A 144179-nucleotide genomic window follows, 5' to 3' on the forward strand; every position below is an offset into this window, starting at 1 on the left:
CGTCTCTTTAAATAAAAAAAAACAAAAAACTGAAACCTTAAATAATATAAAGGATCTCCATATTCCAGACAGCTTTCTGTCCCAGAAACTTTTCCTTTCTGAAATAGCTAATACGGCACGTTTATAGGTTTAAAGTATTTAGACTGGCTGGTACCAAACAGATACTCAAAAATGGTTTCTACCTACCCTTTGCCTTTCCAGGTTTTGAAAACTAAATTACCATTAAATAAAATAATTAATTAAGTTCTGATTTGACCTCAATTTTTCAAGTCACTGAATATTTTTGAATTGGAGTATCGATATTTTTTAATGGCCTCGAAAGTGAGATTTGGGGCAGGGAAAGAGGTTTTATTTTAAACCGTATAAACTTAACACGAAGAAAACACAATATTTAAAGTGTTCTAGTCCCATGGAGTCTTACTGAAACAGAGGAAATTTCCCAACAACAAAATAATCTTCCCCTTTTAAATGTCATCCAGCACAAAAGTAAAACAGTAACAATAATCCCAAGTGTAAAGATAGTAATAGTGGAAAATAATATTCAGAAGATTGCTTTTCCTCAAAGACAAAAAGATCTTCAAGATAGCTGAGAGAGCACTCTCTTCAAGTCTGTTTCTGGAATGTGGACACCAACTATTACATAGGCGCACTCCTTCCCCAGGACATCCTGGCTGCACACAATAGCTACTGACAACAATTGAACTAGGTCGCTATTTCCAAGCATGGAAATTTTACTATCTATAGACACAAATTTCCCTGTCTAAGTAAAGTTAAATGGTACTTGTAAACAATCTATTTAGAAACAAATTTGGTTACTAAGCACATTTTAAAAAGTCAGGACAGAAGCTATCCATGTTTCCCATTTAAAATCATCTACATTTTTATCAGTGTTTGAGAAAAACGGAAAGCACACAAACATGATAAATCTATGTCAAAAAGTGCTGGCGGGTAGGGTTCCTTAAGTGTATGAACTATATTTGGTAGACAAGGTTTTTCTTTTCTTTTCTTGCTTCATCCCTTGACACATGCCCTTTACCCTCTCCAAATATGATTTTGTTCACCAATCTCATCATGTTCTTCACACCCAGAGTTCTTGTATCACAGCCCCATTCCCACCCACCCCAGCCCAGTTAATGCCTATTTTACCTTTGTGACTCAGGATGGGTAATCCCTTTCTCCAAAGAAGAGTTTCCTTTTCTCATTCAGCCTAGAATGAGTTCCTCACTCAGTGCTCCCATGGTGCCTAGGCATATCTCTATCACAGGATTGCTGTTACCTTGTCTGTCTCTGTCACATCACTGCTACCTAAAGGTCACTACTTTAGGTAGTGACCTTTAGGTAGTTACATTACTTTGAATCCATTTACCTTATTGGTGGCATTTAACACTGATAATCACTTCTTAAAACTCTGCACTTTTAAAATTCCATTTCACCTCCTTCCAGGTCATCTTTCTACCTGTTATGTGTTTTTCCAATTCCTCTGTATCTTCTCTCTGTCCCTGGGATCTTACATCAGTCCTCTACTCTGCACACTCAGTTGATGTCATCCTTTTCCACTACCTATACATCAATAATTCCCAAGTCCATATCTTCAACACCAAACCTCCATAACCACTAACATTCAACCTATGTCGTTTTGTCAAACTAACATCCATTTCCTCTTATATAACAAATCACATTTACCACTATGATACCCCTGCTTCTGCTCATTTAGCCCAACCCTCACCCTCATCCCTCATCTAGCCCATTATTCCTAGTACTCTCCTAATTAATTTCCCTGCCTCTTGTCTCAACTCTTCTCATATACTCACTTCATTCTCAATCCTTCTTTTATATACTGCAACCCAGAATAATTTTCACAATTTTGAGTGGCAAGTCATTTCATTAGAGGATAATGGTCCATTTCTTCATGCTAAGTTTTAGCACATATATGCTATAGATACACACACACACACACACACACACACACACACACACACACCCTATACATATATGATAAACTGATTTTACAATTTTAATTTCATTTTCACATTTAAAAATAAGGCCCCAATTAAGCCTTCTTTTTCTCCATTTGATTCCCTCTTTTAAGTAGTCACTACAGACTACCACTTTCCAACATCAATTGTCCTCACATAACAAAGACTTCTTGTACACTAATCACCTCAAAAGAGCATGCACTCATTCATAAAACTCAAATTTTAAACATCAGTTGCTTAGTTCAAGTTTATCTTTATACAGTATTTGTTGCCAAATAAAATTAGTTTTTAAAAGGAAGAAAGCTTTAGGTGTGACTTAGTGAAAATATTTCAATATCAAAGTATATATAACTCCTTATTGACATACATCATACAAACGCCATGAGAGGAACTGGTTAAACATTCATTATAGATTCAATATCACTTGGCTCCTTTTTGCCCACAGCAACCCACTTTTACTATATCTTCCTTACCTTTTACTTTTGCAGTAAGCATCTCTGCAGCATTTTGAAGATCAACAGAATTGAGGTTCTGATATTTATTCATTATAGATTTTAAAACACGGAGCAGTTCCTCTAGACGTATATGAATAACTTCTTTAAAAGAGTCTTTAAAAAGAAAAAAATATATATTTCCAGAGCAAAGTTCCACAAACCTAATCTACAAAACATCATCTGAAGCACATTTTATGTAGAAGCATTGGTCACACAATTTTTGCCTACTATACGTTCATTTCTATTTTCACTGTTGCAATTACATACAATTTATACACCTTCAGAAAATCCTTAGTTATTTTAAATCATTAAGGATTTCAAAGGCTCTCACAGTTATGGTTAATTTAAGTACTACATTTTTCAGTTTTCTCAGTCTTAATATGTACTCCTTGAGGTAACTTTATAAGCTAAATTTTTCCCATCTTATAGTTTTACTATCATATAATTTTTAACATATCCAGTAATTCTCTTAGGCATATAAGGATCATCATTTAACCTATACATTTTTGAAATTACGATATAATTTACCTATAATAAAATGCACAGACCTTTAATGAGTTTTTGAGCTTTTTAGAAAAATTGAATTAGTTGCCAATGATGAAAAATTGAGGGATCATTACACAAATTCCAGATTTTTGCCTACTCCTGAAAAATAAAAATCTTTATACTCAGGCCCACATTCCTTCTTGGCCACAGTAGCTGGAACAGAGCAGTGCTGCTCTCTTAGATAGATGAGTTTTTTCTCAGAACCCACTCATTTTCTCCTAGCCTACTCCACTCATTTACATCATCCCAGGTCAGAGAGGTGCAGTTTTATGACCCATTAAATAAGATGACCATATAATTTATCATTCAAACCAAAATACTTTTGCTAGTGAAAAGGGGGATGCCACTCACTGTCATGCTAGTACAACAATCACATTCTAGAATCTTCATCCCAAGTAAACCAGAAAGTATAATCATCCTACCTTTAAAATCCCTGAAGTAATCCTCAAAAGTCTGACAAGACAACCACTTTAAGTACAGTACCCTTATATATCTTCCTTTCTGTAAACTTATACAGCATTGGTGTTTAATAAGAGTTAACATGTATTAAGCACTTACTATGTGCTAAGCAGTATTAAAAACAAAAGGATATTATTTCATTCAATGTGATACTGAATACTGTGATGGGTCACACTGAATGAGTATGTATATACACATATTTATAATTATTTTTGTATGCAGTCATCTATATGTATATAAGTATATATTTCTATAAATATTTATATAGTATATTTGTGTATTTCTATGACTACATATATAAATATTTATGTGTATATACTTAAAAATATATGTACATATTTACATATATGTATAAATATATTCATAAAAATATACATAGAATATGTATGTCTAAATATCTATATCTAAAAATATACACATATATAAATATGTGTGTGTGTGTATACATACATATATATATATATATATATTTTTTTTTTTTTTTTCTTTGCTTTGTTAGCTGAGAGGGCCTAAAATAAATGACACTCAGTAGCAACAAACACACTTAGCATCCAGATCTTGGTTTCTAAAACATTCTCCAATAAAAGTAACCAGGTATCCTTGGAGAAACAGCTGATTCTAGGACTGGGGCAGAAATGTTCAAGATAAGTAATAAGCATCTTGTAATGCCAGAAAGGAAGGAAGAGTTAAAAAAAAAAAAACCTAAAACAACAACAACAAAACACCCCACAGTGAAGAGGGCATGTCAAAGGTGCACAGGAACCAACTGAAAGTTTCCAATGGCCAAAGCTGGAACGATTTGAGCAAAAAATATAGTAATATTGGATTACAACCTAAAGTATACAACAAATGTCCATGAGTCCATACTGACATAAATGATTGAATACATTAGTAAACAAGAGAAAAGAAACAAATATTTTGTGTAAAAGAACTGTAAATAATTTGTGCAAATACTTTGCTCTCAAGGTGAAACTAACTAACCTATTCCAAAGAGTGCAGAATGGAAGGGAGGACAAAAAGAGTTTTGAAACTTGACAAATACTGCTTAAGACAGGTGATCAAGGACAACATCAATAGTGACAAATCATGTTCAAGGTAAAGATCCTTGACATAAAGTGTTGAAAACAACACTTAACATCTGAGATCTTCCTCCTGATATCCCATAACCCCAGTTTACTGAGGAGAAAAACATCAGGCAAATTCTAATCAAGGGCTACCTTACAGAATACCTAATCAGTATTCCTTAAAACAAAATTGAGGAAAGTTTGAGAAGCTTACAGCCAAGGAAGACCTAAGGAGAAACAACAACTAAATGTAATATGATAGGATCCTGGAAGATAATAAAGAATATTAGGGGAGATTTATGGAAATATGAATAAACTATAGATACTAGTTAATAATAATGCATTATTATTGCTAATTATCAAACACTGGCTCATTAACTCTAAGAGTTGTAAGATGTTAATACAGTGTATAGGACTCTACAGGAACTTGGTACCATTATCTCAATTTTTCTGTAAATCTGAAACTGTTCTAAAAAATAAAGCCTATTTTAAAAATGAAAGTGGGTAAAAGATTGCAGGAATTTTATGTGCTGTTGAAATTTTCCCCATAAACATATAATTTTAAAACTTTATTTACAAATTTTGTAATTCTTAGGGAAAATGTAAATATGCAGTTTAAATAATTGATTTAATAAGTATCATTATTTTATCTTTTTTATAACTGGTAATGTTAGTTTGGTAGGTCTACTTAATTGAGGCAATACAATATAGTGGTTGAAAAGCATAGTCTCTGAAACCTGACTCCCTGACTTTGAATTCTAACTCCATGGATGAGAAACCTTGGGCAAGTTACTTAGCCCCTCGGTACCTCAGTTTTCTCACCTATAAAGAGAAGATAATAGTAGTTAGTTCACAGGGTGTTGGGTTAAATGAATTAAAACACATAAAGCTCTTAGAACAGTGGCTGGAACACAGTAAGACCTTCATAAATGTTTGCAGCTATCTTTAGTTGGTGCAAAAGTAATCATGGATTTGGTCATTAAAAAATTATGTATCTACATACAAATACATATATATGTATGTGTGTGTATACATATATATAATATATAGTCAAAAACACAATTACTTTTGCACCAACACAATACTTTATGCAACAGTAGAAACAAGTTAATGATATAGGTTAGCTCTGAAATGAAACCTAGCAGATATGAAATAAATGAAACTTCTGGGAAAATAATATAATTTGAATAGCTGTAAAAAAATTATAAAACCTTCCTTTTCTTTATTTCTTTATTTAATTTTATTATTATTATTATTTTTGAGTTGGAGTCTTGCTCTGTTGCTTGAGCTGGAGTGCCACGGCACAATCCTGGCTCAATGCAACCTCCACCTCCCGGATTCAAGCAGTTCTCCTGCCTCAGCCTCCCAAGTAGCTGGGATTACAGGTGCCTGCCATGGGGTTTCACTATGTTGGTCAAGCTGGTCTCAAACTTTTGACCTCAGATGATCCACCCACCTAAGCCTCCCAAAGTACTGGGATTACAGGCATGAGCCACCACGCCTGGCCTATAAAACCTTCCTGACTTGCTATTTTTTCCCCAGTTTTGTATAGCAAAATCTTATTTGACACACACATAACTAAATAAAGCTGGTATAGTTCTTCTGCTGACTTAACCAAAACCAAGGTGGAGTGATTATCATCACAGAGTTATACTGCCCTCTTTTTGAAACCTAATGTATGTTAGTCTTAGAGAAGAAAAAGTTATTTCTATCCCCTATTCTAATGTTTTACAATAAAACCTTCAGATATTAAGAATTTACTTAGGAAACATTAAATCTCAGGCCAAAAGAGCTTGATTTTCAGAGTGCCAACAACAATCATCAATATTCAAAATTAGTGTTGGGCAAAAACTACAAAATACTAATGGCCTAAATACTTAAACAAACCAAGGTAATACTGTGGTCTTCTCAGAGTCAAGGAAATTAAACATGTAGAAATTCATAAATTTCTAAATTTTTTTTTTAATGGAGACAGGGTTTCACCACGTTGGTCAGGTTGGTCTCAATCTCCTGACCTCAGGTGATCCACCCACCTCAGCCTCCCACAGTACTGGGATTACAGGTATGAGCCACCGCACCCAGCCTTATTTCCAAAATTATTAAATGCTTTTCAATTTTCTCAGTTTTAATTTCTAATAGATACAACCCACATAAAAACTCTTTGGGATCCTCAGTAATTTTTTTTTTAACAGTGTAAAAAAGTCCTGGGAGTCCCTGCTATAGCTTGTCTTAAGAATCACTTCATCCAATCTGTCCCTGGATCTCAAGCAAAAAAATAAAAATAAAAATAAAAAAATCACTGCAACTGCAAAACACTTCAATAGCTGGTGGCAACACAAATGGTCTACGAACTTGAAATTCCATTTTTTCTTACAAGGTACCCCTAATAAACAGATCTTGAAGTTATCCCAAATTAACATACTAAAAAAATAGCACCAGAATTCTTTTAGTAAGAAGTTTTAGAACCTCCTTATAAAAAAAAGAATTAAAAAATAAAAATAAATAAATAAATAAAAATAATAAAAAATTTAAAAAATTAAAATTAATTAAAATAATAAAAATAAAAAATTTTAAAAATTTAAAAAAAAAGAAGCTCCTTAATTTGCACTATAGAGAAATCAATCTTGTTAATTCAGCTTAACCTCTTTAGGGAAAGCAATGAAAATAAGAAGGAAAAATGTTTCAGAACTTATCATTAGCAAACTCCTAATTTTTGCTGTAATGACTTTTGAAGTTACAGGATAAAAGTGAAGCCTGAGAAACAGCAACTTACTTTATTCAGCTACCAGGGATTATGAAAACAATAACAACTGACATTTGAAAATGCTTATTCTAAGAGCTTTACATACATAAACTTATTTAATCTTCACCAAAAAAAAAAAAAAAGCCCATTATCTCCTTTTAATAGACACAAAAACAAATATAGAAGAAGAAAATAACTTGCCCAGGGCTACAGACAACTAGCAAGTGGCAGAATGAGGATTCCACCTTAGGTATCCTGGGTCTAGAATTTGTGCTTCTAATCACTATGATATATTGCCACATGGTTGAAGAAATTAAGCTTAATGACAAGTACCCTGCGATCTGCAATTTAACAGGCTTTAATTTCCAATGAATATGCTATTACTACTATAAACGTGTTAAATAATAGAAACCATTCTAGACAAATGGAGGAGAGGAATTTAATGCACCGAGAACAGGTACAGGTGTAATAAATGAGTTACTTGTATTTCATACTTTGTTTCTCCAAGATTCATTTCATACCTTCTAGTCACTAAACAATAATCTATTAACATTCACATTAACTTCTAGGTGATATCCATTAGCAATCACCTCTAAAAAGATTTATTTCTAGAATAAGACAGGGCAGTACACATCTGAGGCTAGCAGCTTAATGTTTCTAATGTCCACATCTTCCTATATATTCTCCCTGGAAAAAAACTGAGTTAATCTATAAGACAAGGTTTCAATGAAGACTTTGCAAATCAATGCAGGACCTCTCTCATAACAGAATACATTATTTAATGGTATTAAGCTTTTCATTTAATGAAAAGTTCAATAAAACCATTTTCTTCAACCTAATTGTTCAGTAAAATTTGTTTCAGAAAGTTAACATACTATTTCTGACTATAGTCTTGTAAAAACAATTCATCAGAAGCTATCACTTATGAGGTCAGCATTACTTTTTTTTTTTTTTTAACAATATTAAGGTGATAACACTTTTAAATTAGAAAGCATCTTTTAAAAATAAAAGAACTTGACTAGTTTATCTGAAATTGAAATTAAATAATTGAAAGATATTTTTCAAAAAATTGAAAGACAATGTGAAATTTTTATCTTCCTTTATAGCCTATTTAAAAAACAAAACAAAAAACAAAGAGACCCCAGAAAAACAAGTCACCATAGTCACAATAGTAAGCTTTCATTAAAATCCACTTTAAAATAGTACTATATAATCAAAAAGCTGTAAGAAATATTAGACTGATTTTCCCTCAAACACATTTTTAAATGGCAGTTAATACTTCCAAGCACTGAGTAGCAGAACAGTTAGTTATTCTGCACTGTTCTTTCTACCCCAATTAAAAAGCCTTTACGCTTGCCACATTCCCAGATTTTGAGCTTCCTTGAATGATATTCCAAGTGCAAATGGAGAGGTATGTCACAAAGACAGGCTTTAAAATTATTATATAAGCTTGAAAAGCCCTTATGAATCTGTTATTTGGAATTTAGAACACAAAATTCAACAGGGAGGAAACCATAAACCTGAATTGGTACTTACACTGCACATATATTAATCTACAGTGTTATAATTAAACACAAGGTGCATATGCATAACTGAGTGTCTTCAGCATTTTAATATGATAGAAAATTTACCCTGTAATTATTTCTAATGTACTTTAATGACACTGGATAGAGATCTAAAACTTCAAATTCCACATTTGCTACTTGTATAAGACTACAAGGTAACCTCCTTCTAGAGGTTAAGTAGTGGAAAGAGAACTATCAAACTCTATCACTTAACTTACCCTAGCAAGAACAGAATATTTCAGTCCTCTAAACTTCCACAGTAAGCTCTCCATTTTTATTTGTAAATTTGAAAATTAGAGATAAACTGTTGGGAGCACATCTTAACCCTGTTGGGAGCACAGAGCTCTTTGACAGACATTTATACTTTTTTCTAATCTGTTCCTCAGTGACTATCACAATATGAGCTTCATATTCTCACTTGAGAAATTTTCATAAATTTGTTTTTATAGGTCTAAACTGCCAACATTCAGAACAATGTATAATCTCCGACTCTAATCAAATTTTGAATTGCAGAATCATAAAACTGATAGCATCTGGCACAAGTGCCTCATTCTTAACAAAAAATTAAATGGCAAGCCATATTCCAAAGCTAGTCAGTAGAACTAGGCCTAGAAAGTAGATTCTGATTCTCTTTTCAGAGCTTTTGCTGCCATGCTTTACTACCAATTTAACCAAACTGTGTAACTGGCTATTATTTATCAGCAATAAGACGTTGATGAAATCACATAAGTTATGCATACATCTCATCTGTGATACAGAGTTAAAGCCCCCTTTGAGGGGACTGGATGATTAAGCTTGTTTGTATGACATAGTCCTCTGTAAAATGAAAAGCACCATATATAATTATAAATCATTTCTAACTATTTGGGGAAAGTAAAATGTGGCCATAAACCAATCATGAATCTGTTTGTCTAAGACTAGCCTCAACCATATGATTAAATATCTGAGATAAAAGTCAAGTGACTGCACTTACTACTTCAGTTAGTAATAAAGCTATTAATAGATATAAGTTATTACTAGAAAATGGTATTCTGATTAGACCAAAAGATGATTTAATTGTGTAGCTACAGTATTTATTCTTAAGAGCTATCTTTTTAGCTTAACAATTAACAAACATGGATTAAAAGGTAACAAACAATGCCAAAAATATGACAGCTAATACATCATTTTAAATTCCACCTTAAAAATTAACCCAGTTAATGAACTGTGTATTAAGATGCCAAAAATATGGCATCTTCCTCTTAAGGAGGCAATACACAAAATATTGGCAGGGCTACTGAGAAATTATTGACAAGACTCTTCCACTCCAAAAGAAAAACAGTGAATGAAATGGCTCTTTGCTGTCTGACCACAGTTTAAAGTTGTGGTGATAACTACAGAAAAGAAATCCAGGGATATTTCTCAATACCCAGAGACAAAAAGCATGGCTCATTTCCATAGGGATATATGTAACAATACAATCTTAAATAGCTACTACAGAGAAAATGGTATTCTGATTAGACCAAAAGATGATTTAATTATGTATCTCTAGTCTTATTCTTAAGAGCTACCTTTTTAGCTTAATTAACGTCAACTAAAATTTTAAACATTTTATCTTTCCTGAAGATTATATCTCATGAGATCTTTGTAACACTTTTAGTAAGTAAATAAGGAATAGCCTGATTTACTCTAAGAAACTGAAAATCATCATCAAAATGAAAAACAAGCACAATATTATATAGCATTTCCTTATCTTTTATAATGAGGTCCATTTATGTTTATAAAACAAAAAGGTTTCATCAACTCAAATTAACTGGCTTATTTCTAGATTTTGATAACAATATTTCAAAGACAGAAAAAACAAATTCTTGTTAAATCCAAAATTCATCCTGACATGGCATACATGTATCTTTTTAATTCTGATTGAAGACCAATACTGAGTTGGTTATCAAAAAGTTTATCCATTTTGTAATGAATCTGCTGGCCATTGCACACTTTTTGATAATGTCCTTATGAATTTTTAAAATTAAATTTCAGTGAATATATTTCCATACATAGCCTTTTACCTCAAGAGATAGTCTCTATATCTTATTTTTTTCTTTTCTCACTTAGCATCAACTTTCAATCCTCATCCTTCAGTATTCTCTGAATTGTCTGCTCACAATTTAAAACTCCTATAAAAATTTTTTTGGAGATAAGTAGTAGTCCAACTTGTTTTAAATTACCATCATTTTAAATCTGTGATACAAGAGATAATTACATAAAATGAAGATTTTTTTAGGAGATAAAAACCTCTTATGGAAAATGACTAAAACAAATAGAAATCCTAACTAGAAGTCTTATTTATACTAATATAAATGCATTTAAATTGATTCATTAAATAAAATCAGGTGTTAGGAGGATGGAGAGGAATTTTAAAAAAATCACGTTTTATACCTTAAATTAAGGTAAATGACTTGTCAACTAATCCATCATTTTAAATTTCACCTTAAAAATTAACCCAGTTAATGAACTGTATATCAAGAATATTAATTTTATTGTTTGTAAATTTTAAAAATTAACCCAGTTAAGAACAAATTGTTATTGCAAAGCTATGCTTCTTTAAATAAATGGCAAATGTATCATTTTGGTAACAAATTTGCTACCATTATAATACTTAATGTATTTAGGGTATCTTTCCATAATAACTTTAGGTAACTTTACTGCCATTTAATTATGCACAGTTAGACTTCAAAATCAAGCTATTAAAATGAATTGGAGTATGAACAACTTTTCTCATAATATTTATGCAGTCTCAAAAAAACCCATGTGATTGTTGTTTTAAGGAAAACTCAAATACTAAAACTTTGAGGCTTCAATTGCAGTCATTTTGGGCATTTCAACCTGAAAATAACAGATTAAAAATAAACTCAAATTTACTACAAGCACAAGATACAATTTTAGTTTCTGTTTTTCAAAACGTACATCAGAAAATAAGTATTTAACTTATACACATACACAGAAATATTTATTGAAAGCTTACAAATTTCTGTAAAGCCCCAGGAGGTCTCATATAAGTAACACTGAGAATCTTCATTTTTATATCTAGACACACCGTTATGAATATGGAAATGAAACTGCCATTTATCACAAAAGAATAGAAGCTGTTTCTGTAACTATTAATTATCAATGTCATCAAATTTAGACGTAAGAGGCACTAAACACTGAAAGAAAGGTACTAGGAATGAGTCAGAGATATATAGTCTTTTACTTTAGGAGAACAGAGTCTCATGTGCCATTATCCATTTCTAACTAGACAGAAAATTCTGTGATCAGCCCTTAATTCAAGATGTTACATTATCAGCAAAACAGAATTAAGTCTGATTTTTATAAAAAAAAAAAAAATCACTCAAATGCAGTTATTTTAGATGCCAAACTTCATCTAAAATGTAGAAAGCTGAATTTAGGTAATAGTGTCAACAGTGTAAATGATACACATTGGTCTGCCTGTTAAAGACCAGTCAATGCACTGTGTTACCATTAACAAAAAGGTTAAAATGATCAATGATCTCAAATTTTCCTATGTCAAATGGACCCAACCACAGGAATCAAAGACATTTTTCATTTTTGTATTCTTACTCCCTCACAGTGAAGTTTCTATTCTATATGACATTATTATCTGATTATAAAATGGTTTACACTGTAAACATCAAGGATTTGGGGAAAAAAGCCCTAAAATAACTAAAGTAGAATACCCTGTTCCTACCACTGTGTACAAACTTACCGGCTAGGCCAGCATTTAAAATTTTACAAACTATCCAGTAAGGATGTTAATAGAAAAGTGACAAACCTGAAAAGATGGCTTCTTTCAAATATAGTAACATGTGGGAGAATTTCCTGATATCATTCACCAACTCCTTGATGTAATCCGGATCAAAAACACAGTTGGAACTTAAGGACTTGAGCCCCATTTCAGAAGCTGTAACATCAGTAGAGAGTTGGCCTGATGCCCAAGCACGTTTTTTCTTTGTTTTTTTCTGTTTGTGAGCAATCATCCTTTCATGAAACAGTCAGAAAAACTGAAATCCTTAAGGGGATAAGAAACAAAACAAAAACAAGCGGGGAGAGAGAAAGAAACACAAATACTATAAATTAGCCAGGGAAACATTACACTAGATTTTCACAAACAGCCCACAGACCACCTTGGTCTCTATTTTTAAATTTTTAAAAATCAATAATCACTGTATTACTGATATTAGCAGTTTCCATTTATTAAGTGCCAGTAATTCTGACAACTCTGACATGCAAACTTTTTCTTTTCATTTCATAAATGAAGAACCTGAGGTTTAGAGGTTAAAAATTTGTCTAAGCTCTCAACTGATAATGAACTAGGACTTAAACTTTGTCTTGACGCCAAAATCCATGCTCTTAATAACTTCCTGTTGATTCCTAGAGTATAGAATTTTATTTTAATTGTAAAAGTTGTTCTGAAACATCACTTAGTAGAAAGTCATATTCTCCTTCCATTACATCACCTTCAAAAATAAAGATGAGATACGGGCTTTGAAAAAAGAAATATCTGTTTTAAAAATCCTCTTATGTAACTTATTGTATGATCTACTCATCTCTTTACTTTGGTATGCTCATTTATAAAATGGAAATAACGGTCCTGACAACACCTATTTCAGGAAGATTATTGTAGGGATTACATGACACAATACTGCAGAAGTGTCCAGAATGTAAAAGAAGTCCAATTAGTTAGTTTTTCCTAATAATGCATATACATACATATATACATACACACACATGACACATCCTGGGTTACCAAGTCTCATCAAGGATATGTCTATGTTGAAAACAAGTTATAAGGACGTCCATTAATCTGACATACCCTGATTGGTTAAATAAATAAATGTGTGATTATCAGAGCATTATTTTTGATAATCTCAGGATGGTAATAAAAAGGTAACCTTTCGGTATGAGAAAAATTTGGATTTGAATCCTGGCTCTAATGTTTTCTAGATAAGTGACCAGTACAATTTGCTGACATGCTTGTGTGAGGATTAAAAGGGATCACAAAATCAGAAGACTTCATATGTTAAAACACCTAATGCTGGCACATAGCTGAAACTCAAGAAAATCAGTTATTTTCTTCTTCACCCTCATTTTGCTTTTCCAGAGTTAAAAGTCCTAATCTTGTTCATATCTCTTGAAATCAAAAAGGAAATGACTAGAGGAATTAAATTGACTCACACTTTATTATTGACAGCTTTTTTTCAACTATTTCATCTTGAGTATTTGACTACTTCAAAAATAATAGATGACTAAGGACCTCTATAAAATTTACAGTAGAAAGTTTCTGGAGGTTTTTTTTTTTAGGGAAGGGGTTGAGTCTGGGTCTCGCTCTGTCACCCATGTTGGAGTATAGTGGTGTGATTATAGCTCACTGTAACCTCAAACTCTTGGGCTTGAGGCATCTGCCCGCCCCAGGCACCCATGTAGCTGGGACTACAGTGGCACAACACTACAGCTGGCTAGTTAAAAAAATTTTTTTTTTTTTTTGTAGAGACACAGTCTTACTATGTTGTTCAGGCTGGTCTCAAGCTCCTGGGCTCAAGTGATCCTACTACCTCGGCTAACTAAATGCTGGAATTACGGGCATGAGCCACCATGCCTGGCCCACTAGAAAGTTTTATGTAATATCCATTTCTAGTCATATGTAAGATATATTATTGTATCATTTGATCCTTCCTATATCTCACTGAACTCCATAGTTTTTTTCCCTTTCTGATCCACATGGTTCCCTGATCAATCCACTTCCCTCTACTGCCAATTTAGTGATTTACCATCATTTCTTTTCTGAGCTACTGTACTAAGCTCCTAATGATCTATCTGCATCCATTCTTGTCCCATCCCAAATGTAGTGAGTGAACTTTTCAAACATAAATCTCGTAATGTCATTTCTCTGCTGAAAACTGTTCCAAAGGACAAGTGAGAAGCTATCATGCTTTATAACGCTCAACATGAGATCTGGCTCCTACCTACCAGTGCAATGTCATATGGAAACACAACTCTTTAGCTCTCAACACTCCTGCCACACACACCTCCTTCTCATTCTTCTAACAGTATTTGTTTATGATGACTCTCACCAGGAAATAATTTTACATCATGAGCTGGTATACATGTTAAGTGTATTATGTCTGTGTGTGGCCCAGCTTCTGGGTAAGGCTCCATGTGATGTATTCGAGTTTTTAAATATTCCATCCCATTTCATTTTTTAAAATGCTGGGTGCAGCTCACCAACTTGGTTTTATACACGTAACAGGTCATGACCCTACAGCTTGAAAAACACCAATTGTTCAGTTCAGGGTCTTGTCTATATGTAATTCTATTTGCTTGGAATAGTCCTTCTACTTTGTATACTTATTCTGATCTCAGCTCAAAGCTCACCTCCTCAAACAAACATTCCTGGACCTTCCTTCCCCCCACATAACCACTATCACCAAACCAGAATAGAATCTCCTATGAGATGTTGCATAGCATCCTCTATTTTTCATCACTGCTCTTACCACAGTTCAAATAGATCATGTCTTCCTAGCTACAGATTACATACTATAATCACATGGAAATCAAGACCATGTCTGTTTGCTAACCACGTGTTCTCTGCTCATAGCACAATGCTTGGCATATGAGAAATGAACTACTTATAACTATCTGCAGAATGAATAATATATTTACCAAAAGAATAGGCTTATAAACTCATAAAGTTTCAACTAATTTTTATAGAACAAAAATCACTCCGGGTTGTTGCAATGTTGTGAAGTGAAAATATAATTTTTTTTTTTTTTTGAGATGGAGGCTTGTTCTGTTGCCAGGCTGGAGCACAATGGCATGATCTCGACTCACTGCAACCTCTGCCTCCCAGGTTCGATTCCTCTGCCTCAGCTTATCAAGTAGTTGGGACTACAGGAGCATGCCACCATGCCTGGCTAATTTTTTCTGCTTTAGTAGAGACAGGGTTTCACCATGTTGGCCAGGCTGATCTCGATCTCCTGAACTTGTGATCCACCTGCCTCAGCCTCCCAAAGTGCTGGAATTACAGGCATGAACCACTGCGTCCAGCCGAAAACATAAATTTTTTTAAAACTCTCTAAAATGGTATGTTTCAAAAAGAAAAGCATATGAAGCTGAGGGAAGATTACATAAAACTGAAATCAAACTTGGGTTTCTACTATTGCTCCGCCTGATTATTAATCAGGGGACCCCACATTTTGATAATTTTTAAAGTTTGTGTATTCAATATCCTTTTGCTAATCTCAAATTATTTCTGAAAATCTAATTTCTACACTTAAACTAGTTTCAAATCTATCTAACATTAACCCTTAAATGTGTACATCATTTCTAAAATGAATTTAGGGCAATTTTTGAGCATTAGTATTATAACTAAGCCTTCCTTCCCATCAACAAAAACAAAACAAAAATTCAAAGTGCCTTGTTTGGGCAGCTCTTTTACAAATCACTAACCAAAAAGGCTATTAGTGTAACAAAACATCATTTTTGCAGTTTACTTAATAAAGTCATTCTGTTTAGTTCTGACAGCTTTTAAACTTGGTAAATTAGAGAACTAGTCATTGTCACTGATAAAGATGATTACAAAAATTAAAGACATTAAAACAATTTACCTATTTTAGTAGAAATAATTTACTTTAATTAATTTCATGTAAAAGAGTAACCCAAGCTTTTAAAGTGTTGCAAAAATGCTGGAACATTTTTAGATAAGACTTTAAAAATCTGCAAAAAACAAACAATAAAAAACACATGGCAAGGAGAATAGGGACTCTTCTTCTCTTACAAAAAATGATTATACTCTACCTCTGGTCAGCATTATAGTAATTTTGTTATATATTACTATTTTTCATATTCCAAAGTAAGGAACCATTACAAATGAAAAAATGTTTAAAATAACAAACTTAATCCAAGCTTTCATAAATGAGCTATGATGAGAAGCTGGGACAATATACACTTTGCAAGATCATATACACTACTTTCTCGTGTGCTAAAATGAATATTCTCTTCTTGGCAGTAACATAAAATGTAGTTACTAACAGACTGCAACTGGCAACTTAATTTAATAAGCACTGATGAATGCAAAGTACTTAACAGAGTGCCTGGTTCATCATAAAGATTCAGTAACTTAGCCGTTATTACTAGCAGTGCTTTACTGAGGGAAATTGTTTTCCAACAAGATATGGCTTCACTACGATACATTTGTGGATTGTGAGCAAGAAATACAGGACTGGAAACAATTGTAGAAACTTAACTGACTCTGGAAACCTACTAAAAGCTTCCAAGTGAAATCTGAAGTGTGCAAATAGACTTGTGCAAAAGATTTGTGACCCACTAATTCTGGTGCATCTCTTTCAACTTAAAACCAACAACATTAAAAACACGTACTATCCACTTCTCAAAGAATTCCGAAGCAAGAAGAAAATTACCATGCAAAACTACTTGCATTGTATGTTGTAAATCTGAGTAATATGTGCATTAAAAATGTAGACACAAATTTCCTATCCCCCACAACTTCAGGAGCCTGTGTCAATCAAATGTCCACTGCCCCACGCATACCCCCTGTCAAATGCACATTATGGCCGTAGTTTCATTTTAGGCTCTCTAACTGAACTGCAAAACTGCCTCAAATATCTATATTTATTATTTCTCATTTTACCATTTCTTCTTGAGGAAAAATTGCCAGATATTTCAGAAATCTGCTATTTCAGCACAGTTTCAGATTTGGCAAGAATCTAAAGCATTAAGATGCTAAAAAAAATTAGGAGAGCTCATCCTGAAATGACGCTTAAATCTTTATAGTTTTAAAAAGCACTCTCCACTAAAACAAAATAGGGACATGTGAGAAAGAGTTTTATCAATACTATGTAAACAATTTGTAAAATAAGGCATGCAATACATATGCACTTCATTTCTGTACAGTTTGAACCTAGCACGCTTTAAAAAGAGGAAGCTGCCCAGTATCCCACGCCTCCAGAATGTCCAGCATTCCTGGCAGGCAGTGCTGTCCTTTGGCCAGCCAAAACTACCCATTGCCAAAGAGCACGCTCCTCAGCCAAGGATTTAAAGAGGGAAGAATGGAGCAACCAAAATGAAGAGCCGACGTTGGTAGCGACGGAAGAAAGATAAACCACAGACAAGAGATACAGTCACAGTGACAGATGGAGAGAAAGGAAGGAAAGCTCACACTCTGCCCTCCTAAAAGGTTTCGGGCCAATACCCTCAGAGAAACACAGTTTAGAAAATATCAACATATAGAGGCAAGAGCCTCGTCAGTCACGAGGGCCCCAACTTGAAACGTCCGACTCCAGCTAACCCGTTCAAAAAATATGTTTTTAATTAAAACTGTCAAACCCCAAAACACGTCCACAATTGAACTGGGACAAACCTGTGAGACTCAGGGAAACGCGAAACGAAACCCAAAAGACAGAGACCAGGAGAACAATGCATCACGGAAATCCTAAAATATCTCAGAAATGAGAGCCCAATTGGAGTGAGGACTGTAGTCAGGGCAGGTGGGAGCGGGACAGGAATCCAGACAAGAACCCAGACGCGTAGAGGTCAGGAGCACGGATTCCAGAGCAAAAGCGCCTGAGTTTAGGTCCCGACGCTGCCAACCACTAGTCTGTGTGCCTGGCCGTGTTTTTAACCTCGGTTTCCCCGTGTGAAAACCGAGTCCAACAGTCATGGACTGTCGTGAACATTAAAAGAGTTAAAATGGGCAAAGCCTTTAGAATGACAGGCTGACCGTGGTACGCGCTGTGTGCTAACTTTAATTGCTAACTTTAATTACGATCATCACCCGTCTGCTCCCGGCCACCGCTCGCGTCCTACCCGGCTCGTCTGCGCCTGCCTCACCCAGGGCACCCCTCGACCTGGCCAGACCCTTCCCGAGGACTCCAGCCCTGACCCGCGGGCACCCGTCCCCAACACAGCACGCAGGCGCTTCTGCTCCGGGCAGCCCCGCGGGCATCCCGGACTCTGGGCGGAACTCGTGAGGGCTCGCGCTGACGGCCCCAGCCCAGAACCAAAATCGCCGTGGCCGGAGCGAGCGCCACTTCCCCACACTCACCACGGCGCTCCATCCCGCGTCCCGGACGCCGACGCCCGCCCAGCACCTACGGCCGCTGCCGCCGCCGCCGCCGAAGGCTGGAGCTAGCCGCCCCCATCGCCCACGGCCCGCGGACGCCCGGCCAAGCCGCCGCGCCGCCACCGCCACCGCCACCGCCACCACTGCCACCGCCACCACACAGCTGCCGCCGCCGCCCCAACAGCTACGGCCGCCCCAACAGCTACCGCCACTGCCGCCCGCCCCGCCCCCTGGAGCCCAGCCCATTGGCCCGCGCACCCGGGGGCGGGGCCGGCGACCGCAGCAGGTGGGGGCGGCTGCTAGCTGGCTCACGGAACGCAGCCATCAGCTGCGGCCGGCCTGACGCTGTCCCGACAACGTGGACCATGTCGGCAGCCCTTTTAGCTTGCAGGGGGGCAGGCGGAGGGGGTCAGAGAAAAGTCACCTGAGGACTAGATGCGGCTAAAGGCTTTCTCAGATGACTAGTCTACATTTCTTATGAGGCACTTCTGTGGACCACCGTTTTCCTCCCTCTCCCAGGGGTTGGGGAAGGGCGCCACACTTCTGAATGAAGAATGAACTACCTCAAAACCAGCCATCTACTCTGCCCCTCTGCCCTCTGTGGAGGGTAGTATTTTCCACTTAGGCCTCTCTTGCTCTTTTTTGGGGGGAGGGGATGGAGTCTCGCTCTGTTGCCCAGGCTGGAGTGCAATGGGGGGATCTCGGCTCACTGCAACGTCTGCTTCCCGGGCTCAATTAATTCTCCCACCTCAGCCTCCCGAGTAGCTGGGATTACAGGCACTCACTACCAGCTCAGCTAATTTTTGTACTTTTAGTAGAGATGGGTTTCCGCCATATTGGCCAAGCTGGTCTCAAACTCCCCACCTCAGGTGATGTGCCTGCCTCAGCCTCCCAAAGTGCTGGGATTACAGGTGTGAGCCACTGTGCCGGGCCCTTTCTTTCTTAACTGCACTCTCAAACTCACCTCATAATAAGAGAGAAAAAAAAAGTCTGAGAAAGATGGAATAATTTTAGCAAGCAGCAGAAGCAGGAAAGCACATAGCCTCCATATCACACCACTTGCTGGAACAAGTGATGGCACTTATCTCAGTGCTGGAACATTCAGAAAGAACTCATGGACAAACAGAGGACAAAACACGGGAGGGAGACGGTGGGTAGTGCTGGGGTCAGAGAGAAAAATGATCACACAGGGAGAAACAGAAAAAGAGGAGAATGTGCCGAGCAGAAGTGGAAAGAAAATGAGGTACAGACACAGGAAGAGAGAGGAAAATCAAGGACGGCAGAAACAAGTGAAGGCAAAAAGAGAAAATAAGAAGAAAAATAAAAGGAGAGACTACCCACTTAACAAACAGAAAAGGAAGTGAGCATGACAGAACCAAAAGTAGGGTAGTAGGGTGAGAGAAAATACTCATTGACGAAGAAAGAGGGACACCTCACATAACTTTGAACCCTTACAGGAAAAACAATGCTAAGAAAATACAACACATTTGGCTCCTCAGGTGCTACTCAGAAAAGATAAATAAGAAATCTCAACCCCTTGGTTACTTTGGCACCATACTGGATTTTTCGGACCCAACTTACACAAATTTTCCCCTCAAACCCCAAAAATAATAGGACCAAAGTCCTGCCACAAATACTCAGGAAACCTCAAAACGAAACTTCCTTCTAATCGTGCTGAAAAAGAAAACAGCACCAAGGACTCTCACTATGGAAACCAATGATGCCTGAACTGAAGCAAACTAAAAAGAGGAAACAAAGGAATCCCCAAGCCAAGAGGAGGCTGAAGAGTACAACCACGATTCAATCATAAATAAGGTTTTTGGAAGGAAATTTTTGAGGAAGGCCCTCAACCTCAAACACCCTATTAAGTCTATTTTAAAATATAATATTTTGGCAGGGCGTGGTGGCTCATGCCTATAATCCCAGCACTTTGGGAGGTCAGGAGTTCGAGACCAGTCTGGTCAACATAGTGGAACCCCATCTCAACTAAAAAAAAAAAAAAAAAAATTAGCTGGGTGTGGTGGTGTGTGCCTTCCCAGCTACTCAGGAAGCTGAGGCAGGAGAATCACTTGAACCCGGAGGCGAAGGTTGCAGTGAGCTGAGATCACGCCATTGCACTCCAGCTCAGGTGACAGAGACTCCATCTCAAAAAAGTAAATAAGTAAATAAATAAATAAATAAAAATATATTATTTTGCACTTATACATCATTACCCTTAATAAAGAGGATTGTGTTGCTGATTAAAATGGAACTGGAAGCATCACTGATAAAATCATCAACAAGTTCCTGATAGAGAAAAAGGGTGTATGGACAGAGGTGGGGGTGTGACAAGACATAAAGGAGCTCACAATGAGGGAGAGAAAAGCAGGGAAAGAGAGATAAAGGGAGGTGTGAGAAGGAGAGAGAGAGACAAGTGTAGAGGAGAAAAAAGACAAGAGGGAAAGAACAAAGAAATATGCAGAGACAAGGGAAGCAGAGAAAGAGAAAATGAGATGGAGAGAGACAAGGAAGATAAAAGAGACAAACAGAGGTGATGGAGACTACCCACTGATACAGAAAGCAAAGAGGGCCACTTCTCACATGCAAACAGTTCTGGGGGAAATGTAGCCAGTTAGCCCCAAGGCTGTATAAGAATGCAAGACTTCTTGATTACCTGCTTTTACAATAATTTTTAGACTTAATTTTAAAAGTTAAAAAAAATTTATCCATTAGGCCTCAAACCTAACGGTACTAATATGACAAGCAGTACTGAAGACACCTAAAAAACAAACACTCCTTCATACTCCACCAGAGAATGATGCACCATGGACAATCACCCACTGATGACTCAAAACTGAAGGACATCAATTGGGGATAAAGAAAAGATTCTGAAGGCTAAGGAGAGTGGGTCCGGACAATTCTCAGGGACCTCAAGGAGGTAAAGTCTGTCTCTCATATCTGCTCTGGGTTATTCTCAACACCCCCCCAAACCAGATCTACCTCTAAGCCATCACAACAAAACAGCTAACTATTGTGCATAGGACCTGACACAGAATCAAAATAGTTGGCTGGGGATCAAGGAATGTTAGTTCGATGGTTATATAAAAGTTGTTGGAGGGAAATTTTGCGAAGTCTCTCAATCTCAATCCTTCTCTTAAACCTTTAAAGAAATACATTATCTGCCATCCTTCATCCACAGGATGATGATATTGGGAAATATTTGGAAAAATGGTAGTTCACTTTTAATTTAAAAGGGTTACTTTATTAATCTCCCCTGACTTGATTTTGTTTGAAGTAACTTATCACAAAAATACACTTTAAGTATGAAAAGCACATTAATATATGTAATAATACCTTTCTGCAAGTCTGAAATTCTTGGCTTATAATAACATTGTAGTGTTCAGTAAAAAAGAGTAAAACCATCAATGTATCCATCACAGATGTCCAATATCTTAAGTTTTTCAGCAGGTTGCAGAAAAACATTTCTGGAAGCAACATATAATTTTTTTAAAACACTTGTGTTTTTACCATTTATATTATTACTGCCTCTAGTATTTTTTCCTTCTCACACAGAAATTCGCATCCTCTATGAAACTGTTCAAGTCAGCCATTCGGTGTAGCCTTAACTTTTATATTCCCAAAATCTTCCTCATGTGTTCTCTTCAAAATGTCTGTGGTACCAGACTGAACGGATTAGTATTCTTTCTATCTGCAGTGGTGACATTATCAATATTGTTAATTTTGCTTCATCTTCCTGAAGTCAACTCTGTTAGTTTAGGTAGCCTACTTTTCATAGCAGAACATGGGTCTAAAAACATTTAAAGATAATCTGGAGACATTTTTGTCATAACTGGGGAGGGGGAGTCTACTGACATCTAGTGGGTAGAGGCCAGGGATGCTGCGAAACATCCTACATGCATAGGACTGCCCTCACCCCTGACAAAAAATTATCCAGCCCAAAAGGTCAATAGTGCCAAGGTTGAAGCTCCCTGTTCTATATCCAACTACCACTTTATGAAAAGCTATATGACCAAGGAACATGTTAAATTATGCCATAGTATATACCCAGGAAAATCTGGACTGTGGGACACTTTATAGGATAAATATGATTTCTTCAACAAATAAACTGCAGGAAAAAAGATGGAAAGAAAAGTCTCTAGATTAAAATATCCTTAAAAGATATATCGAATGTGACCAGACATGGTGGCTCATGTCTGTAATCCCAGCACTTGGGGAGGCTGAGGTCCGGAGTTTGTGACCAGCCTGGCTAACGTAGTGAAACCCCATTTCTTTTCTTTTTGCTTTTTTTGAGACGGAGTTTCACTCATGTTACCCAGGCTGGAGTGCAATGGCACGATCTCGGCTCACCGCAACCTCCGCCTCCTGGGTTCAGGCAATTTTCCTGCCTCAGCCTCCTGAGTAGCTGGGATTACAGGCACGCACCACCATGCCCAGCTAATTTTTTGTATTTTTAGTAGAGACGGGGTTTCACCATATTGACCAGGATGGTCTCGATCTCTTGACCTCGTGACTCACCCGCCTCGGCCTCCCAAAGTGCTGGGATTACAGGCTTGAGCCACCGCGCCTGGCGTGAAACCCCATTTCTACTAAAAATACAAAAACTTAGCCAGGTGTGGTGGCATGTGCCTGTAATCCCAGCTACTTGGGAGGCTGAGGCAGGAGAAGCACTTGAATCTGGGAGATGAAGGCTGCAGTGAGCTAAGACTGCACCATTGCACTGCAGCTTGGGCAATAAGAGGAAAACTCTGTCTCAAAAAAAAAAAAAAAAAAAAAAGAAAGAAAGAAAAGATATATCAAATGCAGGAATAAATAAAAACATACATATTCTTCCACTGTAGTAAACAACTAGAAAAATGGACAAATATATATACTGTTTTCAGACACTGAACTACACATAGCACTGGGCTCAGGGCTGTCATCTCTGAGAGATGGGATCACAAACAAATGAGGTGAGTCCCACAATTACCCCAGCTTTCTGCCTAAATTCACATCCTAGATCGCGGCACTCTTGACAAGTTGAAGAGACAGAGATCCTAGTTCCAGAAGACTAGAGTCACCAGAATCTATAGGACAGAGTACCAGAGACTAAGGATATAGAAAGAAAAAGCTCCAGAAATTTACATAGGGAATTTCTTAATTATCTTGCTGAACACTAAGATGTACATCTATAGAGCAAAACACCACAAGGATTGGCAAAGTATTCCCAGAAAGCTATAGATGGACAATTCCCAGGTTTTCCACAGGGCTGGAAGAACTCCGAGTTTTCATCAGCCAGAGTAAAGAGACCTACTGAACACCCCAGGGGAGATCCCAGGGCATGCCTCATAGAACATCTAACCTAGCTCTAATGAAAACTGTACTCTAGACACACCCCAACAAATCTTCAAAACAGGCACATTTTATAATTTTTTTAAAGCTGATATTTAAAACAAAAGTAATAACAATATGTTGTGACATTCATAACATACGCAGAATCAAAATGTATGAGAATAGCATAAAGGAGGAGGAAACAAAAGTATACAGTAAAGCTCTTACATTATAGGTAAAGTAGTGTAATATTACTAGAAGGTATACTGTAAGTTAAAAATATATACCAAAATCTCCAGAGATAAAGTTAATAAGTCAATAGCGGACATAAATAGAATTTCAAATTATCCCAAAAAACAAAAAAAGAAGGCAGGACAAGAAGAAAAAGGAAACAACAAATGGAACAAATTAAAAAACAAACAGCAGAGTAACAGACTTAAGCCCAATCATACTAATAATTATATTAAATATAAATGATCTAAACAGCCCAATAAAAAGGCAGAGATTCTCAGAGTGAGTAAAAAGGAAAGACCCAACTATATTTTGCCTATTAAAACACAGACTTGAAATATAAAGACACAGATATATGGAAAGTAAACCGCAGAAAAAGATACACCATGCAAATACTAATACTAAGAAAGCCAAAATAGCTCTATAATATAGGTATCAGACAAAGAATTTTACCAAGGGTAAAGAACAATATTTCATAATGATGAATGAGTGATTTCATCATAATGACAACAATCTTGAAATTATTTGTACCTAAAAATAGAGGTCCAGAATATGAAAAAAAAAAAAAAGAGAGAGAGAGAAATGGATGGAAAAATAGACAAATCCCCAATGACAAGATTTCAACATTCTTCTCTCAGTAATTGATAGAATAACAGAAAATAATTAAGAATCATTAAGGACATAGAAGACTTGAATAACACTATCAATCAACTTGACCTGATAGACATTTACAGAAAATTCCACCCAAAAACAGAAGAATATACATTCTTTTCAAATGTATATGGAATAGTCACTAAGATAGACCATATATGGGATGACAAAACAAGTCCCAATGAACTTAAGAGGACTGAAATCACACAGTGTATGTCCTCTGACCAAAACAAAATTAAATTTGAAACTAATATTAGAAAGATAACCAGGAAATCCCCAAATATCTGTAAATTATAAAAAATAATTTTAAAATAACCAATGGGTCAAATTTCCACAAGGGGAAATTTTAATATATTTTGAACTGAATGAAAATGAAAATCCATTTCAAAATGCAGAGATTACACAGTAAAAGTCATAGTTAGATACAGTTTTAGAAGTTTTAGTGTAAAAGAGAAGGGTCTAAAGTCAATGATCTAAGCTTCTACTTTAAGCAGTTAGAAAACAAAGAGCAAGTTATGCCCAAAGTAAGCAGAAGGAAATAAATAATGATAAGAACAGAAATAAATGATTTAGAAAACAGACAATAGAGAAAATTCAATGTAACCAAAAGCTGGTTCTTTGAAAAGAACAATTAAATTGATACATATCTAACTAGACTGATCAAGAAATAGAGAAAACACAAATCATTAATATGAATGAAGAAAAGACATCAGTACAGACCCTACAGATACAAGAATAGGAGGATATGAGGGAATGCTACAAACTTTATGCCAATAAATTTAACAACTCAGATGAAATGAAAAAATTCCTTGAAAGACGCAAATGACTATCTCACACTAGAAACAGAAAACGTGAGAATAGCCCTACATGTATTAAGTAACTGAATTCATTATTCAAAATTTCTCACAAAGAAAACTGTACACCTACATGGGCTTCACTGATAAAACTCACTGAACCAGATAAAATAATCCTATACAAACTCTTGGAAAACAGAAAAGACAAGAACACTTCCCAACTCATTCTATGAGGCCAGTATTACCCTGATACCAAAACCAGAGACATTAACGCCTCCCACACACACACACACAGACACAGACACACACACACAAACAGAACAAATTTCTTAACACAGTATTAGCAAGTCAAATCCAACAATATATAAAAAGGATAATATATAATGCCCAAGAAGCATCTGTCCAACGAATACAAGCTTAGTTTAATGTTCACTAGAGAAAAACCATGCGATCATCTCAAAAGACGCAGAAAAAGCACCTGGCAAAATTCCACGCCTATTCATGATTAAAAGAGTCAACAAAGTAGGAATAGAAGATAATTTATTCAATCTGATAAAAGGCATTTACAAAAAACCTACAGGTTTTCTCCTTAAGATTAGGATTAATATTGTTACTGAGGGTCTTAGCTAGTACAGTAGACAAGAGAAAGAAAGAAAATGCATTCAGATTTAAAAAGAAAGTAGTAAAATACTCAGAGATGATGTGTTTGTATACCTAAAAAAATCTTAAGCCTATAAATAAGCTACTACATCTCATAAATGAATATAGCAAGATCACAGAATACAAAGTCAAAATACTATAATCAATTTTATTTCTATACACTAACAACAAACAATTGAACAAAAATATTTAAAACTTCTGCTCTTTGAGAGATAGTGTTGAAATAAAATGCAAGCCACAAACTGGAAGAAAATATCTGACAAAGGATTTGTAACCAAATATATCAGGAACTCTTACAATTAAATAAAAATAAAACAAGAAATACAATAAAATAATAAGTATGAAGTGAACATACACTCCGCAAAAAAAGATACACAACTGGGAAATAAGTATATAAAATATTGCTCAATACCATTAGTATCAGAGAAATGCAAATTGAAACTTCTATGAGATACCACTGAATAGTCACAAGAAATTTTAATTTCAGCTAGACTGAAATACTAACTGTTGGTGAGGATGTAGGGCAACTGTAACTGTAATACATGCTTCTATACAAGGCATACAATCACTTTGTGAACAGCCTGGCAGTTTCTTACACAGGTAAATGTACAATGAACATACAACCCAGTAAATCTCCTTTTATATATATCCAAAAGAAATGAAAACATATATTCACTCCTAAACTTGCAAATAAATGCATAGCAATTTTTTCATGATAGTCAAAAACAAAACCCAATCTCCATCAACAGATAAACAAACTGTGGTACAGCCTTATGATGGAATGCTATTTAACATTAAATATCCATGACATAGCAAAACATCATGGATGAATGTCAAAAGCATCAAGCTAAATCAAAGAAGCAAGGCACACACACACTATATATCCATGGTATGATTCCATTTACATAAAATTCTAGAGAATATGAACCTGATCTTAAATAACAAAAGAATTTCAGCGGTGCCTAGGAATGCGGCGCTGGTGTAGTTGTGGAGGGAATTGCAAGAAGCCTTTCATTTCCTCCACTAAAAATAAAGCATCCCTCTACTTTCCCTTAGGACATTCAATATACTTGGGAAACTCACATTATACCTTAGGCCCCATCAGTACTGTCCATTGCTACCCAAGATGCAAAGGTTCTACAGGACTGTCTATCACAAAATAGGATCAGACTAAATTTTCTTAGTGAAAGCTGAGTGAATAAGTGGTACAAGAATGACAACTCTTCCAGACGACTTCTGGGCGTGAACTTTGTTCAATGTGGTACTAATCCCTTGGGACCAAGAGCAGTGGCTATAAAAGCCCATGTTCCTAGGTCAAGAGCCTTTACAGGTGGGTAAGTGAAGGTGCTTATAACTGAGGTGGATATTCTATTTTAAGGAGGTGAGGGGAGCAGTAATGACCAACCACTATACGTTCTCGGGCGGTACTTTTCTTCGTCTTAGCCAAAGTTCTATTTCCTGCTGATTAGGGGACCGAAACATTTTCTACTCATGCCTATCCTATTATCTTCAAGTTCACTCCAACTTTTCTCAGAATCATGAGACAAGAACTGTATATACTGTAAAGCTAATAAAGCTATGGCATCAGGGTTTCTCACACAGTTCCCATAATCAAGAGGCATTTTGAAATAGACATTTCTGGCAAATTGCGTAAAGAAATCACTACACAAAAGGACCTAATCTCCAAGACTCTCATAATTTTGTTGTGATTCACTCATTCTGAATATTCACTTTCATATCTAATTTTGAAGTATTTGTCTTCAAAGGGGACTCTCCTCTCCCAAACTGAGTAAGGAGGAAACAAAGCTAATTCCCAAAGAATAATAAAGAAAAAGGTAAATGTAGAACAAAAAGCTACTTGGAGCGTTCATAAAACACCTCCTAATATTCCCCTCCCCACCCCCGCCCAGAAAAAGATCCATCTTTAGAAAACAGAGGATGTCAAAGATCCAAAAAACAATGGGGAACGCTATTCTTGGTCTCTAAAGAGGGGTGGTGGTGAAAAGGTGAGATAAACTCTGGAGATATCAAAAGGGCTGAAAGACAAGGGAGGAACGTCCTTGGCTGCTCTGTTTAAGCCAAAGCCAAGATCCTCCCCGGGAACACCAGGTTTCTATCACAGACCGGGTCCCCGGACACCTAGAAAAGCAAATGCACAGGGGTCCGTTCTCCTGGTGGTAGCTGCAGTCTCCCAGCTTGTCATTCCTATTTTGCAGAGCACTCGACTTGCCCTAGAGCCATGGCTGGGAAAAGGTGGAAGGGCGAGACCTGGCAGTAAGGAGCGGGAAGAGAGACAGGGGGAGAGAGACCGGAGGAGACGACAGAGACGCTCCAGAAGGGGCACTCGGAGAGAAGGCGAAAGACGGTGTTTGAAACCTTCGGTCTCCTTCCCCCAAAGTAATAAACAGCCACCGCCTAGGTGAGGCGAACTACCGTAAGGAAAAGTAAATACGGAACATGAGATGTCTGTTGTTCTATTCAGCCTTTGCACGTGTCAGACCGTAATTTCAGAAAACATCACCAAACTTCCAAAAAGGATCCCCAGTGAGAAAGATCGACTTGAACACCCAGTGAAGGAAACCAATGGGGGAAGGGTAAAGGAACCCCTGAATTCCGCAGTGAGGCGAAGAGGACTGGCGGCTATCAAAGGGAGCAGGGCTGAGACACGCTCGGGGGAGAGGATCCTGGAAGGGGAGGAAGGTACAACCGGCCAGCTTCTCCCCGCCTGCCCGCTGGCGTCGCCCAACTTGGGGCACTCAACTGGGATCCGAGGCAAACTTGCAGCCCCCGCCCGCGTCTTCCCGCTCGTCCGCCCCTGCCTCGCCCCGCGCGCCCCTCGACCCAGCCAGACACTTCCCGAGGACTCCAGTCCGGGCCCGCGGGCACCCGTCCCCAGCGCAGCCCGCAACCGCTTCCGCTCGAGGCCGCCCCGAGGACCTCCCGGACCCTGAACGTCAACTCGCTGGCGCTAGCGTGGGCGACACCAGCCCAGAGCCACGACCTCCGCGGCCAGAGCGAGCGCCATCTCCCCACACTCCCCACGGCACTCCAGCCCGCGTCCCGGACGCGAACCCCTGCCCCACACCTACGGCCGCCGCCGCCGCCGCCGCCGAGGGCTGGAACTCGCCGTCCCCATCCCCCACGACCCGCGGACGCCCTGCCAAGCCGCAGCCACAGCCACAGCCGCCACCACCACACAGCCGCCGCCACTCCTGCAGCTACCGCCACGGCCGCGCCTGCCGCCCGCCCCGCCCCCTGGAGCCCAGCCCATTGGCCCGCGCGCCCGGGGGCGGGGCCAGCGACCGCGGCAGGTGGGGGCGGCTGCTTGTTGGCTCGCTGAAAGCGGCCGTCAGCTGCGCCCCGCCTGACGCTATCCCAACACAGTGCGAGGGGCCGCATAGGCCGCCCTTTTGGCTTGCAGCGGGGCAGGCGGAGCGACTTAGAGGAAAAGTCACCTCACGCACCCTCCCGCAGGTAGCAGTTTCTCTGTTCTTGTTTAATTAGACATTTCTCAGGTGGACACTTTGAATTCCTTCCAGCCAGGACTCAGGTCTTCAACTTGTTTTGTCAGCCGTCTTCCTCCAGCCTCCTCCCATTCAATACATTTTGTGCTTAACTTTAAAACTGTCCCTACTCTTTTCTGTCTTCAACTGATTGTCACTTACAACAAACTAAATAAATTACTCAAAACATCAGCCATTAAACAGTACCCTGCACATGGCAGGTGCTCAGTAGATGCTAATTGATTGCATGTCCCCTAGCCATGCTACCTCCTTGTTACTATTAAGTGCTCCTTGAGTCATGAGACTGATCAGCAAGGTGGGGGAAGGCGCAGCGAAAATAAAGCATTTATCTAAATGTTGGATCAGACATCATATCATGTTTGGAGGGAAAAAACACTGCATTTACAGGTAATAGAGTATATATTGGTAACATTTAACAACTCTACTAAGAATACCTTTCCTGTCACCTGTACTGACACATATAAGCACTCCATGAGTATTACCTGATAAATGGGTAACACTATGGAAAGGGAATTTGGAAAAATCACTCAACGTTATCCTCCCTTTAAATATTTTTCAAAAAGATTAAGTATTTGTCATATTCTTCACCCATCTTCGTTAGGAGAAATATATTTGAAAACATTCTCAAAGGAAGATGGTAGTTTTTGGTTTTGTTTTTAGAGAGCGGCAAGGCCTCAGTGGAGTGCAGTGGCACAGTCATAGCTTACTGAAGCCTCGAACTCCTGGACTGAAGGGATACTCCCACCTCAGCCTCCTGAGTAGCTGGGATTACAGGCCCATGTCACCACACTCAGCTACTTTGTTTATTTTTGTGTTTTGTAGAGATGGAGGCTTCACTGTGTTGCCCAGGCTGGTTTCAAACTCCTGGCCTCACAGGATCCTCCTGCCTCATCCTTCCAAAGTGCTAGAATTACAGGTGTGAGCCACCACACCTGGGTCACTTTTATAATAAGTAAATATGATTATTAACTGAGAAAGAGTGAATGTCAAACATCTGCTGTGTGGGACGAGTGACTGTGTTTGGCAAAGAAACTACAAAATAAAGGACAATATCTCCACCAAATCCTCTAATGCTGACTCAGCATGTATCCTGAGTCATCCTTAGAAGCCAACTAGGTTTTTTAACCTATAAATGTTTCTTTATTAAAGTGGCTCATGATCATGGTTTTGGAGGACAAAGACTAATGGACACGCAAACAAGAAATCAAAGAAATAACTGGATACTGCATTAATAATGAAACAGATGGTGTGGTATTGTTATTTTATAATTACAGTATATATATTAACACATATCCACTCTGCCTATTGAAATATTCTTCATTCCTTCTGTGATCGAGAACCCCACCTCTGTTCTGAAGCCTTTCTGTTCTCTCCAGTGAAAATTAGTCATCCTACTTGACATCATGTGGTATATAGGATACTATTCTTGTGGCACTTGTGGTTTTGGTGCCATGGTTTTTGGCAATGTTTATGCAAATTAGATTGAAAGTTCTACAGTGCTACATTAGTTAGGTCTGCATCTAATACAGAATGGGCCCCCACTAAAAATTTTCTGGAGGAATGTTGAGGGAATGATCAGTAGGTCCAGAAGTAAAAATTCTTCCAGTGTGATTTTTTTTTTAAATCACAGGCTGTACTCAACTTGGTTGTATCTAGTAGAACCAAATATGATGGTCACAAAAACCTCATGTCTAAAGCAAAGCCTTTCCCAGATATCCTGTTCCCTGAGGTGAAGGGGCTAATCACAAATGTGCATGTTTCATGTGGGTGGTGGAGGTGGGAGTCCAGCCTTGCAGGGGAGCAGAGTGGACAGGTGCTCTTTCTCAGCCATGCTTCAACATCAGTCTGTTTAGGAGGGACCAACATTGTCCATCATGCCTATTCTGTTTTTATTGATTCTACAAATAGTTACTGAGTAGCTCTAATGTGCCAGACATTGTTGTAAGCACAGGGAATATATCAGGAAATTTTTAATCCACTCTCAGATTCTCCTCAACCATGATGAATTGTGCCTGGGAGAGGGGAAGAAATAATGCAACCCAACAAGGGTGGCCCTAAGGCAGGCAGTCCTTGGACTCCCTGGACTGTGTCTGTCCTTGACCTCATTGCTGGAGCATGTAGAAAGAACGACTCAGAGCCTGACAGGCCACAGTGAGTACAAAGCCTCCAGATTCCAAGGTGGACAAAACTCACCAAGCAGGTTATTAATCTTGATTCCATGATGGTTATAATTGAGAAACAAGGAATCAATTCAGACCTCATGCTGGAAATGAATGTGAAAGACATTGCCAACATCCAAGAGCTCTGTGCTGTCATGAAGACAGGAAACTAAGATTGACAAAAATAAAGAAACATTTAAGTGAGTATTTGATATGATATCATACTCATGTTATGTTCAGCTTAAGTTACTACATTTCAAACCCCAATTTTTAATGTATTTTAAACTTTCTTATAAGACTTTGATAATACAAACCTCTGTGCTTGATCCATCACATACCATAACCCTACCCGATGTTTTAATAACATGTATAAGGTAACTCCCCTAATAATTAATGGTCAGTGCAAAAAATATTAGCCTTAAAAATGCAATTATTGATACTACTATCAATAAAAAGATGATGGTTGTTTACTAACGGAATAAAATATAAATGGCTAGTTATTGTGCTAGTGATACACTTTTTTTTTTTTTTTTTTTTTTGAGACAGAGTTTCGCTCTTGTTACCCAGGCTGGAGTGCAATGGCGTGATCTTGGCTCACCGCAACCTCTGCCTCCTGGGTCCAGGCAATTCTCCTGCCTCAGCCTCCTGAGTAGCTGGGATTACAGGCACGCACCACCATGCCCAGCTAATTTTTTGTAGTTTTAGTAGAGACGGGGTTTCACCGTGTTGACCAGGATGGTCTCGATCTCTTGACCTCGTGATCCACCCGCCTCGGCCTCCCAAAGTGCTGGGATTACAGGCGTGAGCCACCGCGCCCGGCCAGCTAGTGATACACTTTTAATTATACTTTACATTTCATAAATTATTCAGTCCTGACAACAGCCTATGAAGTGCTATTATCATACCCATTTTATAAATGAAAAACTGAGACACAGAAGTTCAATAAATAATTTCTGCTGGATTTTATAGAAATTGACATTAACATGAAGTTATGTTTGACCAGACCTCTCTTAGAAAAAGATATTAGGAAATTACTTCTCTTATTCTACTCTGCCTCTCTGTCCTTCTTGCTCTTCCCCAGGTACCCCAAAGTCCCTCTTGCCTCAGGACTTTTACCTTTGTGTTTCCTCTGCCTGGAATTGGCTTTTCCCATCTATCTACATGACTCGTTCCTTGCTCCATTCTTGTCTCTCTTTAAATGGTCCAGATTATTGATGTGTTCCTTGACCCCTCCATAAAAACAGCATCCCCCTTTTTGATATTCCTGTCTTCCTTATTCTGCTTTCATTTCTGTACTTATTCCTCTACTGACCTGATATAGATTTATTCATTTACTTACAGATTTTTTAAATGTCCCCTTACTAGTATGAAAATGTTAGTTTCTGTGAAAGAAGGGACTCTTTCTGCTTTGGTCACCTCTATGTTTCCATCCCCTAGAAGAGTAATTGGAATTTATCAACAAATGAAAGATTTAAAGAAAATAACAACACACATACCCAAACATTAGAGTTATCTTTTGAAAAGATTAATTTGTTAACATTTTGAGGGTTATAATCAGGTAAGAGAACTACATTGCTTTAAAGTGATTTTACTTTAGCTGCTTGTAACCAATATACTAACATATGACGTTTCATGACTTCATCAAATCTTTATCTGAAAGAGCCATAAGTAACACAAGAATCTTACATTATAAAATTCTACTCATAGCTTGGTTCTCTTTCTTGGGTTTCTGGGTTCTGCTAGTTTAGAGGCCTCAGTAACTTGAGAAAGAATGCTTTTATTAAGGAACACAATTTTATTATAGAAGTTAAAGTGAAGCTTCTGGTCATTTGCCTCTGCTACTTTCAACAGGCAAATAAAGGGTAGTTACAGCATTGGCTGGGGTGTTTGTCAAAGATCACCCTTTGCCGTACAGGCCGGGGAAGTAGTCCAGACAAACCTCTTGACATTCAGGGGCAGGTTAGTAGATGACAGGAGCCCGACCCTGCCCATGCTACCAAGGGTATGCTTACATTAGTAATACAAGTTGGGATCACTCTAAAAAACCTAAACAACCCAATCAGCCAAAACTTTGGTGTAAGGAAAAGGGAACAAATGCTTATGGCCTCGTAAGTATTCTAATAAAAGGTGTCTAAGGAAAAAAAAATCTTAAATTATTTCCTTCCTTCTTTAGAGAGGTGAACATTTTCTGCAATTGTTTTTTTCTTTCATCTATTCCACCAAATGCTGACTAGATAAGAAAGCAAATACTGCTCTCCTTACTGTGTATTCTCTTCTATGATCCTCACGAAATACCTATAACAAAATGAGATGTTTTTCTGATAAAATTTCATAATTTTCAGAATCAAAGGGATCTTAGAGCTTGTTTACTTCATTCTCTTTTATTTTACAAGGAAATCACAGCCCAGCTTTCCCAGGGATTACAGTTAGTCATTGTCCTGACTAGATTGGAACCAAGACCAGGACCCTTTCTACACTAACTGATAGATCAACATTTTAAAATCTCTGTAAATCTATGAAATTAAATGGGAGGAACTGCCTCAATCATTCTTAGTTTAATGAGTAAATATTTGAGCTCTATTGATATGTTTAAATATGAAATTTGTTCTACAAATTTACTTCTATTATTTTGGAGGTCTGACTTATTGTTACTCAAAATTATGGATGGCTTAACATCCTAAATGATGGATGGCTTAACATAGAACCAATATGGAGCTTGGCTTGCTCTTGAAGTAGAAAGTTGTCTGGAGGCATCTGGAACACACACACACACACACACACACACACACACACACACACACACACAGGCTTTTCTCTAAGGGAGAAAGAAGGCTGGCTGGCTTTAGGAAGGAGTAGAGCCCAATGGAAACATTACTAACCTTTCTTTATCTACCACTGAGCAAATACTGCTGAACCCTCTGAGAAACAATGGTACCACTAGTGACTTCAATGAGTGTTTATCTTTCTAACTACATATTTATATAGGGGGTGGCTACCTGCGGCATGCTTGCCAGAGAATTGAGAAGTGACTGCTTGTAAAAGCTGGAAAATATTTGGTCTAGAAACCTGTTTTTAAAATTCACTCAAGATAATATTACATTTTATAGCATTAGAAGAACTATTATCATCCAACCATTTAGATACCTGGGTTTAAATAATTTTATTCTGAAATTATCTCAATAGCTGACAATGTGGGGCTTAAATTAGAAGAAGGAAAATACAGGAAAAAGTAGTACTAGGAGTTAATAATTCTATAATATTGGTATCTAGAAATGTCTTTAGATGGTTTTACTTCAAAGACCTTAAAAAATCTTGTCACTGATGGATTGACATTCATTACCTTGTTCTGCTTGATGACATATTCAGTTTAGGATATTCATGAATGCAATTAAATTTTGTCTGGGAGCTACATGATATTAGAATATATGAGGTCACAGACATAACCATATATCCTACTAGCCAAAAAACTGATGAAATATCTGTTACATAACATCACTGAAACCATCAGCTTAGTAGATTCAGGGTGGAGAACAGATGGAATGGCAAACAAGGCACCAAGACAGTAAGTTGCCTTGCTTAGGAGTTAGCCTGAATTGGGCTGCAAGGTGAGAAATGCTTTAGATCTCTTGTGAGTCGATGAAGACAATACTGTTTGGCAATCTGTTTGGCAATCTGACTTCTAGTAACTTCCTCCTGGGTAATGACTAAGAACCAAGAGGAGGGGAAAGAGAGCTCCATTCAGGAAACATGACTAAAAGGCAACACAAGCCTACTAAAAAACCAGAACCTAAGGAAAGGAGTAGACCGGTAGGTAAGTAGTCTTATCCAGATTTTGGAGTTGCTTAGTGACTCAAAAAATAGAAGCATAGAATGTGGGTCAAGAAACAGTGGATTCCAGAAGGACCCTTTGAAGATGTTTCATAGAGAACTGGGATTTTAATTTACACAGCTTTTCTGGAACACCAACAAATCAGTGAAATGGAGTTGCCAGATGCCAATAGCAATGTTGTATTCATGAATCAGTATTGAAGTGCTATGAAAACTGAAGGTGGTTTTTGGTAGTGGGGACAGGACTTAGGGGAAGAGAAATAGATAAAGGACATAAAGATTACAGCTTCGGGAAAATTTCTTGAGAACAAAGTAGACTACTGATTTATCTAACAATGTGTTGTAGGTTGAACTCTGTTCCCTCCCCGCCTCCAAACTCGTATGTTAAAGTCCTAACACCTAGTAACTCAATATGACTATATTGGAAATAGGGGCTTTAAATGGAGTACTTCAATTAAAACAAGGTCATTAGTGTATGCAGCCCCTATCCAGTGACTAGTGTCTTTATAAGAAGAGGTGATTAGGATGCCAACATACACAGAGGGAAGACCATGTGAAGACACAGGGAGAGATGGCCATCTATCTACAAGATGAGAGAGTCCTCAGAAGAAACCAACCATGCTGACACCTTGATCTCAGACTTCTAGCCTCCAGAACTGTAAGAAAATGAATTTCTATTGTTTAAGCCACCCAGTCTGCAGTACTGTCTTATGGCAGTCCCAGCAAAGTAACACATAAAGCAACACCATTTAAATTGTAGGATTTAAATAATAACAGCACTGACTGGTTCTAGTTGGACCCAAGACCACCCCCTTCCCTTCTCTGTAGAAATATTAGTCCAACTGTGGCTGAAAATTGCCATTATCCAGCTCTTTAAGTGGGACATTTCTTCCTAATATTCACAAGTCACAATGAGTCAATATCACTCCTACTCTGGGGTGTGGCCCAGGATCAGGCATCACATCCATTGTAATATTGTCATTAAAATGAGAAGGCAGGATGTTTACAAGCCTAGTGCTCTGTAAGTAAAGAATTTTCAGTGGGAGGAGACTGATTCATTTCTGCTCAGAGTTGAAGGGATGCCCTGGTCTCTTCATTTGTATTCAAGAGACGAAGAGTTAGTGTGGCAGTTTTAGAGATACCACTGCTGCCATTGCAATTAGTATTGGTGGCTAGTTAATAATACGAATTCCATCACTGTGCTTGGTTTGTAATATGAATTCAACAAGCATTAATTTACTTTTCTATTATTTTTTGGTTCTGTAGCATTTCACACTATACAAAGCTCTGCCACACACATTATCTCAGTCTTCAAAATAAGTCTGTGAAATATGAATTATTGTTATCATCCTTATTCAGCTACTAAGAAAACTATATCTCTCAAGGAGGGTGAACTATTTACTCAAAATTACACTACAAGTTAATAAAAGAGATAGAACTCAAAGCAAAGTCATCTGTCTTCTCAAGCAGAACTCTCTCCAATATACCCACCAGCTCTAAGTAGTCAGTTCTATTTCTCCCGGTAAGCTTTCAATAATCCATTTTATCTATCTATCTATCTATCTATTTCTATTTTTACTTTCAGCTGGAGTCTCGCTCTGTTGCCCAGGCTGGAATGCAGTGTTGTGATCTCGGCTCACAAAAAAAAAAATATATATATATATATATATATATTTTTTTTTGAGACAGAGTTTTGCTTTTGTTGCCCAGGCTGAAGTGTAATAGGTTGATCTCGGCTCACCACAACCTCCACCTCCTGGGTTCAAGCGATTCTTCTGTCTCAGCCTCCTGAGTAGCTGGGATTACAGGCATGCACCACCACACATGGCTAATTTTGTATTTTTTTTTTTTTAAGTAGAGATGGGTTTTCTCCATGTTGGTCAGGCTGGTCTTGAAATCTCAACCTCAGGTGATCCACCTGCCTTGGCCTCCCAAAGTGCTGGGATTACAGGTGTGAACCACCACACCTGGCTTAAATAATCCATTTTAATCAAGGAATGACATTTTCTGGATTCATCAAATATTCTTGGTAATGAAGAACTTTGATATTTATTACACAGATTGTACCTACCCTACAAATATTACATGAATAAACAATTTGCACATACAAATGAGCAGAGAAGGAGAATGCCCCAGAACCTTTTCATAAGTTACTTACCTTCTACTGACCTTGGGTCAGAATTTCTTCAGCATGATTGCTTAGAAGATAATTTCTCTTACATAAATACAGAGTTCCCAGAAATAGGTTTAACAGTACTAATCTTTATATATTATATGGTTTACTTTTTATTTTACTTTGTGTATGTTTGTGTGTGGGATAGGGAAGCAACATTACTTCTATAGGAATATAGTTTTCAGGTTTTTTATGCTAGACTTAGAAGCAAACTTTTTAAACATAATTCATTCATTGGATGGAGATTCCTTGAAAATTAAGAATTTTCAAAGAATTGATTTATGATCTTCTCAAATCAATCCTTTTATGGTTCAGAAGGTACTTCAAGCATTTTGGCCAGGTGCAATAGCTTATGCCTGTAATCTCAGCACTTTGGGAGGCTAAGGTGGGAGGAGTGCTTGAATCCAGGATTTTAAGACCAGCCTGAGCAACATAGGGAGACCCTGTTTCTACCAAAAAAAAAAAAAAAAAAATTAGCTGGGCATAGTGGCAAATGCCTGTGGTTCTAGCTACTTGGGAAGCTGAAGTAGGAGGATTGCTTAGTCTTGGGAGGTCAAGCTTGCAGTGAGCTATGATTGTGCCACTGTACTCCAACCTGGGCAACAAAGGGAGACCCAGTCTCAAAAAGAAGAAGAAGAAGGAGAAGGAAAAGAAAAGCTTGCAATATATCCATGGCACATATGACATTATCCCAATGACATATGCCCTATAAGAGCAGCAAGGACTAGTTAATAGACACTGAATGATGACAGAGTGTTGCTGACATTGCACAGGTAGTCCTGTCCTACTGGAAATCTTATCAGAACCCCTGAGAGCCCCTGAATGGAGCCCAGCATATGCACTGATTTGATAACTCACTCCATACCTTTTCCTTCTTAGAGAAGGAAGATGATAATAGAAGCTCCGATCAGGGATGTTGGATTCTGGTGATGGAGGACAAATTATTAGGTGTGATACGAGAAAGTATTAAAATAGAAGCTGAAAACTTAAAACCCCAGACAAACAGAGAGACAAGACTCCTGCAACAGGCATCCATTCCTACTTAGCTCCAAACCACTGGGGTCATGGATAATGTGACTGTTCCTAATTTGCCCTGGACAGTTTCAGTTAACACTAATTGTTCAGGCAAAATTATTAATAGACCCTCGTCTCACTCTCAAAAGTGTGACAATTTGTACAATACAGTAAATGAGCACTCTAGTCATAGGAGAATTTAGGCTCAGTATTGCCTGGTATCTCAATTTTTTAAGCCAGAAATTTGGATTTTTATAGAACATTTCTGATTTTTTTAATGTGGGCAATAAATTCCAAATTTTTTAAATTGTCCAGGTCAAATAAAAATCACGAGAGGTGGAATCTGGCCTGAGAGCTGCCACTCTGTCGCCTGTAAATTAGAAACTCTAGGTGATACTACAGTGTTCTTTGCCTTCCCTTTGGAGGCCTTAGCTCTCATGGGCTGATGAGAGATGGTACTGGGGGCCTCCCACAAGGGAAAGCCTTCTGCTTTAGGCAGTTCCAGTGGTAATCAGGACAAGGTCCAGGAGACAACAGGCCTGAAATGGGCAGTTTAGCCAGCTGTTTGAGGCCTTAATGATTATAGCTAGCACTTCCCATGTAGTAAAGTCTTACACAGATTATCTTACTCTTCACAATCGCCTATGAGGAAGATATTACTATCTCCATTGTTCTAATGAGGAAACTGAGACTTAAAGAGACTAATTAGTTTGAATGAGGTCACCCAGCTAGTAAGTGGCAAAACCAGGGATCTGAACTAATGTCAGACTTGATTCAAAAAGCCCACATCTTTATTCTCTGTGTCTGCTGCTTCCCACTGTAGAGAGATCAAGTTCTCCTTTCCCTTGGGATGCTTTTCATTTGGGTGAGTCATATTTGAGCTTTTGTCACCATGGAAAATCATAAAATCTTGACTCTTAGTCTGCAAGAAGGTATTTTCTTGCTTTCATTCAGGTATTTAGAACATAGGCCCAGTGGTTCAGTCCAAATCTCCAGAATGAAGTGGGGTGAGGGTGGGGGGGGGTTAGGGCCAAATTCCAAAGTAGTCATAAGCAGTGTTCTTTTACTAGGTGTCTGTCCTTTTGCCTAGATCCCTTGGAACTCTGCCAGTGATGGGCAGCTGGTCAAAGATGTGAGGTTTCACAATCCCAGTCATCTCTGTGACCTGTATCCATTTTAGAGCTACAAGTAATGAATATACCTCATGCACAGAAACTAGGAAAAGCATAGAAGTTTTTTCCAGTATTAATTTGACCAAAGATTGGACATGTTATAGTGAATCAAATAATGTCCCCCTAAAATGCAGAACTTTAGGATGTGATCTTGTTTGGTAAGAGGGTCTTTGCAGATGTAATTAGTTCTAATGAGGTCATACTGCATTAGGGTGGGACTTAATCCAACGACTGTTGTCATTACAAGAGAAAACAGAGACACAAGGGGAAGATGGCTGTATAAAGAAAGAGGTAGAAATTGGAGCAATGTAACTGTAAGCCAAGGAACACCAAGGATTGCCAGCAACCATCAGTACCTAGGAAGAGGCAAGGAGGGATTTGACTCAAGGGACTAGAGAGGAAGCATGGGCCTGCCATGCCTCCAGAACTGTGACAGAATCCATTTCTGTTGTTTTAAGTGATGCAAGTTTGTGGTACTTTGTTAAAGCAACCACAGGAAACTAGTACACATGATAAAGAAAAAAAATTTAAATACTGAAATGCCCTTTCAAGATGGAACAGAAATCTATGTTGGAAATTTAAATTTAAAAGTTCCCAAGTCAAAATTTCAGAAAGCATTTTCTGACACACTGCTAGCTGAAGAATAAACTTTACGGAAAAGAAAAGTGTCCTCCCCGTATAATGCAAAAGTCTCTACTGAGTTTCTGTAGAGGACCAGAGGCATTGCTTGTGTCAATTCAAAATGGCTTAGCTCTGATCTAATCCTGAGCAAGACTTGCTTGTGTTTAGGAAGTCCATCTACCAAAGTCTACCACCATTTGCCAGGTCATCGCAAGCCTAAAATCTGTTATGCCTGGGGTAAGCCATGGACATTCAAGTGTGCATTCTCTGCCATGTTTGCCCTGTTTATCTGAGTGGCTTCTGACTCAGTTTCCCTTTTGAGACTATGATTCTGACAACCAAACCAGCTTTTGTTTCTCTAAAGACAGATCCCTTCCTTACTCTTACCTCTAGGAGGGGCCCTGCCTCAAATCTGATGGACTCTCTGCTTTAGAGAGGGATTTCTTACACTTTCAATTTTGGAATGCCCATAGCAACTCTGAAGAAAGCTGGTCACAAGCTCCTATATCCCAACCTCAGCTGATTCAACCAAATTCAGGTGTCTGGTTCAAGAGCAGCTCATCCATAGGCCTGTCATTGTTCTATGGAGTAGTCTGGCAAGGAAGCTTTATTTAATGAAGGAAACAGTAATCAATAGTACCAACAGGACCTTCTCTTTGGAGAGTTTAAATAGGATGCTTTGCTGGGTATGGGGGTCCCTGCTGTTGGTAGTAGGGAGAAAGATTGGAAAGACACACAGAGAAAGAAATCATGTGGTAGCAGGCACTGTTAGTGAGTAGAGGCCATGAGACAAAGAAAAATGCAGGAAGTTGGCTGGTAGTGGCAGGAGTAGTAAAACAGGGACAAGAACAGCTGCATCATTATAAAAGTGGCAGAGCATTAGATTCAGGGCAGCTGATGCTGGTGTCGGAGGGCCCACAGAATAACTCAAACTGCGTTGTGTTCTAAGCAGCCTCTATCTTGTAAATGATGTTCTGGTCTCTATGAGGAATAGCTGTGCAGCTATTTAGTGTTTCCTGTCTTTCTTACATCCTCCTGTATATCCCTGCAATGCCACCCTCCCAGTTCTGCACCCCCATTAACTAAGATAAATGTGTCTCTGCTCTTGAAACATTAAAAAACCAGGCCATGAAACCACCATCTGCCGCTATAGAATTTCATCAGATTGGACTTCATGGAAACCATCCAGAGATTTTGAAGGTACCCTCTCCTCTTAGACATCAACACGTGGAAAGTCCCTTACTACCGCTTGGCTAGACCTTCTTACCTCAGGTCTGTTGCTTCCTCTTCTTCAGTTCACTTGCTGCAGAAGCTCAGACATGCTTTATAAATCAAGGCACATGGGTTATTATAACACTGATCTCATTTAATGTAACTTCATCTCCATAATGGAGCATTTGACCTCAAACTTCCACTTCTAGGGATCTCAACTCATCCAGCTGCTCATCTCATTGAGCATCTGGAAAGTAGTTTATTCTCCTGAAAGTTCTCTACCATTGAGTATTTGTGTTGTTCCCAATGTTCTTTGGATATAAATAACACAGTGGTGAGCATCCTTATAATAAAGCTGAGCTTGCGTCAATCCTATTTCCTTAGTTGAGATCCCTAGAAGTGGAAGTTTGGGGTGAAAGCCTGGGTATATTTTTATAACTCTTCCTACATAATGCCAAATGGATCTCCAGAAAGAACAAACTTATTCACAATCTTGGCAGTAGCATATTGGCAATAGCTGTAGTGAGGAGGCAGTAGAATGGCCATCTCACTACAGCTGTCCTTAATTTCTTCCATGATTTGGCACAATTCTCATTGAGCCTCAGGAGTTCTTTCATTCCTCTCTGAGCCTTTCTGCATTAGATTCTGTGTTAATTCTCATCTCATTTCCATTGTTCATGATTAGTGCTCAACCATCCAAAGCCTGCACCTTCCACCCCAAGACTGAGAAGACTCCATCTGGGAAGAACATCAATAGCCCTCCCCTACTAGTCAGTAGAAGTCTGGAAATGGTCTTTGGCTCACAGGCTGAAACCTAAGACACAGATGCTTTGGTGTGTTTGAGCAGTGGTTGTCCCTAATACCCCTGGATGCCCATCTATAGTTGCCTTCCACTTGCTTCTTTTGGGCTCTTGAGTTCACTCAAGGGAGTCCCATCCTATATTCTGCCATCAAGCTGGTATCTGTTTTCCCGCATCACCTCTGCCTGCCGTATTACCTGGGGCTGGGTCACCTATATCTTGCTCTTCTCCACCTTCTATTGGATAGACTTCCCCAGATGATTTAGTTTTGCATCTCATGATCCTCCATCCCACCCTATCCCCGGTCTTTGCCGAGGTCACTGAGGCCATTCCCTTATGCTGCTCTCCTGTATTAGTTGTTGCTTTGACTTTAACATCTGTGAAATACAGCTATATTTTCTATGTGTTTGCTTAATCTTGGTCTCTTACTGCCACCCTCTCCTTTGCGTTGCCACTTCTGCCCTAGCTTTGCCCTGACACTGGTGACTCCCCTCACTTTGGCTCAAGGCTTTACTATTCCCAACATGCCCTGGCCCGGGTGTTACAAGCCTAGTGAGAAACTGACACTTTAAGGCTGCTTCAGAATACCAAAGGAGTGTATTAATTATGCATAGAAGGGCTGTGGTAGTTTGCCAGTTACATCTTAACAAACTCTATTCCACTCCCCAGACATCCCAGCCCTTCCCTACTTCTGTTAGGTCCTTCCTGCCTCCCTTTGTTCCATCTCTGGCTTCAGCATCTTGACCTGCCTTCTGGCCTCTGGCCCACCATATGATAGTCCAGTGCCCAGTTTGGCTGCCCTTCTCCCTTGGCATTGCTGGCCAGATCTAGCTTCCCTGTGAGCTGAATCTATAAGCTGCCCTGGCAGGCATGACCTTGCATTCCTGACGGCCCTACCTCCTCTCTGGGTCTGGCTCTGCTCCAGAAGCTATGTGGATAGGATATTTTAACCCCTCCAATTTCAGTTTTCTCCTGAGAAGGTAGGGCCAATACAGGAATATGGGCAGTCAAGGCTCAGATCATCCTCTTTCCAGCAAATCCTTTCCAGGGACATGCCTTGAAAAGGAACGTGGTTAATAGGGGCAGGCACTCAGAACTGAAGAAACTCTAAGAAATAAACCAGCAATTATTGCCCAGAATGACCTGCTCATCCCTCTATGGCATGCTCTTACCCAGCTCTATGTTACCAATTTTGGAGAGCTACCAAGGTGCTTTTATCTAACACTTGGGGGGTCTCCCACCTTGCTACTGCTCCTGCTCCCCAGACTCCAGTGACTTTTTTCTTAGACTTATTGCTGAATGTCTGAATCACCCTGCTTCAAGGGTGGAGGTGACTGGTCACTTTAGTGGGTTCTATAAAGTGAAGGACTGTAGGGGCTATTTAACCAGAGGGAATGGGGGAGCATCAAAATCAGGAGGGTGAGGAGATGTTTCTTGGTTCATGGGAGCCAAGTCCAAAAATCCATGAGAGTCTGGTGCCCCTCCACTCTAGCAGCTGCTATAGACTTGGCACAGAACAAGCATGTGGATGCAGGGAGACTGGGAAGAAACTCTGCTCTTGTTTCTGGCCTATTTTATGAGCCAGAAGGGCAAGGCACATGGTGGTGTTCTTTCTGGTCAAGCTGCTTTTGATTAAAAGAAACTGAAACCTACTTAGAGTTCAGGGGATTGGAATAAGAGGAAGAGCTGGCTCTTCTACAGTAACGCTAGCAGGAAAATAGGGAATAACCAGCAAATTGACTGGCATGTCCAGGGAAGTGAGTCAGCCAGGATCAAAAGCCAGGCATTAAATGGACAATGGTCACTGTCCTTCTGCTCCTTTCTATGGCATGCTTATTCCTTGGCTTCCTCCTGTTACAAAAAGACTAGGAACTTCTGGAACCCATGCTATTCCAGAAACTCCTCTCAACAAATCAATATTCTCTCACCTCCAAATTATGTTGGGGAATTATCAGAGCTTTGAATGGAGTTCCGAGTCTTTCTTCCTGATAGACAGGGACTTATTCTGAATATTTTGCTCACTGTGCTAAGTGAAGAGCTAACTCCTTACCTCTTCCTTCCCTTCCTTCCTTCGCCCTTCATGAACTGAGTCCCTTCATGCTCTGGCCTTTGCTTCTTTCACCTGCATTATGGTGGGGCTCAGGGTGTAGAACACAGAGAGAGGCTGGGAGAGCCAACTCATTCCCATAACTCTGGTCCTAAAGAAAACCCTTCAGATGGAGTACCTGTTAGTCCATCCTTATTAAATTCATGGTAACTTACCTCTTAGTATTCATAGCCTCTCTAGCAATGAAGATTTTCATCCTAAGTGCCTTGAATCAAACTTTCTGATCACCCTCAGGTTCCAGAGACACATAAACAAATCAGCTGTTTGCAAAAAACAATCATTATCTCTTAGAGGAAACACACCCATTGACATTCTTTAAGCTTTACAACTTTGGACATCTTACATATGAGGAAATCAAGGCTCAATGAGGTGAAGTGACTTACTTGCCCAAGGTCACATGAGTTAATGGTAGCGCCAGGACAAGAAGTCGGATCTGCCCTCAATCCAGGGATCTTTCTATTATGCTGTCATGCCTTCCTCAGGATTTTGCTCATCTTTGGCTTATGCAACACTCTATCTTAAGTTGAAATTACTCTCATAGCTTAGAAATAGGACAGTTGCCTAATTTGTATTTTCTTTCTGCCTTTCTACAGAGGAGTCTCAAAATACTATGGATTGTTAAAGTAGAAAACTGGAACCTCATGGGGCCATCTTAGATCCTCAACAGGTATGTTCCGGAAAGCCTTTGCTGGTGTGTTCTCAATGAAGGTGTGGTCTACAGTTTTGGTTTCCAAAGGCTACAGTGTCACAGGTCTTGCATATGAATCATGGTCATGAATATCCATGAGTGATCTATGTTAAATACTGGGATCAGGTAAAAGTACAATGTGATTGTCAAATCCTATTTTCATTTTTCCTTCTCTCTTGTGAAAATTTAACTCACCTGTGTTTAAACTTCCATTGCATACATGAAGGTAACAGTAAAACACTGTGGAGAGGTAGCATAGCATAAAGAATGAAATAGTGGGTTCCAATGCCAAACAAACCTGGGATCATATCCTGACCTGGCCACTTGCTAACTGTGTGATCTTGGGTAAATTACATAACCTTTCCAAGACTTAGTTTTTTCATTCATAAAATGAGTATTATTTAAGATTACTATGTGAAATAATCCAGGAAAAATGCTTAACACTGGGCATATCTAATAGCCAATGCCTTCCAAATAATAATTTTATTATTGCATTACCTCAGTCTTTACTAGATAATAAGAGACCTTGGATGCTGAAGCTGCTATAACTACATTTTTTTGGCATATTGGTGGTGCTAATATTTGTACTCTTATCTTTTCCCTCTTTCTGTTCTTCTCTTCATTATTTTCACATGATAAACATGGACTTTTTCTGATTAACCAAAAAAAGACTAGTAAATTTCATTATAGTTCGGTTTAATACATTTATTTTTAAAATTAAGTATGTCTGTTTTAATTCAGATATTCATTTTGAACATAGCTGTTGAAACTCTTAGTTTAAATATTTGTATTATATGGCAAAACCCATAGACAATATTCAATACATTGTTTTCAAAGATATCCACTTTACTAAGTCCCTCCTTTTCTTTAATTTTTTGTTCAAATCTTACCTTAATAGCGCTTAATCTGATTATCCTATTCTGCAAGCTCCTACCTTCTCCTATACCTAACACTCCCCGATTCCAGAAACTTCCACCCTACCCTACTCCTGCCACATCCCCCCAACACACACACACATTGGCAATCCTGAACCCACTTTATTCTGCTCTTTTTTTTTTCCCGTAGCACTTATTACCATCTAACATAAAATAAAAATATTTTTATTGTTTGTTGTATGTTTCCATATGGATAAGGGTTTTTGCCTCTCTCTGTTTCTCTCTCATTAATACTTCCAAGTGCCTAGAATAGTGGCAGTGACATAGTAAGTGTTCAGTAAGTACAGTAAGTATTGGTTGAATGTTTGCTGAATGCACATACTGGCCTATTTATTAAACTGGATCTTCTTAAATTATCAAATGACCACCTTCTTCTTCTTCTTCTTCTTCTTCTTCTTCTTCTTCTTCTTCTTCTTATTCTTTTCTTTCTCTTTTTTTTTTTGAAACAGAGTCTTCTCTGTCACCCAGGCTGAAGTGCAGCGGCATGATCATAGCTTATTGTAACCTTGAGCTTCTGGGCTCAAGAAGATATATATAGATTCACACACATATGATATATAGAGAGAGACAAATCCCTGAGCCATTAACTTCTATTTGTCTTCCTGCTAATCCTAACTAAACTTTAGTAATGACTATTTGTGTGAGTATGTATATATATGCATATATATGTGTGTGTGTGTGTGTGTGTGTGTATATACACACACACACACACACACACACACATATATATACGTATATATCCAGATAGAGGTCATTTCCCTAGTGTATATATATACACATATGTGTATATCTACATGTATGTATAGATATACACATATGTGTATCTCTACATGTATGTAGAGATACACACACATATTATACTGTAGGTATATATGTGCATTTATATGCATATTATATACATATATGTATGTGCGTTTATATGCATATGTATGTGTGTATATATATACACACACATATATAATATGCATATAAACGCACATATATGTAAGTATATGTATGTGCGTTTATATGCATATTATATGTATGTGTGTGTATATACATACATACATATATATACACACACATACATATAATATGCATATAAACGCACATACATATACTTACATAAGAAGGTTGTATTTTTTAATGGTGCAATAACTTTTAAATCTCTCAATGGCGTATGGTATTTTTTTCCTCTTTTCTATTTTGAGGGAATGTTTATTTCTAAAGAAATAGCTGTTTCATCACATATCCCACAGTGTAATGAGTGCCCTGGGATGAAAGTCCATAAAAGGTTCCTCTTCAGAACTCCCAGACTTGAGTCCAGTTTTGGCTCAGATCCAGTTAAACAACTGTGTAATTTGGCATGGTACTTTGAATATGGGGTATCATTTTAGAATGATGCTCAGATAAATCTGTTTTTATCTAAATTAAACTTGCTAGTTGCTGCTTAGCCCTGACTGGATTCATTTGATTGATTGATTTGTTGTAATTAACTTATTTACCTTCCCTAATTTGTCAGGCATTGTGCTAGGTTCTGCTTATATATGATGAAAGGACAAAGTTCCTTCCTTTAAAGAATCTAATAGAGGAGAAGTAATAGACAAGTTTAAATGGTGATTATAATGTAGCGTAAGTGCCTCATTATAGCTGACAACAGGATTATGCTAAAGGAACACAAGTGGCTAGGAGATATTGATAGCCTGTAAGTAATCTAGACTGCTGCCAAGTTTACCCTGAGACAGTAAGGTTTTCAGGATAGGACCAGCCATTTTGTCTACTCTGAGATGGCAATTGCTTGTGGTCAGAAACAGAGGGAGCAAATGTATTATTATTATTACTATTAATATATTTTTAATACCAATGATGGTAAGGAAAAGGCAGTTTACAGAACAAGAAATTCAATCTTACTCATAATTAAAGTAATGCAAATTAAAATAATAATGCAATTATTAATTATTAAATAAATAATTATTAAAATAATAATGCAATAATAATTAAATTATTGAACACCTACTGTGTGCCAGGCATTGTTAAAGGTGCTGGGGACTAAAGCTCAAAATCATGGTTCTCAAAGAGCTGTATCCTAGTTGGGGAGACACAAAATAAAGAAATGAATAAATAATAGGTAAGTGCATGAGCTTATAATTAGAATCCTGGTTGAAGCTCAGTTTACTGGGGGTCCACTGGGCCCATGAATCCAAATAGAGGTTATTTCCCTAGTCCCCAATTATAAAATTGAGATCAACACACATGAAAGTTGGAGAAATCAATGGGATGAACAACAATATTACAGTTTTACTCCAGGCTATATTAACCATCCTATCCATTGTCATAAAATACTCTGAAAAACAGAGCTGCACAATCCAGACTTCCCTCAAAACACTATGGCATTGATAACTTTGTGCTGATCAGTCAAAAAAACAAGAGTTGGTCAGCATGCTGGAGACCTTGGTCAGATACAGGCACTCTAGAATGTGGGAAATAAACTCTATCAAGATTCAGGGATCTGCCACTTCAATAAAGTTTTTGGGGTCCAGTGGTCATAGGTGTCCTGGGATTGCCTCCAAAGCAAGAGATATAGCACTGCATCTTACCATCTCTGTTCATTAGGAAGCACAGAGCCCAGTGAGCCTTTTGGGTTCTGGAAGCAACACATTTCGCACATATTGCACCACTCATATACCAGTGTCCACAGAAGGCTGCCAGCTTTTACTGGGGTCCAGAGCAGAAAAAAACAATGCTCTGCAACAGGTCCAATACAAGCAACCCTACTGCTTGGGCCATAACTTCTGGCTGAGCTATGATGGTGGACATGTTGGTGCTAGGAAAGTGGAGTTGATGGTGAGTTCTAGGAGGAGAATCACAATGCAGGCCCCTGAAGTTCCAGAGCATCGTTATGCCATCTACAGTGAAACATTATGCACTTTTTGAAAAATAGCACTTGATGTCTGTAACTGGGCCCTGGCAGACATGGAATGTGTGACCATGGGATACCAAGTACCCAGAACTACCCATTATGAGTTGGGTTATTTTGGCCCTGACATATCATAAAGTCAGACATATCCAGCAATAGTCCATTAAAAGATGAAATTGGTACATCCAGTATCCAGCTCAAGCAGCAGCAGAGGGCCAAGTAAACTTCATAAGCAGGTGGCCCAGGACCTCATGACCACAGCTACACCAGCACCTCTCCCTCCCTCAGTTGGCAGCTATGCCATGCAGGGGTCCCTATATGATCAGTTTAAACAGAAGGAAAAAGTCTAAGCTTAGGTTATGGACAGATGAGAGGGAGCATGTGGGAGCAAGTAAAAATGGACAGCAGCTTCCTTACTGCTACCCTCAGAGATGGACTTGAAAGAAAGCAAAGAAAGTAAATTTTCCCAATGGGCAGACCTGCCAAGCAGCATACTTGAATACCTACTTTGTGAAGAGAGAGAATAGCCCAAAATGAGAATATCTCTTAGTCATCTATTGTTGCATTACAAATTATTTTAAAATGTGGGGTCTTAAAATAACACATATCTCACAGTTCCTGTGGGTTAGAAATCCAGGTGTGGCTTGGCTAGACCCTCCAGCTCAGGGGCTCTCACAAGACTGCAACCAAGATGTCAGCTGAGCTTGAGCCATTTCCAGGCTCAGCTGAGGGAGAGGATCTGCAACCAAGCTCTCTCATGCGATTAACAGAATTCAGTGTCTCACAGGATGTTATACTGAGCGACGTTGGTTCCTTGCTGTCTTTTGGCCAGAGGCCTCCCTCAATTGCTGCCACATAGGTCTCTATAGGACAGCTTGCTATATGGCTGCTGGTTTCTATAAGAGTGAGCAAGTCAGAGAATAAGAGAGGGTAAGTAAGATGGAAACAAAGCTGTTTTATAACTAATCTCAGAAGTGATGTCCCATTACCTTTGCTTTATTCTATTTGTTAGAAGTAAGTCACTAGGTCCAGTCCACACTCAAGGGTAGAGGATTATGTAGGGACACCAATACTAGTAAGAGAAGATTAGAAACTTAGAAACTGCCTACCACAAAACAGATTCCTAGGCAATGACCAGTAGCAGCAGCCCATTGGACTGGCATACTGAACATGCAGCTCAAGTGCCAGTTTTGTGGCAATATCCTACAGATAGAGTACCATCCTTCAGGACACAGGACCTCTTTATGAGACTGTATCCCTTCTATGAAGAATACAAAAGGTAGAAGAAGGAGTAGTCTCACTCACCATTACTCCCAATGACTCATTCTGGTAATTTTGGACTCTGCAGGATCTGAAGTTCTGGTCCCCAAAGGAAATATTCTTTTACCAGGGGACAGAGCAGAGAGTTCCACTGAAGTACAAGGTACAGTTTCTACCTGGACATTTTGGAACTTTTGTGTCCAGAGGCTAGTAGGCCAGAAGTACCCCCATCTTGGCAGGAGTATTCTATTTTGATCAGCAAGAGAAATGGAGCTGCTTTTAGACAACTGGAGCAGGGGTAAGCCCAGATTATCCACTGGGGCACCTCTTGATCATCTCTCACTCAATTGTAACTGTGAAAGGGCACAGGCAAGCAGTCCTGGTATAGGAAGGATATGAATGCCAAGGGCTCAGATCCCTCAGAGAAGAGGGTTAGGGTTAAACCACCAGGAGAGCCACCAATGCTGCTTGAAGTAAAAGTTGAGGGTAAGGGAGACTTAGAATGGATAGTAGAGGAAGGAGAGGGTGAGTGTCAGTTTGGTTCTAAGACTAACTGCAGAGATGGGACTATAGTTTGTCCCACTAACCTCCTTTTTCTGAGATTCTCTTCAGGAAGAGAGGACTATGAGAACCATGGTGGAGACACTGCTTGAACTTGTGTGGAGAAGGAGATCTGTGAGGTAAAGGGTAGACTGTGGTGACCATGAAAGCATTTTCCTCAGATCACCCTTCAAGAGAGCCAGGTGCAAGGAGGTAGGCAGCCAACAGCCTCCAGCTGCTGCACATTTGAATATATCCAAGCATTCACTTCAAGGTCACAGTCTACCTAGGCTGGTCCAAGGCAATGATTGAAATGGGAAGTACTACAGCAGGGCCATTTATGCCTAACATGACACTCCTCTGATGAATAATCTCAGCTTTGGAGCTCTCCACTGGCCTAGCTGAGACTTGTGCAGAGTTGCATTGCAGTCTGAGATTCCTTCTGCAGAATTCTCCTTCCCCTTCTCTCTTTCCACAGAGGTCAGACCTACATCACAGTCTGAAGGCTCTTCCTACCTACACTTGCTCCCTTGCCCCTATATCCTTCATGGGCTTTGTCCCCAGTAAATCTCATGCATGTCTAATTCCTTTTTGGTGACTGCTTCTTGGAAGACAGAATATGATCCAGAGCAGAGTGACTTTATTTCTTGGAGTTTAAGGTAACATTGCAGAAAAAAATACCAACAATGTAGATAGATTCTAACCAAATATGGAAATGTCCCAATTATACAAATCCAGACTGCAGTGTAACTTTTGGATCATAGATTTATACATTAAGAAACACTGAAAATTCCCATTGCTATGGTCAGTTGAACACTGTGACCAAGCAGATAACTCCTCAGATGGATAGATGAGTACTTAACAGGAGTGAAAGTAGGAGTTGCCTACTGCTATCAATTCCTGTAAGACAGAGTCTTGATCAATGCCAAGACTTTGGAAATCCTGAATACTAAAGGGAAAACTGAAATTCCATTTAAGCTCCATGATCAGAATGAGAAATTAAATAAAATATTAATTGAGTCAGAATGCTCTCCTCCTTTGCATGAGCTACTTTGCAGGACTCTGCAGGACATTTTTCTGATTAAAGGGCTTAAGCAATTTATTTTAACAAAAGTGGTCAGTAAGCTTTCCAAAGCTGCAAGTTAAGTAAAAGATACCCTTGAAAATTCTTGGCTTGGTCTCTTATTTATCACTTAGACCTTTCTTGATACAAAAAACCATTTGATATTTTCAGTGCTTCCTCCCACACTACTCCACCCTCTGCATTTTTCAAAGAAATTTAATAGAACTGCTGTGGCTGTTTGGTTCCAGAGGCAATTGAAATAATATGTAAGATAGATACACAATTAGGGGATAAATTTATAAGAAGTCAAGTCCTACTTCTATTAAGACTGAAGCTTGTAGAAAATAAGCATCTCATATCACAGCATGTTTATTAAACATCTACACGATCTCGCATTGGATTTTAAAAATAGAGAAGTTTTTAGTCTTCTTTTTTTCTCTAAGAAACTGAATAGTTTAGTCACCAAAACCTGATTGAACCCTAAGTTCTTTCAAATGTCAGTGACTCCATTAAGGCTAGAGAATGCTCTGGCTTTGTTTTGATTAAAAATTTAAAGAGCAGATGAGTAGTAGCATAAAAAAGACAAGAAAGAACATAGGCAAATTTCTTAAAGTTATAAAAATAACAGTTAATAGTTACAGTACACCTACTATAGGCAGATTTATAGAGATTATCCCATTTATTCCAAACAAGAACACTTTAAGACAGGGTGCCATTATTATACGCATTATTATCCCCACTATCCCAATAAGAAAACCAAGATTTGGAGAGGCTAAGCAATGTGCCCAATGTATCACACAGTCAGGTCTGCATGATTCTAGGGCGGGAGTTGGCAAACCCTTCTGTAAAGAACCGGTTGTAATATTTTCAGCTGTGCAGGCTTACAGTCTCTGGGTCTTCATTGCAACTACCAACTCTATTGTCGTATCATGAGAGCAGCTATCAATGATAATGTAAATGAATAAGCATGACTGTGTTCCAGTAAGACTTAATTTACAAAAACAGGCCAGCTAGATTTCGTTAGTGGGCCTAACCACTGTGAATGTTTCTCGTTCTTAGGTGGGACCATGTTTTAAATTGCAAAGCAAATAAATTGCTTTCAAAGCAAGTGTATTTGAAATCCTACAGAGAAAATTCTAATGAAGTTGAATCTAACTAAGTTACAAAACGTATTCATTCAGCAAATACTAGTTGAGTGCTTATTGCTGGGATGTTGGCAATACGGTGGTAACAGAGACATTAATGTAGTTTAATGTGGGAAAAAAGGCAAGTAAATAGACAGTTATTGTTTCCATACGCTGTGATAAATGCTGTATGATGGGGCAAGGATTGGGATACCAAGAGAACTTAGCAAAGGGGCACCAAACCTGGCCTGGACAATTAGGGGGTCTCTGGCAGAACAGGCCAGTGGTCCTTTGCCAATTCTCTGTTTCCACCACCCAGCTCCACTCTAGGAGCAAAGGTTATTTAAACAACAACAGCGGGAGCATGGCTTCAGCTTACTGTCCAGTCTCCACGGGCTTCAAGCTAAGGCCCTTACAGTCTCATGAACCAGGGCCTGCCACTGTCACCTGGAGATCTGTTCAAAGAAATCATCAGTTTGATTTTAAGGGTCTTGGTTTCTCTAGCTTTGCCTTGAATCCTAACCCTCTCTAAGAGGCCATAGTGCTCAAGCTCAGTTGTCATCTACTCACCCAAAGAGCAGCATGTAGAGCAAGTGGATAAATCTGGATTAATTTACCAGGGGTTCTGAAACCTGGCTGTTTATGAGCTATTTACTTGAATAGCATTCTGGAACTCTGAGCCTAGCGATTTAGAAAATACTTGTTAAGTGTATGAGAATCCAACTTTTTAACAATCTCCACAAGTCTGTCTGATGTACATGAACCATGTTTGGAAACTGCTGGCCAGGAGGATTTCTAAAGATGCATTTAACCTTTCCAACCAACTGTTTATTGCCATGGTGACATTTACAAACATCTTACCAAGAAGGAAGGAAAAATTGAAATGGTTTTAGGGATGTTTACCATGACTTCTACCTTCCCATCACTACCATGTAAGGACAATGGTTTGACAGGCTGGTGTGTGGGAGTCAACTTTGTTACCCTAATATGTTGAAAAATGGCCAGGAGTTCCTCTTTGTTAGGTAACAAAACAAAAATGTGAATCTTGAATGGATGATGCTTGCATGCTTAATTCAGGCATGCTTTACACAGTAAAAGAGCAGTACCTGTGTATAAATCGAGCCTAGCAAAACACAAGAGAATTCTGCATGCCTTCAGATTCAGGCCGAGTGCTGGCTGGCAGTCTTCTTAGCCCCAGCATTAGTTTAAACTGATGTTCAGTAGGGTTATTGAGGGCCAACTGGCAAAAGTTATAAGCAAAGGAAGGAAAAGGGTTAAAAAAAAAAAAAAGGAACAAACGAGAGAGAGTTTTAGAAAGCAATGAGGAAGATATGTTGGAGTGGTAAAAGTTTCCTATTTCCTGACTGTGCTTTAAAAATTGGGTCGGTTTTTGGATTTTAGCTTTTTTATTACTCCAAAGACCTAGGATGCTCAGCTTCTGTCACAAATCAGGCATTCAGGTAGAAACAGAGCTTCAACATTAGCAGGAGAGTTTTCAACCTTGAAAAAAAAAAAAAGTTTTGGGGCCAGGCTTGGTGGCTCACGCCGTAATACCAACACTTTGGGAGGCTGAGGTGGGCGGATTACTTGAGGCCAGAAGTTGGAGCATGCATAGTCAACATGACAAAACCCTGTCTCTACTAAAAAATACAAAAATTAGCTGGGTGTGGTGGTGCATGCCTGCAATCCAGCTACCTGGGAAGATGAGGTATGATAATCATTTGAACCTGGGAGGCAGAAGTTGCATTGAGCTAACATCACACCTCTGTACTCCAGCCTGAGTAACAGAGTGAGACTCTTTCTCAAAAAAAAAAAAAAAAAAGTTCTGGAAGCCATCTGGATATTAAGTTATTGCAACTGTTTCTTCAGAGCATAGGATAGGGGAGCATCTTGTTAGACTGCAGAGATATGAATAAGATGGTCTGATGGGGCACTCTCATAGAGATATCAAAGGATTTTAAGCTATCATTGTTCATATATATAGCTGGTTTTTAGGACTATCTTTTAAAGATAGAATATTAGAAACTCTTGAGTCCCAAGCTGGGAGCGGTGGTTCATGCCTGTAATCACAGCACTTTGGGAGGCTGAAGCAGGTGGATCACTTTAGCCCAGGAGTTTGAGACCAGCCTGGGCAACATGGCAAAACCTCGTCTCTACAAAAAATACAAAAATTAGCTAGGCATGATGGTGTGTATCTGTAGTCCCAGTTACTCAGGAGGCTGAGGTGGGAAGATCACCTGAGCCTAGGAGTTTGAGGCTGCAGTGAGATGATTGTGCCACTGCACTCCAGCCTGGGTGACAGAGTGAGACCCTGTCTCAAAAAAAACAAAAGTCCTGTGTCCCAATTCTCTATTATCACTGTAGTTCCTATTACTAACATATTGGAAAAAGTTCTCATCCTGTATGTTCCTTAATTTCTTTTTTGTAAAATGTGTCACCCAGCTCCTGAGCACTGCAATAGGCTGGCTAACTTTACCTGATAAACATGACTTAAGGCCAGGCGCGGTGGCTCAAGCCTGTAATCCCAGCACTTTGGGAGGCCGAGGCGGGTGGATCAAGAGGTCAAGAGATCGAGACCATCCTGGTCAACATGGTGAAACCCGTCTCTACTAAAAATACAAAAAATTAGCTGGGCGTGGTGGCACGTGCCTGTAATCCCAGCTACTCATGGAGGCTGAGGCAGGAGAATTGCCTGAACCCAGGAGGCGGAGGTTGCTGTGAGCCGAGATCGCGCCATTGCACTCCAGCCTGGGTAACAAGAGCGAAACTACGTCTCAAAAAAAAAAACAAAAACAAAAAAAAACCATGACTTAAGTGTCTTCACACTATCCAGCCTATGGGTGTAACTCTCCATAGCTGTGACCCCAAAATTGTTACTGAAGCCTTTATGAATAGTGAAAAGGAAAACAGGCCTGCTTCTAACTGGTTTCGACACAGCAGGAACTTTCCCAAATAATACATTGGCTCTGGAGCAGAGTGCACTTTTTCATCTTACTTTGGAATGTATTTTTATTCTAACATTTGAATATGGATTCTCTAAAATGCTGGGAATTCAAATGGACTTTAAATAAAATAGTGTTGCCATTCTTGGAAGATCTTGTTCCTAGGAAATTGGAAAGCAGGCCAACTTCTCATTCTTAAAGATGAGTTAAATATGCAGAGGGAGGGAGTAATGTCACAAAGAAACTGAAAGGCAGATTTGTCATGGATTTGGATGATCAACATTTGGCTGTACTGAATGAGACAGTTCAGACCTTGTTTTCCCTCATATTATGCTCCCTCCACATTACTACTCAAGGTAAAAGCAAATGCCTATTTTTACCATTTAAAATATATTATTAAAAGCTTATATAAAGTATATTTTAAATATATTATGAAAGTTATTTTTTGAAAGTACCAATTATATTGTAGGTAGATCAGATTCACCATTAATATGGAAGAGAAAAAAAAAGAGAATTATAGTACCCAAGTCTGCCTGCGAAGGAGAAGGACCATTCTGTTTTAGCAAATTAAGAAGTTAATATTTTAATTTTCCTCTTTCCCTTTCTCTGTAATTCCCTCCTTCTTCTCCATCAAGGTAAATTTCCCATGGTGGGATTGGCCTGACATAGTGACTGGAGGAAGAAAGGAGGAATAGGAAAGTGATTTGCTTTTCCCTAAGTCTAAGATCCTTTTTGGAGGGAGGCAAGTTGGTGAGAGATAGTCTCCATCAATTGATGATGGGTCCTCCAAGGTATAGCTACTAAAGGGAAAATAATTCAAGCCCTCAGAATCAAAGGGGCTAAGTAGTTTTTGAAAAACAGACACATCTCAGTAACTTTGGATTATCTACAATTTTTCTTTTTTTGGGTATATTGGCCAGTTAATAAAACCTTTCAAGTAGGCTGGGTGCAGCGGTTCATGCCTGTGATTCCAGAGCTTTGGGAGGCCAAGGTTGGAGGAGTGCTTGAAGCCAGGAGTCTGAGACCAGCCTGGGCAGCATAGCAAAACCCTATCTCTACAAAAATAAAAATTAAAAAAAGCTAAGTGTGGTGGCACGCACTTTTAGTCCTAGCTACCCAGGAGGCTGAGGCAGAGAGATAATTTCAGCCCAGGAGCTGGAGAGTGGGCTATGATCATTCTGCTGCATTCCAGCCTGGGCAACAGAATGAGACCCCATCTCTAAAAAAATAATTATTATTGTTAAATTTTAATTTTAAATTAAAAAAACTCTTTCAAGGAATATTTCTGCATACCAATAACATACTCAATTCTAATTCTACTACTTGCACAAAGCCATCAGACCCTTTGAGATTCACGAAATGAGATTCAAACATCTCTTTTACGGAGAAGGAAAGAATAACCCAGACATACTCAGTGATCTTGCCAAAGTTACACAGCTAGTACCTGGCAAATCAAAGACTAAAATCCACACCTGGTACACGTGTGTTTCTCACCACATCTAGGGAAGAAATGTCTTGGGAGACTTTCTGAAACTCATTAAAAAATTAACCTAATGGAGGTTGAAGTTGAGGGTGTCTTAATTAGTTATTAAATTTATTAAACCAAACTCTCTGCTGAGGTCCCTCAGGATACATTCACATTAAAATATTTCAAGCCATATTAAATCTCACTTTAATTACTAAGTATGCATGCCAGCCTGGAAAAATGGGTTTTGAACCAACCCAACTGTCAATAAATACAAGCAAATGCTTAACAGCTCCAAGCATTAGGGCTGCTCCCCTGGTATAACTCCTGTTCCTCCTTTGGTTTACAGGAAGTGAAGGAGTGAAGACTTATTCAAGTTTATTGGATAAATGCACAAATGTGATTCCAGTGATCGTTAGGAAAAGCACTAACATCTGATGCATAGGAGAATAAGCTGGTGATAATATTGATCAATTTACACTTGTAAGGAATCAAAGTAGTGATTAACAACTTATTAATCTGGCTAACATTCATCTGGCGGTCAGACAACAGTGTCCTAGTTTCTAGCTTCTTTGATCCTTTTGGCTAGGTTCGCTATAATATTTCTCATGGTTTCCTTTTGTCCATTAACACAGTGGTTCCCAACAAGCAGCTGTGAAGGTCCTCCAGATGGTTAATCTCCAGCAGCCTTGGTATTTCTTTGCAGATTAGTGGACAGCTGCTTATAGTATGACGCAGTGCTTTACTTGCCATGCAATTCCTTGCCCCTTTGTCTGCTAGACCCTCTGCCTGGAATGCCCTGCCTCTGTTCTCTGACTTCTCTGATAAGTTTCTACTTCCAAGACTAGATTTAAATGTCATCTACTCTATGAGGTTTTTTCCTTACTCCCAAGAGGTGGCATTAATTTCTCCTTCCAGTATGTTCCATTGCATTTAACACACAATCTCTGTTACAGTACTTTTCAGATCATATCTAAATCACTAATTTAACTTTCTACCTTTCCAAGTAGAATGGAGCTCCATGAAGAAGTGACTACATCTTTTCTTCTATGGCTAGAAGTGGCCTGAGTAGGCCTTTAACCCATGTTGGTTGAATGCATACTGATGCTTCATTGTTCTGTGACTCACTAAATAAGTATATTCATAGACTTTCTTATCTGGCCTGAATTTCTGTGTTGATCCTTGGGCCCCTCTTTTACCCCCATTTCCACTCCAGTGCCCTGAGTAACCCCTTTAGGGCTTTGACTTGGGCTTTCACTATACCTTGAGTCGTTCCCTCATAGTCTTTCTGTTCATTCTGTTGAGACTTTGATGAGCATTGCTCTTTTGGGTCAAGGGTTTCCCTAATCTGGTTCCAACTTTGTTTTACAGCATCTTCCTGAAACAGCCTCCCTTCCTGCTAGTGCCTGCAAATTGTTTGTTCTTTTAGTTTTTATTTTCCCAGCTCCAGAGCAAAATATTTCTGTACTTGTTTTTCCCTGTCATAAAATATACATAATGTAATATTTATCATTTAACCACTTATAAGTATACAATTCAGGGGAATTAAATTTCTTTACTTCTTAATGGTAAATTCCATGAGTCTACCACACTCATAATGGCTAGCTTATATGGCTTGTGGGAGAGATTAACAAGAGGACACAAGTGAGAAGAACCCTGGAAGCCTCCAACCTTTCCATATTCCTTTCCAGGTTCCAAAAATGTTCATTACTTTTCAATTTAAGAGACTTCTCCTGTGGAAGGTTACCTGCAAAAGGCTGTGCCAGGTTGGGTGGGAGACACAATGTTGCAGACCATCTTCCTGTCCTCCAAGAGCTCCTCTTCAGGTGGAGAAGAAAACCAGACCAAAAAACTAACTATCAAACAAAATACAATAAAAATAAATTAAATTTTAAAAATCTAGCAGAATGCACAAGTAGATTTTTAAAATCTAACAGAATACAATAAAAATAAATTAAAAATTTTAAATCTATCAGAATGCACAAGTGCTACGAGATGGAAGGAGGAGGAAAAAATAGGTCTCACCAGAAGAGATGGGCAGATGGATAGAATTTCTAAAGAAGGAGAAGAGTGATCCTGGCAGAACACAATAAAGAACAGTACCACATGTAGTAAATGCTCAATAATTTGTTGAATGAATAAATGAAATGCATGGCTGTATGACTGAATACATGGATGAGAGCCAAATTGTAACAAAGGCCAGGAATGGTGAGTGCAAAAGGGAAATTTGTTGTCTGATGTGTAATAGCTGGCCGTGGTCAGGATGTATGGTGGAATGCCCAGAGCTTATCCTGATTATTTTATGCAAATTACAACTCAATTCTCAAACTATTACATGGTCCACATATCTAAAAGGATAAGATGGATTTGTCAAATGACCTCACAAATGGAATCATGTTGGGATAAGCAGAAATACTGACATCCTCCCTTCCATTCTCCTGTGCCACCTCTGCCATCAGTCTTGAATTTCTAGGAGTCACTGCCCAATGATGAATAATGACTTCCAGTGACACAGAACCATTTCAACCCTTTCAAGAGCTAATTACGTTTCCACGGGTGACAACTGTGTTCCGTTATGATTATTGGATATAGAAATGGTCATAATGTTGCTCTTTGAGATGCAAAAAAAAGTGGAATATTTGCATCTTAAGGTATATTGGTGTATACGTGCACCTTAGTATCACACATACTCCCATACACACATACATACATTCATCCACATATGCGTTTGTAAAATATTCACATTTATACATGTATATACACATTTAAACTCCCTTTCTAAAACAAAGATTCATAATTTTCTAAGAATACACTAAGTCTCTGTGTTTGCCAAACATGACAGCATGATAGAGAAGGAATTAGGGCCCTTGTATTATCATATCTCACTGGGCAAGCACAAGGCAGGAGGCACACTAGAGGCTGCTCTTGCTGGGAGCAGCCCAGCACTTAAAGTTAACCTTGAGATCAACACTGCCAGTGAGATGAGTTACAGGACTTCATGGCAGAGCATCACAGAAACTCAGGAACATATCAAACATTCGTCACTCTGGTGGCAGGAAATAAGCTGAAAGAATTTAGAGAATTGCAATCACACATAATAGCGTTATCACTGGTGACTAGAATTTGAATTATGTGCACATAGACTTCTCCCCCAGTAGGTACTGCTTACATGCACTTAAGGAAAGGGGGGTTCTGGATAAAATCAATTAGAGACCAGTTACATGCAGTTGGGCAAATGCTATAAACAGGACAGAGTACAGCCAGGGTGGGTGAAATTCAATTCTGAGTAATAAGTGCAGTTTTGGCAGTATTGCTGGGGGGATATTTTTTTCCCTTGGGAATGTGGTAGTTTAGGACTGTCATTATGATAGACATGTAATCACTGAGACTTCTGTAAGGGCCATACTTTGTATGCACGCCTCAGCATCTACTACAGCATGCTGTAGGTGAGGTGTGAGGGGGCAGTGCAGAGGGGCGGTGGGGAGAGCTATGGTTCTGACCAGATCTCTCTAATTGCCAAAATGATCAAAGCTATAGGTTGAACCCTTTTACCAAGGGCAGAGATCAAAGTAGCCCACAGCTGGAAATTCTCTCCATATTCCCTGAAGTTGGCAGACAATCAGAATCACCAAGGAACTTTTTTAAAACATAGATTCCTGGGCCCTATCACCCAGAATCTGAAGTCTGAGCTGGAGCCCACAGCCTTGTCTTTTTTTAAAAAAAAAGTTCCATGGTGGTTCTGTAATCCAATAGGTTTGGGGACCACAGGTCTAAGCGATAATGCTTTATTTGTTTGTTTGTTTGCTTTTGAGACAAAGTCTCCGTCACCCAGGCTGGAGTGCAGTGGCTCAGTCTAGCTTACTGCAGCCTTGACCTCCTGGACTCAATTGATCCTCCCACTGCAGCCTACTAGGCAACTAAGACATGGTGCATGTCACCAAGCCCAGCTAATTTTTGTATTTTTTGAAGAGATGGGGTTGCACCATGTTGCCCAAACTGGTCTTAAACTCCTGGCCTCAAGCAATCCTCCCATCTAGGCCTCTGACAGTGTTGGGATTGCAGTCATGAGCCACAGCACGTGGTTGAAGTATATTTTTGCCAATGGGTAGTAAAAATGGAAGAGAAGTAAAAAAGGTGGGAATGAGATTTGAAAGTCCCCTAGTATCTGTCAGGGTCTCTAACCCTCTTCTCTTCTGCCTAGAGGTTCATGGCCCTGAGGTTTTCTTCTGGATGATGAGAGGGGAAGCCAGGCTGCTTAGGGAGCTATAGACTGCTTCATGCTGCAGAAGAAGAACCAAGAAAGGGCCATGCGTAAGCTGATTAAGATGATTTCACTCTTTGTGTGGTTTGTCTTCAGGCAAAAATGAGGATACTAGATCTGAGTCTAGTTCAAATTAGTGTTTTTCCCTCTGTGAATAACGAAGGATATCTTTCACTCCTACTCTCCCTTGAAAGTCTTGGCCGTCATATTTAGAACTTTATGGATAAATACCAAGTTACAAAGTTTAGCAAAGACACAGACAAACAGCCAGCAACCTTTTTTTAACCTTAAGGAAAAAAATACATAAAAGTATTATTCTAAACTGCCAATGGCAACTCTAAGGTATTTTTATTGTTACTGAGTATATTTTAATGAGATTATAAATAGGGAGGCTCTCTGTTTCTGTAGCTAGTAGCCAGCCATTAGTTTGAATGGCCACCTAGGTATCATTGCTTTCTACCTTCTACGCACTGCACAATCATTAAGGACATTCTGCACAAGATGACACTGCTGAGGGATAACCTGGTTGTCATGCACACATGGCTCAAGGGGCCGCTGAGTGATTTAGAAAAGTCTTGGAAGGTGCCAATCATGTGACTCCCAAGCACCACTCCTGTCCCTCCCTTCAAAGGTGGTATATGATAAATTTCAAAGACTTATTTAAAAATACCCCCAATTGCATAATTATTTTTTAAAAATCATATTTGATAACTCAAATGGTTACCAAATATTTAAAAGAACTAGAATTGATTACCTCATGGAAAGAATGTTCAACTCTCTGCATATAGAATTTAGTTTAATCATTCTAGGAAGAGTAATGAGAAAGCAGTAAATTATTATTGCACTCAGTTTTCAGCGGATGAATCTGGAAGCTATATTACCAGGATGTGTGTAACTCTATATGTTAAGTCATACCATCATGCTCTTTGCTCTTGCATAATTTAGTAGAAAATGGTATGAAGTTTAACAAACAAATAAGGTGCATTTAAAAATAAACATTGCTAAAATGTAGCTGTAAACTTAGAAAATCAGTAGATACTATAAAATGATAACATAAAGTCCCAATCCCATTTGCAAACATCCTTATTGGTACCCAGAAATTTTCTGGATGGTGAATAGAGCTAGTTTCTAGTGATGAAATAAAGTGTGAAAAATGATCTTATACTCAAATTGCTTACTTGTTTGAAAAACAGATCTTAAACAAAAATTAATAATAATAAATCACAGAATTTTCACCCAATCTATTTCTTCATAGGTTATGTTGATTCTGGCAAAAAGTTGAAAGGCAGAAATGGGAAAAAAACATCAAGCCAGGGCTAGAAACATAATTCAGACAGTCTAAGTGGGTCTTCAGAGAAAAAATTCAAAGGAAGGGAGAACTAATTTACTGCAAAGTGCTTAGAGATCTTTACTTATAGTAATTTCTTATGCTGAATATCAGAGTTTTTAAACTTTTAAATATAATTTAAATTGAAATACCTACAATTTCCTGACAGACTACAATGTGCCGAACAGTTTACATACATTATTTTACATCTTTACCTCAGTCTTCATTGCAGAGATTATTATTATCATTTTACAAATGATAAAATGAGGACTTGAACAGGTTAGGTCATATAGTGTAGTAGATTATGTTACTGTTCACCCTATTTGCCCCTCCCTGTGTGAATCCAGGCACGGTCATAGCATTTACTTTGGCCAACGAAATGTGAGCAGAAATGACATGTGTTACTTCCAGGCAGAAGCTTTAAGAGCCAATGCATGGCTGTACTATGTCTTCTGCCTGCCATGAAATCAGCAATGTTCCAGATGGAGGCAGCCTGGGTTCTGGAGTAAAGACTAGGTAGAGTACAGCTGCATTCAGCCCATGAAGGACATAAAGCATGAATGAGAGACAAAAGTAGGATGTGGTAAGTCACCAATATTTCGAGATTATTTGTTTCTGAAACAAAATCTAGCCAATCCTGTCTGGTACTCACAGTTTAAGTGGCAAAACCTAAGTTTCTTTGTTTCCTAAGCCTTGGGCACAGAAGAAAGGTAGAGGCATAAGATTAGGCATTCCGTAAACATTTGTTGAAGGAAGGAATGCATGGTTGTTGCCCAGGATTGAGGACAATACTCAGATGTGATCTGATCCACATAAGAGTCATTAGGAGTACAAACACTCTTTTAACACTGAACATCTGTTAATGAAGGCTTAGAGTGCATTAGCTTTTTTGTCAACTAAACTTATTTCTTTAACAAAAAAAATTGTCTACCTAATATTTACAAGGCACAGAGTGAGGTGGCATGGCTGATACAAAAACAAAACAAAAAATGATTGTCTTCCAGCTGTTCCTAATTTCATGAGTGAGAGTCACACATTTGGACAGTGTGTTTTGTTGACTGTAGATTGAGTGTGGAACAAGGCAGTCATGAGTTTCAGTCATTCATTCCACAAATAGATGTCAAGCATCAACAATAAATTGAGTGTTATGTTCATTTCTGCAGATACAGGTTTAAAAAAAATACAGTCCCAATCCCAAAGGTCTCACAAGCTTGTGTAAGAGACAGATTAGTTAATAGGGAATTATAATAGAGCATGACAAGAGCTGTAATAAAGTTAAGCTCTGGAAGCTCTGGATACGTGGAGGAAAAATATCAGCCTGGAATAGTCAAAGGCAGCATTCTGGTGGAAGTGAGTCATAAGTTGATTCCTAAAAGACGTATGAGTGTTTGCAGATGAAGAAGGAGAGGGAATGTACTGGTGCAGAGAAGCAGAAGTACATTCGAGCCCCAGTGAGCAGTGGTGGAAAGGCCGGGACACAGAGACAAAATAGTTTGAAAGAACATGACTTGTTGTAGGAGACGGCAAATAATACACTGTCCGAGTCAGCTTGGGCTGCCCTAATATAAATACCATGGACTGGGTAGCTTAGAACAGAAATTTATTTCTTCACAGTTTTGAAGGCTGGAAGTCTTACATTAGGGGGCCAGCATAGTCAGGGTCTGCTGAGGGTCCTCTTCCTGGCTTGCAGACGGCTGCCTTCTTGCTGTTTTCTCACATGACAGAGAACGATTTCTTCCTCTTCTTACAAGGCTGCAAATCCTATCAGATTAGGGCCCCACCCTTATGATCTCATTTAATTGTAATTATGGCCTAAAATACAGTTGCATTAGGGGTTCAGGGCTTCAACATATGAATTTGGGAAAGGCACATATATTCAACCCATAACATATACTATGGATTGAAAATAAGAAAAAATTTAGTCTTGGCATGGTGGCTCATGCCTATAATCCCAGCACTTTGGGAGGCCAGAGCAGAAGGATCACTTGAGACCAGGATTTCAAGACCAGCCGGGGCAACATGGTGAAACCCTGTCTCTACAAAAAATACAAAAAGTAGCCAGTTGTCATAATGCATACCTGTAGTCTCAGCTACTCAAGAGGTTGAAGTGAGGGGATCACCTGAGACTGGAAGGTTGAGGCCGCAGTGAGTTGAGATCATGCCACTGCACTCTAGCCTGGGTGACAGAGTGAGACCCTGTCTTGAAAATAAATACATTTTTAAAATGAGGTCAGAAGAAATAGAGAGGATGAATAGATTTCAGAAAAATTAAGAAGGAAATAGAATAAACAAGTGCTTGGTGATCAAATGCATAGGCAATAATTGGTATGTTAGGTTTCAAAGATGGTCTCAGAAAGCTAGGTTCCAGTGACTTGGAAAGTGGAACATGATATGGTAAAAGTGGAAAAACCCAAATTGTATTCTCCTCTGCTCTCACACAATAATCACAATTAACACAGAAGACTTTTGTTAACAAATTTGGAGGATGCTTCTCTGACCAGCTGGAGGATACCTAGCTGGTGTCTGCTGGTTGTTAGTTTTTCCCCACCAATAAGCAGTGGACACCAGCTGGGTGTCCTCCAATTCAGTTTGAACATTGTCAACCTGGAGATAGCATTAGATCCCACAGCTTGAGGGCTCAGTCACCAGGACACCCTGCCACACCCACCAGACACCAGTCACAAGTCCAGGCCTCTGGAACTTCTGATTGACCGGCTCAAGTTGGGGTTTCCACTACCCTCTTTGAGTTTGATTAATTTGCTGAAGTGGCTCACAGAACTCAGGTAAACACTTTCATTTACTGGTTTGTTATAAAGGATATTACAAAGGATACTGATATGGTTTGGCTCTGTGTCCCCATCCAAATCTCCTCTGGAATTGTAATCCCCACATGTCGAGGGAGGGAGGTGATTGGATCATGTGGGCAGTTTCCCCCATTCTGTTCTCATGATAGTGAGTGAATTCTCATGAGATCTGATTGTTTTATAAGGCAGTTTTCCCTGCTCTTGCTAGCTCTGTCTTGCCTGCCACCATATGAAGAAGTTCTTTGCGGCTGCTTTGCCTTCTGCCATGATTGTAAGTTTCCTGAGATCTCCTCAGCCATCTGGAACTGTGAGTCAATTAAACTTCTTTTCTTTATAAATTACCCAGTCTTGAGCAGTTCTTTATAGCAATATGAGAACAGATGACTACAGATACAGATGAAGCTATGCATAGTGGGAGGTATGAGAGAAAGGACAAACAACTTCCATGCCCTTTATGGGTGTGCCACCCTCCAGGAACTTCCATGTGTTCAGCTATCTGGAAGCTCCCAAACTTAGTGTTCCAAGGATTTTATGAAGGCTTCATTACATAGGCGTGATTTATTAAACCTGGTGATCAACTTTACCTTCAGCTCCTCTCAGCTCTCCCAGTTAGAGGGCTAGGTTGGAAGTCTCAATCCTCTAATCATGGCTTGGTCTTTCTGGGTCTTTCAGCCCCCAACTAGAAGCTACCTAGGGACTGCCAGCCATTGTTCAATCATTACTGTGCAAAGAGATGTCATTGCAGAGTTTCTAAGGATTTTAGGATTTGTATGCCAGGGAATAGGGTTGAAGACCAAATATATATTTCACAGTATCACAGTTGCTGTTAAATAAAGGAGGAGGATTTGGGCAGAGTGTGGATAATATTAATGGATATTATTAATCATTTAATTTGGAACATATTGAGTTGTGGGTATTGGTCAGACATACAGCCAAAAGAGTCAGCAATTATATATACATGCATGTGCAAACACATACACTTACATGTGTATATGTATATACATACATATATATATACACATATGTATATATTTTTTGAGACAGAATCTTGCTCTGTTGCCCAGCTGGAGCACCATTATGGCTCACTGTAGCCTCCATCCCCTGAGATCAAGTGAAGTAGCTGGGAGTACAGGAAGTGCCATAGCACCTGGCTAATTTTTTAAATTTATTTTTTGTAGAGACAGGTCTTACTGTGTTGAGCAGGCTGATCTTGCACTCCTGGGCTCAAGTGGTCTTCCCACCTAGGCCTCCCAAACTGCTAGGATTACAGGCTTGAGCCACCGTACCAGCAATTAGATATATTGCTTTTGAACTTAGGAGCAAAATTTGGCCTCTAGGCTTAGAGACAATAGTGTATAAGTTGTTCATGCTAGCGACCATTGGCAGTGAATAAGAACACCTAGATGAGATAAGCAGAGGGCTAAATGAGAAGAGCATTAAATGAGAAGAAAATGAGAGGTGGGAAAAGGATGAAACTCTGAAAAATACTAACATTCAAGAGATAAGTGGAGATAAGGAAATAATATTGTCCCAGAAGGCAAGAAACGAAGTTTCAAGAAGAAAACAGACAACAGTGTCAAATGCCCTTAAGTGGCCAAACAAGGCAAAGGCTGAAAATTCAATTATTTTGAGAAATTAAGAATGTATTGCTAATTGCAGCAACAGCAACTTCAGTGGACATAATGAGACCAAAAGATATTGGAGTGAATTAAGGTGAGAAAAGAGGTGAGAAAGATAAAATGACAAATGTAGATTCCTCCCTTCAGTTCAAGAAGAAAGTTTGAAATTATATTGTTAGGGGCAAGGAAGAAGATGTGGACTAGGGCCAACTAGAAGAATTGGAGGAAAGGTTGGAGACCTTAAAAGAATAGTGGTACCAATTTGTACAAATGTCTGTGTCTACCTTCATCAGCATCAGGTATAGGTTAGAGAAGGTGGGTAGTTGAATTCACCATGATTGGGATTTTGCCAAGTGGATATACAGAAGAATGAGGAAGAATGGAATTGAGAGTGCTAAGCAAGAGAAAGATTGAAAGGATGAGGCTTTATTTTTAAGCTGCCTAGAGAAGGAAATGAGAACTAGAGGAAGCTGGGAAATTGGGGTGAAGTAGAGGAGTCAAAAGGCTTAGTGATTTGATGCATTTAAAAACACACATTGATAAGAAGATTGTACTCAGACATTGTACAATTCAAATTGTAGTTTAAGATTTCAGAAATGGAACAATTTTATTGATGACAAGATCTAGGAAATAATTTAGAGCATAGGCTAGAAAAAACTAGATAATGGGAAAAATTAATGATCTGTGTATCTTGGATACTTTCGTGTGCTTATATGTTGATGCGATGAATCCATCGGAGAGGGAGAATATACCAGTCAGCAGGAAACAGATGAAATACCTATCCTAATTCTAATGTGGAATTCTAATTCCACACAATGTGGAAAATTCTAATTCCACATTGGGATATTTGGAGAAGGAACTACTTACAACAGTGCAGTTACAATATAGAGAACCAACAGGATTGTAGAGAACCCTGAGGCAAGAAACAGTGGAACAATTACCTGAGATTTGAAAGGATGCTGGGAAGGAGCAATTACCAGAACCTGGAAGAAGGCTGTCTTGAGAATACACTGACTTTGGTCAAAAGAAAAAACCAATCCAAGAAGACTTTTCTGGGAAGAAGGCAGAAGAATAAATATAGTAGTTCCCTTTATCCATGGTTTCTCTTTCCAAGGTTTCAGTTACCGATGGTCAACCGCAATCTGAGAATATTAAATGAAAAATTCCCAAAATAAACAATTCATAAGTTTTAAATTGTGCACTCTGCCAAGTTGCACAATGAAATCTCGCTCCATCCTGCACGGGACGTGAATCACCCCATTGTTCAGCATATCCACTTTGTATATGCTCCCTGCCTGCTAGGGCTCTTAGTAGTTATCTCAGCAAATAGACTGTTGAGGTGGTATGGCAGTGCTTGGGTTCAAGTCACTTTTACTTTACTTAATAATGGCTCCAAAGCACAAGAGTAGTGGTGCTGGCATATTTTTATAATTGTCCTGTTTTATTATTAGTTATTGCTGTTAATCTCTTACTGTGCCTTATTTATAAATTAAAAGTTATCATAGGTAAGTACGTATGGGAAAAAACATAGTATATATAGGGTTCAGTGCTATCCTTGCTTTCAGGCATCCACTACGGGTCTTGGAACATATCCCCTGGATCAGAGGGGACTGCTATACTTCTAGCTCATGCTCTTCTTTCTCTCAAGTACCTTGTTGGGGCTTCCCCATAGCCAAACCCCACCAGAAGGTGGAGGGCAAAGAAGCCTATTGATACAGTTTTTATAGACTTCAGCCTCCCCCAGCACAAAGCAGGGTAGAGAAGGATGCAAAGTTGCTCTGGAGAGGCAAACAGAGAACTATCCAGCCTAGTGAGATTAGAAACACAAGCTAGAGCAGAACAAACTGATAATGCATATTTCTGACTAATGGGAGAGATTGAGATTCAAGTCTCAGATAGTTGAACAGAACTGAAATAGGAATGATAACTTTGTTATTCTGAGAAGAGAGAAGTAGTAGAAAATGGGTTATATTTGCAGATAGCTTTATAGATTCCATTTTGTCTGTGAAGACATCTATTGAGACATAGTGTGGGGAGGATGAGAATGGTGAAAGTTTTGGCCAGGTCTGATTTGTGTGACCATCCCCGGAGGAAGAGGATGAGGAGAGGGAGGTCTCGGAATTGACAGGCTTTCCAGTGTCAAAAGGGGTGGGTGAGAGGACGTTTTCCCAAACAAAATAGGGGTGTTGAGAAGACAGCAGCTGCAGATACCCATCGCAGAGGTGAAACAACATGTTGAGCCTGGAAGCAGCATGTGAAAGCTCATTTGTTCTCTCAAAAAGACTGCTTTACATGACAATACTCATGGTATGCACATGTTCCAATGGGTTCTTTAAAAGTCTCAGTACTTTTTTGTCACATATATTATTCTATTCTTAAAATTTTATGTAATGGCTAATGAGTGTTAAAAAGCAGCTTTCCAGTGATGCTTCCAAGCACAACAGCTAACACTTCTTGAGCACTTATGTGAGCTGGGCACTGTACCAAATTCTTGGGGGGACAACGGGGATCTTCCATTTTCAGCAACCTTGCTAAAGAAGGACAGATAATTCCAGAGCGGGTTACACTAGTCAGTCATCCATCTCCCTGGTCTCAATAACTGGTCAGAGCTGGGCACGTGACATAGAGTGTCTATTTAGGAACCTGAGCTGCATGTGGTGTGAGCAAGGGAGGCCTGGAATGGCTGCAGCAATGAAGGGAGCTGGCCTGAGGATGCGATGACCACACACAGAAAAGGGCAGAGCTGAGAGAGCGATACAGGTGCTGAACTTGGAGCCCCAATAACATAGTGAGCCTCTAAATCCAGCCAACTGGGGCAGCACTATCTCCAGACTGCAGTTCCATGAGCCAATATAGCTCCTTCTGACAAAGCTATCAGTTTTCTCCGAGATGTCATTTTCTTTTTTTTTTTTTTTTTTTTTTTTTTGAGGGGGAATTTCACTCTTGTTACCCAGGCTGGAGTGCAATGGCGCGATCTCGGCTCACCGCAACCTCCGCCTCCTGGGTTCAGGCAATTCTCCTGCCTCAGCCTCCTGAGTAGCTGGGATTACAGGCACGCACCACCATGCCCAGCTAATTTTTTGTATTTTTAGTAGAGACGGGGTTTCACCGTGTTGACCAGGATGGTCTCGATCTCTTGACCTCGTGATCCACCCGCCTCGGCCTCCCAAAGTGCTGGGATTACAGGCTTGAGCCACTGCGCCCGGCCCTGAGATGTCATTTTCAAAATGGTAATGATAAAAAGAATTTTGCTGGCTTATTTTAGGGTTAAATGAAATAATGTTCAGCAGCAAATATTGATACTCTAAATACTTCTCCTTCTCATAGATTTTAACACCGTACCACCCTAAATACACTTTCATGGGACTGATTAGTATGCAGCTCTTTTTAACTTATACATATACTTTAGAAAGCTTTATACTGCACAAATATAAAGAAACAAAATTATTTTAAATAATGTGCATTTTTTTCTATTACAATATTATACCCATTGTAGAAAATATAAATGGTTTATATAATTTATAGCTGTACTGTGTTTATGATCATTTCTATAGAGATTGACCATTGGGTCTTTGCTCTGTATCTAAATTATTCATTATTTATTGGTCCATGGGAAATTGCCTTGGCTTTGACCATTTTCAGTTTTTAATGATTTCAGGAGCATTCTACATGAGAGACATGAGGATTACCTATATTAAAGTGGTCTCTCAATGTCTCTCTTTTTGTTTCTCAGATTCTTTCCTTAAGTTTCCGTTTATAGCACTTTACACAAAACAAGATAGGCGTGATCCTTAAAAGTTGTTTTTGGTTTTGTTTTTGCCTGCAATATATTCATTAATACACTTACCAAAAAGCAATGAGATACATTTCTGTTCTTATAGTTAAGGACCTATAATGCTATTTGTCACAAAAATAGAAAGATGGAAAAGTAGAAGAGTAAACATGTACATAATGAGTTCATTTATATGGTTTCACACACTTAATCTTGCAAACCCAACTCATTGCAATAAATTTATAAAAACAAAACAAAACATTACAAAAGTAGAAAGTAATAATAAACTATAAACACAATGCTACTGAAGCTCAGCTACAACACCACATTCTCAGCTCTAGTTTGGATGGAACACAAGTGTTTTAAATTGCACTGGGTGGAGGCCCAGCAGGAAGGAAGCATCGGATATTGCTGGAACATATCTTTGTTTGAGCAACAGCTAATGAGAAAGGTCACCATTATGCTTTGCTTTCAAACATTGGGTCTGTTTTGAAATTAGTATTGCACATTTCAGCACAGATGCTGGTTTATAATCATCGAAGTACATAATCCTGCAGTATTAATGTTTTTTTCTCCTAAGCGGCAAGTAAAATCCAAAGGTTATGTTCTCACCACTGTTATGATCAGTGTATGTCAGTAAAAGATAAAACAACTTTCTATTTGTGGACTCTGGGATTCCTGATTATTTACAAAATTGTGCTCTTGTTAAACTCATTGCTGGTGTTTGAAATGCAAGGCTTTCTGCACTTTGTTCCCTAACATTTATTGCATTTGTTTAGTGGATTATGTGAGTGGCACAGAAATCCAAAGAAAGAGCTTAACTTTCCTGTGCAAATTATCTGCTGACAAATGCAATAAACTTTAGAAGACCACCCCCTAGGAATGGCTGACATCTTGAGAACTGCAAAAGCAGTAGTAGCAGACATTTCTGCCACAATTTTTTCGGTGGTGGGGGGAGCAGAAATCTATTAAATATCTCAGTTTATATTTTTGGTTTTCCCTGTTGGCTAGGCTGTTGTATTCCCATGTCCACAGCACGTTCCACTGTGGGAGCCTGGAGGTCTCAGAATAAACTTTGGGAAAGGCTAGGTCCACCCTCTAGGGATAAGGGAGCCAGAGGGAGGAAGAGGAGGGGGTAAAGGAAAAGGGAAGGGGACGGCTGTCTTCCTGTGTTTGGATGACCTTTCCTTATGTTTATCTGGAGGGACTGGGCAGCCAGGCTGTGTTTGGTGTCAGCTTGCCATGTTGCCCCATGTGATCTCTTTCTTAGCTTTAGAGAGGTCCTTTACCTCTGCTGGGAGAACTAGATTTAACTCTCTGAATTATAAAAGAAAAAATGTGTACAAGTCTGCTAGGCATTCGGGCCTAGAGAGAGAATTCTTATGAAACATAAGCATATGACTGTGTGCAACAGACTCCCTAAGGAAAGACTTAGGCCTATCTTGGAGCCATCTGAAAACTGGCCCACCTGTACTTCTTCCTTCTTGCTGAGAGCTGGGCTGGAGGCTATCTTGCTTCTCCTGAAGCCTCATCATTTAGTACAATGCCCTTCACTTATGGGTATTCTGTAACTATTTCTTGAATGCATGAGTGAATGGATGAATAAATGAGCAGAGTCACACAGAGGTGAGTGGGCAACAGGCAGTGAGGTTCCTACAGTACTTAATTTATTTCCCAGTCCCTGCTCTAAGAGCCCTAAGTAGCTCCACTTTAAAGAAACTAGTTTCAAGCCTCTCGGCCTCACATTCCTGGTGGGTGAATCACTTGTTTCTTATGGGTGGGTGAGAACACCTCTGGTTTCCACCTTTCTTTTTCATTTTAGTGCTGACCTTATCTGATCTGACCTTAGCTTGAATGTTATTTTCCCAGAGAAACTATCCCTTAATCATCCTACTCTCCTCTGCCTAAATTAGATCCCCCCATATACCTCTTATTAAACTTTATTATCTTCGTAGAACTTAATACAATTTTTATTTATATTCATATGGTTGATAATCCATCCTATGTCTGATTTCTCCACTAGATTACAAACTTCTTAAAGATAGGGGACCATATTTATTTTCTCATCACTGTGTTCTTAGCACCTGGCATAGTACCTGGCATATAGGTACTATGGTATATAGGCATAATACCTGGCATATAGGTCCTCTATACACATAAGCACTCAGCAAGCATGTGTTCCATTAATGAATGAGCAGATTAATGAATAAATTATATTTGGAAGGAGAATCCATACCAGGTTACTGTGCAAGATTGGGGATAAAGGTCAGAGTCCAAAAGCCCTATGCCAATCAGACCTTGGACACACTCATGAGTTTGAGGTTCTGGAAGAGGATGAAGTGGTTAGCAAACATAAGTGACACTGGACATTTTACCTTTGGAACCTAACTAGTAGTCTGGGCTCCTGGGAGTACCAGAAACTTTCTCTTTTAACTCTACCCAAAGTAGCAACTTCTTCCACCTTCTCAGTAATAGCAGTATTCTTGGTTACCAGGTATCTGAACCTCAGAAAGACTCCCAGTGTTTTCCTCTTTTTCACATCACACAGCTTCACAATACCTCTTGTTAGTTTTTTCCTTTTCATTCCCTTGAGGGCCTTTTGATCTAGTGAATTAGTCAGGTTTCCTTCTCTTGCAAGTTCTAGACACACAATTCCATTTAGCTTGAAAGCATAAACTGGGAATGTATTGCATCACCTTGTTGGGAAGTTGATGGGGACAACTGGCTTCAGATATGTCAAGATCCAGGGGCTCGGATGTTGCTCAGGACTTCACCTTTCTTGTCATCTCCCTGCTAAACTTTTAAAATGAACACCTGCAACCCGTGAGTCACAATCACCTCATAGCCCCAGAGAGGATGCTGATTGCACCCATATGACCATTCCTGAATCTGTCACTGTGACAGGGAGGGAAGGAAGGCTCTGATTGCTTGGCCTGGGCAACATATTCAGCTTTCTGCCCCTTGTATTAGTTGGAGGGGGTGGTGAGGGTACAGTCACAGAAAGAGTTTCTCAAGGAAAAGAGGAATTGTGTTACCAAGATAGGATAAGCAAGAGGTGCTGGATAATAAAAAACAATAGAATGCCTTTCTATAACAGCCATCCTGATCCAGGTGCAGTGCTAGGCCCTTAATCCACATGCATAGGAATATACAAGTGAAATGAGGGTGCACTGTGGAATCAGATTGCTTTGGCCCAAATCTTAGCTCTTTTTCTTACTCATTCTGTTATTTAGGATGAGTTAACCCTCTCTAAGTCCAGTTTTCTCATGCTAAAACAGTGCTGTAAGGTATTCAATAGGATATTCCTCAGCTTTAAAAAGGAAGGAAATTCAGCCTCTCAGCTCTTCCCATTCAACAGACATCCCAGTCTTCAGTGAGGCACCAGCCATGTCCCTGAAATGCCGTGGTGAAAGTGAAGGCCAGAGTAAACGGATTTGGCTATATTGGGTGCCTGGTCACCACGGCTGCTTTTAACCCTTGCAAAGTGGATATTATCACCATCAATGATCTTAACTACATGATCTACCATGGAATCACATGGTTCCAATATGATTCCACCCACAGCAAGTTCCACAGCACCATCAAAGTCAAAAATGAGAAGCTTGTCATCAATGGAAATCCCATTACCGTCTTCCAGGAGCAAGATCCCATTAAAATCAAACAGGATGATGCTGGTGCTGATTATGTTATGGAGTCTACCAGCATATACCATGAAGAAGGCTGGGGCTCACTTAGAGCAGAGAGCCAAAAGGGTAATCACCTCTGCCCCCTTTGCTGATGCCCCCATGTTCGTGATGGGCATGAGCCATATGAAGTGTAACAACCTCAAGATCATCAGCAATGCCTCCTGCACCACCAACTGCCTAACCCCTGGTCAAGTCATCCATGACAACTCTGGCATCCTGGAGTGACTCAGGATCATAGTCCACACCATCATTTGGGCCAGGATTTGGCCCAAATCCTAGCTCTTCTGTGGGAAACTGTGGTGTGATGGGCATGAGACTTTCCAGAATGTCATCCCTGCATGTGTCTACTGGTGCTGCCAAGGCTGTGGGCAAGGTCATCCCCAAACAGAGCAGGAAGCTCATGGACATGGCCTTCCATGTCCCCACTGCCAATGCGTCAGTCAGGGACCTGACCTGCTCTCTGGAGAAACCAGCCAAATCTGATGACATCAAGGAGGTGGTAAAGCAGCATCAGAGGGGGTCCTCAAGGGCATTCTGGGCCACACTAAGCACCAGGCTGTCTCCTCCAACTTTAACAGTGATACCCACTCTTCCACCTTCAACGCTGGTGCTGGCATTGCCCTCAATGACCCCCACTTTGTCGAGCTCATTTCCTGGTATGACAATTAATTTGGCTACAGCAGCAAAGTGATAAACTTCATGATCCACATGGCTTCCAAGAAGTAAGAGACCCCAGACCACCAGCCCCAGCAAGAGCATGAGAGGAAGAGAGGAATGTACCCTCATTTCCCTTGTATATACAGATACATGTAGGTTGAGGGCCAGGCAATCAGAGCCTTCCTTCCCTCTCCATCGCAGTGACAGATTCAGGAATGGTCACATGGGCACAAACAGCATCCTCTCTGGTGCTTTGAAGTCATGTAGGTTAAGGGCCTACATGACCTTTAGTTGCTGGGGAGTCCCTGCCACATAGTCCCCCACCACACTGAGAATCTCCCTTCCTTATTGTTTCTACACCAGACACCCTGAAAAGGGAAGGACCTAGAGAGGCTGACCTTGTCAGATATCATTAATAAATTCCCCTATACCCAGCCAAAAAAAAAAAAAAAGGAAGGAAATCCTGACATATGCTATAACGTGGATGAGACTTGAGGACATTATGCTAAGTGAAATAAGCTAGTCACAAAAGGACAAATGCTGTATAATGCAACTTATATGAAATGCCCAGAGTAGTGAACTTCATAGAGACAGAAAGTGAAATCGTGGTGCTAGGGGCTGGGGAGTGGGAGGAACAGGGAGTTAGTTTTTAATGGCTAGCGAGTTCCAGATGTGCAAGATGAAAGAGTTCTGGAGATGGATGGTGGTGATGGTTGCACATAAAACCTCTGCACTTGAAAATGGTTAAAATGGTAAAATTTATGTTATGTGTATTTTACCACAGTTTTTAAAGAAGTGACATAAGGGTTAAATGAAACCACAGATGTAAAGTACTTAGCGCAGTGTGAGTGAATACATAGTAAGTGCTCATAAATGTGAAATATTATTCTCATAACAGCCCTACAGATACTATTATCTTCATGTTTATAGTTGAGTAAGTGGAGACTTGGGGGTTAAGTAAGTGGTAGAAAGTACCTCACCCAGCTAGAAAGTAGTGAGGCCAGACTCAAACCCACTGCTTGACTACTAAGTCCCTGCTATTTTCTATTATGTCGTGTATTTATTAGCACTCTGCTTGCTAACTGCCACTGCCAAATATTTTTAAATATTGCTTTGATTATGTTAAGCTTCTGCCTAACAAAACTTAAGGCATCTACCTGTGGTCTAAAACACAAATGCCTCTTCTTAATACAATTCTTTTTGTAGGCTGACCCCAATTACTTTTTAACATCAAGGTCTTGCTTTTACCTTGCTTTGTGTTTTCTATTCTTGTAGCATATGCTAGTTCTTCTGCTGGGACACTGTTGAAACTCTACCCACCTTTTTTGAGGGGTTGGGGGAACAAGGTCTCACTCTGTCTCCTAGGCTGGATGAAGTGCAGTGGCGCCAGCACGGCTCACTGCAGCCTCCACCTCCTGAGCTAAAACTATCATCTGGCCTCAGCCTCCTGATTATCTGGGACATGGTGCATTACCATGTCTGGCTAATTTTTTATTGGTTTGTAGAAATGGGATTGCACTATGTGGCCCAGGCTGGTCATGAACTCCTGGGCTCAAGAAGTCCTCCTGCCTTAATCTCCCAAAATACTGAGATAACAGACATGAGCCATCACACCTAGCCTCTACTCATCTTTTGATGTTCAGTTCAAGATCCAGCTCCTCCAGAAAGCCTCACCTAACTGGGAAGACAGACAGGGCCATTTCCTCCTCTTCACTACTATGGTGTTTATTATTTGTTAGCAACACATAATGTACTGCTTAAATCAAAGTTATTACTTCAGTTGTTCATGTCTTAGCTCCGGAGCAATGGAGAGCAGGTACCATACCTATTACTGCTTTAAGTTTCCCTCAATGCCAGGTTAGTGTTTTGCATGGAGTAGCAACTTGATAACAATTTCTTAAGGATGCTGATGCAGGAAATATGATTAACAGTGACTAGTTCACACAGTCATGATTTGGATTTAAGAAAAGCATGTATTATTTTCTTTTTCGTTAGAAAAGATACTGGGATTTTTCCTTGTACCTTTAGGTCGATTCAGGACATAATGCTTCCTAGTCAGCATGGAAATGAAAAGATTGAGTCTGGTTAAAAAAGCAAATCTGCTGTTGAGTCTGTATGAGAGGTAGATATCTCTTGCTGATTACATTCTGAGAAACAGAAGCAGGCAGAAGTGTTTACGGAGCAACCAGAGATGAAGCAGAGGTTGTTTTGAGAATATCTCAAAAATCATAAGAGGTCATTTCAAGTTCTGCAAATAGTGCCTACTGTACAAATACTTCAGTCTCAACGTAGGTATTGAAAATGTTAATCATGTTGTCTATTAGTCCCTAAACTTTTCTAAATAATGCTGTCCCTTACCTCCAGGCCTTGCTCAAAGGTCCTCTGTGGACCATGTAAAGAATCTGTAGACATACCGGGGAAACAGAATCAAAGCTGCAGTGCTGGAAATGGCAGCCTGAGCCGATATTCACCAGGATGCTCTGGTGTGCCAGTCTTGAGTGATCATGGGTTTTGTTCTAATTGGTCAGTTTCTGTTCTTTAAATATGTTGAATGTCACCTCTCGGCAGAGAGAACAGCACTGGAAGTGAAGACAGTTCTGTGTGGTAGAAGCACAAAGCACCAATGAGAGAAAGACAGAAGATGGGACAGGAAACACAGGAAGTACCAGAACTTGAAGGAATTCAAACCAACCATTTGGACAGATGAGCCATAGATAACTATTAGGCAGAGAAGTACTATAAACAGCTGTACATTTTTGAAGGATGAACGAGACTATTTATCAGGCTTTTATAATGGACCTGATGAGAGGTGATGAAGACTTGAACCAAGAACTTGGCAGTGCCAACAGATGGCGGGGGTGGGGATGAATATAAGAGATATCGTTTTAGGTAAAATTGACTGGACTTATGATTGAATGGAGAGAGTGGGAATAGAGGTGTCAAAAGGAAACAGAATCTGAAGTGAGAATATTCTAATTGGTGGTACGTCCTAACAATACATTGATGGTTCATTTAGTTTCACTATCTTACCTCAAACTTCAGGGAATAAGTTGTGGTTAATCATACACATGATACATGAGCAGAGCAATTGAACATGAGGTTGCTGGCAACTCTTGAAAAAGGCAGTCACTCTACCTGACCACATTTTGGTTCAGTGAGAGTCTCTACTGGAACAATGACTCATTTAGAATTGCATGAGACTAGCTTCCCATGTCTGAAAGAAATATGGAGAACATTCTGAGGCTGATGGGAACTATGAAAACAGCAGTCACATACCTTTGGACAAGGCCATTTTATAACCAATTTGCCAGGCATCATTTCTTCTTCCCTGCAGTAGTCGGGCCCTGAGTATCATTGGGAATGGCACAGCTTCTTTGAGTCTTTCCCCACCTCATAGGCATTGGGCTTACATAGCTGTGATGGTGATGGGGAGTGCCCTGGGTCTGGGAAGCCTCAGAGGAAAGACCGTTCTTTCCCCAGGTTGAAGCTATTAATCACCCTGTTGAAGGCTGGGTTCACAGAGAGAGAAAATGTAAAAGGGCTGGTTTATGATATCCATGGATATGCCCTCATGGCCATGAACTTTAATAGTTATTAACTTTACTTGCCTAAGCAAGGGAAAATGTAATAAACCAATAGGCAATTTGAAACATTAGTAGACTGTTATATTTCATCTGAATTTTAGGTCTTCACTTTTGTAACTGAGGATTTTATTGCAAACTATATTTCTTTAAAGATGGCAGCATTTTCTTCTCAAAATAAGGACCAAGACTATGGTATCTTTACAGTATTAAAAATAAAGTGTGCTTTGGACCTGCAAAGAAATACTCAGAGGTCATAACCTGAAAATAACCTCTGAATTTTCCCACACTCTAACAAATCACCAAACTGCCAAATGGATATGCACCAACATTTCCAGATTCCCCTGGGAACACATTTTAAAATGCTTAGTTCCAAAGAAAGAAAATGTTAGGAGAAAATATCCACATTCAAAAAATAGGAGTTTACACCAAAAGCACTCTCCCACCACAAAGAAAGTATCTCAAGTGTAACATGGTAAGATAAATTATATATACAATATGAAGTTCAGTTGTAATTTAGCTTTCTTGTCCACAAGTTAATACTTTCATTATATAAAGATGTTTAAAACAACAACAAAGCAAAAAAGTTACATCTCTCTTCATTTATTCATATATATTCTTACTCGGTGAATGAAAAACACAATTATTTCTATTCTGTCATTACTGAAAGGAAGACAAATAAATAAAAGTACCTTCATTTTTTTTTTGCCCCCTTCTCCCTCTGCTATGCTTGTCTTGCCAAACCCAATCCCAGTGTCAGACCAACCAAATCATTCTTTATGCCTGCTCCTGAGCAGCTGAACATTGATGAAAATCACCTAAATTGCAGATTGATGCTTCTATAAATACTTGGTTGCCTCCTCATCTGCAGAACCAAATGATGGACTAGCTCTTCCACTCTCCACAACTGTTTCATCCATGTGATCATCTCCTTTTTATCTTATTCTAAATATGTGATTTTGAATAATATTTCATCTAGAAAATATGAGCAAATCATGACCAAAACTGTAATGGGATTTTATAATGGAATATAAAGTGATTATAAACACTGCCCAGAAAATATATAAGAATAATCAAGAAAATGAGAAAAGCAAGAAAAATGGGGTAATGTTGCCCTGTCAGTTATCAAACAAATTATAGAGCTATCATAATTAAATAATGTGAAATTCCTGCTGGAATAGACAACACATCAATGGCACAGACCAGAGACCACATGTAAGGGTAAAATAAGATAAAAGTAGCATTTCAAAATCATGAGAAAAGATAGACTATTTAACAAATGGTGTTGGAAAATTGGCTATCCATTTGAAAAAAATAAAGTTATATGTCTACTACTCATCAATTTTTAAAAGTTGAATAGATTTAAAAACCTATACACTAAATATAAAACAAAATTACAAAAGTACTAAATGGACATATAAGAGGGTAGTTATCATTTTCATAATGGGAAAGGCCTTATAAAGGAAGACTTAACCCAAGAAAAAGCAAAACATTGTTTCTGTGCAGTTCTGTCTAGAAAACAGAACTGTAGTAACAGTTATTTTTTTTCTTCCTGTAATAACAGTCATGCCTAGTACCCACTAGTTAACCTTACTCTCTGTCCCTCCTCTTTATGGGTCTTTGTATCTTTAATGGATTGCACAGGGCCTGGCACAAAGTATGTGCTATAGGCTTATTGATTTTACTTGACTGAACTCCAATTACTTTGATTGTGGTACAATCCTGGGGAGAAACAGACTTTAATCATCAATACTTAATAATACCCAAATGATAATAATCATTCCTCATTTATACAGTTTTTTTCATAGGTTATTTTATGAACCTCCTCTCCCCCTCCTCACAAAAGCCCCCAAAACACTAGAAAGTAGGCAGGAAAGATGGTAGTAGTAAGGTTCTCAATTTACCCGCTTCCCCATCCCCTGCTTCAGAGACATTGACCAGTTTCCCCAAGATCTTGGTCTGGGTCTCTTTCAATTAGGTCATGCTGTCTCTGATTACAATTTGATGCAAAAAGCCAGGTGGGGCAGTTGAGATTCCATTCTTTAATTCTACAGAAACACATGGTGTCTAGAAAAATAGGTTAAAAACTAATGTGTAAGGCCTGCTGTCTTTTTTTACAGAGATGGCACATAATCCCTGCTAAAAATACCCAAGCCAAGTCATATTATCATTTTTTGTTTATTTGTTTGTTTTTCTGTTGGATGGAGTTGTATCTTGTGCACCATTTCAAATCCTCCTGATCTCACCTCTTAGTGCAGCCACTGCACAGGATCCCATTTTGAGCCAGTTTCAAAGATACAACCTGACATGGCCTTGTCTCCTCCAGCACCTTTTACCTTTCACTTCGTCCTCTGAGGCTCTGTAGTGTCCACTTGGCATTTATGTGTGTGTAACCCAGGGGAGTCAATGCTTGTGGACCACCCCAGATAGATGGAAATAGGAACCCCTGGGTAAATGCCATCCCTTTCAGTCCCTAGGGTGGACAGTTCTGAGACACATTTCATAAGGTTCCTCAGGAGGTTGCATGGGTCAAGGCTGCCTGCAGTCCTGAGCAACTTAGTGACCCGAATTTGCACTAGACTACCTCCTCCTCCTCCTCCTCCTTCTCCTCCTCCTCCTCCTCCTCCTCCTCCTCCTCCTCTTCCTTCTCCTCCTGCTCTTCCTTCTCCTCCTGCTCTTCCTCCTCCTCCTGCTCTTCCTCCTCCTACTCCCCTGTCCTGCTCCCTGGGATCACATTCCCAAGTGTACAGCAGGGGAGCCATTGGCTCAGGGTCTTATTGTGGGGGCACCCAGACAGACTGAGGTTAACCATTTTCTTTTAAAGAAGACTATTGCTGTACAACAATACTTCCTAACATTTGTTTCATACTTTCAAGCATCCCTATTTCATAGTCACAACAAACTTATGAGAGAGCCACCACTATTTCCATTTGATAGATGAGAAAACTGAGGCTAAAAGAAGTTAAGTAACTTGATCAGGATTACAATAGCTAGAGAACAGTGGAATCAGGACTCAGCAGAGGTCCTCTGAGAGGGGAGGTCAGGGGCCTCTTTGCTATAACACAGCTGCCTCCTATCAAAATATTTGCAGAGTGCTTTGATGTCAGTGCCTCGAGCTCTGGAAAGTGCTCTTCCTCGCTTATCAGCCCTCTGCTGTAACACTCACAGCTGTTCCAAACACGTCCAGTCTTTTTCTAGCTGCAGACACATTATGCATAGCTGATGTTTTTTTGTGTGCAAGTACAAAGGAATAGATCAGTAGCTGGAGAGGGGAATGTGGGACAAGGAAAGAGGGCTTGAAGGTGATAAATATGAGCAGATGTACATGCTAAAGAGAATCACCTAGACAAGAGGAAGGGATGGGTGATGCAGGAGAGAAAAAGTGATAGATCCCAAGATAGAAATAAAGAGCCCGGCTTTCAAAGACATGAGAGTCAATTCCTCTGTTACAACCAGAGGGCAGAAGAAGAAACTCCTATAGGTAAGTTCAGGTCTCTAGGTAAGTTGTGATCTCTCTTATTCAAAAACATGAAACAAAAGGATGCTCTTTGGATCCTATGCTGCACACTTCATGAACACAGGGGCCATGTCTATAGCCCAGTACTGACCTTTTAGAAGGCCCTCAGTAAATATTTGTGGTTGCTGAATAAATAGATATGAGTAAAAACACATTCCCTTTACCACCAAAAACTTCTGAGACCAACACTAAATGATCAAGAAATGAATAAAAATGTCATTAACAATTTTAGTAAGAGTTCAAATGACCCACAGATAAATCATTCCTCCAATCCTAGCTATTTAATATCCGCACACATGAGGTACCCATAAAACTGCCACAATTGCCCGAGTATGGGGTGGTGGAGTCCTCACCTGGCATCAGTACCCGGGCAAAACAGACACAGGGGCTGTAGTAGACAAAGAGCTCAAGCTGAGTTTGCGGGGTGGGGAAACAGTCAAGAGGAACGAAATCCTCAGCTTTCTGTCCCAAGTGAAGGAGGGCATCTGTGGCCCGGAAGACGGGCACTCCCTGCCTACCCCCAGCTGGATGAAGTCAATAGGAGTCTCCAGGTGCTACCCTTTCAAAGGCACATGCTGGAGTGTGCTCAATAAAAAGCAAACGTGGTTTACAAACATACTGGAAACATTTTCTCATGAGGACCATTAAAGGAACTGAGCATGTTTCATACAAGCAAAAAGACTCAAGAGGACCACCATAGTGATTTTCAAATATGTGAAAGGCTGTGATCTTTCCAGCACAAACCCTGTAAAACCTCCAAATCAACCATTCTTTGACCTCAGTTGAGCCTCCAATTGATTAACCCTGCTTCCTTTTCGTTATCTCTTTCCTTGTTGGTTAGCTCAGATTTCAAAGGCCAACATGATAATCAATTTTGTGTTTATGCCCTCAAATTTCTCACTCTCTTACCTACTTGTTACTTGATTCAGTGATAAAGGGGGGTCAAAGGCCCAGGCATGGGACAAAGCAGCCTTCCAGGGTCCAAGACCTCACTTTCAACTCAAGAGAGGGAACCTTTCTTCCCCACACCTGCTGTTTTCCTCCATGTGGGAACATGAACTAGTGTCACACTCTTGACTTCCTTTTACTCTCCCACTTGCCCTTCTCTACGGCATCCCCACCAGATGGAATACGAACTGATTGTTGGCTTTGGAAGGAGAAATGAGCCTGCACTAGTTGGGGACAGCTTCTTTGCCTCTCTCCTCTGGGCAACAGACACGTATGAGGAGCCACTCATTTTCTGCCCTAACTCCTCCATGCTGTAAGTTTCAGAGGCGCCTCCCTTGGAGGGGTCTGGGAGAATTCATTGAAGCTTGGGTCTGGATGGGTAAGCCTGTCTAATTCTGGTGTTCAGTAAGTGAAAAGTTATTTGATTCTCAAATCTAAGCCACATTTCCCAGCTATTAATTTCCTCCCTTCTAAAGGGAACTTGCTGCCGTCAATGAGAATTGATTTCCCTCTATTCGTGGAGGATGAAGGCAAAACTCCCAATGGAATCAGCCTTTTCTTGTCTCCTTCTCTCTTGCTTTCTTGTCTCTACCCACCTACCAGTCTGTCCCTGAAGAGAATGTGCCCTTGACTGCACCTCTGCACAAGAGGCTTGGTTAGGTGCAACATGAATGCTTGTCAGAGCAAATAAAATAATGACCCTATTATGTCTTAAAGGAGATCACATTGGAGAGGTGGAGCAAAATGGGGCCAGGAGTTTTGTGCTTTAATCTGCAAGACCCAACAATAACATCAAATTTTAAGTGATCACAAACCCTTCACGCTGTCTGGCAATTCCCGCTGATTTCCTGTAAACTCACTCTTCCATTCAAGAGATTATTTCACTTATTCTTCTCTCTTCTCAAGTCCTCTTGCCTTCAACTCTTGGGCTTGCTTCTTATTTTACTGAAAACATAAGAGCATAATAAGAGAGCTTCCACATATACCACTAAGTCCATCAAATGTCCACATCTGTATCCTCATATGCTATCTGACCTCCTACTATAATGCAAGGCTCCTCTGTAACTATGTTCTTCTCCAAGGCCAGCACTCACCTGGGCCCTGTGTCTCTTCTTCCCCCATGCAGGGACCTTGCTCTTCCCATCATCACCTCTCCTGTGCCATCAACTTCTCTCTTTCTACTGGATTATTCAGCTAAACATGCAAATGCACTGTGATACCTCCCACCCTTAACAAACAAACAACACCTTTCTCTCACCTATATCCTCTTCCAGTTACTGCCTCGTTTTTCTGGTCCTCATTGTAACAAAATTCTTTTAAAAAGCTGTTATATTTGCTGTCTTCATTTTCCTTCATTTTCTCTTGACTATTCCAGTCGCACTTTCCTCCCCATCCTTCCACATGACCCCTCACTCTATTGTCAGAATAACCAGTGAACTCCACGTTTCCAAATCCAATGACCAGCTCTTTGTTCTCATTTTACTTGACCTATTAGCATTGTACAAATCTGATCCTACCTTCATCCTTCTTCATTTTTGTTTTTTGAGTGGTTTTAGGTTCACAGTAAAAGGCGAAGGAACAGAGATGTCCCTCAGCCTTTTTTTTTTTTAAGACTGTCTCACTCTGTCGCCCAGGCTGGAGTGCAGTGGCATGATCTTGGCTCACTGCAACCTCCACCTCCCAGTTCAAGCGATTCTCCTGACTCAGCCTCCCAAGCAGCTGGCACACACCACCATGCCCGGCTAATTTTTGTATTTTTAGTAGAGACAGGGTTTCGCCATGTTGGCCAGGCTGCTCCCAAACTCCTGGCCTCAAGTGATCAGCCTACCTCAGCCTCCCAAAGTGCTGGAATTACAGGTGTGAGCCACCATACCCTGGACCCACCTTCTTTTTTAAAGCTTGCTTCATTAGTTTCTGAGTCATCCTTCCCTGTAGGTGCTTCAACCTCAGTAACTACCCTTCTCAATCTCCTTTCCTGGGTGCTGCAGCTTCCTGAATTCTGAAGGGGAAAGTGCCTAGAGCCCCAGCCTCTGATCTCATCCTTTCTTCAGCCACACCTCATTTGGTCTATGGCTTTATGTACCAGCTATATGCTAAGTCATAAACATTAAATGTTACTTCTAGCATTTTTGTGATCTTTCTCATGCTATCACCTAAGGTAATGATTAACAGGCATTTAGAGAGAGTGTTAAAGTAAAAAATTATTTGGTAACACACAGGTTTAAAGGACTAGCAAGAGAAAATTCCAGTGTGGACCCCTTCCCTGAACCCCAGACAGACTTCAACCACCTTCGCAACATATCCTCCTGGATGTCTAATGAGCGTGTGAAACCCAGTATGTCAAAACTTGAGCTCCTGATCTTTGTCCCTAAACCTGTAGACTTTCCCACCTCAGTAAATGACAACTTCACTTTTCCAGTTGCCTGGACAAATCTCACTTCCTTTTCTCCTCCTCCTGTTGCTCCTTGCCCCAAGGCCTTTGTACTCTCCACTCGAGATGCTCTTCCCCCTAGTTATCCATCCGTGTGGCTTGCTTCTTCCTCTCCTTAGGGCATCTTCCATAATGGTATCATTTCAGAGAACTTCCCTGACTATCTAAGAAACAAGACCCCCTTTCTCCCCACAATCACCCCTGCTTTTTCTTCAAAGCTCTTCCTCCTATTTGATAGTACGCTTCTTATTGTTTAAAGTGGATCTCCCCACTGGAAGGTAAGTTTTTGAGGGCAGTAAGTTTGAACACTTTGTTTACTACTCTGATCCCTAACACTTACAACATTATCACATAAAACATAGCAGCCATGCTTGGTTTAAGAATGAACTTCCAGGGAGTCAAAGTTGTTCAAAAGCACAAGGCAACTTCAGAAAGCTGCTTCTCAGAATCATTGCATTAGATAAGCGGTGACCATCTGGGAGGGCCTCAGGGGCATGAATAAGTATTGGGGTTAACTGAGGCCTAGACTCCATGATTCTGTGGGATTGTGCTCCCTGAAGTCATCAGTAGCTTCCTGAACACAGAACCCACAGGTCTTTATCAATTATTACACTTACTGATGACATTTTCTCTCTCCTTTCCCTTGGCATAAGAGGCAGCACTGAGTTGGCCAAGTCCTCCACCCATTCCCTGACCGCCACTCAGACCCCTTTGCTGTCTCCTCTTTCTCTTGCTAGTCCTTTAAACCCATGTGTTACCAAATAGTTTTTTACTTTAACACTCTCTCTAAATGCCTGTTAATCATTATCCTGGATGATAGCAAGAGAAAGATCGCAAAAATGCTAGAAGTAATATTTAAAAAGCAAAATGCATTTTGCTTTGCATTTTGGTGAAGACTCCTGATTTTGATTCAGAAGACCTAGGTTTGAGCCTAACTCTGCCACTTACCCATTTTGTGTCTGGGGACAAGACTCTTATTAAATTCTCTAAGCTTCTATTTCTGTATTTATAAAACAAGGAGCATCGTATCTCACCTTACATGCATTATCTTAATATATGAGGTCTGGGTGATATATGTGTGGATAGGTTTTATAAAATATAACCTGATTTATAAATAGATTTTATTATGATAGACCATAAAAGAGTCACTAAACCATTGTCTATAGAAGATAATAATTGATATAGGGCTGGGCGTGGTGGTTTACACCTGTAATCCCAGCACTTTGGGAGGCCAAGGCAGCGGATCATTTGAGGTTAGGAGTTCAAGACCAGCCTGGCCAACATGGCAAAACCCTGTCTCTACTACAAATACAAAAATTATCCAGGCATGGTGGCAGGTGCTTGTAATCCCAGCTACTCAGGAGGCTGAGGCATGAGAATCTCTTGAACCCAGTAGGTGGAGGTTGCAGTGAGCTGAGATCATGCCACTACTCTCCAGGCTAGGCAACAGAGCAAGACCCTGTCTCAAATAATAATAATAATAATAATTGGTATAGGGAATTGTCTTTTCATGTCTATGCTTGTAAGGAGAAAGTCGTACTTGTAGGCCTGTGATTGTTTTTAGATCCTCTGTTAAGAGCCAATCAAATCAGTAATGTACTGTAACTGCCCATAGACCTAGGCTTATATTCTCAAATAATCTACAAATATGCAACCAAAAGAATTTGAGGTGAAGTACTTCATTTGTTCAAATAAACCAGGCCTCCATTTCATTTCTAGAAATTAACAGTTCCTGAATTTTTTTTTTTTTTTTTTTGAGACAGGGTCTTGCTCTGTTGCCCAGGCTGGGGTCTAGTGGTACAATCATGGCTCACTGCAGCCTTGACCTCCTAGGCTCAAACCCGTCTTCTCACCTCATTCTCCCAAGTAGCTGGGACTACAGGCACATGTCACCAAACCCACCTAATTTTTAATTTTTTGTAGAGACAAGATCTCACTATGTTGCCCAGGTTGGTCTTAAAATCCTGGGCTCAATTGATCCTCCCACATTGGCCCTCAAACTGCTGGGATTACAGGCACGAGCCACTGCACCCAGCCCGCGGAATCTTCATTGACTTCGTTCACACCAGCTCTGCCTGTTTGCTGATGGATGCTGGAATCTGGCTGAATCATCTTCCCAGAAAAGGGGGCTTATTTGGGGTTTCAGGCAGGCATATCAGCATATTCCTGTATAAGACTGGGGAAGTTTCAGCATATTCCAGGCTGACCTTTCCTTTCAGTTGCAGATCAGACAGAGCCAACCTTAGTTTTACTTTGTTAGTTTATTGTTGTTGTTTTCCCTCCGTGATGACAGAGAATTGTGCTCTTTGAGAAGAAAAAAATCCTACCTGTTTTACAGTTAGTTCCATTAGAAGTCAAACTAGTTATTAGAAGTAAAAAATATTTTAAGTTGCTCAGCTGAAATTTTAACAGTTCTTGTCTAATCATTAACATACAAACCTCCCTAACCAGAATATTTGTGGGGGAAGACTTCTTAACAGGATCTAAAATCAGCACTTTCCCAAAAAGCCTGTTAAAAATTACACATTTGGAATTTTGTCCTAGTCTGACTAGGCTGCTGAATTCCCTTTTGGTATTTCCTGGGGGCGAGAGGGTTGGGGAAGAGATAAATCCCCTTATTTCATTTAATATAGTACATTTCTTTAAAATGTGCTGTCAGATTTGAGTATTTCCCTAAAGGTAGGGTGACAAATCATCCTAGTTTGCTTGGGATTGAGGGGTTTCCAAGGACACAGAACTTTCTTTGATTTGACAAGCCAAGTTGAGTTGATCATCCTAGAAAGGAAACCCTAGTCCAAATCACTCGCAGGACAGGTGAGGAAATGGAGGCCCAGCAAGATGAAATAATTTGCCACCATATTACAATAGTTAGCCAACACTGACTGCATTACTGGGACCAGGACCAACATCTTCATAGTCTTAGTTCAAAGCTCCTCTGACTTCTCCAAACTTAAGTTTGATGACTGGTTTGTGGGTATTCAACTACTTTATTTAATTTATATGCGAGCAAAGGAAAGCGATAATCCAAGTACATTCTAATTGGTGATCATAAAGATACAATGTTCTAAAGCAACATAAAAATAACATCTATTCAACACCCACAAAATGTCCCCGGGTGGATGAATGGATAAGCCAAGTGTGGTATATACATACAATAAACTGTGATTCAGTCTTAAGAAGGAAGGAAATTCTGCTTCAACAAAAATGAATTATGGGACATTATACTAAGTGAAATAAACCACTCACAAAAAGACAAATACTGTATGATTCCACTTACATGAGGTACTCTATGAGTGAATACTTATAGATCTAAGATATAAATACTACTCTCAGAGTATTTGTCTGCTCTAGGGAGTGAAAATCACAGAGCCGGAAAGTAGAATGGTAGTTTGCTGGGAGCTGGGGGGAGGGAGGAATGGAAGTTATTGTTTAACAGGAACAGAATTGCAGCTTTGTCAGATAAAGAGCATTCTGGCCAGGCCCAGTGACTCAGGCCTGTAATCCCAGCGTTTTGGGAGGCCAAGGTGGGCTGATTGTTTTAGCCCAGGAGTTCAAGACCAGCCTGGGTAACATAGCAAGACCTCATCCATACAAAAAATACAAAGATTAGCCAGGCATGCTGATATGTGCCTGTAATCTCTGCTATTAGGGAGGCTGGAGTGGGAGGATTGCTTGAGCCCTGGAATTTGAGGCTGCAGTGAGCTATGATCATGCCACTGCTCTCCCAACCCAGGTGACAGAGTAAGACCCTGTCTCAAAAACAAAGAAAGACTTCTGGAGATGAATGTAGTGATGGTTGCACAATAATATGAATGTACTTAATAACACTGAACTATACCCTTAAAAATGGTTGATAATAAATTTTATGTTATATCTATTTTATCACATTTTTTAAATGGAAATAACCACAAATAGCTCATCTCTTCCATTGGTGCAGTGTTTCTGTTAAAGAGGTCTGCAAAGTGCTTTGCATCCATTTATTAGCTTTGGGATGTTTTGTCAAATCAAACCACATTCTTTAGATAAGGAGTTTGGTTTGCTTTGATATTTAGTGACCTTCCCTTAGCTAGGGCACAGAATTTCCAGATGTGCAACACTCCCAACTTCTAGCTGCGAGCTCACTGCCTGGCAAATAGTAAGTGCTCCATAAACATTTTTAAAATAAATAAATAACAGCAAGGGCTAATATTTAGTTGAAGCATTTATTCAGAGGTGGGTTGACCTTGAAGCTGGTGAAGCTTAAGCTTCAGGATGTCGCTTTAATAAGCCTTTCCTAGACCTTGTGTGCAGGTGAGGGGAGGACCCGAGCAATGTATTCCCATAGTCACATATTCATATAAAACTTGCAAAAGTAAGATTTATCTTCTTTTTATCAAACAGGGCTTCCAAAGTTGTATAGTTTTCAAGTCCCGCAAAACCTGAATCTGTCCCTGTACTTACTGCCTTTCTAAGTACTCTACTCTACTAATTCCTTTCTATGGCTTCTTCACACAGTCCTCACAGCAACCCTAAGAGGTGGGTATTATCTTCACTTCTGAGATGTGGAAATTGGGCAGCTCTACCATGGTTACCCCATGAGGGTGTGATGGGCAAGGACTAGCTCTCTGGTATTTAAGGGTAAGTCTGCAACTCCACTGAACACCAGGAATAGCCAAACCTAACTCTAGCTCGTGTTAATTAGGCATGTAGCCAGGCATGGTGGCACGTGCCTGTAATCCCAATACTTTGGAAGGCCAAGACGGGAGGATCTCTTGAGCCCAGGAGTTCAAGACCAGCCTTGGCAACATGGCAAGACCTTGTTCCTATGAAAGAGTTAAAAATTAGCCAGGTATGGTGGTGCATGCCTGTGTTCCTAGCTAGTTGCAAGGTTGAGGTGGGAGGATCTCTTGAGTGTAGGAATTTGAGGCTGCAATGAGCTATAATTGCACCACTGTATTCCAGCCTGGGCAATGGAGCAAGACCCTGTCTTAGGAAAAAAAAATTAGGTATGATCTTGGTAAATACTATAATTTCACCTGATGTAACTGTAATAGCAACAATTATATGATTGGCTGGTCTTTTAAAATAACCTGTGATTTGGGGAAGACATTTATTTTACAGGTTTTTTCCTGTCCCTATCCTCATTTCAAATTTTTGTTTGGTAAGATAGAAGGAAGTTTGGGAAAGGGGGAAAATTAAAAGGGCAAGGCCGAAGAGGGGAAAGGAGCAGAGTTGTCATCCTATGTTAAGAAAGATTCTCCTCGCCCCCTCCTCAGGTTCTTTTTCTTTCTTTTTGAAGAGTGCTTTGTCTCTTGGGAAGTTCCACTCTGGTTTCACCTATTCTCTGTATCTGCTCTATCCCCCAGGACTTCTATTCTACAGTCCCTGTTTCTAGTCTGACAGTCCTACAAGCCAAAGGGCAGAAAGGAATCTTTCCTGTAAACATCCTCTGGGCCACTCCCGGAAAAGGTGACCAGCAACCACTGTTTCCTGTCTTTATTCTGATTCTTGGAGCAAATAATACAATTTTCTATTCCTCTAAGATTTCTCGGGGCCAACAGGAGAACAGAACTGAAAATGTCATAGGACTGAAAATATCCTCCTATTGAGGATGCTGCTTTCTTTAGGTTCAGATTCTCCGCTTTAAAAACTCATTCTCACCCCTGGCTTCCATATAGATACTGGGGATATGCACTGTGCCTGGCACTTAGGAAATGCTGCTAACTGATGCCCACCTCCTTAGAGAGGTGCTGCCATTAACCCAAAGATGATGCCTCCCTAGTTTCATGTCCCCCTTCCACACTGCCCAGGGTTTTCTGTCTTGATTTCCTTATTTCTGACTGCAGTGCCATTATCACCCAGCTGGTCAAATCCCAAGGTCACCATGCCCACCCTTTGCTTCCCTCAGACCTCATTCATCACCAAGTGCCATGTGTTTTCCTTCCCATTCATGCCCAAACTCATTCTCTGTTTTCCATTTCAAGGCCCTGCTCATTTTGGGTCTGGGACATTACAATTGCTTCCTGGCTGGGTTCCCTGCCTTTAGAGCTGCTCCCTGCTGAAGGTGGATTTGTCAGGTAGCTAATAAATCTTAAGCTGCAGGACAGATGCTTGTACTTAATTTTGTATCTTGTGACTTCATATTCTCGATCTGCCCCAACCCCCTATCCATTTTGCATTCAGCTGCCAGACTAATCCTTTTTACAATAGGTTTTATTTTTTGAGCAGTTTTAGGTTCACAGCAATACTGGGCAGAAAGTACAAAGAGTTCCTGTGTGTCTCCGGCCCCCAGACACACACAGCCTCTCCGATTATCAGCATCCTGCATCAGTACATTTGTTTCAGTCAATGAACCTACATTGACACATCATTATCTCCAGAGTCCGTAGTTTACATTGAGTTTAATCTTTTGAAAATACTATTCTTTTAACTGGGCATGATGGCTCCTGCCTGTACTCTCAGTACTTTGAGAGGCTGAGGCGAGTGGATCACGTGATATCAGGAGTTCGAGACCAGCCTGACCAACATGGTAAAACTCCATCTCTACTAAAAATACAAAAAATAGCCAGGTGTAGTGGTGGGTGCCTGTAATCCCAGCTACTTGAGAGGCTGAGGCAGAAGAATGTCTTGATCCCAGGAGGCAGAGGTGCAGTGAGCCAAGATTGTGCCATTGCACTCCAGCCTGGGCAATAGAGAAAAACTCCATCTCAAAAAAAATTCTTTTTAATTAAAAAAAAAATACTATTCTTTTATATCAGTAGTCTGCTTTAAAACTTAAAATGCTGACCATCAGGAAATATTTCAGAATTCAAGGAAAAAATTAAAAACATAAAATAAAATTTTGCCCATATCTCCAAAGTCTTGGATATTCAAGGCTTTCCATGATCTTCCCCAACTTTCAACCTGATTTCTCAAGAGTCATCTGTGCATGCCCTTCACAGGGGGTGCTCTTCACCAACTCCTGCCTGCCATCCCCATTGTCACATCCATGGCTTTGCTATACATAAAATCTGATTAAATTCAACTCCACAAAAATGTGCCATGAGCTAATCTAGCATGTCTATCTGCTTCCATTCTGACCATGACAAACCCACCCAGTTTACCATGCCAGTCCATAAGCCCCTCCTGGCTGCAGTCCTGTTTGCCTCAATAGCAGCAGTTTGTAGCTTGAGCGGGTTGAAGTGGACCAGTATGACTTTTAAAAACAATAATAAAGTACAACATCTATTGTCAATTTTTTATTCTGCCAAATAAGAACTTTAAAAAACGCACCATCACAGTATCTTCTTTTAAAAAAGACATTTACTCATCAAAAAGCATGAAGCGAGTAATATCAGAACTGGGAGTTCTTTAACTGTAATTCACTTAGCTTTAGGAAGAAAATACATTTTTTAAAAAATTGTAGGACTGTCTGAGTTAGTGAAAACTGTTCAGACGGGCATTTGGGAGTGATTCTACAGCGCTCTGATCTCCACTACCTGTTTCGCATTTAATCACAAGCTGCCTTGGGGCACATTTTGCATTGCTGACTCTCTATTTAACTTTTTCTGCACATATGTTATTTCCCCAACTGGAAGGTAAGCTTTATAAGGAATCTGTAAAAGAACTACACTCTTAACTCTCCAGAAAGGCTTTGCACATGGAAAATGTTCAATACATATTTGTTGAATGAATGAATCAACCTTTTCTAAGCCTGTGCTAACCAATAAATCTCCTCTTAATGGGATCTGAGCACCTCATCCTGAGGCAATGTCTCTCAACAGACTTCTTTAAAATGAGTTATCCGGTACAAATTGCTTTAGAGTGAAGCCTAAAAATAAGAATTTTTTAAACCCGATATGAAAAGTAAACAGTTTTTTCCTCAGGGCAGTAGCAAGCCCCAACAAGGAGAATCAAGACACAAACACACTTCTGTAATTTAATTGATCCTAGTTATTTTGGGCTTTGTGGGTAGGCATGCACACAGTGCGTGCTTCTGGCTTGACTTGACTGGATGGGGTGGTTGGCATTCTTTCTGGGGCTCTCACCCCTGTGCCTAAAGCCTCCACAATAACCATGTTGTGTCTTTCCCTCTCTCTACTCAGGTAACTTGGAAGGAAAGGTTAGGAAGCAGCTTAACGTCTGGCTAGCCAAGTCTTGGTTTTAGATTCCAGGGTTGACACACAGCAATTCAGAAAAGTGTCTTTTGGATTTAAAATGTTGTTTTCATTCAGGATCTAGAGTTATCTTCAAAAAATATAAATGAGATAAGGCCACATCCTTGCTTAAAACATTCATCAACTTTCAATTCAATTCCATTCAACGGCTATTGATTGAAGACCTACTGAATGCCGGGCACTGTTTTAGATGTTGGGGATATGTCAGTAAACAAAGTAGACAACATTTTCTGCCTTCCCGAAGCTTAGAGGGAGGTAGGAGTAAGGTGGGGGAGACAAACAAGAAACATAATGAATAAATAACATATCATTTCTGTGTTAGAAGGTAATAGATGCAATGGAAACTAATTGGAGCAAGGGGGTGTTGCAATTGAGACAGGACTGAAGGGGAGGCCTCGTTGAGAAGGTGGGTGTAGCAAAGGCCTGGAGGAGGTGAAAGGTATGGCCATGAGACCATTTGGGAGAAGAGGAAATGCCTTCCACATCATGACCTCACCCAGAACCCTCTCACCCCATGGGCCTCCCACACAGATCTCCAGCTGCCCCGGCAGTGTCCGTCCCACCTCTGGGCTTCGCACACTGTTTCATCCTCAGTACTGTATTCTCCTTCTTTGTCTCTTGACCAACCCTTCATCCTTCAAATCTCAATCTAAATGTTACCTCGCCAGGTGGGCTTTTTTTCTTTTTTTTCCTGCCCCTGTCCATCGTAACTTAGATGCCCTCCCAAAATTATGCTTAGAGCTCTCCCTTCAGATACTTAATAAATACTGTTTGAATGAATGAGCAAAGAAAGGGGCTCAAAGCAGGCATTGAGGACAGGGATTCTGACTAACTGATTTATCCCCAGTGCTGGGCACATTGCTGAATGTCTTTAGTAGACTTTATCTGCATAAATAAGCTCCATTATCAAGGATAAATAGAAGCTCCATTATCATGTTATGTCCTCGTTAAATTTAAGTGTAATAATATAGTATTATTTTATCATTTAGTATTTATTTTAGTGTTCCTCAAAAGGGACACTGATGTCATGAATGACACTTAAGATTTTTTAAAGGGGGGTAAAGCATTAAATTGTGTTATGGAGAATGAATTCCCTTCCTCCTTCACTTTTTCAGATGAAACAGGCCTTGCTTCATCATCCTTCCAGATGAAGCAGGACTTGGTTTCAGTCCTTGGCCCAAATTGGTCCTTTTAAGGAACATTTCCCGTCCAGTGACGGTGCCTTCCTATCTGAGATCAGCATGTCCTTCAGTTTACTCTGCCACTCGGTCAAATGAATTAAAACTAGATTTGTCCTGAGGGTTTGTTCATTAAGGTGTCATTGTATATCAAATTCCTAGTTATCTGGGATAATTAAAACATCCTTAAATTTTTCCCAAATTTATTTATACTTTTGGGAGTATCCCCTTATAGGGTTCGGGACACACTACCCCAAAATATGGCATCTTGGCACTTCAGAAAACCCCAGAAGCAGAAAGTTTACGTTCACCTTCCCCTCGCCCTTCTCCTAGAAGCAGGCTTTTTCCAGAGGTGCCCACCCTATAGCCAGGGGAAAGGAACGCCCCTATCTTTGAAGACACGGAGACACAGAGAAGAATCTGAACAAACAAGCCTTGCTAAGTTCCCCCCAGTTTATTAGCATTAGATCATGCAGCCTTTGTCTAATCATCTCCACAATCATCCACTTATTCATCAAACTTAGCATAAAAATGCACAGGTTTCTCTGTCTCTTTGGATCTTCATTTCCGAAGCTATGCCATATACAACTTATATATTAAATAAATTTATATGCTTTTCTTTTGTTAATCTGTCTTTTGTTATAGATGCCTCAGCCATGAACCCAGTGATGGGTGAGAAATTCTTCCTTCCTTACACTCCAAAGGTGTATTTTTATTGCTATTTGCTAAGGAAATGCCATAAGAATGATTTAACGATTTCAAATTGCCACCTCATTCAACATGCATTTTAGGTAACATAAAAATCATGCAATATGATTGAAACAAAAGAAATTAATTAGAACAAAGAGAAAAATACAAGCAAGGCAGTAAAGTGAAACAAGAAATAAAACCACTCACTACATGGAAATTCCAACCGTAAAGACTCATGTAGTTTCTAACGGGGATCATAAATTTAGCTCTGAGCAATGAAGAAAACAGACCAGTTATAGGATTCATGAGGATTCATGATGTTTTATAAGATACATACCAAGGGCTCAGGAGCCTTGAGACCTGAAAGACGTTTCTCCCATGTCTTCAAAAGGGACACTGATGTCATGAATAACACTTAAAGTAGATGAGTTTCCAATAGCTGATTTTTATAGTGTCAATCAAGGAGCCTTTAACTTAGGGCCTAATGCCTAAATGAGGTTCATTAAAATTCAGTTCTCTAAAGGAATGACATGATGCAGTTCAGAAATGAAGTTCTTTAATTATCTGACTTGATCCACAGATAAAGTTTAAAATATCTAAAAGAAGGCCAAGTGTGGTGGCTTACACTTGTAATGCCAGCACTTTGGGAGGTCAAGGTGGGAAAATTACTTGAACTCAGGAATTTAAGACCAGCCTGGGCAACATAGGGAGACCTTCTCTCTATGAAAAACATAAAAATTAGCTGGGCATGGTGGCTCATGCCTGTGGTCCCAGCTACTCAGGAGGCTGAGGCAGGAGGATTGCATGAGCCCAAGAGGCTGAGGCTGCAGTGAGCTGTGATCACTGCCACTTCACTCCAGCCTGAGAGACAGAGCGAGACTCCAAAAAGAAAGAAAGAAAGAGAGGAAGGAAGGAAGGAAGGAAGGAAGGAAGGAAGGAAGGAAGGAAGGGAGGGAGGGAGGGAGGGAGGGAGGGAGGGAGGGAGGAAGGAAGAAAGGAAGGAAGGGAGGAAGAAAGGAGGGAAGGAAGGAAGGGAAAGAAAAGATGGACTGTATCTCTCCCTAAATGTTGTCTTCTGCAGTCAAACTTCCATAAGAATTAAGCAACAGAGAAGTCAAGGATAAATCGCCTGGCAGGTACCTAACAGCTGAAACTCTATACATCTGATTAGATGCAGATCTACACCTAAGAACTTGGCATCCACTTGTGAAAGTGAAGGTTCCTAACCAGGCCAGGTGCTTGTACAGACCTACATCCTCAAAGAGGCAGACTATGGTGTAACCATTGGTAGCAGTCAGATTTCCTTCAGGAAATAGTTCATGTTTGCTGTAACATGACAACAGATGAACAGCCAAGGCCCCGTGGAGTGGCCATGGTGTGGGACATAGATAACAACCCTCCCACCAACATTAGATACTGCACAGTTAGTTTTCTGTTATCCTGTTTTGGTTTTTCATGTATACCTCCCCACTCATTAGAGTAGTTAATTGAGAATTGACTGTTAAAAATGAAATCAACCTGCAGAGAAAAAGTCATGTTGGATTAATCTCTGGGGCCCTAGGCTGTTGGCTTCATGTTTAATTTGGATGCTTCCCAATCCAGTCTTGTGTAGGTCACCCCATATAGCTTCCTCCATCAGCAGGATGATTTTGTGTTTTAGAAAACATGTACACTTGGTAAACTGTCAAAGTGAGTTGTACGTGAGGTATGTGTTACTCAGAGGGAGAAAATATTTTCAGCACTACTTGAAGTCTTTATACCTGACAATGCATTAAGAATTCAACACAGTAATCTTATTGTTTTAGCTGTTGCTTTTACCATTACTCATGCAGCATGACTGGGAAAAAAAAAATTAATGATCCCCCCACCCCCACAGTGTTTGGTTTGTGTGTGAGTTTTAAAAAAAATCTTTTGGTTTGGGATGAATGCGTCGAACAATCCACCATCTGGTGTACAAATATTTTTATAGACACGGTTCCAAATACCACAAAATCACTGCCATGGCTCAGGTTCTGTGAATCTTTTTCTGAGGCAGACTTTTTATTAAATGTGATTATTCTTGAACTATGAGACTCTCTGCAGGAGCATTAAGATTTAGCCTTGAAAACAAAACCCTTCATGTTGACCAGTATTTTTAAAAAGATGGAATGAACTCTCCCCAGAGCTAATTTCAAGGAGGACAAAAAAGAATTTTGTTTTTGTATTTGCTTTTTTGTTTACATACTAAGCGTATACAAACTGAATCAGTGACAACTTCTGTTACATTCCTGCTGTAATCCTGGCTGGTGGAAGAAGATAAGATACCAGTAAGCTCTGTGGGCATCAAGTTTCAGCCCTGTCAGGTGTAATCAGAACTCTGTTCTTAAAGCGAAGGCCTCCACTCCACCTCCTCAGGCAGAGGACACTTCATTCCCCAGCCCCAGGCACTAAGAAGAAAAGGAAGGATCCCTCCCACAAGAGCAAAATAAAACAAAATAGCATCACTGGGTTTGTGTGTTCCCTTTAACTCTTTATGCCCTGGAATTAATGCAAAGTGGTCTGTATTTAATATCGAATTCCCTCCTCTCAGGTAATGACAAGAGATTTTTAGAAGTCACGGATTGTAGTTTTAGAAAATTAAGATTCCCTCTTAACCCAATGTAAAGAAGATGGATGAGTCTGTGCATTTGATGGGATTCCTAGGTAGGTCAGCACCATGTCATGAAGACGTTTTCTGAGCTAGCGGTTTTGCTCAAAACGTCACTCAAACTTTTAAAGCATGGAGAAAAATTACTTGTCAGTGAATGTACTACTCAGAGCAAATTAGAATTTGCATTGCTGGATTTCCTTTCAAAGTTAAAAACAAGGGTAAACAGAACCAAAACCCTGTTTGGGGGAAGGTAGTGATCTGGGGAGAGAATGATGGCCTATCGTGGGAGCTTCCAGCTTTGCTGGTGGAACTCATTGGAATGGCCCTGAAAATCATCACAAGCTCAGACATAGTTCTTTATTGGCAAAACTATCCTAAAATGACTGGACTCTGATGCAGCTGCCTCGGGAGGAGTGAGAGAAGAGTCCCACTTCAGCAATCAGCAAACTAAGGTACCGTGGAAATTGAGCAGCCGGGCCAGGGTCACCAAAAGTCAGTGGTGAGAAGGAGATCGGCCCAAAAGAGCTGAGGAAGTGTAAAGTCCGGCGATAAGGCGATTAACTTGAGGAAATTAAAACCCTGTAGTGTGGGAAAGAACAATTAGCTAAGACAGAGGGGCAGGAAGGAATACAGAATGAATTACAATCAGAGGAAACTAGCCAGCAACAAAAGAGATGAACTGGCGGGGGCGGGGCGAGAGGGACGGGAGAAGTGACTTAAGAATGCTGGCTTCTCCGAGTTCCATTCCCTCCTTATTGTTAGGTCCCGTCGCCGCGCTCATAATTTAACCCTTTCATGCCTTGGAGTGTCTAACTCCAAGGCAGCTATCTTTATTCATGAAGCTCTTTGAGATTGTGCCACGAATATGATGAATTCCAGATAAGAATGATTGCATAATTTGTTAGAAAAAGCTAACCCTCCAAAAAAGACAGAAGGTTAAGCTTCTATAAATTAGCAAAATATTTCCATCAGAAACGTGAGAAGAAACACGTAAAGCACCAGTATCAGCAAGTGCGGATGGTTTAAGACCAAGAAGAAAGTGTTCATGAAAATGAAATAGTTTAAAGGAAAACATGTAAAAGTGTTTAAAAACAATTTTGATGACTATTGAGATGACTGCAGGGGATGAAATGTCCTATAATAGAAAATGATAGAAAAAAGTATGACTGTTTTACAAAAATAAGAATTTGCTTATTTTAAAAATCTATGAGTTTGTCACACATGATTTTTGGGCACAAGAGAAGATGTGCTATAAGCCCCAAATTAAATTCTCTCTTACTTCATTCCTAAAAATCAACAGGCAAAAAGCTAATATCTTCTTTAACCAACCAAGATACTAAAATCATGGAGAAAAAGGCAAAAAAAGATAGATCACAGCAGCAAAGAGTCATTCAAAAGAAGGGGGAGAGTAGATTACGTAGAATGAAGTGGAATCAAGATGCTAAGTAGGATGAGAAAAAGAAGATACTATTACAAAGGGTTGATTGAGGAAACAAAGTGGGTAATAAGGCAAATTAAAGATTCTTATAAATCCTGTGTCCAGGAAATGAATTAACTGCTCAGACTAATAAATGAAGAAGCGTCACACACAAGAGAATAATTAAGTCACCATGGGAAAATGGAAGCCTCCTGGTTTATAAAGTCAGCACACTTAAAAAGAAGAAAAGGGTGGGGGCATTTGAAACAAAACTAAGAGGCTTTAAAAGTGAACTGAAAAAAAATGTGAAGTAGACAGTGATGGAAGACAGCCTTAGAAAATGCCTCAATGATACAAGATTCTTTAAATATCTTAAAGTGATTGTGGATAAGGAGGAGCATCCAAGAACTTGAAACATTAAACTCAGTTTTATTTTAGTTTATTTAGTTTAAGTTTTTGGTCTTGCCTCCATGAGTCCAATAAAATGTACCAGAAGTGGAAACAGTGTCAGAGAGAGATAAATCAAGAGCAATGAGGAATTCCCTTCCAATAAATTAAGATAACTCAAGAAAAGACAACTCCTGAGTGGGAAGAAAAAGCTGCAGAGATTAATACTGCCTTCAGGCAGCATTTGGATGACTCCTAGGAATCACAGAGATCCTGGGGAAAGCAGAGCCAAGTAAATCTAGTACCTTAAAAAAAAAAATGGACTAAGGAGGAAGCAGAAAATTGCTAGCCTTGCAACTTGGGAGCAATTGAAATATTTAAAGTATAAATAAAGCAATCAAGGTGGAATTACCAAATACCTAGAAATATATGAGTTCAGCAGATGAAACAATCAAACTTTAGGGAAAGTGACCTCTTGAATAAAATTCTTATAGAATTTTTTAGACTTTTGAATTTTGGCCACTATACTAGAATTTGTAGAGAAGATAAATAAATGGACATCTATTAGCAACATCATCATATTCTGCAAATGGCATTTGTTAACCAACATCATAGACTACAGACTGATAAGGAAGGATTGGGGCAGATTAAACAGTCCTCATGCCCTTGAGATGCTGACATCAGCATAGATGCAAAAGTACCCATAAGCTTGGGCATCCAATGACTGGAAAGCTAGTGGCATCTGTCACACATGCATTGTATAATTGCAATGCATTGTATGCATGAACAAGAGAATCTCGATCTCAGATTCATTTCAACAAATAAGTCACCACAGAAATAGGACCTATGAGGAAATCCTTAAAGAGGAGTTGGAATGCATGGTTTGCTGGGCAGGCAGGATATTTCTGATACAGGAAGAGCCTCTGAGAAAGCCCACAGCCAGGAGTGGGAAATGAGGCTGAGGAGTCATGAACAGGGCTGAGAGAGCATAATATTGGTAAGAAGTGATGGGAAAAGATTAGGTAGACTAGAGTAGGAGACAGATTTGAGCCTGGGCTTTGGAGTGAGACAGCCTGTTTGAAGCCTAGCTCCGTAGTGGTATAATCTTCCCCCTGCCCACCCCCACCACAACCTCTCTGTACGTTGGTCTCTTCATTTCAAAGTTGGAATTTTAATAAACTTACCTTAAGGATTGTGCTAAGAGTTAAGTGAGATGTTCTATGTTCAAGCACTCAGACAAATCAGAACTCCAATATTAGCTGTTGCTGTGCATGAATTGTACACTAAGAATGAGAACACCTGCCTTCCTAACTTCCTTGGGGTCATCTCCGTCAACTTTCTGCTGCCTTTTCAAACCTTTTACACTTAGATTCTAAATTTCTATACAAATAGTGCAGAAAATTTATGTAATAGGCCTAAAAACATTAATTTTAAAGATAGAATTGTTCATAGAGAGGACTATCCTTTGTTTAGCAAGAGACCAAAGCTAACTTACTTTGAAAGTATCAAGAATTGAAAGCTATTACATGCCTGTAATCCCCACACTTTGGGAGGCCAAGGTGACCAGATCACTTGAGACCAGGAGTTTGAGACCAGCTGGCCAACATGGTGAAACCTCGTCTCTACTAAATCTACAAAAATTAGCCATAAATGTTCGTGCATGCCTATAATCCCAGACTACTCCGGAATCTGAGGCATAAGAATTGCTTGAACCCCAGTGGCAAAGGTTGTAGTGAGCAAAGATCACACTACTATATTCCAGCCTGGGTGACAGAGGGAGACTTTGTTTCAAAAAATGAAAAAAATAAAAAATAAAATAGAATTGAAGCCTGAATAAAAAAAGAATGAGATCATGTCCTCTGCAGAAACATGGAACTGGAAACCATCATCCTCAGTAAACTAATGCAGAAACAGAAAAACAAATCCTGCATGTTGTCACTTATAAGTAGGAGCTAAATGATGAGAACTCATGGACACAAAGAAGAGAACAACAGACACTGGGCCTCCCTGAGGGTAGAAGGTAGGAAGAGGAAGAAGATGAACAAAAATTGTTGGCCAGGCACAGTGGCTCATGCCTGTAATCCCAACACTTTGGGAAGCCAAGGTGGGCAGATCACAAGGTCAAGAGTTCAAGACCAGCCTGGCCAACATGGTAAAACCCCTTCTCTGTTAAAAATACAAAAATTAGCTGGGTGTGGTGGCACACATCTGTAATTCCAGCTACTTGGGAGGCTGAGGCAGGAGAATCGCTTGAACCCAGGAGGTGGAGGTTGCAGTGACCCTAGATTACACCACTGCACTCCAGCCTGAGTGACAAAGCAAGACTTCATCTCAGAAAAAAAAAAAAATTATTATTGGGTACTAGGCTTAGTACCTGGGTGACAAATAATCTGTGACACGAGCTTACCTATATAACAAACCTGCACATGTACCCCTGAACCTAAAATAAAAGTTTAAAAAAAAAAAAAAAAAAGAATTGAAGCTGAAAGCCAGAAGAGCAGGGAGAAAGAGGAGCTCAGGGCCAGTGAAACGAGGTGAAAATGTTGTCAGGGAACTCTTTTTTTTTTTTTTTTTTATGGATGAATGTTGATTTACTAGGATTAGTATTAGTATACTCCTACATTGTTAAATAATATACCACTTTTTTTTTTTTAAGAAAGAGAGAAAGAAAGAATAAAAAAAAAGAAAAAGAAAAAAAAAGAATGAAGGAGAGGAAGAAAGAGGAAGAGGAAGAGGGAGAGAACAGGGGTGTTGCTTTATTGCCTGGGCTAGAATGCAGTCTAAAAATGGGTTTGCCTGTAACTGTGTTTAATAATAGAGACATGAAAAAAAATGAGGGAAGAAAATAATGAACAAGCAGCCAACCAATATTTCATTTAAACCTACAAATAGGTGTGATGTGGTACTGATAAGAGTGTATATTTTGTGTACTTAAAGTGGAGAGTTCTATAAATGTTAATTAAGTCTACTTGTTCTGGATCTGAGTTCAAGTCCTGGATATCGATGTTAACTTTCTGTCTCATTGATCTGTCTAATATTGATGTTGAAGTCTCCCACTATTATTGTGTGGGAGTCCAAGTCTCTTGATAAGTCTTATATATCTGGGTATTCCTGTATTGGGTGCGTATATATCTAGGATCTTTAGCTCTTCTTGTTACATTGATCCTTTTATTATGTAATATCCTTCTTTGCTTCTTTTGATCTTTGTTGCTTTAAAGTCTATTTTATCAGCAAAAATTGCAACGCCTGCTTTCTATTTATTTATTTTTGCTCTCCATTTGGTTGGTAAATTTTTCTCCATCCCTTTGAGTATTTGTGTATCCTTGCATGTGAGATGGGTCTGGATGTAGCATACCAATGGGTCTTGGCCTTTTTTGCCTGTCTGTGTCTTTGGATTGGGGGATTTAGTCGATTTAAATTTAGAATTAATAACAATATATGTGAGTTTGATACTGCCATTTAATGTTAGCTGGCTGTTTTGCCCATTAGTTGATGCAAGTTCTTTTTTTTTTTTTTTTTGGGACGGAGTTTCGGTCTTGTTACCCAGGCTGGAGTGCAATGGCGCGATCTCGGCTCACCGCAACCTCCGCCTCCTGGGTTCAGGCAATTCTCCAGCCTCAGCCTCCTGAGTAGCTGGGATTACAGGCACGCGTTACCATGCCCAGCTAATTTTTTGTATTTTTAGTAGAGACGGGGTTTCACCATGTTGACCAGGATGGCCTCGATCTCTTGACCCCATGATCCACCCGCCTTGGCCTCCCAAAGTGCTGGGATTACAGGCTTGAGCCACCGCGACTGGCGATGCAAGTTCTTAATTATGTTGATGTTCTTTATTTTTTGGTATTTTTTAGAAAGGCTGATACTGGTTGTTCCTTTCTATTTGTAGTGGTTCTTTCAGAAGCTCTTGTAAAGCAGGCCTGGTGGTGATGAAATCTCTGAGTGCTTGCTTGTTCACAAAAGATTTTATTTTTCCTTTGCTTATGAAGCTTAGTTTGGCTGGATGCAAAATTCTGGGTTGAAAGTTCTTTTCTTTAAGGATGTTGAATGTTGGCCCCCACTCTCTTCTGTCTTGTAGGGTTTCTACTGAGAGATCTGCTGTGAGTCTGATAGGCTTCCCTTTATGGGTAACCTGACCTTTCTCTCTGGCTGCCCTCAGTATTTTCTCTTTCATTTCAACCCTGGTGAATCTGGCGATTATGTGCCTTGAGGTTGGTCTTCTTGAGGAATATCTTTGTGGTGATCTCTGTAATACCTGGAGTTGAATATTGTCCTGCCTTGCTAGGTTGGGAAAGTTTTCCTGAATAATATCCTGAAGCATATTTTCCAGCTTGGATTGATTCTCTTCGTCACATTCAGGTACACCTATCAAACATAGATTAGGTCTTTTCACATAGTCCCATATTTCTTGGAGACTTTGCTCATTCTTTTTTATCCTTTTTTCTCTAATCTTGTCTTTTTGTTTTATTTCATTAAGTTGGTCTTCGACCTCTGATATCTTTTCTTCTGCTTGATCAATTCGGCTGTTAAAACTTGTGCGTAGTTCGCGAAGTTCTCGTGTTGTTTTTCAGCTCCATTAATTCACTTATATTCCTCTCTAAATTGTGTGTTATTGTTAACATTTCATCAAACCTTTTTTCAAAGTTCTAAGTTTCTTTGCATTGGGTTAGAACAAGTTCTTTTAATTCCCAGAAGTTTCTTATCATCCACTTTGTAAAGCCTGCTTCTGCTAATGGAACACAGTCTTTCTCCATCAGGCCTTGTTCTGTTGCTGATGAGGAACTGTGATCCCCTGTAGAGGGAGACGCGTTCTGATTTTGGGTATTCTCAGCCTTTTTAGGCTGGTTTCTTCCCTTCGTTATAGATTTATCCATCTGTGGTCTTTATAATTACCGTCTTTATAGTTGGGTTTCTGAATAGACGTCCAACTTGTTGATTCCCGGCGCTAAAATCTGAGCAGCCCACTGCGCCGGCCAAAACGGCGGCTTTAAGATTGATGGTGTTTTTCTGACTCTGCACCAAGAACCACCGCACCAAGGCAGCAGCAAAACCGCCTCGCCGGCCACAAGAGTCTCGTTGGCAACCCGTGGGGCTCCTCTACTGGGAATCTCCTGGTGCGTGAGCAACAAAAATTGATCTGAAAGTGTGGCGTCCTCTCGTTCTCAGCGCTTTCACTGGGAGCTACAATCCCGAGCTGCTAGTGGTCAGCCATCTTGGATCTCTCTTGTCAGCCAACAAGCTTATTAAAGGGAACTCTTTAAAGAGAGCTGGTAAGTGGTTAAGAGTGACTGGGTGAGTTTTAAACGCAGAGATGTCCCGTATTTGGTTTTAAGTTATTGGCTGTATAGTATTGTAATTTGATGTAATTCCCATCCTATATCAAATTATGTTTCCATAATTAAGAGAGTCCACTAAAGTGATTTCTCCTGAGCAAAGAAAGTCTGCTCTGTGTTCTGATATACATTTTTAAGCACCTCTTAGTCTGTCACCCGAAAGTGTCAGATGGATTCCACCTACTAATGGCCAGTTATTCTATGAGATGATCTCAAAGATTATAGAATGGATAATAAAGGGAGTAGCAAAAGCCTGTCATACAACAAATACTTGAAGAACTACCAGGTGTCTGTTTAATAAAGGATATCACCCTGAATGGCCATGAGGTGTACGTGAATCACCTTGGAGAGAGGAGCTCCTGTGCAAATGTCCTGTTCAAGCTCTTAGTTCTGAACTGCCTTTTTTGGACCCATTCTTTCTGTTTCTCCTCTACTTTTGACCCTCTGAGCTGGCAAGTTTGATGTCCTTCTTCTGTTCCCTATTCTAGGTCTGGGCTTGATGTTCACCAATTTTCCCTTAGCTCCAACTGTGGCTCCTCTCAGCGGACCCTGATCCTGCTCTCTGCAGGGCTGGTCTGCCCATCACAGGTAAACATCCCTGAGCATAAGTAAACTGTGGGGCCTTTCAACTGGAGCTTCGCTCCTGTGCGTGGAACACCTGGCACTTGAATTAGACATTGGAAAGGCATAAGCTGACATTGTTCTTCCTTCAAATATTTGGAAGATGCAGTTTCCTTATTCTCTATGGCCTCGAAGCAGAGAATGAGGAATATGGGGCACTAAAAGGACAGAGTGTAACTTAAAATAAAAAGGCTCTTGATAGCAGCCAGAGCTACCACAGCTGTCATTTCCTCCTTGCTGAAAGGGCTCCAGCAAAGGCTGGATAACCATCAAGTGGCAATGCTCTGGGAATGTTTGCAAAGAGAGCCATGCATCCTACAGGTCCTTTTACGAGAGGGTTTACAGGTTCCTTCAGCACTGAGCTTCTCAGATTCTAAACTTTTATAATTCTTTGAGTTAAAAAAGAGAAAGATGGGGCTGGGTATGGTGGCTTATGCCTGTAATCCCCAGCCCTTTGGGAGGCCAAGGCGGGTGGATCACATGAGGTCAGGAGTTCAATACCCACCTGGCCAATATGGTGAAACCCCATCTCTATTAAAAATACAAAAATTAGCTGGGCTTGGTGGGGTGCGCCTGTAATCCCAGCCATTCGGGAGGCTGAGACAGGAGAATTGCCTGAACCCAGGAGGCGGAGGTTGCAGTGAGTCGAGATCGCACCACTGCATTCCAGCCTGGGCGACAGAGCAAGACTCCCTCTAAAAAAAAGAAGTCGGATGCTTGACTAGAAGGGGCAAATCAGAGTGAGAATCACTGAGGGGTCATTCACGTGTGGTTGTTGCCAAGAGGGAAATTAAAAACTGAGAAGCAGGAGAGTTAAAATCTAAGTTGGGAGAGGGGAACCTCAGATCCCTTCTGAGGATATGGTTAAACTGTCTGTGTTTTCTGTGCCAAGTAGAGCAGCTTAGACCTAAAGAATGTTAGCAATTTTCGTCCTTCCCACACAGCTACTTTATAATAATTAGGTTTACTACTTTTTTTCACAAGCTATTACTGTAATTATTTTAATTAAGTTGTTCATGCACTCGAGTTGTTTACAAGCACTTTTCTTTTTATAGCACATCAATAAACAGCAGAGGGAAACTACCACCTTGGAGGGAGCCAGGCAGTTTCTGCTGGGCGGGCCAGGCCCAGAGCATGGAAGCAGCTTCTTCCATCCCACACTGGAAACCACCCAGCACCCCCGGCCCTCCTTAGAGAGGAGCCAGACTCCCTTCCCCAGGAAGACACTATAGTCCTATCTGTGTCCTCCGTGGTCATTGCCCCTCAGTCACAGTAAGGAAGAACAAATTACCTGTTTTCTGCATGTTCCTCTGACATAAACCACCACAGAGTAAATATGAAAGGTTCTGGATGATCTGGTGTCAGCTTTTATTAAATTCCACATACTTGGCATTTCATAGCTATCTGGGTTGACTCCTGGTTCCATCCTTTACTAGTTGTGTGACCTTGAAAAAGTGACTTACCTCCTCATATTCTCAGTTTCCCTATCTGTCACGTGAAGGTGAAAGCACCAAACTGGTAGAGTTATTTTGAGAATTCTATGAGTTCTGAGTGGGAGGGCACTAAGCCGTTGCCGGTGAGAGTGGTTTTTCCATCGCGGTCTCCTTCAGTCCCTCTTGGCTTCTCTCCTTCCCCTCCTGCTTCTAGTCTAGGCTTCTAGCAATTTTGACACAATAAAAGTGGGATTCCTTCATTCCTGACTTCAGGGCTTTTTCTTACTTCATTATTGCATGATTGTTCTTAAGCCTGTTCTTTATATAAAACAAAAAAGAGAAAGTGAAATAGAGAAACTGATTTGAAGGAATTGGCACTATTTGATTCCTCCTGTTAGGACATCTGAATACCCCAGGCTCCTGTTCTTGAGGCTGCTGTATCATATTCTTAAAAGCTATGTACACATTCTGCTTTGAGTTTGTCCCTCAGCCTCATTCTTCATCACTTACTTGCTGGGGCCCTCCCGCCCCACGGGAAGGTGAGCTCAGGCTTCGCTAGGGGCTCAGAAGAAAAGACACGACAAAGTCCTGCTTTTATTTTTCTTGTCTAAAATCATGTTTTGCACTATTCTTTGAACAAAAATCAGGACGCCAGAGATGCCCTGTTACTTTTCTTCCAGCAAGTTTCTAATTTGCTGAGGAATAAACTTGTAATGAAAAGAAACCAAAACTCACTAAGGCAGCTCTTCCCTCACAATCATTCCTCAAGGCAGGGGCTCCTTAAAGCAGATCCCAAGAACCCCAGCCTTTCTGTGAAATAGGACTGCTAACTCACCACCTGTTAAATGTGATTTTTAAAAATATGCTTTTGGGCCAGGTGCGGTGGCTCACATTTGTAATCCCAGCACTTTAAGAGGCTGAGGTGGGTGGATCACGAGGTCAGGAGTTTGAGACCAGCCTGATCAACATGGTGAAACCCTGTCTCAACTAAAAATACAAAAAAAAAAAAAAAAAAAAAAAGCCAGGTAAGATGACAGACACCTATAATCCCAGCTGCTCAGGAGACTGAGGCAGGAGAATTGCTTGAACCTGGGAGGCGGAGGTTGCTGTGAGCTGAGACCACGCCATTGCACTCCAGCCTGGGTAATATATTTGTTATATATTTGTTTTATATATATATATATAAATATATATCTAAATAAATAATATATATTTATATATCAATATATTTATATATTTAATATAAATATATAATATGTAATATATTAATATATAGTAAACAATGTTATATATTTGTTAAATATATATAAATATATTTTTTAAAACTACTTGATTAATAGAGACAGAAACTTTCTCTCCAAGATGTTTCCTATGATTAGATCTAGAACAGAGACTATTTGGTCTATGTTTGAATTAAAAAGTTTGCACTTGACCTCATGAGTTATATTGTTCTAATTAAAGTGATAACTGCAGTATCAGTTTTTATATAATTTAGATAACCAAACCGAGACTGCCCACTTAGGTTTTCAAAGGAATCTATTAGCACCATCTTGTGACTATTTTGGTACCACAAGAGCAAAACCTTCAGCCTGCGCTTGTGTGTGTGCAAAAGAAATCTTCTGGCGCCCTCTTGTGGTATATTGCAGAACTGGGTGAAACAACAGCTGCAGGGTAACACCTCTGGTCCCAGGAATTGCTCTTCCAGCTGTCATAGTATTCGTGATTCCTTGAAAAATCACAGTGATTGAAAAATCATTTTAATTAATTTTGCTTGTAAGTTAATAAGTCAAATTACATATATTTGCTTTGTAACTAAATTTCTTATAGTATGCTTTATATTTACACTTTATATTTGTAAATTAATAAAGCAAAGCAAATATATGTAATTTGCTTTATTAACTTTCAAATATAAAGTGTAAATGTAAAGCATAATATATAAGAAATAACAATAAAATCTCATTGTAACCTCAGAAATGGAAATCAAGGAAATCCCTCTGAAAATCTGAATTTTTTTTTTTTGAGACAGAGTCTTACTCTGTTGCCCAAGCTGGAGTGCAGTGGCACAATCTCTGCTCACTGCAACCTCTGCCTCCTGGGTTCAAGCAATTCTCTGCCTCAGCCTCCTGAGTAGCTGGGATTACAGGCATCCACCACCACGCCTGGCTAATTTTTGTATTTTGTATTTTTAGTAGAGATGGGGTTTTACCACCTTGGCCAGGCTGGTCTTGAACTCCTGACCTCGTGATCCACCTGCCTCAGCCTCCCAAAGTACTGATTACAGGTGTAAGCCACTGCACCAGTCCAAAATCTGAAATTTTTAAGAACCACAAAAAGTTAAAGCTGGCCAGCCAAAGAAACTATAAACTCTATTTACACGGTTTCCTCACAGCAGCAGTACTTTGGTTAGTAAATGGTGCCCACCATCTTGGTAACTAACTTTTCTACACACTTGGTGCTGCTCTAAGTTTGTCAAATGTAATTTCACATGTGCGTTCTCACCACAAAGAGGTAAGCCCTCTACCATAATCCTCATTTCCCATAGAGAAAACTGATGCACAGAGAGGGAAATGCTAAGGGCCAATGGCTGGTCAGTGGCAGAGCTGGCGTATGAAGCTGGGCTGAGGCCTGGCCACTACAGGGGACAAGGGAGAACTTTCCCCTTGTTTCTCTGAAGGTTCACTGAAAAATTGACTAGCAAGAAGCAGATTAATTGGAGGAAAGGCATATACATCTATTTAACATGTATACACAGGTACCTTCAGAACGAAGACCCAAAGATACAGGGGAAATTGTTCATTTTTATGCTTAGGTACAATACAGTATGGACAGCTATGTAGAAATGTGATTGGACAAAAAGTCCAATCCAATATTTGAACCGAAGCTAATAGACTGAGAGGGGATGCCTAGCAAGGCCTGCCTGTCTAGATTCTCCTTGGCCTCCTGAGCACCATTCCTTCCTCTGGGTATGGGACAGGACCCTCTCTGCAATGGGGCGGATGATATGACCCATAGTCAAACAAGGTGGTTCAGATAATTTCTGTATGTTTTGGCCAGTTTTTCGTTTTTTTTTTTGTTTTTTTTGAGACAGAGTGTCTCTCTGTCACCCAGGCTGGAGTGCAGTGGCACGATTTCGGCTCACTGCAACCACTGCCTCCCAGATTCAAGTGATTCTCCTGTCTCAGCCTCCCGAGTAGCTGGGACTACAGGCGCATGCCATCATGCCCATTGTTTTTTGTTTTTTTGTGTGTTTTGTTTTTTTTTTTGTATTTTTAGTAAAGACAGGGTTTCACCATGTTAGCCAGGATGGTCTCGATCTCCTGACCTCATGATCCACCCGCCTCAGCCTCCCTGTCAGAAGGGAACAAAGCTCATTGATCTTCTGACCAGATCGTCTCTCCCTCTGAGCTCTTGTAACCCTTCCTGCCTCTTGTCTTTTCAGATCAAGAAGTGATAAATGGGGCTGCTACCTGGAGAGACCATGTAACTGCACTATCTTAGGTAGTTTCATAAAATCACAACTAGATGGTTTCTTTGTAAATAAACTCTCTTTGGTTTATCTTGGGGTATATACTATCATTTTAAATTTTTTGTTGTGTTGACCTTCCTAACTGAATTGTAGACACGCTCCTCTCTACATTAGGGCACCATCCTTTGTTCATCAGTTTTCGTGGGAACATTTCCCTCAGCTTGCTGCTTTCTAGTTTTGTTTTAATATGGCTTTTGTATCGATTTACTTGAGTGAGGTCTGCTCACTCAAGACTCAGGAGTGGAGTCTTGAGTGAGCAGACCTCAGGACTCAAGGTCACTCATATGTGATCTTGAGTTTGAAAACTATGTGGCAACTGCCCCCTCTCTTCTCTTTGGAGTGGAGTGAAATTATGGCCCAAATATCAGCTTCCTCTCCATAAAAGGTTACATTCCTCTCTAAGTATTTGGAAAGATTCTGCTTGTGTTCCAGAGATGCCTAACGAGAGCTGTTCTTCAATTTCATGTGTGTCTTCCTCTGTCCCCTCTGCTGCAGAGCTCTGGTTATCTCATAGCTGCTACCTGCCCAGAGTTCCTAGGCATAATCCTCCCCCGCAGAGGGCGCTTCAACTGGGCACCAGTTGAGCTGAGTCTGGGGAAAACCACACTTTGTTTATTATATGCTCCCTTCATTTTCCATAATACCATCACCCACTTTGAGGGGGTAGGGAGAGGGTGGATTGCCATTGAGTTGAAGGGAATTATAACAAAGGATCGTGAGGGAAGGGGACTAAAACTGATGGTAAATGTGATTTTTCCAGAAGGCACTCAGGAAGTTAAATTATTTCATAGGAAGTTCTTCATGGGTGTACCATGTTCGCTAAGATCACTCTCTATCCTTTGATCTTTCTTCCAAACTTCTTCTAACCACACCTCTCAAAGAAACTCTGCTACTTGTCCACAAGGGTTAGCCTTGTCCCAAAGTTACTTCCCTAACCGCAGCAGCACCTTTTCCTTAGGATGTTGAAGGGCAGAGGAGCTCTTCCTGCACACACTGGTGGAGTGAACAATTGTGTTTGCAAGTCCCCCAGAGCTATGTGGGGAGAAGGTTCAATACTTCAAACCCTACAGAGGAGTCCGGAGTGGACAGCCTTGGTCCAGTCCCCTTTGAAGTATTCTGACCCACATAAGCTATAGACCCCCCCATCTTCATGTTACTATTACTGAGTGTGTTAATATCTTTCCCTAATCTCATGTTTTCAGACTGTGTCCCCTCAGGCCTCACGAAATGAGAAATGGACCCCATCCACATGATCACTGTCTGAACCACCCTGCAGCCACCTCTTGTGAAATGACGGGATGCTGTTTTTAACTAAAGACTACCCTTGCCCTTAGTGTGGGGAAAAATGAGAAAGTGTAGGTTATATATCTTTTGGAAGAGGAGAAGGGGAGCCAAAAGGGAGAGGCGCATTTTACTTTTTCACCCAAAAGGAAAACGGGACCAACAAGTCAGACATCAGAGTGGGACAGGACACTGGGAAGATGCAAGCTCTGTGTCCTTGGAAGGGCATGATTAGAAGAGTATCATAGAAAGGTTGACATAGAAAGGATTCCTGTCTTTTAAGAGAAAACTCAACGTCTTTCTCTTTACCTGGCCTTTAAGTCAGTCTGTACTATTTAAGAATACAAGTATGAAGTTCAAGTTGGATTTAGCTGACTTGTGAGGGAGGGAAAAACGATAAAGATAAGAGGGTTAGGGATCTGGAAGTGAGAAAGACACAAAACAGGCTATACCACAATGGCTTTTTTTGTTTTTTCTTCAGCTGACAGCAGAAGAGGTGATTTATTGTATGGTTGTTACACTTGGCCACAAGTAAACACAGAAATAGTCCAGAATGTCACAGGTCTAGGGCAAAAGAACAACATGGGCAGTTCTGGTTATGAGCAAGGTGGGTCTCAGAGGTGACTGGCGATCAGATGGCGATGAAGTTCTAGGTCCACTGAAACAAGCTCTAGAAAGTAGCATGCAGTCTCACAACTTGTACCAGCATCCCCAGCATCTGGCATTCCATATTTCTGCTCCTGTGGCCTCCACGGTGCAACAAGCTAGTAGTGGTTTACTTGGACCTCTGCCTCATCTTTCTTCTTTTGTGCTTTTGCCTGCGCATTCGCTTCTTCCTCCACTTGGCTCTCATGGTGCAAAGGTTGCTATGGGGAAAGAGAGAAAGGCTACAGTTAGTTTGCTGTGATAATGGTAAGTGCAGAGGTCAGATGTCAATCATGCCACACTGTTGAAGGGAGAAGCTGTCGTTATGGGTGTGTGTGTGTGTGTGTGTGTGTGTGTGTGTGTGTGTGTTGCGTATAAGTTGCCTAAGACAGATGTTAGTAGGTGGGGCTGGGTAAAAAGACTATTGAGAGATGATTAGCTAGAGAGAAGGAAAGGGCCCTGTTGTCAGAGCAAGGGCCAAAGAATAAGCCCCCAAACAAGCTGGGGAAGCCATGGGTGTGTAGAATCTGTGAACACTCTGGGAAGGGAGACTGACTGCCAGTGACCTGGGCACTCAGGCCCAGAGAACAGAGGAAAGTCCAGAGGGGAGTTGCTCCATAAAAGGCTATAAAAATGACCTCACCAAGGAGGACGACATTTATCACAGGGACTGGAAAGAGACAGTGCATTTTGTAGAATCAGCTTTATTAAAGTTTAATTTATATCCAATAAAAGTCACAGGAGGGGAAGAGGGAATGGGGAATTATTACTTAATGGGCACACAGCTTCTGTTTGGGATGATAAAAGACTCATGGAAATAGAGAGTGGTTATACAACATTATAAATGTCATTAATACAACTGAACTACACACTTCATGGCTAAAATGGCAAATTTTATGCTATATGTATTTTACCATGATAAAAAGTCACCAAATAATCAAAACATAGAAAATATTCATTACCCTCAAAAGTTTCCCTGTGCTACTTAGCAGTCAACACTTTCCCCATGCCTGGCAGATACCAATCTACCTTTTGTCATTGTAATTCTGCTTTTTCTAGAATTTCATATACATGTAATCATAAAGTATGTAGTTCTTTCTGTCTGGCCTCTTCCACTGAACATAATTCATCCATTCATGCTGTTGCGTGAATCTGAAGTTTGTTTCTTTTTAATTGTTAAGTGGTATTTCATTGTATGGATGTACCACTGTTTGTTTATCCATTTCCAGAAAATAGACATTTGATTTGGGTTACTAAGTTTTTGTTTTTGTTTTGTTTTTTTTTTTCTGAGATGGAGTCTTGCTCTGTCACCAGGCTGGAGTGCAATGGCACGATCTCAGCTCACTGCAACTTCCACCTACCGGGTTCCAGCTATTCTCCTGCCTCAGCCTCCCGAGTAGCTGGGATTATACGCACCCACCACTACACCCGGCTAATTTTTGTACTTTTGGTAGAGACGGGGTTTCACCATGTTAGTTAAGCTAGTCTTGAACTCCTGACTTTAGGTGATCCACCACCTTGGCCTCCCAAAGTGCTGGGATTACAGGTGTAAACCACTGCACCCAGCCTACTAAGTTTTTTTTAAAAAAAAGCCAGCCTGGATTAAATGCCAGGCTGTCAAGGAGAGAGATCTTACTCTTACACAAGGATGAGGTACAAATGCTGGCTACAGACGGATATGGATAAGGGCCCATAGACCAGCCCTATGTGTTTTCTTATGACAACCTAACATCTTGAACCATGGTCTGCAGAGAACCTCCGGATCTCAGATTTTCCTGTTCACAGTTCTCAGATTTTATTCTGTGAGCCATGCCCATGTGGGGAGCACTGACTGAGAACCTAAGTTGAAAGTCTCCATGAACACTGTGGAGCAGCAAAGACATGACATTCTCCCTTTGTGCCTTGCTTTCTACATAACTTCCATGGCAGTTGCATGGGGATCCAAGATGGGCCAACAGAAGCTTCACATAACATACCATATTACAATATATTTAACATAATATAATTTATTATACACTGTATCATATAATTTAATATAAAATATATAGTCATATCACTTGCCTGCAAACCTGATGCTCTTATTCTTGCATAAGAAAAAAAAATGGGCTGGGTACAATGGCTCACACCTGTAATCCCAACACTTTGGGAGGCTGAGGTGGGCAGATCACAAGGTCAGGAGGTCGAGACAATCCTGGCCAACATGCTGAAACCCCACCTCTACTAAAAATACAAAAATTAGCTGGGTGTGGTGGCACGTGCCTGTAGTACCAGCTACGAAGGAGACTGAGGCAGGAGAATTGCTTGAACCCGGGAGGTGGAGGTTGCAGTGAACTGAGATCGCATCACTGTACTTCAGCCTGGTGACAGAGTGAGACTCCATCTCACAAAGGCAAAAAAAAATCATGGCTGGGAGTAGTGGCTCATGCCTGTAATCCCAGCACTTTGGGAGGCCAAGGTGGACAGATCATGAGGTCAGGAGTTTAAGACCATCCTGGCCAACATGGTGAAATCCCATCTCTACTAGAAATACAAAAATTAGCTGAGGGTGGTGGTGCGTGCCTGTAATCCCATCTACTTGGGAGGCTGAGGCAGGAGAATAGCTTGAATCCAGGAGGTGGAGGTTGCAGTGAGTCGAGATTGCGCCACTGCACTCAAGCCTAGGACAGAGTGAGACTCTGTCTCAAAAAAAAAAAAAAAAAAAGTATATGTTTAGAGTTATCATTTATTCAAAATGAACCTTTTCCTTTTCCTTCCTCCATAAAGGACTCTCTCCCCAGGCTTTGGTGCCTCACCTTGCCTTTAGGAGTCTGGTATCTGGTTTTAGAATTTTGTTGACCCACCTCACTCTTAATCCCACCTCCTAACCTGTGCTGTGAGCTTCATGTTTTAGACTCTGCTTGTTTCCCCTCAGTGACCCTGGATGAGAGGAAGGACAGTTAGCTTCTTGCCTATTCCTGATGCATGGGCCACAGGCCCCAAATGGCAAGCCTGGTCACCTTGCAGATTTTCTCCAGGGTCTTTGGTGACAGGCTGGTGGTATTTAATGAGAGACTTCTCAGCCTCAGGCTTTAGCTGTACCTTCCAGTGGCCCCAGGTGGCCTTGAGCACCCAGTGATGAATGCCCAAGGCCTCTGCCCAGCCATTTCCTGTTGCCCTGCATCCCCCATCCTCTGGCAGCCAGAGGAAACTACCCACCCTGGTCTGGGCTGTTGCTCCTATGAACATTCACTAACAGTGCTTTTAGTTTCCTTTCTCCTACAGATGTGCTCAAATCAAGATATGAAATCCAGCCTAGGAGGAAGGATAGCATAGGATGGGTGACCATGGCAGACATCTGTTGTTTTTCTCTCCCCAATACCAGTCTCACCCCCTTCTACTGTTAATGGCATTCTTTTCTTTGTAACTTTTATTTTAGGTTCAGGAGGCACACGTGCAGGTTTGTTATATAGGTAAGTTGCTTGTGATAGGGGTTTAGTGTACAGATTATTTCATCATCCAAGTAATAAGCATAATACCTAATAGGTAGGTTTTTGATCCTTACCCTCTTCCCATGCCTCACTTTCAAGTAGGCCCTGGTGTCTGTGGTTCACTTCTTTCAGTTGATGTGTACTCATTGTTTAGCTTCCTCTTATAAGTAAGAAAATGTGATATTTAGTTTTCTGTTCCTGCATTAGTTCATTTAGGAATATCCGTGTTGCTGCAAAGGACATGATCCTCATCCAGGGCAACATAGCAAGACCTCATCTCTAAAAAATTAGCCCGGTGCAATGGTGTGCACCTGTAATTCCAGAGGCTTAGTAGGCTGAGGAAGGAGGATTGCTTGAGCCCAGGAGCCCTAGACTACAGTGAGTTATAATCACCTGGGCAATAGGGTGAGACCCTATCTCTGAAAAAGAGGGAAAAAACAGAGAGAGAGAGAGAGAGAGAGAGGTAGCTAATTAACCTGATTCAAATAAGGTGACTGTTTCAAAGGGGAGGGGAGATGTTTTGACCCCCCTACCTTTGAAGTAAATACCTGTCTTACATGCAAAACTGGCTTCCTGTATCTGACCAGAAGACTATAGAGGAGTCCAGATGTTTTTGGACTTCTAACAACAACCACCAACAACAAAAATCTCACCGATAAAGACCTTTACAGTCTTCAGATATTACTCCTATTGAATTTTAGGAGTAATACATGTATAGCTTTACAGTCTTCAGATATTACTCCTAAAATTCAATAGGAGTAATATCTGAAGCCTCCTGCTAAGCATTGATGGAGAAGAAATAATTTTTTTCTGTTGATATACTGAAACTTCCGTCTAAATAGTTTAAAAATAATCAGGTCAAGACTGACTTAAAGGAGGAAGGCATTTCTAATTTAGGTGAGGTTCTAAAACAATCAGTTAAGTATAAACCCATGGATCAAAGTCTGACTTCCCCTAGACCTTGGTGTGGATGTCAGAAAGAGAATAGCTCTGGGGCTCCGCCTGTGCCTGCCATTTGGAGACGCCCCTGAAAGCACACTGCTTTGGGCAGAGAACTCCCTAAGAAAAGAGATGGTCCTTTGCTTCTGCACAAAGGCTAACATGGCCCCTGACGTTGTGTGCTGGTTGCTAAATGTTGAACAAGCCACCTTCCCAAAAGTCCTGGAGGCCTTTGTCACTAAGGAAAGTGTTTTTTTGTTTGTTTGTTTTTTTCCCTTTGAGACTGAGTTTCGCTCTCTTGCCGGGGCGGCAGTGCCACGGCGCGATCTTGGCCACAAACTCCGCCTTCCAGGTTCAAGCGATTCTCCTGCCTCAGCCTCCAAAGTAGCTGGGATTACAGGCACGCGCCACCATCGCAGGCTAATTTTTGTACTTTTTTTTAGTAGACACAGGCATTCACCATATTGACCAGGCTGATTTCAAACTCCTGACCTCAGGTGATCCACCGGCCTCTGCCTCCCGAAGTGCTGGGATTACAGCCCTGAGCCACCGCGCCCGGCGGGAAAGTGGCTATTTTAAGAAGCAGGTTAAGAACATGTTTCGCTGGGTCTCATTATTCTGCGGGACGAGGCTGACAGAGGAGAACCCCACCCTCACTCCGAAGGCCTTTGAAAGCATCTCTGGGAAGGGCAGGGTTGGCTTCACCCGCTGCCCAACGTCTCTCCAGACTGCAGGTGCCAACTTCCGGTCCCTCACCTCATCGGAGTTCGGGTAAAACGCGGAGCTCCAGTTTCTCAGCCCCATCTGGAGCTCCACGATGTCCGCCACGCCGCCCCCGTTGTGGTCCAGGTCTTCGAAGAGGATCCCGTAGCGTAAGTAGTCATAGTCATCCTGGCAGGCCACCGCCTCCAGCACGAAGCCCTGCAGCCAGCGCAGCATGGCCGGGTCGGGAGGCTGCGGGGCCACTCGGCCCGCTCGCCCACACCGCGGCACTCGCCGTCGCCTGCTCCACGCCCGGCTGCGCAAGGCAGGAGGTCCTGGCAGTCCGTCGCTTCCGCAACTGCCTGGCGGAGCCTCAGCGGTTCGGAGCCCAAGCGCGCCAAGCCACCCGCGCCTGCGGAGAGGACCCTCGGCGGAATCTTGGGGAGCCACCTTGTGGGATCCCTGGCCGGGACGCCACGCGACAGTTGAGGCGGCAGATGTGAGTTGAGGTGCCGGATGTGGTGGCGTTGGGTTCCCAGGACCGCTGGTGCGGCGTTCGACGCGGGAGCCGAGGGACGTTTGGGAAAAGGGAGCGCATTCCCCAGGTGGCGTCCAAAGGGCACTCGCGGGTTTAAGATTTTCCTAGTACAGACTCAGTGCCTGCCGGAAGTCACTGCGGCGGGAGATGAGGCATGGAGTGAGTTGTGCAGACCCGCTCTCCTGATGCCAGCATACAGTACCCTGGTGCCACCCTTACTCCCAGGAGGACCTGCACCTGCGGGTCGGGACCCTGGCGACCCCGAAAAAGAGGTCTGAAGAGGGGAGGCCTCCTGAGGAGCCTCTGCCCTGTCCCTGTCCCTGTCTTCCCTCCTTGCCAGCCGAGCCCATACTGGGATTAGACTTTTCATGTTCTTATATAACCTTTTTCCAGTCAGTTGAGTTGTATGCAGAAATACTTCTATCTCTAGTAATAAACGAAAAATAAAAATGAATAATAAATAAGATACATACAGATTAAAATTAGAACATTTCTCCAAATTCAGAAATATGAAACACACATCATAACAGTTCCAATTTATATGCCACATTTCTATTCATAAATTTTGTTCTAAAATATAGAGAAAAATACCAAAATACTTTAAAGTAGATCTGAAGCATTCAGAATATTTTTCCGGTATGTATTTATTTTAAATCAGTCTCTGATGTGTACTATCTATAGGGCTATTGAAGGATCCAGTTGCTACTTATTTTTCCTCTATATTTTAGGAGTTCATATAAACAAACTTAATTTCTAATTGCTTTTTAATTATGAGGAATGGTAACACAACTAATTTCTCAATATGTACTTTATATTAGTCACATTTATGTGAACTTTAGGAGTTGATTATAAGTTTAAAATTCTTCTATTAATCCTATTAAGAAAAAAAAAGAAAAAAATGGAGAATCTGACTGAAAAATGACTTTGGTTACTCAAATTTATGTTAATTGTGCATTTATATTCATTTCAATTTTTAGAAAATTTAACAACTTAGTTCCATCATTAATTGTTTATTAAGTAGCCTATCCCAAACTGAGAAAATTAAATTTCTCTAATTTCACAGCAAATTCAATCATGGCATTTAACAAGAGGAAAATAGATTATATCAAAATTTTTTTGAGTTTTAACATTGTGAGAGCAGATTTTAACTACATTTTAATAACTTTGAGAAGTATGATACAATCCCAAATATTAAAGTAACTCAAAATCTGGAATCTATAAAATGGCAGAAATATATGTGTCCTGAAAAACTGGAAAAATGAACTCATCTAATGCAGTAACTAGTTACTTGATATATTATAATTTATAGTTATATCCATTAAATCTCAATTTTAGAACCTATCTAATCTTTATAATGTAGCTCTACATAGTCATCTTAAAATGTCTTTGACCTATTCTCTCTCAACATAAGCTGAAAAGATAGACGCAAAAAAAAGCCAGGATGGATAAAAATACTATTCATCCTTCATATAAGTTTAAGACTGCAAAGGGAAGTTCCAGTCAGCCTTTCTTTATTCCAGTAGATCAGAGTTTGAAAGTAAATTATAAAGTACATAGATAAAGAAACACTGAGTCTTTTTTGCCTTTTTAAACACAGCTTTAAGTATAAGAGCTTACACATTTTTCTGAATTACTTTAGTCACATTGGTGATTTTCTTGTAATATTTGAAAAAAAAAAGCTAAAAATGTCTGTATCTTTAAATAAGAATGCTCAGAAAAGGAATAAGAGGTCACCATTATTCCATTCACAACAGCGGTAGGAGACTGAGGTATTCTGATGCTATGAAATTCTGTTTAGGACTTTCTATTTTGTTTTGTTTATTTTAGAGAAAGAAAAGGAGCCCAAACTTAACTGTTTTGCTATGAATCTTAATTTTAAAAGCATGAGTTTTCTATCAGTGCTTTCAAACAGATTTAAAATATGCACATGTGGCAAGGAGAGGTCAAAAATAAAAATAAATTTTAAATGCACATAAACCACTAAAATGTTAGTTTTTAAAATACAAAGTAGAAAATTCAGAAAAGCTTCAAAATATTCCAACTCTTTAATATGAAATTATGCTAGGTTAATTATATAATTAGGTTATATTCTGTATTATAAATTATGTTTTAATCCACTTAAATGCAAATTTCTATGACCGTTCATTAAAATTTGGAGAAATATAGATTTATGAATATTAAAGATTTTAAATCACCAAGAAATCAATAAACTATATTTCTGGCAGTCTGGCCATGATCTGCAACAGCCATTTTGCTGCGCTGTGGGGAATTTCACCCAGTCCAAACCTCCTAGTCTCCTTAGCACTGTCAAGGAAAAACCTCCAACTAAAGCCTCGCTAGTGGCGGTTGCCCCTCCCCCTGGGAACTCAGTTGTCTTAGGCGGACTCCAGACTGCTGTGCTGGCAGCTGGGATTTCAAGCCAGCGGGTCTTAGCTTGCAGGGCTCCGTGAGAGTGAGACCCTCTGAGCGACGCCGCTTGGCTCCCTGGCTACAGTTCCCTTTCCACAGGAATGGACGTTTCTCCTGCCTCCCCGGAGTTCCAGGTGCTGCTGGAGTAGGTAAAAACTGCAGCTCAGCGCCTGCCCAAACGGCCTCGGACAGGTGCGCCTGCCGTTGTTCTGCCCAGTTTTGTGTTTGAGACCCAGGGCTCACGAGGGGAATCTCCTGATCTGAGGGTTGCAAAAATCCGTGGGAAAAGCTTAGTACCCTTGGTGGGTAGAACTGTCCCTCCCCACTTCCCTTGGCTGAGGAGGGAGGTCCCCCTGCTTGTGCAGCTCCAGGGTGAAGCAATAATCTGCTGCTTCTCGCTCTCTGTGGGTCATGCCAACCATCTAGTCAGTCCCAGGGAGATGAATTGGGTACCTCAGCTGGAAATGCAGAAATCACCCACCTTCCTCGTTCTTCTTGCTGGCAGCCACAGACCACAGCTCCTTCTAGTCTGCCATCTTGACCCCTCCCCACCGAGGTAAGTTGAATAAGTCTTCTAAATTTGTCCTTGCTATAATGATCAGTGATAATCTGTCTTTTTTGTTCTTCTTCTTCTTTTTCTTCTTCTTACTATTATACTTTAAGTTCTGGGTACACGTGCAGAATGTGCAAGTTTGTTACATAGGTATGCCGAGACCTGCTCAGTCGTAGAGACCCCAACCCAGGCGGTGCTGAAAGAATTAAGAAACAGAAACAAAGATAGAGTGCAAATGTGGGACTGTCAGGGGTCTGACAGCATTTCCCAGCTGACAGCCCAGAGCAGACTCTGACCCACGTATTTATTCTTTGTGAACAAGTGATTATTTTTAATAAGTGGGTGCTCAATGTTTCTTCATAGAATAAAGATACTCTAAACAGGCAGATAGTGCCTGTTCACTACTAAGATAGAAATAATCTAGGCCGGGCATGGTGGCTTATGCCTGTAATCCCAGCACTTTGGGAGGCCAAGACGGGCGGATCACGAGGTCAAGAGATTGAGACCATCCTGGCCAACATGGTGAAACCCCGTCTCTATTAAAAATATAAAAATTAGCCGGGTGTGGTGGCACATGACTGTAGTCCCAGCTACTCGGGAGGCTAAGCCAGGAGAATCGCTTGAACCTGGGGGGGCAGAGGCTGCGGTGAGCCGAGATCGTGCCAATGCACTCCAGCCTGATGACAGAGCAAGACTCCATCTCAAAAAAAAGAAAAAAGAAAAAAGAAAAAATCTAGAAAGCACTCTTTTTGGAATCAGCAATGGGGACAAGGTCAAATATGTTGTGTTGGGAACTGGTTTAACTAGTACATGACCGGTACATACTGCTTACTTACTCTAGCAGTTTTTTTTCCTGGGGATGGCTCAGTGTTCCTTGACATTGCCTCTCAACAAACAATATATATTCCATCACACACATGTCAAGACCTTCTCCCAACATAGGTATACATGTGCCATGATGATTTGCTGCATCTATCACCCCGTCATCTACATTAGGTATTTCTCCTAATGCTATCCTCCCACCCCCTGCTTTCCCTCCCCTAGCCCCCTCCAACAGGCCCCAGTGTGTGATGTTTCTCACCCTGTGTCCATGTGTTCTCATTGTTCAACACCCACTTATGAGTGAGAACATGTGATATTTGAATACTTTACAGACTTTAAGACTCTAATCCACATAAAAAATAAAATTATGTATTGACCATATTACTAGGAATTTAGAATTTTGTGTTTTATCCTCTAATAATAGATCAAATAACTAAGGTAGAAAGGAGTAAAGCAACTTCCATATATGTAGTGAGGATGTTGGGGGATCTGGGACTAAAATTCTGCCTTGGGATTCCCAAGAAGTTGGTGATTATGATTTTTGTAGTCTTAGAAACAAAAGAAAATTACATTCTGGTTTTTTTTTCCTCTGCTTACCCTATATAATTCTCTAAACTACAAAATCTCTACTTATCAAGATAACTTGGATTGCCAATTTGTTGAGCTCAGCAAATGCATTTCGTGAGCCCTTGTGAGTAAAGCACTGTGCAGATTACACTGAATAACTAGTGATACAGAGCAATGTAAATTCTACAAAAACACCTACAACAGCTTATCAGAAGGAAGCATGCTGAGTACTGCAGTAACCTGCTAGGAAGCATTTAAGTAGATTCCCGGGATCTGTTAGTAAAAAGAATGTGTTTAACAGTTTGCTGAGACTCAGGACAGAAGGGACTGTGATGATGACCTGGTATATCAGGGAGATTTGCTCCATGGCTCAGGAAAGCAGTTCTAGTGACATCTCACAACGCTCACCCTGAAGCCTCCTGGAAAGTTTCTCTCACAATAACCTGTTATCACACCAAATATATGTATGCCGCTATGTAGATTTGGACACATGATTGTGCAATTATGAATGGGGATCAAGTTCATGTGGCTGGTCTTAATTTATTTGCAGAAAAACAAAACAATCTAGAAGAGGTGAAAGGACAAGAAACAGCTGCTCCCAGGTAATTGAGAAAAATCAAGGGCGTGTAAATTAGTTCAACCATTTTGGAAGACAGTGAGGCAATTCCTCAAGGACCTAGAAATAGAAATTCCATTTGACCCAGCAATCCCATTACTGGGTATATATCCAAAGGATTATAAATCGTTCCACTATAAGGACACATGCACATGAATGTTCATTCCAGCACTGTTTACAATAGCAAAGTCCTGGAACCAACCCAAATGCCCATCAATTATAGACTGGACAGGGAAAATGTAGCACATATACACCATGGAATATTATGCAGCCATCAAAAACGATGAGTTCGTGTCCTTTGTAGGGACATGGATGAACCTGGAAACCATCCTTCTCAGCAAACTGACACAAGAGCAGAAAATCAAACACTGCATGTTCTCACTCATAGGCAGGTATTGAACAATGAGAACACATGGACACAGGGAGGGGAGCACTACACACTGGGGTCTGTTGGGGGGAAATAGGGGAGGGACAGCGGGGAGTGGGGAGTTGGGGAGAGATAGCAAGAGGGGAGAAATGCCAGATATATGTGAAGGGGAGGAAGGTAGCAAATCACCCTGCCATGTGTGTACCTATGCAACAATCTTGAATGTTCTTCACATGTACCCCAAAACCTAAAATGCAATTAAATAAATAAATAAAAGGAAATGCCTTCAGAAAAAAAAACGAAAAAAAGAAAGAAAAATCAGGGGCTATCAATTCAGGGGTGATATCTGCAGAACTCATATCCACAGAAAACCAGAAATTCCTGAATATAACTAATTCATTTCAGCCAATCAGAAATGATCCTTTTAAACCATGTTTTACAGTTTCATTGTGATATTTGTGTTGTTTGCCATTTCTTATTACCTGTCTCAGATGTTGGCCTTTTTAGCTGAGCAGTCCATTAGCTTTCATTATGTTTCTAGAAACAGGACTGGCTTTGTCACTCCAAGATGTCACAAATAGCCAATAGTGCTTTGTAGCAACCAAAGATTCATTTTGATTCAACGGTCTGAAGATTCCATCTTTCATTCTAATTTCAGTGTCTAAAATCCTTGCAACCATGAGCAACGTTGGTATTTGATGAGAGAAGACTGAATATTGCAGTTTTCCTTCTAGAAAGCAGTTGGGGTAATTGTTTTAGGTTGGTGTGAAAAATTTGCAGAACTGTGTGCACAAAATCAGGACAGATGATTTTGGGATAATAATCTACCAAAAGAGGGAGATTTCATTCTTAGGCTCAGGGAAGAAAACCAAGGCATCTCTATCATGACAGGACCTGAGGCCTCCTGGAATCTTTCTCTCACAGTGTCCTGTTCTTCAATTGAGGAAACTGATGTTCCTATGTTAGGATTACACAGTGGATTGTTTACGTGTGTAGGGGAACCTGCTTAATGTGTCTGTCTCTCTCTGAAATTTATTTACAGAAATTAAAAAGGATCAAGAGGAGGTAGACGACCAAGACCCACCATGCCCCAGGTAACTCTGAGTAGTCATGGACAGTTTATTAATTCAGTGTTGATATCTGGAGACTCAGATACAGCGAAAATCAGAGTATGCTGAATATCCCTGTTCCATCTGTTCAGCCAATCATGAAATGGCCATATTCGTAATGTTGACTCTTTTCATTGTACATCTGTATTTGTATTTGTTCCTTATTAATTCCGTTCAATTGTACTAATCTGTATTCAGTTGACTCTGTTGAACTGATCAGTCACATACATTTTCTGCAGTCCCCTTTTCTGTCCTTTCTGCTTAAAGTGATGTTAAGGTGCACATCTGATGTCTGCCTGTTTGGCATTACCATATTTGCAAGTATTTCATAGCAGGAAAGTAAAAAAAAATAATGCATGTCATGCTCATGATGTTGAGAACTAGAGATGTTAAGGATACAGGAATTCTCTCTTTGAAGCCTCCAGAGCCTGCATTCACTTGGCCATTGATGGTAATTTCAACAAGATGTAAGCAAAAGTGCTGAATGCACCGTGTCCTGGCAGTTTCCCACAGGGATCACGCCATCTCTTTCCTGCCCAGCTCATGGTCTGCTTAGTTCACTGAGCACCTGCTGCACTCTGTCTCCTGCTCAAGACAGGGAAGGATGGTTGTATCTCTCTGAGGGGACTGTACGAGGCTTCCTCTGGCCCCCCCGGGGTCCTCCCTGTAGAACCAGCTGGGCGCAGTGGTTTTGCTTCTCTCCAGTGTTTATCTTCTGTCTTCTTTACCCACTAGGCTAAGCCAGGAGCTGCCAGAGGTGAAGGAGCAGGAAGTCCCAGAGGATGCTATGAATGAAGTTTACTTGACTCCTTCAGTTCACCATGACCTGTCTGACTGCCACCAACCTTATAGCAGCACCTTGTCCTCAGTGGACAATCAGCTTGCATGCTCTGTTCTGGATATAGCTTGTGAGTACTCCAGCCTGAAGGTCACAAAGCTCTACTGTCCTCTCAGGCAGCCTCCATATGTTTTGTTTTTGCAACTTGTGCAGCTGAGGCAGACTGCCAATGCAGGCAGGCCGTGTACACTGAACCTGTTTTGAATCTGGCTCTTGGATCCAGTTTTAAGCACAGACATCCTGTGGGAGAAACTTCCTCTACTCCTGTCTAAAGTGACTCCTCCTTCACCTTGCTCCTCAAAAAAGCAGGCTGTGGGCATCAAAACAGGCCAGAGAGTGGAGGGGTAAGGGTTTATTGCAACTCCTTGATCACAGTAGCTCATCTGGAGATATTTGTATAACAAATCATCTTCTGTAAGATAGGGTATCTTTCTTTTCTGAAATTATGTTGCTAACTGCATGCCTTGAACAGTGCCCTTATATCTTCTCTGGCCATCCATACATGCAGGCAGCTTTGCCCAATTATTTTGGAGGCCTGTTTCTTGATTCCTGTGTCTTGTGCTAGCTTCTTTACTTTAGGGATCCTCAACTCTGGGGCCATGGACCATTATGGGTCAGACAGGTCACAGTGAACTGAAGGAGTCAAGTAAACTTCATTCATAGGGTCCTCTGGGACTTCCTGCTCCTTCACCTCTGGCAGCTCCTGGCTCAGGCTGGTGGGTAAAGAAGACAGAAGATAAACACGAGAGAACCAAAACCACTGTGCAGGAGGTGAGCGGTGGGAGAGCATAACTCCCTGAATTCCACCTCCTGTCAGATCAGCAGTGGCATTACATTCTCACAGGAGCTTGAACTCTATTGTGAATTGCACATGTGAGGTATCTAGGTTGTGCACTAATCATGAGAATCTAATACCTGATGATCTGTCACTGTCTCCCAGTGACTGTCACCCCCAGATGGGAACATCTAGTTGCAGGAAAACAAGCTTTTTTTTTTCAGGGCTCTCACTGATTCTACATTTTGGTGAGTTGTATAATTAATTCATTAGATATTACAGTGTAATAATTATAGAAATAAAGTGTACAAAATATGTAATGTGCTTGAATCATCCCAAAACCATCCCTCCTATCCTTGTCCCTGAAAAATTGTCTTCCATGAAACTGGACCCTGGTGCCAAAAAGGTAGGGAACTACAGCCCTACTTGCTGTGAGGTGTCTTCCCTCCATGATGCAGTCCAGCGTCCCTTCCTTTATGCATGGCCAGGCTTGCATCCTCTGCAGAGCTCGAGTGGTTTTTCCATGTGTGCGTTGGTAGTTTCAATCACGTGTTAGCTCAGTGCTATATTCTCATGAAAACCATTGACAACTAGTGTCTTTGATAAGCGCTGGCCTAACTGATGAGCAAAACAGAGTGATTTCTGCCCCCATGATGTCCAGAAAATACTTCCTCTGAAAAAGTGCTCCTTGCGATAGCAGCTTCATGAGATGCATAGAGAAAAATCCCAATCTTCACATCTTCTTGCTTATTTTATTTTTTTAACTTCTGTTCTGGGAGTTTCATGTGGATTGTTGGGAGTTTCATCCATCAATTTATTTTCTAGTAAGGCCAGGTAATTCTGTGATGTTCCCCAGTATATCTGATTATGTTATAATAAAATTAACAACAATGCCAGGTGCGGTGGCTCATGCCTTTAATTCCAGCACTTTGAGAGGCAGAGGCAGGTGGATTGCTTGAGATCAGGAGCTTGACACCAGAGTGAGCAACATGATAAAACCCTGTCTCTACAAAAAATTAGCAGGGTATGATGGTACACACTTTTAGTCCCAGCTACTTGAAAGGCTGAGGTAAAAGAATCACCTGAGCCTGGGAAGTTGAGGCTGCAGCGAGCTGTGAGTGCACCACTGCACTCCAGCCTGAGCAACAAAACAAGACCCTGTCTCCAAAAAAAAGAAAAGTAAAAGTAGCAACAAAAATGTTGGCCTTTATCCTATTTTGTTCAGTAAGTGCATTTCCTGTTGAGACCATTCCCTTTCCCATTTTCCATTTCTCCATGAGTTTCAAAGAAGGAAACTCTTTTCTAGAATCACAGCAATTTATTAGTCAGAAATAAAATACACATTGACCTTGCATCTGCCGTCTGCCCTGCTCCCTGCCAAGGAAGCTCTGTCCTACCGTAACCCATTCAGTGCTCAAAAGACACTCCCATTTGGGCAGTGGCTCCCTGTAAGAGCTGAAGACGCTGAGGCTTGGAAAGTTTCCTTCACTTGCCCAGGATGCCCTGACTAGTCCCGGTGGGAACGTAAGTCCCATGTCTGCCTGATTCCATGGCCCAGTCACTGTCATTTCTCTGTGGAGGGACCTGTCAGAGACTGAACCAAGATGGGTGCTCACCCTTTTTCTTATTGTTGAAATTATTTTGGAATAATTTTAAGTTGAAACAGAAAAGTTGCTGTTCTGGTATTAAGAACTCCTGTAGCCACTGGCACAGATTTCTCAAGAAGGATTACATCTGTGTACTTTGTCTGTGAGCAGAGTCAGTAGTTCCTCCAGTTCCTCCAGGGGGACCTACAGCTCCAGCAGGCTCTCCCTGAAAAAGCACTCAGGGGGTGAAAGGTCCTAGTCCCTAGCCACCTCCTTTCCCCAGGGTTTCGACTCTCATTTTGGAAATCTTAAGCCCCTGTAAAGCTGCGGGGCTCCATCTCGGGAACACCCAAGCCAGGGCAGGCTCCCATGAGAATGAAGGGGAATGCTCAGACATGTGTCTCAGAAGTGAGATGCCTGTGATATGGGCTAGCCCTGCCAGGGCATCATGAAACATGGGCCAGGAGTGGCTACATTCATCCATGCAGATGGGCCGAGATGAATGATTGTGCCCTTCTAATTACACAAGGATGCATCCTGTGTATGGCTTCACACCAATAATGAGTGAATAGTGTGTCCAGGGGTCTGACAATAATGTGTGAATAGTGTGCACAGTGCACAGCTCTGACTCCAGCAGCTGTGTCTAAGGCGATTTGCTCCACCCATCCTCTTCCTACAGAGAGAAACTTGGTAGAATCAGGGAGAATACAACCAAGATTATCACCTGCTCTCATCGATAGCTTTCCCCCACCTGCCCAATGAACAATACTACATTACTTCAGAAGTTTGAAACAATTTTGTCCCTTTAATCCTGCAATTGCAAAGAAAAAAATATAAGTTTAATAAGAATCAGCAGTTTAGAAAATAGGGATAAAGTGATATAAATTAAGTAGTAATAATTGAAAACATTCCCAGAGCTTGATTTTAAGTAGCAAGTGCAGAGAGTCAGAAGGGGAGAGCAGTTTGCCCAGTCTTCATCAGCCAGATTTGTAATCTCAGGATGTTTTTCTCTTTTGCCCAATATGAACTATTTTAAAAGGTGAGAGTGTCCTAAGTGACTGAGGGTTAATGATTAGTGAAGTGTGCCCTGAGCAACCAGGGAGGCCACAGCAGGCCCAGAGAAGAGCTCCTGGACAAAGACCACGAAGCTGGATGGCACCTGGTGCAGGGTGGGCCATGGAGGGGCCAGCATGACTCCAGGGGAGTATCTGTTTGAGCAAGTGGTGGGAGTCGATGCTGGATAGGATTGTGGGGCAGATGTTACAAGGATCACAGAGGCAGGGTGAGGGGGACAGTCACGTAGTGGGCAGTGGAAAGAAAGTTTTCAGAGGCAGAGTATCAACATGGTAAGAACAGGGCTTTGGGGTCACAAAACTGCTAAGACAATTGCTAGAGTGGATTTGGCAGAATAGGAGAAAGCAGAGAGGGAGGGTGTTTGAATCCAAGCATCAGTGATGAGAGTGTGATATGGTGTGCTCTCAGGAAGATGAAAGAGAACTAACACATGGAGGCATTTTTAAGAAAACTTAGAGACACCTTGTAGAAAATGAGGATGTGGAGAGGGAGTTAAACCAGTACAGGCAATGGGAAATTCAAAACATCCCGGAACCCTGAAAAGTTTACCACTCTTTGTGTTTTGTCTGTATAATCTCAGTCTCCTTTTTCATGGTTCTTTCTCAAAGCCTCATGGCTGAAACTCTTGCCCTGTTCTTATGCCCCTGTGTGTGGAGAACAGCTCCTACTTTCCTATGCTCTGAGAGCTCTCTAGAGCTTTCCCTCTGGGTCACAGGAAAGAGAGGAATAATAACAGAATGATTGCCATGACCTTTCTAGACAATCCAAAGCCCTCTTGGCTGAGAAGGGATTTTTCACTTCAGGGACACCCTAGCCTGAGCACCTGCCCTGTCAGCGTCCCAGGCACAGACAGGTATGGTGATATCGCCAGCATTTACATAATGTCTGTCTGTGTGATCCAGGTCACTGGGTGGCTTTACGGAGAGGCAGGGACATCAGGGATGGGTGTTCTGGGTGTGCTTAACAAAGGGAAAACTGAGATTATTCCTACTGAAGCCTCTTCTCTTTTCGGCTTCCACCCAGGCGGCCAAAGGAATTGGAGTGGAGCCTTGAGCCACCATGTGTCAGAGATGTAGGCTTCACAGGCACAGCTGCAGCCAAGAACACTGGTGCACAATTATCTGCAACTACAGCTGGATCAAGGGTTTGACTGTGGGAATGGCTTAGTCTGGCAGGGCCTGTCCTCCACCACCTGCGGCTTCATAGTCAACATGATTCTGGGAACCAATGGGCCTTCCAAGATAGGGAAGAAAAGGGGAATAGGAAGGTCTAATCCAGGTGTTGGTGGTCATAGTGCTGTGGGTGGAGGAGGGAATGGGGCCTCTCCTTGCTCCCTCAAGTTCAAGTTGAAATCCATGATTTTCCAACCCAGTGAGGGAAGCAAGAACCTGGGACTTAGGATGTAATATGCTCTGAGGTCTTGGGTTTGCCACTTTCTGCTTTTTCACTTTGGCCAAGGTTTTTGTCTTTTTGGTATTTACATCTCTGTTCCCTCATCTGAGATATCTGAAAAGCGATATTTACCTGTCATCATTATTGAGAATATTAATTATTATAATTTTCAAAGGACCTGATTCAATAAGAATTGACCAATAAACCTATGAATAGGTGTTATCTAATCCTTTTATCCTTCCTCCAAGTTTACCCTTAGAAAGTGACTTCACAGTGTTGTTTCCTCTGAGGTAGAGCAATTGTGAAGATCTGTGCTTTCTAGAGACCCCTCTTCCTTTCTTTTCTCACACATACTCCTCTGCCTGTTATCTTCCTCTTCTTTCCCATCCCGCGTGAAGCAATTTTTGCCTATCAGGCATTTTCAGTAACAACCTATGAGGTACATTCAGTAACAGTGTAAATCCTGGGCCCACAGCCAGTCTCCTGACATGTCCAGCTGCTGCTTCTGCTTTTTCTCTGCTCTTTTTGAAAACAAAGGGCGACTTTCACATGGAAAGTGTTCACATCAATGTCTTTTATGAAACTCCATTTAGTTATCACCTCTACTCATGTCCATGGCCATGTCCTCAGTTTCCATCTCACAGGGATCCACTTCTGCTCAGATTTTTTTAAAACCCTGGGTTGTGTTCATTCTCACTCTCTGTCCTACTCAATATCTCCCCCTGGAGCCCCTGGGGCTACCTGGTGCTCATCTGTCAGGCGATGCCCTTGGCTGAGGAATGAGGGGACCCTTGTCCTCAGGAGGAGGAAGGGTAACGTGAGATAACGAGCACCATCTGGGTCCGTGGAGAGGACACACGGAAGCTACTTAACAGGTATTGGGGGATGTGCAGCCCCTGACACGTGCCATGACAACTTATTTAAACTGATTTCTTCCCACCAGAATCTCCTTTGCTTATCTATGGATTCTCACACCCTGAGCCAAGACTCACCCTACTGACTCAGACACTGTCTCTTGCTCACTTTCCCTGGAGACCAGAGCCTGAACCAGGCTCCAGGTAAGAGGACAGAGTGAACCCCTTTTGTCTCATTCATATTTTCCTTCAGCTGGTGATTTCTCCTGCTGTCTAACAGGTCGTTTGTTTCTCTCCACACATTTTCTTTCACATTCTTCTCATGTTTGTAATTTTTTTCCCAATATCAATGGACCAGAATAGTCATTATACTGTTACATCCAATATTCCTCTAATCCCTATGTAATATATTTTAATTAGATTAATATATACAAATATATGTATTGATGTTGTTTGTCATATATTATGTGTATTTGGTGCATATGCTACGTAGGGTGTATATATATCAATAGATCATATAATGGTACAAGTTTTATAAATTTTCCAGGTTTAGTCTTCTCCAGTTCTTTTCACTCATCAGCTGCTGTAACCTCTGTCTGGTCTCACCTCTGTGTCCCAAGGGCTGTCACCCTGCCAGGCCTTCCGTCCCCATCTCCTGTTTGAACTCAGCTCTGATTTAACTTTCATTTTTATAATCTCTTCCCTCCCCAAAGCAAAGCCTACATACAGTGTGATTTCTTTGCTTTCGCCTTATCTCCCAGAAAGCTATTTGTGTTTCTTAAATATTTTCGTGAATTGGGAGTGCCTTTACCTCCTGGCAAACTTGTCATTACTGAGTAATGTAAGAAAGGTCAACAAAAAAGAAAATATTAAAGTGACTCTATTGACTTCCTCTCGCCCTTTGGACTTTCTTGTCCAAGGCCACATTCCTGATTGGATGTCCTTTGGGTGGAAGAGAAAGTCACAGTAAGATCATGGATGCTGATGTTTTATTTTTCAGAGCTAGTTTTAGAGCCCTCCCTTGTGATGAAGAACCCTCCACAGCTGGAAAGTGATGCACTCGAAAACTCAGCGGACAACACACAAGGGTGTCAAATCATTGGCCACATTCAGGCCTCCAGTTGGTCTAGATATTGAGGATATTTCTAGAAATGCCTTAAGGTGTAACCAGGTGTGGAATCAACTTCAGGGCAATAGAGAAAATAAGTTGGGTCATGGTTATGGTCCTCGCTCTCTCTTTGCTAACACCATTTTGAGTCTCTTTTTAAAAAAAAATTTTTTTTTCTTTCTTTCCTGATGCCCTTTGGAGGAATACTTTTGTTTTTTTCTTTATTTTTTATTTTTAACCAACCAAACAAGCAGCAGTGACATTATATTTCTTTGTAAAACCTTATTTCTGTCCTAGTCAAGGTAACCCAACAGCTTCTTGTTACTGTTGAGACCTCCAGATTGAAGCCTTTCCTCTCACTTCCTCCAATCTTTATTGAAAGGGCCTTAGTTTGTGGGTACTATTTCCTGGGCTGTCAATAGCAAGTCATGTGGCCTTAGTTCAGTCTTACTCCAGTGGCATCACTACTCCTCGGTTTTAAAAGGTAGAAGTGGACGTGGATGTTGTCTGAGGTTCCTGCTGCTTCTTATATCCAGAGTTCTTCCCATGGCCCTCCCTCTCCTGCCTAGAAGACCGGGACATGGAGTTGTAAGGTGGTGAGTCTCTCTGCAAAGGGACCTCTCCTTCTACAGCCTTCAGTGCCTGAGCATGCATGATTGATGCTGAGACATCCTCACTGGGAGGAAAAGCCATCACTCTGCTCCAGACAGAGGGGATCAAGAGGAAAAAGGCTGATGTTCCTGGCTGCTGGTTGGGCATAGGCGGGGTCCGTATATCTCGCACCCCAGGCTGGCTGGAAGATCAGGGAAGTTCAGGGGTGTTTTCTTCTCACTTGCGGATGATACTTCCCCATTCAGCCAGCCTAAGGCTCACTCCTCAGCTCATGCTCCTAGAGGAGATCGGTTTGCCCCTGGGATAGTACCACTTAGCAACCCCTCCAGACTCTGCCTTCAGGAGGACCTGACAAAAATGCTCATTTTATTTTTTTCTCTCTCTTTCCTACAGATACCTAATACTGCTGGAAGGATGGAAAGGATGAAAGGATGTCACGTAAAGAAGTAGCTTTTCCACTTGATGAAAAAACTAAAACAGCACAGTAAGTTCAAGTCCAAACACAACAACACTGCAGGGATCCTTCACTGAGGATTGAATTTTAGACCACAGAATGCTCTTGATGATTTCAATTGACTAGGCTCCTTTGATCTGAGAAGCCACAGTCCATCCCCCTCCAATTGTGATGAATACCTAAGGAGATCAATTCCCAGATGGACAAACAGCATTGACAGGCCTTAGCCCAGGTCCTCTCAATTCCCATCCTGTAGAGAACAGAAGTCCAGAACCTCTGGCAGGAGACAGCATGTCACCCAGGACTCTGCCAGGGCAGAGTATGAACAACGCCATGTTCTTGCTGAAAATGTTTAGCCTGAATTTCATAGGAGGTAATCCTCAGACAACTGTAGAATGTAGAACATTGAACAGGACCACTGACCTGTCTCCTTCAAACAGTCCATGTCACCACCAAGAACACAACAAAAAGGAAAAGAGATATTTGGGGTTCAAAAGAGTAAAAAGACTATGTAGCTTATGCTTCTTTAGTCACTTTGCACCCCAAACATCTCTTTGTCTTTTTGTTGTTTTCATTGATGGTGGTGACATGGACTTGTTTGTAGAGGACAGGTCAGCTGTCTGGCTCAAAGATCTGCATTCTGAAGTCATCTGAAAATATCCTCATGATTAAATTCAGCCTAAATATTTTGCCAGGAACACTGCAGTCAATGCTGTGAGCTTCCCACCTCAGCCCATCGGCAGGCAGAGAAGGCCCAGTGTGTCCATCCCCATCATTGTGATACTAAGATGGTCACTTGGCTAAGGAGGGGTCTGGGAGCTCTGTTGCTTGTAAAGACACCTTATTTGTAATTAATTTGGAAAGTGGTTTGGAACAGTATAAATATTTTATATTCTAACAGTCTTCCTCTGAACATTTTATCATCAATTAATCATCCCTGCCTAGGTCAGTTATTATGCTTATATTTGTACATTGGACATTTTCTTTATTATTATTATTACAATACTTTAAGTTCTGGGGTACATGTGCAGGTCTTACAGGATTGTTACATAGGTATACACATGCCATAGTGGTTTGCTGCATTCATCCTTCTGTCACCTATATTAGGTATTTCTCCTAATATATCCCTCCCCAATCCTCCCATCCTCTGCTATCCCACCCCCATCCGTCCACCCCCACAAAGACCCCAGTGTGTGATGTTCTCCTCCCTGTGTCCATGTGTTCTCATTGTTCAATATCCACTTACAAGTGATAACATAGGGTGTTTAGTTTTCTGTTCTTGTGTCAGTTTGCTGAGAATGATAGTTTCCAGCTTCATCTATGTTCCTGCAAAGGACATGAACTCATCCTTTTTTATGGCTGCATAGTATTCCGTGGTGCATATGTGCCACATTTTCTTTATCCAGTCTATCACTGATGGACATTTGGGTTGGTTCCAAGTCTTTGCTATTGTAAACAGTACCACAACAAACATACATGTGCATGGGTCATTACAATAGAATGATTTATAATCCTTCAGATATATACCCAGTAATAGGATTTCTGGGTCAAATGGTATTTCTATTTCTAGATTCTTGAGGAATCACACCCAGAATTTCATATCCAGCCAAACTAAACTTCATAAGTGAAGGGGAAATAAAATCCTTTGCGGACAAGAAATTCTTGAGAGATTTTGTCACCCCAGGCCTGCCTTACAAGAGCTCCTGAAGGAAGCACTAAACATGGAAAGGAACAACCAGTACCAGCACTGCAAAAATGCACCAAATGGTAAAGACCATTGACACAATGAAGAAACTGCAGCAACTAACAGGCAAAACAACCAGCTAGTATCCAAATGGCAGGATCAAATTCACACATAACAATATTAACCTTAAATGTTAATATTTAATTTAATCTTCAATGTTAATATTTTGATGGGGCTAATTGTCCCAATCAAAAGACAGACTGGCAAACTGGATAAAGAGTCAAGACCCATCAGTGTGCTGTATTCAGGAGACCCATCACACGTGTAAAGACACACATAGACTCAAAATAAAGAAATGGAGGAAGATTTACCAAGCAAATGGAGAACAAAAAAAAAAAACAGGAGTTGCAATACTAGTCTCCAATAAAATGGACTTTAAACCAATAAAGATCAAAAGAGACAAAGAAGGGCATTACATAATGGTAAAGGGATCAATGCAACAAGAAGAGCTAACTATCCTAAATATATATGTACCCAATACAGAAGCACCCAGATACATAAAGCAAGTTCTTAATGACCTACAGAGACTTAGACTCCCAGACAATAATACTGGGAGACTCTAACAATCCACTGTCAATATTAGAGAGATCAACGAGACAGAAAATGAACAAGGATATCCAGGACTTGAACTGAGGTCTGGACCAAGTGGACCTAATAGACATCTACAGAACTCTCCACCCCAAATCTACAGAATATACATTCTTCTCAGCACCATATCACACTTATTCTAAAATTGACCACATAATTGGAATTAAATCACTCCTCAGCAAATGCAAAAGAATGGAAATCGTAACAACCAGTCTCTCAGACCACAGTGCAATCAAATTAGAACTCAGGATTAAGAAACTCACTGGAAATTGCCCAACTACATGGAAACTGAACAACCGGCTCCTGAACAACCTGCTCCTGAATGACTACTGGATAAATGATGAAATAAAATCAGAAATAAAGATGTTCTTCAAAACCAATGAGAATGAAGACACAACATACCAGAATCTCTGGGACACATTTCTTTTTTCCCATTTATTTTATTGCATTTTAGGTTTTGGGGTACATGTGAAGAACATACAAGATTGTTGCATAGGTACACACGTGGCAGTGTGATTTGCTGCCTTCCTCCCCATCACCTACGTCTGGCATCTCTCCCCTTGCTATCTCTCCCCAGCTCCCCATCCCCCACCGTCCCTCCCATATTTCCCCCAAACTGACCCCAGTGTGTAGTGCTCCCCTCCCTGTGTCCATATGTTCTCATTGTTCAACACCCGCCTATGAGTGAGAACATGCGGTGTTTGATCTTCTGCTCTTAAAGCAGTGTCTAGAAAGAAATTTATAGCACTAAATGCCCACATGAGAAATGAGGAAAGATCTAAAATTGACACCCTAATAGTCACAATTAAAAGAACTACACGAGCAAGATCAAACAAATTCAAAGGCTAGCAGAAGACAAGAAATAACTAAGATCAGAGCAGAACTGAAGGAGATAGAGACACAAAAAACCCTTCAAAAAAAATCAATGCATCCTGGAAATTTTCTTTCTCAAAATTTTACTATTTACTTATTGTTGCTGGCATTCTTCGTAACAAAGAATGTCCCTGCCCAAATTTTAACATTAAACCAAAATTAATTTTACTTTGTTTTGCTGGCATTCTATTGTGAAAAACACTATTCCCTGCCCCAATCTTAACTTTCATCCAAAATTAATTTTAGTTCATTCGTTAAAATGTGTAAGTTTTTAAATCTGTTTAATTAAAAGTTTTTCTTGCCTATCACTCTGGACTAGTGGGTTTTTTACATATAATGTTTTAAACTTTTATTATCGTGATTGGTTTTGGTAGATATACGAATATAGATTAATAAAAACGTTCTTATTTCCTTCTTTATATTCTAACTCTTCCATATTTTAGTCTATATTTACCATATATGGTAGATTTTATTTACTGTATTTCTTTGTTGATGTTATTAGTTTTCTTTTTGTGTTTGTGTGTATGTATGTGCCTTTTGTTTGTTATTTAGGAAGGGTTGTATAGCTCCTGTTTAACATTGAACTAAAAAGGTTTTGACATCATGAATTCCCTTTTAACTTGACACACTTCTGCTATTTGGTTTATAAATTTTAAATTATATCTTTCAACTTCAAATTTGTACCACTATGACAATCAAAGACATTGTTTTCCTCTTCTCTAACCTCTTTACCTGCCACTTCTTATTTGTTATTTCAACCCAAACATAAGGTGACAGCCTATGTGTCCCACCTGTCCCCACCTTGGTTTTGGGTTTAAATCTACAATTAAATAGGTTGATGCACATGAGCTGTTCAGAAGTATGTCTCAAGCATCACTTGTTGAGTGGAAATTATCCTTAACAGAGTCCTCATGAGGGAATCAGGTCTCACTGAGTTTTGCATGATTTGTGAACTTTTCCCACTGTCTTGATACATGGATAGCAGTATCTAGAAGGAAATTTATAGCACTAAATGCCCACACGAGAAGTGAGGAAAGATCTAAAATGCATATACAGTACTTGCCAAAAATGAGTTTTTCTTGCAATTTTAGAAAATATTGTCTGGTTTTGGGGACAGGCATGTGTGCTCTCATTCTGGGATTCTATTTTTTTCTACCAGGACCTTTCATTTCTGCCAGTTAATTCATTCATTCTAATCATCACAAGTCTCCAGAGGATGCTTCCTTTGTCCAGGCCTCCCTGTCTCCCAGCAATTCTTCTCTTCGAAGACTGGCCCCTCTGGTCCTCTGCACCGTGAAGCCCCTGCCTTTCAATTCCCCAGTGGCAGGGTTCTGATCCACCAGGTCTCAGCCATGTTCTGTGTTTCTCCACACTTGGTGTCTGAAGATGGTTTTACCTGTGTTCTGTCATGAACAGACCCTCCCTGCTATGCTGGTCTCTATTTGTATAGTGTTTTCAGCTCCCTCTGCTGTTGTGCGACTCCCAAACCCAGCTAAATAAAATTACCTGAGGTCCACAGTGTTTCCTAACCCTGGTTGGGGGCAGGATTATGGGTGGTATTTTTGACTCTGTATTAATCCCTAGGGCTTTGAAGTGTATGTAGAGAAATTCAGCTATTACTCTATCCTACTTCTTCAAATGCAGAACTTTAATAGTATAAAAAAGGAAACAGAATCATATACTAAAACTTCGCCATAATCAGTGGCCAGCTTCAACAATTGTCAACGAATGGCTGAGCTTTACAAAAACAATCCAACCTTCTTACTTATGAAGTATGTGTGTGTGTGTGTGTACATATATATTAATATATATGTATATATATGTATATGGCATGTACATGTGTGTATGTGTATATATGGATATGGCATATGTGTGTGTACACACACACACACACACACTCACACACACACATAAATTTGAACATGAGATTCTGGAAAGTGAAATTCCTAAGACAGAAAGCCAGATACCCAGGAAAGTATTTTCTTCTTATTAGGCCTTTTACTTCTCTGGCGTTTGGTTTATTGGATGAGACCACTCACCTTAGGGAGGGCATTCTGCTTCACATAGTCTGTCTATTCCAGTGTTAATGTCATCCAGAACCCCCCTCCCATACACACCCAGAATAAGGAACAAATATCCTGGCCACCTGGGACTCGGTCACAGTGACACACACAATTCACCATCACACAAGTTCTTTGTCATATTAGTGATTTTCACATTTTTCTCCCAATCTGTAGCCTGCCTTTTTACTCTGTTAATAGTATCTTGTGCTGACCAAGAATTTTTAATTTGTATAAAGTTGAATTTGCCAATGTTTTCTTTAATAGTTTTGTTGATGTGATAACTAAGAATACTTTGCCTAACTCCACATCATGAAGATTTTCTCTTATGCATTCTATTGTAAATTTTCTAGTTTTGCAGTTTATATTCAATTCTGTAATCAATTTTGATTTAATTGCAGTGAAAGTTTGGAGGTTTAAGTGGATTTTTAAAAATCTTTTTTATTTTTTTCTTCAACTTTTATTTTAAGTTCAGGGGAACATGTGCAGGATGTGCAGGTTTGTTACATAGGTAAATATGTACCATGATGGTTTGCTACAGATATCATCTCATCGCCTAGTTATGAAGGCCAACATCTATTAGCTACCCTTCCTGATGCTCTCCCTCTCCCCACCTCCCACCCCTCACTTCTGACAGGCATCCCTCAGCTACCACTTATAAATGAAAACATGCTGTGTTTGGTTTTCTGTTCCTGGATTAGTTTGCTGAGGATAATGACTTCTAACTTCAACCATGTTCCTGCAAAGGATAAAAAGGATATGATTTCATTCCTTTTTATGGCTGCATAGTAGTCCATGGTGTATATGTACCACTTTTCTTTATCCAGTCTGTCATTGATGGGCATTTAGGTTATTCCCTGTCTTTGGTATTGTGAATAGTGCTGTAATGAACATACATATGCATGTATCTTTATAATAGAATGATTTATATTCCTTTGAGTATACACCCAGTAATGGGATTGCTGGGTCAAATGATATTTTTGCCTTTAGATCTTTGAGGAATTACCACACTGCCTCTAACAAAGGTTGTACTAACTTACACTCCCACCAACCATATAAAAGTGTTTTTTTTTCTCCGTAACCTTGCCAGCATTGGTTGTGGATTTTTTTTCCTTTTTTTTTTGGCTTATGGATGTCCATTTTTTCCCATACAGTTTGTGGACATGAGAATGCTTTCTCTACAGAATTGTTTTGGACCTTTGTTCATCCATTGGAGGGATGAGACTGGAGAGAAGACTGTCCTGATCATTGGAGGGATAGGGCCTGAAGTAGGGGAGGTCTTATGGAAAAGAAAGGAATGCAGCCTTTTTAATGTCTGCAGTATAGTAGAGTGATCTATTAATATACCTGACAACATGGCTACATCTCAAAATAATTATTCTGAATGAAAAAAATAAACCAAAATACCAAAATGTACAAATGTATAAACCAAAAATGCATACATACTGTATAATTCTATTTATAGGAAACTTTAGAAAATTTAAATTAATCTATTATGACAGAACACCAACCAGTGGCTGTCTGCGGGTAAGAAAGGTGTGGGAGGAATTACTGGGAACACAAGGACACTTTGAAAATGGTAGATATTTCCACTATCTTTTTTTTTTTCTTAGACAAGGTCTGGTTCTATCACCCAGACTGCAGTGCAGAGGCACAATCTTGGCTAAATGCAACTTCTGTCTCCTGGGCTGAAACCATCCTCCCAACTCACCCTCCCAAGTAGCTGGGTCTGTAGGTACATTATGCCATGCCTGACTGATTTTTTTTTTTTTTAAGATCTGGTTTCACCATGTTTCTCACTTTTGTCTAACTCCTGAGATCAAGTAATCTGCCTGCCTTGGCCTCCCAAAGGGTTGAGATTACAGGCATGAGCCACTGTGCTCAGACTATATTTACTATCTTGATTGCAGATGTACACTTACGTTCAAACTTTTAAATTTATAAAGTTTAATTATGTGCAAATTTGCATGTAAGTTATATCTCAGTATAGTTGTAAAAACAGTATAAATTATTTAAAAACTGTCATAGCTTGATTCCATAAATCTTTTTTATATTTTCCAAAAACCCAATGTAATCTCTATATTATCAGTACAAAAGAGAAAGACTGTGTGATTACCTTGACATACGCAGAAAACACATTTGGTAAAATTGAAAACTTTTTAAATGACATATGACACATGAAATACATGAATACATATAATGCAGCAGGTACAAAGCTCCTAAAAGCTGTTGGTGAGAGAAATTAAAGTAGACTAAATAGAGAACTATATATTATGTTCATGAATTGGAAGACTCAATTTTGTGAGGATATCAAATCAACATAATTCTGATTAATATTTCTAATAGCTTTTAGAGAAATATAAAAGCTAATTTCAAAATGTATTTGAAAACTGAATAATCTAGAATACACAAGTTGGTCTTGAAAAAGTAGGTGGACTTACTCTGCTATATTTCAAAACTCATTTTAGAGCTACAATAATTTAAAAACTATGGCCAGGAGCAGTGGTTCACACGTGTAACCTCAGAACTTTGGAAGGCCGAGGCAGGTGAATCACGAGGTCAAGGAATTGAGACCTCTTGGTCAACATGATGAAACCCCATCTCTGCTAAAAATAGAAAAATTAGCTGGTCATGTTGGCGCGTGCATGTAGTCTCAGCTACTCTGGAGGCTGAGGCAAGAGAATCGCTTGGACCGGGAGGCAGAGGTTGCAGAAAAAAATAAATAAAAATAAAAACTATGGTACAGGTGTAAGTATACATAAATATATCAAAGTAAAAGAATACAGATTCTAATAATATGCATACATATGTACAGTTATGTAAATTTTTTAAAAACAAAGACACCAATGCCCTTCATTGGGGAAGTGAAAGACTTTTCAAAAGACAGTTCTTGAGTGAAATAATATTTCCTATTTTAAAATTAATAGTAACAACCACTTTCTACCATACATTGAAATTAACTTAAGATGTGAATGTTAAAATTAGAAACCTTGTATAGGAAAAATGGAAATTATTTTCATGAACTTGACATAGGAAATTATTTCTTAGACTAGATATTGTAGCACTCATCTCAATAAGAAATCAATTAGATTGTACTTCATTTTTAGAAACCTTCTGCTTATAATAGGTTAGTGTTGTTTAACCAGGCAAAAGCTATTTGGAGACCAAGAATCCTTATTTGCAGTATTATGCATGCTGCAAATAATTATAAATTATATTGTAAATATATGTATATAATTTTGACTGGGTCCAACGCTATAGTTTCCTCTGTCTGGCATGGACTGAGGAAGTCCAGTTTAGCCTTAGAACAACATGCTCTGCCAAGCATTCTCAGAGAGATTCCTTCACATATATGTATATAAAACAATGGACTCATTCAAAATATATAAAGAAGTCCAATAGATCATAAAGAAAATGTCAAACAATCCAGTATATCAATGACAATCACAAAAAAGTAGAATTTTTAAAAAGAGTTTGAAATTTAAAAGTTTGAAATACTATTGAAGTGAAACAATGTTTTCTTGGAAAATCCATCTAGACCCACACTCTGAAATTTATTCTAGCAAAAGTACTGTCATTCAGTTTGATCTAATGGTATAAGATAAGCTTTGAAGGCCAAAAGAAACTGGTTTCTAATTCTAATTCATCTCCTCACTAGATTTGTGACCTAGGGAAATTTTCTAATCTTTCTGAGTCTGTTTTCTCATCAGGAGCGGGACAATACCTAAGTAATAGATTGTATACACAATTAAATATGATCTTATGGCAGTGGACATTAAGCATAATTAAGTATTAATATATTTACATTGAGCTCTTTTTTATCTACTTTAAAACTGTAGACAAACAACAATTGACAAAGAATAGACAAAATGTTCTAACATATATATTCTTCCATTGTTTCTAGGAATAATCACACATACAGTAAAAATAATTAGAGAGGACCTAGTTCATATTGAACAACCTTCCCCAAACCCTGAAACAGGTCTGCTTTCTAACACCAGAGATGAAAGCTGTCTATTCTGGACAGAGCGAACTGCAGGGGTTTGACTCTGCATATGTATGACCCAGTCAACCCATGCAGTCTCCTTTGTCTGGAATCGACAAAGGCAGTCTGCTCCAGCCTTAGAACA

At 40.2% G+C, this 144179-nt stretch overlaps 2 protein-coding genes and 1 long non-coding RNA gene across 3 annotated transcripts in view; 1 reads left to right on the forward strand and 2 right to left on the reverse strand.

The window, feature by feature from the left end:
* Positions 1-19284, reverse strand: part of ARHGAP29 (Rho GTPase activating protein 29) — a 66669-nt gene extending 47385 nt beyond the window's left edge. Inside the window, exons 1-3 of the mRNA XM_032247916.1 lie at positions 18944-19284; positions 12656-12892; positions 2450-2584 (exon numbers count right to left, since the gene is read on the reverse strand). Of these exons, the coding sequence (XP_032103807.1) occupies positions 2450-2584; positions 12656-12860 (340 nt within the window). The 5' untranslated portion in view covers positions 12861-12892; positions 18944-19284. The remainder of the gene's footprint in view (positions 1-2449; positions 2585-12655; positions 12893-18943) is intronic.
* A 10675-nt stretch (positions 19285-29959) lies between these two features.
* Positions 29960-108468, forward strand: LOC116529985. The gene is made up of 4 exons (XR_004259770.1): positions 29960-30078; positions 45808-45881; positions 106985-107084; positions 108173-108468. It is a non-coding gene; the product is annotated as an uncharacterized LOC116529985 (long non-coding RNA).
* A 5362-nt stretch (positions 108469-113830) lies between these two features.
* LOC116530029 (collagen alpha-1(I) chain-like) lies at positions 113831-120018 on the reverse strand. The gene is made up of 3 exons (XM_032247966.1): positions 119851-120018; positions 119165-119752; positions 113831-114223 (listed from the first exon to the last, which is right to left on the reverse strand). Exons 1-3 carry the CDS (start codon positions 120016-120018, stop codon positions 114122-114124), a joined length of 858 nt encoding a protein of 285 aa, XP_032103857.1. The 3' UTR covers positions 113831-114121.
* Positions 120019-144179: the final 24161 nt, after the last annotated feature.

The sequence above is a fragment of the Sapajus apella genome, unplaced genomic scaffold (genome assembly GCF_009761245.1).
Source record: "Sapajus apella isolate SASKATOON/1434 unplaced genomic scaffold, GSC_monkey_1.0 scaffold64, whole genome shotgun sequence".
In the NCBI taxonomy this organism is placed as follows: Eukaryota; Metazoa; Chordata; class Mammalia; order Primates; family Cebidae; genus Sapajus; species Sapajus apella.

What these genes read in the sequence shown, in the direction of transcription:
- LOC116530029 (XM_032247966.1), bottom strand. Translation starts at nt 120,018, where the DNA reads ATGAAAAGTCTAATCCCAGTATGGGCTCGGCTGGCAAGGAGGGAAGAC. An exon ending in GGAGTAAGGGTGGCACCAGG is followed by an intron (nt 119,753 to 119,850) that starts GTACTGTATGCT and finishes AGTCTGTACTAG; the next exon opens with GAAAATCTTAAACCCGCGAG. An exon ending in TTTACCCGAACTCCGATGAG is followed by an intron (nt 114,224 to 119,164) that starts GTGAGGGACCGG and finishes CTTTCCCCATAG; the next exon opens with CAACCTTTGCACCATGAGAG.